The sequence below is a fragment of the Manacus vitellinus genome, unplaced genomic scaffold (genome assembly GCF_001715985.3).
Source record: "Manacus vitellinus isolate BGI_N305 unplaced genomic scaffold, ASM171598v3 scaffold_13_pilon, whole genome shotgun sequence".
Taxonomy (NCBI): Eukaryota; Metazoa; Chordata; class Aves; order Passeriformes; family Pipridae; genus Manacus; species Manacus vitellinus.
The window spans coordinates 8,880,167-8,994,992 of NW_021938999.1; the positions used below are offsets into that span (position 1 = coordinate 8,880,167).

Genomic DNA, 114,826 nt, shown 5'->3' on the forward strand with positions numbered 1-114,826 from the left:
TAATAAATGTGGATAGAGCCTTTCCCAAATCTTCGTTCGCAAGCCCAGCCATGATTATCCTATCTCTATAATAATTGCCTAGTAAGTCTGTTTTCTGGCTCCCTCATGATTCTTTCAGGCAACAGTTTTTGGCTTTCATTCATTTTGTAAGAATGTCTCTTGCCTTCTACTCAGAAGAGGTATCCATTTGTGTATCACCATATTCTCACTCCCAGAACATGGAAGAATTCTCCTGCTATTTAGAAGCCAACTCAAATGTAATGAATGGTTCTTATACCTCCATGCTAATATCTATCTGCTAGATCAGCTTATGATGTACCCACTGTAAAAAGTAAGCTGAATTCTCTGCCCTAGAATCCGACTGTCACTAATTGGTTTTGTATTTGTTTGCTATGATTACATTTTCCTCATTTCCAGTATCTGTTTTGAAACACAATATTAGTTCATTTATTTCCTGTGTCACAAACCAATCTCATGGTGAACATTGCTTTGCAAGTGTATTGACATAGTATTTCTCATGAGGGCTTTGTCCTGCTGTTATCTTTGTGCTATTTTTTTTAATGGTAGAAGCGTCACCCCTTTATAAAGTAAGTTGCTTTGATTGCAAATAGAAGAATTTGCCCCTTGTGCTGAATATATTTGCATTTTATTGTGATTGTTGTCCTCTTGTTTATGGCTTCTGGACCTAGCTGTGTGTTCACCCTGGGCTCTGTCTTTGTTTCTCCTTAGGTGCACATCTGCACTGCTGCTGTCTGATGTCTCGGGAATCACATCATAGCTTTCCTTCTGTAATGTTTCAAGTCAAGTCCCTTTCTGACAGTACCTTGCTGATTTGTAATGCCCAAAGTACTCTCAGTTCTAGTTAGTCCATGTGGTAACATAGCTCAAACTTTGTGTGTCCTTTACTATCAGGCTCAGCCACAGCCTTGCTTGCTTTGGCTCCCCAAGGGCTGTGTACTGGGGAAACTGTGGGAGTGCAGGGACTTAAATGGGATTTTTAAAAATTAATATGAGGAGCCTCACTGCCTCTTCCGATGCTTAAGTAACTTTTGAAATCTGTCCTCTGACATTAGTTCTTCTTATTTAAATGTTTTTGAGAATGTAGTTATTGCACACACAAGGATTTTAATCTGCGAAGTTTCTCTCCTGTGCCTCTCACAAGCTTTGAAAGCTCACAGTCATCTTCTCAGCGGCTCTACCACCTGCAGCTTTGCACTAAGCAGTTCAGAGCATCCTGTTGTTCCCTTTTTATCTGAAGGCTGACCTTATTCCGGAGTAGCAGAGAGAAGAAGTGACACACAACGAGATCGTTGGACACTTCCCTCAAGCACCATCCATCTTGCTCCGTTCAAGTTTTAACACTTGGTCTCAGGGAAATCTTATCCTTCAAGACTACAAGGGATCATCTTTATTATCTGTAATGCTCTTCACACACAGCCACGGGATTTCAATAAAGAGTTTTTGCACCTGCTCTGTGTCTTTCTTTGCAGTAGAAAATATCTAGACAGATACTCACTTTTGATTTAAAGCTTTCTGCTGAATGGGATGTTGCTGTGTTTCTAGGTATATGTTTCCAGTGGCTAATTATTTTCGCCTAAAGATTTACACATGGTGTCTTGCCTGAGGACACAGCAATGCTTCCAGAGGAAACTTCTGACGCAGAGGCCAAGAACAAGGCACAGGCAGAGGTGATGGATCTTTTTGCTCTAGGGATGACATTGGTCCTTGGCCCTTTCACTCTGATCATTGTTTTTGTTGAGCGGGGGAAAATTCTTCTAGTGTCCCAACACACTCCGTTTGAAGGTGTAATGGTTTAGTCTAGGCCTCTTCCCGGCAACCAGGTCAAAACTAAGGAAGTATCATATCCCAGTATTCCATTCTATTTCTTTATGTAAGCAGACATATAAGTAGGAGGGGAGAGAAGGTTGAGCTCTTCTCTTCAGGTGTACTTGGAGAAAGCAGCCCTTCCTGTGGCTCCTCCAGCTGTGGGGGTGTGGGCCTGTGGTTTGTCGAGAGGCTGCTGCCTTCTTTCCGAGTTCAAGAGGGAGATGCAGTGACTGAGAGGTTTCTGTTTTTCTCAAGGAAAGTACTGAGATTTTGTTTTGCTAGTTCTTTATTGTCTGTGTGGTTTTGGTTTTTTTTTCTTTTTCTTCTTTTTGTGGGTGTTTGGGGTTCTCTTTTTATGAGTATATAGTATTGTAACTGTACATAAATGTAATATATGTAAATATATATGTATATATATATTGCATTAGTTCTGTTATTTCGGTTCTCTTGGGGTTTTTTCCTTCCCCTTGGTTTGAGGGGGGGAAGTTTTTGCTATGATGTTGGGGACTTGGCAGGGAGTCAGCTCCAAACTGCCACAGAAGGTCTTCCCTGGAAGCAGGAATTCATGCCACCCCCTCAGAAGGTACCTTGATCCCTCCATGGATTTGACAAAAGCCAGTGTTCTCCCCCTCTGGAGATTTACAACCATGGGCAGAAGCTCCATGTCTTTCCTTTCATCACTTTCAGCAGCTGCTCCGATAGATTTTGCTCAAGGGGAATATAAAGCAACTGAGGAGAAAAAGTCTCCAAGTCCATGTAGACAAAGAGCATGTTCTTCCTTAACCTTACAACATACAATTTTTAAAACTGAACTTTTTTAAGCTCTTATCAATACACTTTTTAAAAAAATTTAGTTATTCTTGAAAACATTTCATGTAGCCTTTTGAAAGCACTGAACCCAAGATTCAGCCAAGCATAAATCGTGGTGATCTACCAAGTGAATTTGGGCTGTCAGAAGGTGTAAGGAGCTCTGTACAACTCTCCTGTGCTCATCAGACTTTCTCAGGAACACATCCAATGTTTTGGGCATATTTTTGCATTTCAAAGTTATTGATAAAGATATGGAATAGCACTAGCCTAGGCACTATTCATCTGGGAGGCCATGAACCGTGTGTACCTCAAGCTGCAGAGAGGAGATGGTGGCTTTTGAGGATCTGGATGGTCAGGATTATGTTTCAATTAACAAGTGAGACAGTGACAGAGCAGGCACTGCATCTACATGTGCACATCTCTTTCTATGCTGGGAAAGTTGCTGTGCCCATCTCAGAAGTGTGCTTCTGCCAGGGTGGAGAGCAGAAACTGTTGCAGGACTTGCACGCTCCAAAGTTGGAAAGTCCAAAAAAGAAAAATGGGCTGAATGTTGCCATTCTTCTTCAACTTGTAGAGCAAAATGTGCAGGTGACAGTGAAAGTGTTCCATAGCTGGGTAGTCCTTGCTGTAAAATTCAGTATGGGATTGTCCAGTCAGTCTCAGATGAGTGTCCAGTGAGACCCAGGATGGCTGCTGGCTCTGACACTGTCTGCAACTCTCTGCTTCTGCCTAGGGCTTTCTGATACCAGCACTCACCTGGCCTGTCCTTCTAGACCTCAGCAAGAAATGACAAAATCACCATATGACACATATTGTCAGGTGGGGATTTGGGATGGAGGTTGCTTCAGCACCACATGAATGAGTGAGCCTCCCATGTCAGAGCGTGTTTCTTAGTTTAGATGTAACAGGCTACAGTTGCTCCAGATGTTTATCCCTGAGCCTCTGTGCTCACTAGAAAGCCATTTGCTTTACTGCTGGTTCTTTGATGCCCTCCTGTGACTTTCTGCGGGTGACTGATGGCACCACAGGGGCACCAGTGGGTAAGGAGGAGTTGTGTCATGAAGGGAAACATTTACACAGCGTGAGCAGACAAGCAACATAAATTGCTTTAGAAACATCACTGCTGGTGCTAAGCTACAGAGCTTGGCCCACATGTCATGCTTGTATCACAGACGTATTGCCCAAATGATTTTGGAATCAAGGTCTTTGAATGTGTCTCACCTCAATCAATGCACCTTAGGGACTAAAAATTCACTCATGTTATTACTAAATTCTGTTAATTTTAGTAATGGGTCTTAGTACCGAGGTCCCACTTGCTAGCCACTGAAGCAAGAGGTGATGATTTTCTTTTCAAAGTGAAAGGATGTGGTAGGACTCCTAAATAAACCTCCTCAATCACTACTAGAAGTGGGACCATGACAGTGGTCAGATGTTCACCGTTACATTGGTTTATGATAACAACAGTCTCTGCCTGTTGTTATCTTGCTGCACTTTCAGACAGGTTAATAACAAACCTACAGAGCAAGCCTTGGAGAGAAAGAAATGACATTTTATTATTGTTATTAATTATTTTCATTATGATAGCTTCTAGCAGTGGAGGCACAGAATGGGTCCCTGCTGGGGAAAGCACTCTGCAGGCACAGTGGAAAGGCAATCCCTGCTCCAAGCAGAGTAAACATTAAGCAAAAAGATTATGGGAGCAGAGACTAGGTCTCAGTGTCATAAAGCTCTTATTTCTTTCTGCAAGAGTGAAAACATGAAAATCAAAGATTATTGCCTGACAGATGTTTCCATAAAGCAATAAAACAAGCAGGGAGAAAAGCAGTCTTGCATGAAGACAATAATTTCCCTTTGGATGCTCAACTGCTGCTTCACTGGGAAGTTTTCCATGTCCTGCTCCATCCCCCTGAATAGTACCATTCTTTGTGAGCAATTTCTTGAAGCCAATGAGGGAAAACCACGAGACAAGAAAACCTTTGGAGTGAGAAATCTCCACAACACAACTCTTCAACCCTGTGCATTCTCTGCAACCTCCTCTGCCTCTTGTGGGAAAACTGCTCACAAAGGACTGTTTCAATACTCAACAAAAATAACTTCTCCATGTTCTCTGCAAAGCCATGTGTCAAAACTACTCCAGGTATTTTACTAATGGCACAGTGCCCATGTGCAGTGTAATGTAGGGTCCAAAACAAGCTCTTAGCCTCTCCATACCAGCAACAACACCTATATAAGGGTGAGTAATGCCCTAAACAGCTAAAGCTCTCTGGTGCTATTTTCTACTCAATACCAGTACACGTGAGCTAGGGTCTGGTTTCGGAGTTGAAACTGCTTATTTCATCCCCCAGCATTTCTGTGGCCAGTAGGGAAAAGGCAGTAATGCAAATTTCTCTTTTGTGGTATAAACTGAGGAAAGCTTCATTTAGTAATGTCCATGTATTATTGAAACATTTATCACTTTGGTCTTTCTCAGAACTGGTTCTCATCAATTTATGATGTGCCTTACATTTTGCCACCTACATTTTCTTACTTTTGGTAAATCTTTTAAATGCAACCTGAAAAGTTAAAATACCAGTCGCAAGCTACTTTACATGTCCCTGGGTGTTCGAATGACTCTGTTGATCAGGATTGGGAAAATCATATCTGAAAACCCCAATCCCTCTCTTCTGATGGTGCTGATCCCAATTCCATCACCCTCCCTCTCCACCAGGACACCCAGCCACAGATCAGGCACTGAAATAAGACCTGAGGGATGTGGAAAGAAAACAGTTTGGGGTATCTCCCTCTGTCTCCTCTGACCACCTTGGCAACCAGGCAGTAGACAGCACTGTCTGGGGCACATGAGGTTTGGAGCCAGCCGGCATCTGACTGCACGGCTGTGGTGAACGACTGCAGCAGTGGGACCTCCTGCCTGGATAGGGGGTTGAGATGTGTGGCAAGTGCTGCGAGCTGCTCCTCTGGCTCTGATATCGGAGTCTGGATGGTCTGAAAAAGCCTGACTGGACCCTGGCCAGAAGAAGCTCCTCAGCCACCCTCCTTCACCCCCTGTGGTTAACCAGCTGCTTCCAGATACCATGAGGGCAGTCAACACCTAGAAAATCAGTGAGGAAGGATGGTGTTTCTCCCTGCCCCTCAATGAACACTGATATGGGGCAGTGGAGCCCTCTTCCAGTGCTGGCATGGGGACAGCTGGGGTGTGGCATGCTTCTCATGTCCATCACCCCAACAGGTCTCACTCTGCACCAAATTCCAGATTTGAAGATTTAAGAGCTGCTACCCCCCATCAGGAAGGAGTTGGTTCTTTACAATGTATGTTTTATTTATAGATTAACATTAGCATTTGCAAGAGGAATGACTTGGGTTCTGAGTTATCACTTCCTATTAACCTGAAATTATTGAGTGTCTGAAATTCATGAGGAAACTTAGTGAGTAAAAGGTATAAGAAAAATGTTCCTCTCCTTCCTTGAAACACGGAGAATAAACAACCTCCTCCCTTTGGAGAGCTGTGCACAGAAATGTCAAACAAAAATGTCGGCAACTGTCTTTTAAACAAGCATTATCCATTTTCCACCTCGTATATGTACAGCTCTTAATATATATTGCATAACATGTACATTATCAGATTCCTATTTGCCATTACTAAATTATTTATATTGCACAAAAGGGCAGATCCTGCAGTGCTCTGTTGTGCTTTACTGCCCTTTGTTCTATGAATGTGTTCCCTCCAGCAACAACACAGCAGCCTTGGGGTTTTGTTTGAACAGGCTTCGAGAGATCTGATCAAAAAAATAAGTACCCTTTCAGCTACACAGTGCTGGGCATGGGGATGAGAGAGGCTGAATGGCTCCTTTGCCCCACTGCTGTGGGGCCAGCCCCATTCCCATCCTCAACAGTGGAGTTCCGTAGTGGCTTGCAGGTTGCTTGGGCCATAGGGCAAGGCTCATCATGCCAAGTTTAGACACTTACAATTTAGACATCTTCTTAATCTGACTGCCAAGGTCCCTCCTTCATCCTGCCTGGGTGCCAGCTGCCCCACACAGAGATGGCTGAACAGTCAATAAACAGACGGGCTGAGCTGCTCTCCCATCTTTCTCAGTGATAACAGGGAGAGCTCCACTGACTAGCTCATGAGATAATGTTTAACTTCTTTTTAGGTGTATAATTGATCCAGCATGAAGCTTAGGTTGTGAGGAGGATGGCAGTCCTCATACCTCCAGGGTAGACCCTGCAACCTGTAATTTCACAGAAGGTCCCTTGCTGCCCTTGAGCCCAGATACTGGGGTAAGGCAAAGGAAAGAAGCTTACTCTCATCTTTTAAACGCTACATCTGAAACGCAATATTTTTAGTGCCTCATTTTCAAGCATTCTTCCTCTTCATTCAGCCAAATCAGGAATAATCACTTGCATTTATATAGCAACTTTTAGGCAGAAGTCTAAAGTGCTTTACAGATCCAAGATGGCTCTTTACATTGCTTTTTATTTAATCCTCCTTATGCTCTGGATAAGGACAAGCTGGTATCAATCAATTCTTTCTGCGATTATGAACTTTCATGATCTCTGACTGACAACTTTAATAATCATCTTTATGAAGCCTAGGCAGCATCCAGAACAGCACCTAAATGGACCCCAGGAGCTGTAATTAAAATTAAGCCGCCCATGGGTTGCTTTGATTACAACAGGGCAGGCCAGCTTAACCTTCAATTTATGCTGACTTGAAAGATGGCTCATACGGAGAACCTGTTTGCCAGACATAGATTTGAATTAATTATGCTGATTCTCTGGTTTTATTTTACTATTTGATTAGGCTTACAAATGAAATCACAGTCCCATCCTTCACAGGGGCTTTGGTGTGAATGCCAAGTCCCAGCAGCCCACTGTGGGGTACCTGTGGGCTTTCTGTCTGTTCTCCAGGACAAGGGATGTGTTTGGGCATCTGTGGGAGGTGGTGGCCAGTCACGCACCCACTGCTGAGCTATTGCTGGCAGCAAACACAAAGCTCCTAATTTGATCTCAGAACTGATGGACTGCAAATGTGTACTCAGCATGAACAACCCTGGCAAAGCCCAGCTCAGCCTGATCCACTCATTCCTCCTACTTCTTACAAACTGAGCAGGTTTTCAGACATTCCTTGTCTTTCAGCTGCATAGAATAGGCTGTTAATTAGCAGCAACAGTATCTGAAAAAATAATCAGAAAATATGATTTCTTAGGTAAGGTACTTCTGTGTACCACAATACAGCTTCACATAGGGCATTTTGCATAAGTTAAACCAGGTGTCTCACATGTTGTGTAGCTTGAAAAGCCAGACCTGAAACGTGGTGGATGCGTTTCAGCAAGGCTATAATTTTGTTATAGTCACTTTCCGAAAATGTCAAAACAGAGATATGAAACCTCCCCATCAACAAATTTACCAAACCCACAGGTATCAGTTGAGCAGCATGTAGCATTGCTTTTTATGAAACTTCTTGAGTTAACTTAATAATTGTATTTTTCTTTCATTTTCTGCGGAGGTCAATAACTACAACGATCCCAGTGGAGGCAGAAAACTGGAATGCTTTATTGGACTCACAAGTTCATATTTAAAGGGTTTAGGATCTACGTATTCAACACGGGGTTGTAACTATTACAATTAATTACAAACGGGGGGGAGGGGGTTTCAGGGAATGACATAAGGGAAAAACCCGGGTTAACAAACTTGGGGTTGTTTCATCAAAGGGGAAACCCTATTTTATCTTGGGGGAATTACAAGGGAAAAAAGGTATTCAGGTTTGCAGAATGCACAGGATCCAGGGAACACAAAGGGAGAGATAAAACACAAAAGGTTTTCTGCACAAGTTTGATGAGATCAGGGTATGGTCTCTCTGGCTTGGGCAGGGCATGTGATAACATCATGCAAGGAGTCTTTTCACATTCTGCTGGAGAAGGCAGGAAGAATCCACAGAGATGAGGTCAAAGAAAAAGGGATTTTCCCAGCTTCCGTAGCCCATGACTTTTTGCAAAGGCCACTCAAATATCTCTCTGCAGATACTGTATTTTGGAATCCAACAATTTTCTTTTCTAAAAGCCTATATCATCACCAACTGAACTACAGTCTCCCTTATACAGTATTGCTTTCCCACAGCTTGGAGTTAGGGGATTTCTTCAAATACCTGGTTGTCCTCTGTGCCATGGTTTAGCCCCAGCTGACAATTCAGTCCCATGCTGCTACTCACTCACTCCTCCACAGTGGCATGGAGGAGAGAATCAGAAGGGTAGAAGTGAGAAAACTTGTGGGTTGAGATAAAGACAGTTCAATGGATAAAGGAAAGCTGAACACACAAGCAAAGCAAAACAACGAATTAATTCACCACTTCCCATGGGCAGGAAGACATTCAGTCATTTCCAGGAAAGTGGGGCTCCATCATGCATAGCAGTGACCTGGAAAGACAAACACCATCATTCTGACTGCTCTCCTCCTCTTCCTTCTTTTTCCTCCAGCTTTATATGCCAAGCATGATACCATATGATCAGGAATATCCCCTGGGTCAGTTGGGGTCAGCTGTCCTGGCTGTGTCCCCTCCTTGTGCACCCCCAGCCTCCTCACTGGTGGGGTAAGGGGCAGAAAAGGCCTTGACTGTGTAAATTCAGCAGTGGCTAAAACATCCCTGAATTGTCAGCACTGTTTCCAGCACAACTGCACAGTATACCAGCTATTGTGAAAAAATTAGCTATACTTCAGCCAAAGCAACCACACTGACAAAATATTATCCTTTTACAGCAGCAAAGACATTCCATGTACTTTTTCTGCACCTGTGGTAGACCTAGACTGTGTTTTTCATAGGCATCTTTTAATGCAGTACAGATAAAATAAAGCTACTATGCTCTATATCGGTAAGCACGGCACAAAACAGGCTTGAAGTCTCTTGATGCTTCTCATTAGTTCATGAACAGATGTGTGGGTTGAGATCATAAAATACTAGACTGGAGTGACTGCCAGTGCCCAAGACCATGTGTATGTTGTTCCTATCACTGTTGATCCCTGGGATACTGCTGTCCCCAGCTGCCTAACTCTGGCTTGCCAGGGACTGGCTTGCCAGGGCAAAGCAGGTACTTTGCACCTCTTTGTGAGGCAGTATCCAGGTGTCCTGACTTGAGGAACCAGAGGAGAAATTCTTATCTCTCCTTGCATCTGCAAAGTGGCAGCTGTCAGAGATGGATCCCTCTTGAGGTTAAGGGCATCCTGTGAGCATCCCACAGCACCAGCCCAAGGTCTACAGTACTCTTGTAGAGGATAGGAAGTATTGGCCAGGTCCCAGCTTATTCTTTGCATGCAATTTTTAAAGTTTCCCCTTAAACTAAAGGCTTTTTAAAACAGTGCTCTTGCAAGTTGAGGTGGTCGATCTGATAATTCCTGCTGCTCTCCTGCTGAACTGAGGATGTCCTTATAGAAAATTACTTCCCATCTTTTGTAAGGTTTTTGGTCCAGCACCCAAGCATCTTCTTCAAACACAGCCTTAAACACAGCAGAGCGGTGAGTGTTTTGGTACAAAGGCTTTGGAGAGTTTAAACCCAAAATTCCTCTCTCCCGTCAACTTCAGGCACTCAACTCTTGCAGCAAGAGCCACAGGGCTGCAGTTGGAGTACATCTTACTCTGAAAAGAGAATCAGGACTTTGCCAGGTATTTGGATTATCCTGTACTGTGTTCCCAATATTTTAGGAAGGCTTTATATATGGGGCCTGAGCTTTATTTCTTCATTTCCACAGATTATTAAACTGTCAGTCTTCATATTGCTGGTGAAATCCTATTAAAAAGTTTCAAATTATCATTACAAATTGAATCTTCTCCCATGTGTCTCATGTACTGTGAATTAAAGCCAGAAGGATTGGTATAGTAATTAGTCCTTGAAATAATTTTATCTGCAGTGCTTTGATGCCTTTTAATATTTGGTGAGTTAATGACAGAGCTCTTCCTAGCAGCTTTTCTGTCTCTGCATTTTTGTGATGCCATTTGAAATGGGAATTGGTTTAACTGGGAAAGGCCTGGGTGCAATCATCTGCAGTAGGTGAGGAATGCCTTTGGATGATGACTATGAAGATAAGGAAAGGAGAAGGGCCAGGCTTTGCCTTGCTTTCAGAGACCCTTGCAACCTGCCAAGCCTGCCTTCCCTATGCCCTTCAACAGCAAGGGAGGAGCCCAGAGCTTGCCTTTGCCTTACATCTACATGACCTCCCAAAGATGTTTCTCAGTGACTGGGTACAATCCTGCATCTTCTGGGACCATGTTACCTGCATATGTCACCTTTCTGCTAAGTTCTGACCTATGTCAGCCTGGACCATGTCTCATTTCCAGGGCAGCTTCTCAAAAACATCCCCTTCAGAGCTGACTTGACCTGTAGAAATCTCAGCCACAAAATCAGGCCTAGTCAATGAACAACAAATTTCAAAGAAAGGCTTAAACAAGCAAGGCTGTGAAGGGAGGAGGAGAAGGAAGAACCACGGCTACACAAATTTTGGAAGCATGAATGTTCCCCAGTGACAAACCTATCATTAGTAGCTAGCTGCTAGTGTTTCTGGAGGTAGGCAGACTCTAACCCCTCTTGTGGGGGTTCTGCTTTAATCCCAGTCTTGTGATGGCTCAGGGAAGGTGGGAAACTGGTTTAGAAGCTTCACAGGTATGATGATTGGAAAGCCCTTCTGGAGGCGTCCAGGCCATCCTTGAGAACAAGTGGGACAAAGCACAGTCAGGCCCATCAATCTTCCATCTACCCGAATCTTGAAGATCTCCATAGATGGGGCTTCCACAGCCCCCATGGGCAGCCTCTCCATCACTGATCTGATGAAGAGTGCAGCCTTACCATGGGTGACATGCCAGGCAGCAAGGCTTGGTGTGTCCTCTCCCACCAGCACCACTTCTGCCACTGCCATGGGGGATTTTGCTCCTCTGCTTTGAATACAGAGAGTTGGATTTGACTGCTAAAGCTGTTCTGCACTGCTACTGGGAGGCAATGCTCTTGGAGGCTCAGCTCTTGGAGATGGTACAGGGATACTGCCTTTTTTCCCCATGGATGTCAGGAGAAGGTAAGGCTGCAGTTGTTACCATTAAGGATGTGAATATATCTTTGCACAGGTAGGTTAAGTTTTAGTTTACCTCCTGCTGTGTCAGTGAAATGTTAGGAAGATAAAGTGCATTATGAAGCACCACATAGAGCCCAGGTAGATGGGAGAGATCAGTTAATAGTTCAAGTCCATTTGAAATCTTTTAAGTTTCATTTTATAATTCAAATTAATATGGTCATTTTCATGGCTGCTTGTATTATGCTATTGCTTTCTTCCTAAAGTTCTTTCAGCATCATCAGTGTGCAGTTGATAGGCTGCTGTTAACTGCTAAGGGACAGATTATTATGTGTAATGGCCCTTAGACAAAGAAAGCGGGAGAACTGAACCAAACAGAATTAAGTCGATTGGCTTCAAGAAACAGATTTCGGTACCCAAAGAAAGATAATAAATAATAGTTCGTGAAAAAAACACTTCAAAACGCTAAATAGTTCAGGAGAATTGTCAGTTCCTTGTGCCAAATGATGTTATGATACAATTCTACCAGCATGTAGTCACACGGCAAATTGTAGCAGGAGACCGATGTGGATTATTTCAGCTCTTCAGTAAACTCATACAAAAAATAAGTACAGAGAAAATGGGCATGAGGTCAAGTGAGCAAGGACGAATATCAAAGGACAGCATGTGCAGGAAGGGAGAAAATCAAATTCAAGAGAAAAAGAAATAAAGAATAGCAAACCCCACAATCTGTGGAGTCATTACTGGAAAGAGAAATATCAGAGGACACATTGGTTCACTACTCACTGCAGAAGAAAAGCTAATGGCAAGCGGTACCGAGGAGACAGAATGCCTTTTTTGAGAGTTTTCACAAGAGGCTCCAGTAGTGATCAAACAGCTAATGTAACAAAGGGGAAATGATACAAATTCAGGCTAAAAGGAAAGAACAGGAAAGTGAAAGATGTTAGAAAGTACAGAAATACATAAAATATTTTCAAATTATTGAAGCCTGATGGAATTTGAAAGTTGGATACTCTCCAAGGATACTTCAAGAACTGCATATACAATTTCAGAGTAGAAGTGAGGAACCAAGAAACTCCATAAAAGAAAATTGTATCTCTCACTAAGAAAAGACAGAAGAAGGGTCTAGTAAAATGCACATAATTTGACTTATTTCTGAGTCCCAGAAGAAGCACTGAAACAAACAAACATCCTATTTTTAAATGCTTCAAATATATCAAATATACAAGTAATAGCCCCTGTAAATTTGTCATACACTAATTGTGTGTATTGATGTGTTTGATACCATCTTACATGGGGTTTTCAGTAGTGAGCTAGATGGATAACACCTAGAAAATGCTGAGAGTGAGCACAGTCCTTCTGGTCAAAGGAAAGGAATTTGAAAGGGCCAGTGGAACTTGACAAATCAACAAATGGTTACAGGACTGGTGCCACAGGCAGGGGTTTGGCTACTTAGACAGTGGTCCAACTTTGAGAAACTTGGACTACTGGGAGCTGATGGTGCCTGAAGGGCAGTACAAAGGAATTCCAGCCACTCCAGTCAGTGAGTTGCCTTAATTTGGGACCCAACTTAACTGCCTCTTTGCAAATCCACCCACCAAGGGGGATAAACAAGTAGAGTTAGAGGTGGATGCCTGCAGGGTTGTGATCTTATTGGCATCATCATGGAATCAGCATGTCATGGAATGGCTCCTGTGGTTGGAGTGTTGTAATGGAAGCATAGAGGCTCCTTAGGAAGAACAGGCAGGAGAGATGAGGGGAGGGTGTTACCCTCTATGTCAATGGCCATCTGTCTGGGCAGATAGGGATGTTCTCACACTCAAAAGTCCTGATCTTCATGGGGGACTTCAACCACCCTGATATCTGTAGGAAGGACAACACAGCAATGCATATCCAGAAGGTTCCTGGATCTCTTCTCCTTCTCCAAATTATAGAGTAGCCAACAAGGAGAGCTGCTATGCTGGACGTTGTTCTAGCAAACAGAGAGGCTGGTGGAGCATATGAAGCTCAAGGGCAGCCTGGGCTGTAGTGACCATGAAGTGGAAGAGTTTGAGATCCTTGGGACAGTGAAGAGGGTGCACAGCAAGCTCAATACCCTGGACTTCAGCAGAGTAGATTTGGCCTATTCAGGAATCTGGTAGAGTGTCAGGGGATAAAGCCCTAGAGGGAAGAGGGATACAGGAAAGATGGTTAATATTCAAGAATTTACTCCAGACACCTCTCCTGCCATGTGGAGTGGGTATTACCAAGATATCAGCAAGTGCTTGTGGCAGCTCTTTGATTTCTTCCACTGCTGATGTGGAAGCAACTTCAAAGGGTCCAGACCAGTTCCCTGTTTGTACTCCCTCAGCACCTGCATCCATGGGTACTCCAGGAGGGATCCCTCTGCCCTGATCTCAGCTGTGGCAGCTCTCCCACTCCCTACCCCAGCAGTACTTCTCCTCTTTGGTGTGGGGACCAGCATGATCATGGTTGTAGGCAACCTGACCAGTTTTGTTCCCGGAGACACTAAAGAAGTAGACAAACAAAATATAACCAGTCCAATGTGGATGTAGGTGAGACTGAGACAAAAGCTGTTGCAGGGCATATAGGAATTAATTCAGGTAATTGTCAAACACCGTCAATAAAATGATGGAGATAAAAATGGTTTACATGCATCCTGCATAACAGGTCTTAACAATCTGGCCTTTTCTTCCTGGTTCATTTTTAAGAGACATACAAGGAATTTTAATCCTAGCTAGAGTACTGAACAGTGTCCTTCAATTGATTTTAATTATCATAAACACTGTCAATGTTTTCCAAGTTTCAGTACTCAGATGCAGTGAGCAAAGCCTGCTCCAGAAAAAATCAGAAAATCAGACTGAACAATGTGAAAATTAATTCATGATTGCTGTCAAGGAACTTGGATATAATAAAGGAGGAAGAAAGTGTTTCTTGTAAACCTAATATTAAAACATTGTTCCTTTCTGTTCTTCTGCAAAGAACATTTTAATGGGACTCTGGAGGTGAAAAATGCATTAAAAACAATTATCTCTGTAATTGCTATCTTGCTTCTCTTGACCTCAGAACGCACAATCTTGCACTCACTGTTGGGGAATTATTCCTGCAGATGCCTAGGTAAATGAGGTCAAATATGTGAGACATTTAAGATTAGAGGATAATAGGAAAGTAGAGTGATCAGAGGCTACATGTACATTTTTACTTGTAGAGGAATTGTGCAGAGGTTGAACTCCCAGCATTTCTCACCCCATCACCCTGAGCACTCACACAATCACTGTGTCTCTGGCACTGAACAGCGATATTGAGGCTATCTGATTGCAGCTGTACTCTGAACTGCTTCCAAACACTGCATTATTTACGACTGCAATTGAGCACACACAAGCAACTGAGGCTGGTTCCCACCTACTGGTACCTGGCACTCAGCCCAAAAAAACCTGACAATGGCCTTTGTGTTAGATGATGAACCTTGCCACAGATTTGCTGTGCAAGCTGCCAATTTCCAATGGGAGATATATTAAAACAACAAAGACAAAAGCTTAATCCCACCCTTTTAAATATGACTAGATTAATATTTGTGGCAATTGAATTACTGAATTAGGATTCAGGATTCATTCTTCAAACTGTGCTGTTGGAGAAGGGCTCCCCAGTACTCTCATGGAAATCATCCAGTTGAGTTAAATGAAAGCTGGTAGCAGGACTTCTTGGAAACCTAACCCTTTTCTGCTTTTGCACTGAAAAGTAGGGAAGTATCATCGCATTTCTTTTATTTCAGTTCTTCTGGCAGGATGGCTCTCGATGCTCAGCCACCTCAGCACTGGTGGCTGCATCCCTGTTGCCTTGCCAGCTGCAGCAAGGTGAGGGAGAGCCAATGCTTGTGCAACTGCTCTGTGCACCCTGAACGTGTAAGGGCAGATATGGCTCTGGTTCTGCCCACTCAGCTGGAGCTGTCACAGCATCACTGACACACCTGACACAAGTGTCATGGGGCTGGAGGCAGCTGAGGGCAGTTCAGTACTACATGGCTGTTGGAAGGATGCAAATGCTCAGATGCTCTGACCTAGAAGTTGCCATGAGCTATCCCCATCACAGCTGCTATTTTTAATCATTTTAACCATTGCAAAGAATTCAGCAAGAGGGGCTAAGGTACTCATTAGCTGTCCCTGGCCCATGGTGCTCAGCTGGAGAATCTGATGATGAAAAGCCTTTTTTTTCCCATTATAAAAATGGGTGTCAGGCACCGAGCTGCCATAAGTGGCCCAGGGAATCTCTTCCCACACCTTTTGCGTAAGACAAATAGTATTTCTAGATCTTTTTGACTGCAAGGCAAGTATGGAGAGTACTCTGAAAAATATACCACTTGTGGCATATCCACCAGCCTGGGACAGTGTTTACCACATTTACCTGAATGGAACACTAAATGTCATGTCTGGCCACGTCACAAGGAGCTGACCTGAGAAGGCTGGAGAGGGTGTCCTGGTTCTTTCTTGGAGGTAAGAGTATTAAGCTATACCTAATGTGCTAGGACAGACAGGGCTGAATGCCCTGGAGAGAATTAAAGCCCATCACAAACAGGGAATCAGGGACCATACAGGGAAAGAGGGACTCTTGGACTCTACTTTTGACTTAAACTGAGAGGAGATGACTGAAAACAGCATGTGAGTCAGGGTTTATCTATAGGTATGACAGCTACCTGCAAATAGCTCTATACTAGTAAGTGTGTCAGCTTGACATGACGCAGTTACAGCAATCTCCTCTTCCATGTAGACAAGAGAAACTGCAAAGGAAATGATCTGCCTCTACAAGATAAACTTGTAAGAATCTCTTTACAGGAATTGAGTGTAGACTCTTTAGAGAAAAACTCCTGCTGACTCCTCCTCAGAAGGAGAAATGACCTGACCTCCCAGCAATACCTGTGCTGCCTTCAGCTGAATCTCTAGCTCCCAGGCAGAAGAGAATTAGATGGCCAAAGTTACAACTCGTAGGTCATGTTGGCAGTGAAGCTGCTCTTGGATGGTGTCAACTGAGTTTGCCAGAGATACGAAATGTGTATTTGAGATCAGTGGGTACTAGCAGGTTTATTGGGTTGGTCTCACTCCTGAGAGCTTTAAGGATATATTATTTTATTTCTGGTTGCACTTTCAATGCCTCTTGCTTCCAGAAATGGTTTTTCTTTCTCTCTGCCTTGCAGTGTATTAGTCAGAATCCTTTTCAGAGGCTCCTTTATACATTGAAATTGGTTTTAGAAGCAGGCACCTTGCCAGTTATTTTTCTCCCATTTTCTTGGGAAAGGATCAGACATTCATTGTCCTTGTATTTGTAACCATGGCAAAATATCTTACTTTATCTTTTCTGGTGCTTATGTGGTAACACTGCTGTTTTCTCCTGGAAGTATGTCAAGTTGCCTCCCCATGCTTTTAAGTCTATTAACATTTTCATAGGTACTTTTCCTACAGATATATATGAGTTGAACTACACAATCTTCTCAGCAGATTTTGGGCATTGTGTTTTGTAATGACATAAGTTCTGTGCTTACATGATCAAGGCTGGAGATCAGTGATTTTTCTTGGTGGATATAAAAGAGAAAGGAGAAATAATATTCTCCTGCCCAAGAAATGTGAATACCTCCAAGCAACGCTAAATCCCTGGGGCCTATCTGCTGCAGAGAAACACACTGTGTTTTCTCCAGAGATGTGCCAGTCAAAAAGGAGAACTTTTTGGTGCTGAAAAATAACAGCTAAGTATAGAAAAATAGGAAAGTATAGGTATGTGGAAATTATGTGAAAGAATAAAGTATTGTATGAGGAAAACAAAGACTGTAAGAAGAAGTGTAAATGTTCTTGATATATTACCAGGCAATGAGGACTAAAAGAAAATATATTGGAGGAGTATTGCAAACTACTGCCTCCTGTATTAAACAATTATCTTCTATTAAGATCTTCAACACAGCAAATTTTCTTGCTTAAGCCTGTGACCCCACTCAATTTCAATTGACTAAACACAACTAAATCAGTTTAGGACATCTTTAAAAATGACCTGAAAGGGAAAGAAGCCACACCAGTTCTGCTTCATTACCAAGTAAGCACCCTTTTCTTAACATCACACAGGAGGGTATAATACTTCCTGTTGGCTTTTTATTTTTTGATTTTTCTTTGTTCTTTGGGAATTTCTAATTGATTTTCACAGGGTATTTTTGTACTTTTAGGTGTGTATGTTTATAATCAGATCATACAAGTAATTTCTCTGCAAGACTGGAGAGCAAATGTGTTGGTAATACAAAGAAAGTGACATTTGAACAACTGAGAGAGGCAGAAGCTTTTAGTTAAACTATTTTAAAAGGTTTGACTTTGTTTTCAGGGTTTACTACCTCCAGCTTCCCACAGTGCTGTTTGTATCAGCAACAGTGTGGCCAGCAGGACAAGCACAGGGATCATTCACCTGTGCTGGGCACTGGTGAGGATGCACCTCGAATCCTGTGCTCTGTTTTGGGCCCCTCACTACAAGAAAGACATTGAGGTGCTGAAGCATGTCTGGAGAAGGGCAATGGAGCTGATGAAGGGACTGAAGCACAAGTCTGACTAGGAGCAGCTGAGGATTTAGCCTGGAGACAAGGGGGCTCAGGGGAGACCTTACCACTCTCTACAACTAGCCAGGCGGGTGTTGGTGTCTTCTCTCAAGTAACAAGTAATAGGACAAGAGGAAATGGTCCTAAGTTGTGCCACGGGAGTTTTAGATAGAACATTAGGAAAAATATCTTCACTGAAAGGATTATCAAGTGCTGGAACAGGCTGCCCAAGGAAGTGGTGGAGTCACCATACCTGGAGATATTTAAGAGAGATATCGATGTGGCCCTTAGGGACATGGTTTAGATATGGGCTTATCAGTTCTGGGTTAGTGGTTGAACTTGATCTTAAAGGTCTTTTCCAACTTAAACAATTCTGTGATTCTATTGTATCGCTGCCTGCAGGCAGAGGTAGAGCCCAGTGAGCTGGACTATGAAAAGATCCAGCATTGCAGGCAAGCACGGCATCTCACTTTGTCCTGGGCCCTTCACCCCACAACATAGCCCACATCCTCATGCACCTACAGGGAAGGTTCAAGCCTCTTACATTATTGGGATGGCTGGTTTAAGATTCACTATTTTTAACTAAAATTGAGGATGAAAGAGAATGACATGAGCTGTCTTGGTAGGGATGAAAGACCCAGAGCTGTCAGAGGGCAACCATAGTCTACATTGTAAATACTCACATCTGAACTGGTCTTCCTTTATAGTCACCAGAGAGAAACAGGCACAGCCTGTGTGAACACTCCATTCTAATGAAGCTGCCTGAAATAGTCCAGCTGAGTCACACCCTATAAGAGTCCATTTCTCACTCTTCACTAGAAAGGGAGCTCTGGGTGATGAACTCATCTATAGATATTTGCACCACAGACATCTAACATTAAGGCAGATGAATCCTTTGATTCCTCTGTAGTTGGCTTCAGTTCCAACACCTCCTGCCTCTATGTGTATTTTTTCCTGTCTTCAGAAGTATTGTATGACTTATAAGCTTCTTTGGGAAAGAACAAATAAAATTGATCAAAAATGAACCATGCCCTCTTGATACAGCAAATAGATTTGGATGAAATGAGATAAAAACCTGTCAGTATTTAAAGCCCTTGTAAATGGATAATTTTGGCACAGTTGTGCTAGTCTACAGCCTGTCTGCTGCTGTTGAGTTCAGAAGTGGCCTCTTTCTCCTTTTACTAGCAGACATTGATTTCTACCATGGTACAGACATGCAAATTTCTTTGCCAGAGAAATTGATCTTTGGAGGTGTGCAGGGTCCAGAAAACCTATTGACTGCCCTGAAAATTGAGGCCACTCAAGTTGTAGCCAAAACAGGCTCCCAGAAGTAGTGTTCAGAGCTCTCCCAGCAGTTTTCTTTTCCCTGGATGTTTGAGTCTAATGAACATTCAAGCTGGTGTTAATGATCTTCTAAAAGTGTTCATGCTCTGAATATCCCAGCCAACAACAACTCTTTAAAGAGGTAGGCAGTGACCCAATACAACAGAACATCCTATTCATACAAGCACTTTCTTATGTTTAATTTCCTTCCACAGTGAGTTGGCTTTCATGTTTGTCCAGAAGGACATTAGTTTTGGTGATTCTCCATCAGCTCTGAGCTCTTTTCTCCTTGGACGTTGGACTGTTGGTACGACCAGTTTGACATGATGGGACCAAAAGCTGAGAGAGAGAACAAAATACATGGTATGTGATCCAAGGTCTTCACAACTTCACAGTTATTTTACTAAGAAGTGGTCTGTGGTCCTTGGTCCATTACAATCAGAAGGAAATCTTGTAGGGCTTTGGGATCCCAGAGGAGAAATTAAAACAGATTCAATCAGTAAAGGACAGCTTAAGAGTTGAAGGAAAAGCCATGTTGTCCATGGCTTACCACAAGCATGAAAATTGTGTTCACAGTTGACTGGTGGCACAAAGGTAGGACAGGAATAGATCATTTAGCACAACTCGTGGAACCTGGCAAAATCCAGATTTAAGTAAAAAAAAAAAAAAGTCCAAGGTTAACAGAGTCTTTAAACTAAAAGATCCCCATCCTTGGTGCCAATGGCAGACAGTGGGACCCTGTTGTAACTGAGTGTTTTAGGTCACTCATAGAATTACCAGCAAGGGTATTGGCAAAACAGGTTTAATATAAAAGGGAAAGCGCAACAAAGTGTGTTGGCAAGGTTCACTTTACTACTTACTAGATGGCTAAAGCACACAGAGAAAAATCAGACTAAAATAAAAAAATCAATCAGTCTAAAACTAAAATCAATCTAAAATGATCTACATGGAGGTTGAGGATGGGGAAAGGGTAAGGAGGGGAAAGGGTAAGGATGAAAAGGAAGAAGGGAGAACCTCCTGCTGAGTCACAAAGTTCAGAGTGGACCTCCTTGCCAAACTTTGCTAGGGACTTGACCAGTGGTTTAGGTATAAAGGTTTTAACAACACTTAAACTTCATTACATTTTATTGATAGCCTAACTTAAACAATTTAACAAAAGATTCTATGGAATTTACTATAAGTACAACAGTTACTCACTTATAGGCCTAACTTATGAATCTAACATACTTAACAATCTAAGAGAGCAACATTCACAGTACATTTGCTACAGCGTATTCACACTTGCATGCACACAGACCTGAAGGAGTTTATTCAAGGTGAAAAATCCCCTGTGAAAAATCCCTCTTGCATTCAGTGAAATACACATGTTGGATGCCTTGCCTCTTCTCAATGGGCAACGGGTAGAGCCTCAAGGAGTGGGGGTTTCAGCCCCTGCTCAATAATCACTTTTCAACAACAGTCCTCCAAGTATGGCAAACTTGAGAATTCACTGGCTCTGAGAAGTGTCCCACTCAGGGGGACATTGCTGGTTACACACCACTGCAGTCCAGGAGAGCTCAAAGGGTCTCACTTAAGACCACTATTTATAGAGTTGCAAGAGAGCTGGCTTTAGTCACAGTAATTTTCCATCCTGGCTGCAATTTGGGTTGGTAACTCTCTTTGAAAGGTCAATAACAAAACTGTTGTTCCATTTGGGTTGTTATTCAGACTAGAAAAATTAGTTCCTAAGGCTGTTTGTGAAAACCAGGAGCCTGTTTGGCAGATCTAGTTTCTGGGAGAAGACAGTGCTTCTGACAAGCTCAAGACCAGCTTAGCCCAGGTGCCGAGGCCTAAGGAGCATTTCTGAGGTCGTAGTGTGGCTCGAGTGTGGGGGGTGGTTGTGCCACCACAGGCCAGAAGGACCATTTTCTTCTCCTGCATGAATGGCCATGTGCTTTGGTGAGTGGGCAAAGCAGGCATCACCCTGCTGGGGATAGTGGGGCTCACAGGCTGCAGGCAAAGTCTTGGTAGCACTTTGGGAGCAGTGAGCGGCAAAGATTTATTGCCTAGCCTATAAGGCCTATTTTCTGTTATCAGTTTTAATTTGGACAGGGCTTGCATTGTGCTCTTTCACTGTATCATCCTGTCCTTTGGGGAGAAGGCTCACAGAAGCACCTGATTTATCTTCCCTCTAGCACTTATTGCTTTGTGCTTACTGCTGCATCCCCTTCTGTGTCTTAACTAAAGCCTAATACATCCAACCTTCTTGGTCCCTTCACACAGCAGTCCCAAGATGCTGCTAATGAGAACAAATTATATTTTGGCATTAAACTTTTTGAGATCCAGGGGGACGCCTAAGGTACGAGAATCTAGAAGACATGTACCATCAATTTGTGCAATGACATTAAAATGGGACTCTAGTGACTGGAAGCTGATCCTGGATAAATTTAAGCTAGCAGGAAAACAAGGACTTTCAACATCATAATTCATCAGTTAATTGGCTGGGTTGGGATGATGAAATATACTGTGTATATTAAAGATCAGATGTCCCCTTTTGGAGGAGTGAAATGCTTGAATTTCTTTTCTGGTCTTTAAATCTATGTGGGAATTCTCTTTTACTGGCTTCTTTCCCCCCCGGGTTTGCATACTTTGGAAGTTATTTCTTCTAGTGGAAACACCAATTATCACATGGAAGTCCACAGGGAAGTACTATGGTATAGGCCATGCTAAGGGGAACACCAGACAGTTGGTATCTCTCTCACAGACTTGTAGGACAAGTTTTGAGTCTATGCTATTCTCTGTATCCTTCCTGCTGTTCTGTTTGCATTTTAACCTCTGAGTGTCCTGGGTAAGATTCCTACTTCATGGTCTGGGTAAGCTAGAGCTGATATGTTGCATTTCAGCAACAGCAAGGGCTCTAGGGAGTGTGTGATGTCTACAGACACATGGATCAGGTAGCTGCTTTTGAAGGTCCATCTTCATGTCCAGATGCTAAAACACATGTGACCCTGCTTGCCCTATGTGCTGGCAAACCTCAGTGCTGCTGATCCAGGAGTCACCCAGCACCTCGGGCATAGAGACAGATAGGATCCCTCGATTGCAGTGGGTTTGTGCCTCATCTACTCAGAGGATGTGTGTTTGTTGACATCCCTGGATATCAACATCTGGTATTTGATGTGCTCTTGTTGGAAAAGCAGGGAGGTGAAGCAGCGGGGTCTGGTACCACACTCTACCACATCCCCCACATATATCAGAGCAGCAGTATTGTCCTTTTCCAGACTAGGGAAAGTATCTGCTCCCAAATACTCTTCTGTGCTCTGTTTCTTGGCAGTGTCTCTGGTAGGGAAGATGGTTTGGAGAAGAAATCACATGAACCTGTAGCAGGTCCAGCTGATGGATATTTCTCATGTGCTCCACCAAAGGAATCCTCCTTATGACAAAGGATTTGCCCTCTGCAAGCCAGAAAGTGCCTGAACTCACTGTCAGAGTGAGCTCAACCAGCATTTGGAAAGCTCTGGCCCTGAGCTGAAACCAGTATTGAGTGTCAGGATTTCAGAAGGCCATGGCTGTACTTGAGAAGAGTGACGGAGCACCATTTCTTCATGTAAAGATTTTTAATCTGTCTTTTGAAAAATATAGCACACTTCAGCCTGCACCTGTTGAGGATGTCTTAGGTACCATTATAGGAATTTTCCTGACCTGGGTTACATACAGATCAGGAAGTCTCTTTACTATGACAATAATATCTCTTATAGCAACTCCTGGCAGACAATTCTATGGGTGGAAAGAAGACAAGAAAAGGCACCTTGCTTCATCTGGAGGTTTGGCAAAAATCCTCTGGTAGCTACTATTGGTACAGTCACCACTGCAGCCAGGAGCTGGGAAGGCTTCCCACTAATGCACAGACACCGCTCTCCAAGGCAGCCAAGCAGAGCAATGTGTCCTTTCAGTGTCTAATATCACTGGTGAATAAAAGATAACTCCTAAGTCCTTCCTAGTTGTTGGTGACATTAAACCTGGCCCAGCCCACAAGGCTCAGCAAATGAGCCAAGAACCAGCTGTCACCTGAAATATATGGTAATGGCCAAGGGTAGCAAACAAAGTACAGTGTCTCACCTGCCACCTTTGTGCTCCTGGATGACTCCTGATTCTCTAGACAGAGCTGTTGAGTCTTGCACCACCAGCAAGACATTGGAAATTCAACATGGTTTATTACCATCTGTCTGTTGTCTATTATGGCATTTATAACCAAGGGAAAGGCCAATTTTTCTGTGACAGTAAATCTACGCCATGGAACAGAAGAAAAAGCTCGTTTTGACTTGTAATCTGAGCAAACCTGACAAGATGGGAACAGAAAAGTGAAAGAACAAAAGACCATTTTTATAGTATTTTTTAAAAAAAATAAATAACAAAACTGAAGTAAGGCAGCCGAAATGTTCAAAGTGTTGCTGCTAGAGCACTTTCCTCTCAGTATTTTTCCAAAGTCACCTTCTAAATAACTAATGCAAGTATCACCTCTGTAATCATGTCAAAAACACTTGGCTGTTTGCTTTCAAGCACTCTGGATTTACAGAAAAAGACTAGTGTATATGAAATTCATTCTCAAAACAGTTAAAAATAATCTAGCTCAGTCTAGGGATTCAGGATTTCCAGTGAAACCCACTGAACAAGGCAGTAAGGTGCAACTAGCCCTGACATATCTGCTGCATCTCATATCCTTCACCTCAGTATACAAGTACTTCCACTTTTCAACATTTGTACACCCCAGACTGGCTATCTTGACATGCTTTTGATCCCAATTAAAACTCGAAAGTATACATGATAATATATGTGAATTTGCCATACCTGATGCAAAAGGTAATACTGAATTTCTACCTGAGGCATTCACTGCGTGAAATGCACAGTTTTAGTACAGTAGAGAAGATGCCCATGAGATTTGAACGTGGTCTTTGAAGCCAGCAAGCTGGTCCCACTTGAGTGCTTAAGTTACCCAGTCCTTAGTTAACAGCTTATGACAGGGACTGCAAGAACCTTGAGAGTCACCAGAGGTCCATGATCTCTAGCTGTGACACATCAAGATTGGTACACACTCGGCTTTCCCAGCTGCAGCCAAAGAGACATTCAACACTGAAGCTTGCTCCAGAAAGCTATAAAGTTATTATCTCAAAACCATCACCACCCCAGGCCTTGTGCATATCACGGTGGTGTCAGCGCCGCATTTGACAGGCTTGGCTACCCTGTGAAGAGTTGCCAGGGGAGGGAATTCTGATGAATGTATCCCATTAAGGTTTCTTATATCTGGCTGATATACATGGAGCAGTCTCCATGTATTGCCGTGTTCAGTGCTTCTCCTTGCTTTCTTAGTCACTGTCAAGCAGGTTTTCTCAAGAGCACAGAAAAGAGATCAGGAACAGATCCCTTCCCCAGACTGGAAATTGGGGTTGCTGCTGCTGTGGCACATGCAAGGTATGCAGTTGTGCTCTCCACCCTAAATCTTCCTCTTGTAGCGGGAGGGCAAGGCACTAGAAGTGCTGTGGCACAGATGGAACCTCAGTGGCACTGGCTGTCATGCAGTCTACACAGGTGAGAAACCTGTGTGAGCAGCCATGGTGAGATATCCATCTAAGCCCTGGTCTGCCTCGGCATCAGCCTGCTCCTAGTGGGGATTGCCCCTCTGCCCTTTTCTCCTGACAGTGAGGTAAGCAGAAGGCAGGCAGTGAGGTACAGTGCTCCCCTTGCTGCTCCCAGCTCCTATGAAGAAGAGTCTGTGTGGCACGTGGCCCTCACTGCTACCCAGCAGAGACAACTACAAGTCCAAGTTTAAGAGCAGAAGCTTTGCAGCCTCTATGGGTGAAAAATCAAACAGAGTAGACTAAATAGATTACGCTAATTAGGAGATACAATATCCAGAGAAGAACAAGACAGTACTTTTTTTGGGGACATTACTTGTTGCCCAGGTGAAAAATGAAATTTTCCCAATGGATCTGTCCTGGCTAATGTCCTTGCAGATATGCTTTGGAATAAATTATGCAAAGTCATTGGTTTGGGTATGTATCTGATCAGTTATCCCACATCCTCCAAGACATTTCCTATTTAATTTCATTCATTAAAAGAATGAACAAAAAATACACTTAGTAATTGAAAGGAAAACTAATGCTGTTTTCCCAGCACTTGGGAACATGGGATGCTGTCTTGCATCCAGCTAAGTGAGAGCTAAGTCTTCTCATGTAACCATAGTTGCAAGAGGTTTTGCTCTGCACTCCTCTGTCCAGGAGGCTGCAATGGTTACCTTCAAATTCATCACTGTCCAATGTGATTCATGGCATTACTGGTGCAGACCGGGATTCAGCCCCTCTCAGTGCTGCAATTGCTGAGAACTGTATCAAAATGGCAACTGCCGGTGCCAGTGACATCTGCCACCACTCGTGCTTAAAAATGGAACAGCAGGACCTGAGAGCAGGGCAGGCATGAGCACTGGAGTTTGGGAATGAAACAGCACTATCAGGAGTAGGGCAAAGAGCTTACTGGTGCATCCAAGCCTATTTAACACTTCTGGGTGAGTGGCAATGCAGTATATTGCAAGCAGATAAAAACTACTGAGATCTTTGGTTTGTAAGTTTTAGTGCTGGAAATCACATTGCACTTGCCACAAACAAATGCTACACTAAGGGACAAATTAGGCTGAAATCCAAATTACTTTTATGCTGCCTCCTGAACTTCTCGAAATATTAGAAAATCAGACTTGGCCCTGTCAAATCATCCCTGTGGAAGAAGAGTAGAAGGATGTTGCTGCTGGCAGTCCCACTGTCAGGCTGTGAAAATGCTAAGGTCTCCTCTCTTCTCTCCTGCTGCCCAAACTGCTGGGCTCCTGGCCTCCTGGAGCCCCCAGACCTCTGCCCACACCAGTTGCCCTGGGTGCCTGGGGGTGCCACGGCACTGGAGACCCATCCTCAGCCTGAGCCACCAGCCCCCAGCCACCTGGCCCTCGTGTAAATTGCTGTTCACAGAAATGATGTGCCTTCCCCTTTGGGCTTGGTTTTTCCTTGTGCAGAATCTTCCCAATTAGTGATGGCTTTTTGGCTGTTTAGTAGATCAGTCCCATGCTTATGTATGAAAATTTTCTTCAGCCTGTTTGTTCCGCATCCAAGTGTTTAATCAGCGATTATGCTTAAGGGTAGTCTGTGTTTTTATTATCTGCTTAATCAGATGAAAGAACGCTCTTTTATTTTTTTTTTTATTTATTCTTAATTAAGAAAATGCCAAGACATTGCATAAGAGAAGTGCAGCCTTGTACCTCCTAGGCAGGAGCAATGCTGTCAGGGGAAATATCTTGCACACAATCTTCCTTTCAAATCTGGTTATAAAAAGTAGTGGCACTGACTTTTATCAATTTGATAAAAACCAACTGCTGACTTACTGAACCCTTCACCAACCCTGGACAACTGAAAACACACTTACTAGAACAGTTTATCCCTGTTTATTTTTATAAATAAGTATATAAAGTATAATCAAATAAAGTAATATATGTATTTAATACACAAACACCTCTTTTCTTTGATTCCAGTGAAGCATGAATATGCTGAAAAAGAGAAAAAATAAAAAAAAAATAAAATATATGGTTAATTGAAATTTCAAATCCCCTTGAACAAGTCCCTGCTCTTCCCAAGACATCTGCTTCTCAGCCAGGGGTCTTCTGCTCTTGCAGGAGCAGCACATACCTGGCTGCAAACCAGGCTCCAGGAGAAGGACCCTGTGTTACAGCAGTTTCCCCACCACTGGTTTTAGGTCACTGACAACTCATCAGTTTTTTCCCTTTAATACATTTTTCACAGCTTTCCAGCTCCAGTTCAGCTGCTGCAGCACAAATTTCTTGCTCTCAGGAGGCGGAGACAGAGCTGCGGGGTCCAGGAGGTCAGAGACGCCTCTCAGGACAAGCTTTGAAACAAATTTCTGTGATGTCACTGTTTATGCCCCCTTATCTCCTGGGCTGTCTGTGCCCACTGCCAGAGCAAGACCTGCCCCATTCACCTGGCTAGTGGGGCTCTCCCAGCCACCCAGCCCACAGGTCTTGAGACATCAACTTTTCTGCTTCTGCCAGATGGATATTGGAGGAAACAAATGTGTTCCCAAAGATAGTGCCTCCCTGTGTGGCTCTGAACAGCCGTGTGTCACTCATGCTCCTGCTGAGTCTGGCTTTAGGTACAGCTGGCTGCTCTGGGTAAAGAGGGCTATTATTTCTTCCCAGAACAGACTGTCCATATGATAGACATACAAAATGATTCAAGCTCCAAAAAACCTCCAAAACCCAGGAGAAGAACCAACCCTTATGGCCAGGGCAGAGGCAGCACAAGGCTGTACTGGCCAAATGGGAATCCAGCAGGAGGTCACTGCCAGCCCTGCTCCCCTCATCCAGAGCCCACCACGCCCCACTGAGGCTTGCTCCCTTGGGCACCTGCATGTGGGGCTGAGGTGGATGACCATGATGCACCAGTGGGGTGGCTGTCACTGCAATGTTCCCACACCCCAGCCCCATGGGCAGGAGAAGGTTCTAGACAAGCCATGAGGTCAAGGGGTGAAAGCCATAGTAGGAGGAAAGAGAGCAGAGTAAGGTGCCCCTATTCTGAGTCTCTGCTGAAGCTCTCCTTTGAGGTTAAACACAGCACAGAAACTTAAAACAAGCAGGTGGGAGAATTTTCAAATCATGCAGAGACTTTGCCCTCTTCCTCAGCTCTTGTGAGATCTGCTGTGGGAGTGTGGGCACAGGCACGAGCCAGCAGGGAAGGCAAAACAGCACATGCCCAAACCCCTGCTCTTTGACTCCTAATGAAATTCATGCAAATTTTAGATTGAGATGTCTGGAGCTTCCTCCACCTGTCACTGGCTTATTTCTAACAGAAGCCACAATGAGGCACCTGGAGGACAGGATCATTTCGTTTTCTTTACAGTAATCGCAATTTAGATGCTCTGTAATGTAATAGGAGCGAGAAGGGAACAGAACTGGAAGAGCTTGCCGGTTTGTCAGGTCTGATGAGCTTCAGCACAGAGGGCAGGCAGGCCCTGTCCTGCCATGTTAGGAACACAGCTTTGCAGTCCTATCTTGCAATAAAACCTGCCTGCTGTTGTTCTTGGGGGTTGACCATGCTGGCCTGAGGCACAACCACCCAGCATCCGGGTGCCCTGACTGCCCCTCTGCACCTCTCAGAGCACGCAGCAGCTGAGCACACAGCAAAAGCCAGCACCTTCTGGAGACAAAAGCAGCTATTTCAGCTCCTACTAACTCATCTGGGCCTTTCCCACGGCCCTTGGTCTCCTGCATATGTGCCCAGTGTGGCCAGAACACCCTGCAGTGCTGAAGCCAGAGTACAGAGGCATGTTGGCCCTTGGGGAGCAGGCATGGAGAGCACTGCCTTCAGGCTGGGAAATCTTACCTAGAGACCGTCAACACAGAGTTTGGTGCACCTGCTTATATATTTTAAGCACAGACTTGCCTGCAGCTGCCTCTGCAAAGCAAAGCCCCTGGTGCCCTATGTTGGCCAGAGAGCATTCACTGGACTTCCTATGCATCTGAGCAGGGCTGGTGCTCCTCCGCTAGGCAGGAACTGCAGCAGCATGTGCCTAACATACAGCACAGAGCTCAGCCAAGCTGCACCCTCACCGACTCCTGCTCTGAAAACCAAAAAGTCCCTTTTACTGATTAAAAGACCAGAGAATAGGGCCTGGCCCTTCCTCCCCTGGAGCAGCTGTTAGTGCACCATGAATGCAGGACAACTCTGTTGCTTTACTCTTTTGTCATGGGTGGGTATTTTCCCCTTGCTTCTCGAAGCTTTCTTTGATTCACTGATACTCCTGCTGCTCCAGGATGGCCTTACAGGGAGTTTTCTGTGAGAAAACCCATGGAAACAAAGATTATAAATGGTTGACTTGTACCTTGTTTGCTGTGATGCACCTGTGAGAGTCCTCAGACCGGAGCACTGTCCTGCCCCTCCCAAAGCAAAGCTGGGGCTGTGTGTGCTGCCCAGGTCACCAGCTGCAGAGTCCTGCCAGCTCAGGATGCCCAGGATACGCATACTGGGAGAGAAATGCTGTTCTTAAGTTGCCACCCAGCTTCTGGGACATGACTTGGCAGATATGCTTGGATGCAGCGTTGTGCTGGCTGGGGTCCGAGCTCATTTAGCACCTCGTGATCTACCCCTGCCTGAGCAGCATCTGGCTCTGCAAATGCTTCCATCACTGTGGGGAAACCACGGGCAAGCAGGGAAGAGGGACTCCTGCCCCGTGCCCTGTGATGCAGCACTTCTGTGGCACCAAGAGCTCAGCATTCATTTCATGTGGTCCCTTTCCATCAGTCCCAGACAGCTGGTGGGAGGGGGTGCCTGTGGGGGTCTACCCACCTAGCATAGGGTAAGGGTAAATGCCCACATAGAGCTAATGGGAGGGAGCTCGCCTCTGCAGTACGGGCTTGGGGATGGAAGAGAAGATAGGAAAAGGAGGGAAAGGAGGGGAGTACCTGCCCACAAAGTACAGCAATACTTTAAATATGCACTTTTCCCTATTTCAGTCTAATGAGTTTTAAATAAAGCAACCATGGTTTTGCCATTGTGAAAAAGAGTTTTTGGAAGCCTGGTACTTCCTTACAATGACAGGTAAAAGACAGATCTATTGATAATGACACAGTGCATATACGAATGAGCATTTATAATCCTTCTGTACTGTGAAATACCTAACAGTGACAGAAAAACCCCCACGCTAACACCATGGGTGTGTGCTAAAACATGTATTTCTTTTCTTGCTAATTCTTCCAGGGCAGTGGGAAATGTTGCAGAGTAGCTGACAACATCTCTCCAGTAATGAAATGCTGCGATTCAATGGTTTTCCACACTCACAGTGGCATTGCCTGCCTCCTGTTTGTATTCCTCCAAGAGGCTTAGCAAGACGAGAAAAGCTACTTCAGAAGCAACTGCGATGTGTCTGCAATTGACCTGTGAGTTTGGGGCTTTATCTGCTCTAACACCTCTTCCCATGCTGGAGGGCATTTAGCAACAGGTAAATAGTTAATTTCATTAGCGGATCTGACTCCTTCACAGTGTGAGTTCGACTGATTGAGTCACACGAGTAAAATGCTAAAAAGGAGTTTTATTCTAAGCTTTTTGTCAGGCTAGCAAAGTGGTATTTGCTGAGATTTATATAGGTCCGAGTTATAGAAAGGTGACAAGTTTTGAGGAGGTCTAGATGGGAGAAAATGACATGACTCATGTTTAAAACCAGTGGAGTGTCTTTTATCAAATACTTATCAGGGTTGCAACAAAAGTGAGTGTCTGAAATTCCAACTGGAGGAGCAAACCATGAACTCAACATAAGGTCAGTGGGGAAGAGCATTATTAACTGACAGCTTACATTGTAAAGTAATGCCTCCACACCAAGGAGGCATTTATCTCTGAATTTTAACATGATGAACATGCAAAGCACAGATTTAAGGGCATCTGATAATGTTAATCCAATTATGGTTTTATTCCAGCATCCCTTAAATGCTTCTTCAATTCTTTTATCCAGAGACTTAATTGTCTATTATGAGTGAGTGAATCAGAGATACGAGGCAAATACCAGTTCTCGTTACTGAAGCTATGAATCCTGAGGACCCAATGGTATATTCTGTGGCCTTCCCTGTAAAAGGAATTGTAGGGAATATTTCTGGGTTCTATTGGGTTTTGGTTGGTAATGATAGCTGATGGAGTTCATCCAGCCAAGGTGTCATGACTATAGAATTGACTGTACTTAATTATTAGCGTGACAGTTTTACTGCTGCTCCAACACCTTGTTGTAGTTATGTTTAGAAACCTCAGGTGTGCAGACAGGGACTCCTATCTTGCTGTCCACTTATACCAACTCTCTTGGGATGTCTTGCTTTTCACCTGACTTTCACCATCCCGGTGTGACCACCATGAGACTTTTCCCTCCCCGTAGCCTTTGGTCACACACAGGGGTTGGTCATCTCATCTGCCCACTGAAGAGAAGTCTCCTAAGAGTCTCTCTCCTCACCAGCCTGTTGAGTCCATTGCTTTGGAAACGGGTGACTGGAAGCACACATGTATTTCAGACAAGATCTCACCAGGGCCCTCTTCAGCCCTCCTGATGCCTTCCTACCCACCCACCCACTCCAGTCCTCCTCTCCCAATGTATTATCCTTACCTCTATCTTAATTAGGTCACCTACATTTGCAGGACTCACAGACGGTGCTTCAGGAGGATATTTAACTATTCAACGTATTATTTCCCTGCTCAGAGGGAGGCCACACAATTAGGCCATCCTTAGCAGTTCTCCAGACTGCTAAGGAGAGAGAATTAGAGAGAATTGTTCAGAACAATTTCTAAGACAGAGATGATGTAATTTCCCTGAGATGCACTAGAAGTGGCCTCCAGTTAGTTCAGGAGGTTTGCCTATCCACCCGTATAAGCCATTCTTGCTGCCAAAGATGATAACATCATCCGTCATCTCCGACCTTTGAGAATACAGCACCCCTTGCACAGGCACAGAGTTTATTACATTCCTTCTGGTAATCTGAATATGAAACATACCCAAGTGCTTTAATTTTTTCCTCACAGGTTAAAAAACATCTTTTTTTTCTCTACCAGACTCTTTCAAAATTGTCAGTGCCCTAAAGTGTGGCCCTGTAGACCAGACACAGTGCCAAGCTCAGGCTTCAGAATGGCTTAACCTGGAGCAGTGATTACCTCCCTCCCCCTGTGAACACAACCGCTGTTAGCATCTTCCAGGCTGAACTTTGCTTTTTATGCAGCATTGTCACAATTTGATTCATATTCTGTTTGCAACCCAGTTGTAATCTGCAGATTATTAAGTCCCAAACTGTTGCTTATCCAGGTATTTTTCATTTTCATTTCATTTGTGCTTATTTATTTCCCTCCTGAATGCAGTATTTTCCACTTTTTTTTTTTCCACAGCAGCTTATCTTACTGTCTCCTGACCTCCCTTCCAATTAACCACTTTTTAACTTATTCAGGCCTCCCAGCCTGCAGTCCTGGTGAGCTGATACTTTTGTTCGCTTTCTAAATGTAGCCTCTACCCCTTTGTTAATTACATTAATGACAATATTTGCCTGAAACAGCCATGACAGGCTCTTGCTGGGCTCCCCTCCTTTCCTCCAGATTTGATTACCTACTGATATTTTCCATTCCCTCCTGCTCAGAAAAACCATCAACCAGGGTTGCGTGGTCGCTCCTGTTCTTTCAGGGGCTTTCTGCCAGTACCAGTGGAAGTATTTAATCTTCTCCACAGAGAAGTTCACCAGTCTGTAGTAGCCCTGTGCTCGTGGAAACTAGCCAATTCCCTTCTCTCTGAATTCTCTCTTGCTGATGATTGCATCCTGATGGCCCACTCAGTTGAAGACACAGCAGTTCAGCACTAATCACTTTGCACATTCAGTCAATTGCTTTGATTTCATGACCAGCCTGAAGCAAAGCAAATTACAGAGCTGCCTGTGGCAGGGGGACACACAGGCCACCCAGTTATTATGACAATCATGTTTCTCTCAAGGATGGGCAGAATTTTTGCTCCCTGGGGAACAGAGCAATGCAGAAGTGATGAAATTGCTCAGTGCACAGGCACAGTCTGCTGTGGCTTGGGAAGGCTGTCCCACCACCTGAGGCATATACTGCACCATGAACCACACTGCATGTTTGCAGGACAGGTGTCTCACAGCAGTTGTACACCTTCTGCAGGATGGGATATCTATAAGGATACTCAGTCACTTCAATGCCTTCAACAGTTCGCAAAATAAAATCATCAAATAAAAATTCCAATGATGAAATTAATTATTGTCAAATGTTTGGCTGTAGGTACATGCACCCAAATGTACTCTATAAATAGTACTCTATACCCTTTGGTTAGACGGCCAGCTTGAAAATACCAATCATCTACAGTCACTTGCACTCTCATGGTAATTCACAATACTAGCTGGAAATAAAACCTGAAATCATACCCTACCAACCCAGTGGCAAAGAAACAATAATACACTGTGCAGCACTGAAGAAAATGTGTACTAGTGCCATAAGCCAGTTTGAAAGAGAGAGTATATTTCACATAAAAAATGTGAGCAGTAGGAAACAGTAACTCAACTGTTTGGGAACAGACATGGTCTATTCTTCCTGAAAGTATTTCTGCTGCGATGGCATCAACCTGCTTCCCCACACAGTCATCCAGTAGGGCCTGTCCTGATGTCACACAGTGACCCTTGCTCTGGTAGTTCACTGTGGTCATCAAAGAGCTGGAGATGACCTCTGGCACAGAGACCAACCCCACAGAAACCTTCCCTGATCATCTGCCCAAATTGTTCCAGCAGTCCTCGGTGCCCCAAAAGTCCTCTGAGCTTTTCCAGTTGACCCATAGGATATTTAAAGTCTCAAAACTGGATGTGGAACACTAGCCAAAGTCTTAATATTTCAGGTGGCCTATGTTCAAAACTTCCACTTAGACACCTTCCCCTCAGTATCTATTTTGGGATCCCCTATAACCTCAGACACTGTTCTGCAGAGTTGCTGTAATTGTGTGGTAGGTTTTAGTTACTTTAGTACTTTTACCTATTTGCCCTGATTGAATTTGCTCCTCTTTCAAGTATTTTTTCTAATTCATAACTTTGAAGTTTGAGTCCCATCTGTGGAACTGATTAAACTATCTGCAGTTGATATAATCCATTAACTTAATAACCCTATTTTATAAATGGCTTCATCAATGGAAATGACTGAGTAATACCAAAAGCAATACAGGTCCCTAAGGAACATCAATTGTTCTATTTTCAAGTTTGATGATGAAACAATGATAGCATTTTTCTGAACAACTTTATAGTATTTCATAACATTTCAAATGAGGCTGTTATCTTCTGTTTTGCTTTTAAAATGTTGTGTTAGAGCAGTGCTTTCTCTGTTTTATCCTGAAGCTCATTTTATTGCTTTTCAATAAAATTGTTTTAAAACTGTACATTAGTAATAATTTTTTATTGATAGATGTAAACCCAAGCCTCATTTATTTTTAATTTACTATTTAATTCAAGGATTATCCCTCTTCCATGAAGCTTGAAGGAAAAAGACATTGAGTATTTCAGTTTTCCCTAATTTACTAAATGCACATCATTTTGTGTGTAATTGATTTAACTTCCCTTTCTAGTAGAGGTTTCACTAGGCTTTAGCAGTCAATTTTTTTTGTGGTTTTCTGTCCTTTTTCACACATGTCTGTGCTCTTACATTTATGCATAGATACATATTCTCCCTGTCTATTCTTGTTGATTTTTCTGTTTAAAGAATTTATGGTACAGTTATAATGCCCTCTTATTATAATCTCTGGTTTCCCATTGCATTGGCATAATTTGTCATTATGTGTCCTTTTATTAGTTCTCAGAGATGATAATAATTTATCATTCTGTCTGTTTCAGCCATTTTATAAAGTATTCTGGAGTGCATTTTATCTACTTAGGTAAGACATTCCAGCTTCTCAAACTTTTCAGAGAATACTGCTCTCCTGAAACCAGCTCCTCTCCTTCACACACCTACCTGGGGGGAACACAAAACAAACCTTTTTGTATAGAGAAGTGAACTGATTTGAAGTCCATGTAAATTCTATTGTATAGCTTTGCATCTTTGCCTAAAATTAAAAAATTGTATTTTGTAACCAGGATCAAACCCCTTTCTTCTTTCAGATTAGCAAAATTCTCCTCACTAGTCTGAATCAAACCTAAAGTAGTCACTCTTGCATTATATCCTCCATGAGTTGTTAAGTTAGTTTTGAGGCTAATCTTTAGATTAATAAAAGGTGCTGCCTAAATGAGAACTAATAAATTACTCTAAACTGAATGAAAGAAGTTTGTATTTTGGTCTTTGAGTCAAAAACTGTTAAATATGTGGGTCACTGGGAACCAATACAAGTATCAGCACAAGATTTGTCTAACCAAATGAAACAACAGAAACATAGCATTACTTCAGTTTTTTCTAAAGCGCCAACACTGTAAGTGCAGAAACTAATTCAGAAGATGGAAGGAGAACACCACCACCAATAAGTAGATTTAAACTTACTCTTTATGATGCACTTTCATCAAAATTTGTAGTTGCCAAGTATCAAATTTCATTCATGCAACATCAATCCACTAAGAAATACATATTCTGGTGAGAAAATTAAAGTCCATATTTATGTAAAAACTGTTTTGAAATAAAAATAAAACAAGATCTTTATTTTACAAAAAAAAAATTATTTTTTTTACTAACAGAATAATTATTTGGAAAATGTAATTTCCCACATGAAATAGTTAAAGGAAGTTAAATATATTTAAAAATGGAAGATTCTGCATTTACATAGTTATATGTCATTAATATTGAAGATATGCTTTCTGGCAAAAAACTTCTCATGCTTAAAAAATGCACCTTAGTTTTATACTGTACATTACAACATTCAGTAGTAAGAAACAGAAGTAGTAAACAGGTCATATGCAAAGAAAAAAAGTTACATATACAAGACAGTTACAACTGTGACACAAAAAAATTAAAATGTTCAGTTTTAACAGTATTTGAAGGCAATTCAAAATCATTTCAGGAATTCTGTGAAATTTAAGGCCATTAGTTCTAAATAAAACGTATCTGACACAAACTCACAAAACTGTGTATTTTGTACAAAATATACATGCAAAACCATTTTATAATTATATACGAACAGGCATATACTAAAATTTTTTGGGTAGTTCTGTACACAAAATTGTGCACAAAGCAACATAGTTGTGCAATTTTTAAACCAGTTAATTAACATTATCATTCATGCACCCTGAATGAAAATGTGATTAAATGACAATATTAAACCCAAGTATTAAGAGTCAGCATCCCTTTGAACGGGTAATCTAGACAAAAAAAGGTTATGATTTTAAATTTTTAAAGTTTAAAATGGTCCATTATAAAACATCTGCTGTAATCACTTCAAAAGACATTTCTGATGCAAAATTTCTAGTGCTTTAAGGGATGCATGATATGATTGAATGAGCTCGATGACTCAACTATAATACTCTGATAGTTCTGAATTGAGGTAATTTTCTTTAATTAATTAAAGCAAGTAACTATTCTAATTTGTTTCAGTAGCTAGTTTAAAAATCTGTAAACTTAGATAAACTTAGAAATTGGAGAATCTCTGAAAAAATACACACACCTCCCCCTCAGAGTTTGGAGTTAGTTACAAGTCATATGCAATTATATTATTCACATTTCAGGAGTTTATTCTGAAGCTGTGAGATGAATGGATTACTGAGCACTGACTGAAGCAATTCAGTTACTTGAAAACACATAGATATATTTGTCCTTTTCTTAGCTTTCATTTGTATTTGTCTGGACAAACATTCAAAGAGATATTGCTTCTCTTGTTATCTTGTGACAAACTATTGCAAGCTAGAAGACATGTGAATCAATATTCCAAACTTTTATTCTTAAGAATAGTTATAAAAGTACTGAAATTTAAAAATAGTAACATGTAAACATTGATACAGAGTAATAGCATTCCTATACATTTATATACACACAGTATTCAGAGAGGACACTATCTTCTGAGTTGAAAACCTGACTTGTGCTTTCCCCCTCCAATAAATACATCAAAAAAGTAGGATGCTTTGTAAAAAAAAAAAAAGAAAAAAGGACTCAGATCATCAACATTTTACTCTTTGCATTTAAAAGCTTTCCAGTTGCTATGCAACTATAGGAGAATTTTGGTATGTAAAGAGAATTTTTCTAGCTCCAAAAAATTATCAGAAGCTACTGCTGCATCCAGAGACTTGTGATAAATGCTTCAGAGCAGTCATATCTGAGTCTGCAACACGTGAATTGGAGGTGTATAGGGTGGTGGTGCAGGTAATGGCTTTATTCCTCTGACTCTCATGTAGGACAGAAACTGCTCCGGAATTTCAGCCAAAACATCTTTAGCAAGTCTTGCCATGCTTAACACGTGGTTACCACTTCTGTCAATGTAATCTCGGAATGGCACAAACTACAAAACAAAACAGATCATTAACAGATCATTCACTCAGATCATTATGCAAACACAGAATACATCTTACAACCTAAAAATAAAGTTTTATCGAGGGAACTGAGAGATAACCCAAATATATCAATGAAACCTGTCTTGGGCAATCTGAGTGAGCCATGGCTTATGTGAAGAGGTTCACCCACAGTGAAAGCATAACGCTGTTTCTACCACAAGACAGATTTTAAAAAATTGAAATACAATGAATATATATGTAAAATATATCATATAAACCACAACATATGTACATATAAAACAGGTAAGGTAGCATATTAATGTACTCTGTCTCTCAACCCTTTTCATACAAAAAGGTACTTTTGTATCAGAAAACTATCCTTAGCTTACATTCCCTGCTCCTGGGGCTCTCCTACCAGGCTACCTCCCCTCTGGCACTTTGTGAATAGATTTTTTGCCCTCTGAAGTGAACAAAACAGAAAGGATGGCTTTATATTTTTGACCATTTTGCATTACACCTGGTACAACTATGAACCACCCGAACACTTTTAATATTATACTAACAGATGCATAAAGAATCTAAGCAAAAAGGATTGGATTCAAACAGGAACTTTTTATGTGATACTCAGATCTGCAACACCTAAACCAGTTAGCTACCCAGCTCTGGCTGGGATTTCATAATACTTTATGAGATGCTTGTGCTACTGGCATAGAAAAAAGAAACAACCCAGGCTCCTAGATTTTTATTCATAACAGAGAGCACACAGCAAAGCAGTGGGTTAAGTTTGCTAATAGATTATGCCAAAGGAAAGCCTGATTTGAAATTCTGCTTCTTGATCAGATTCTGGAGGCTATCTCAGGGTAACAGCTGGATGACAAAATAATTGGGATTCAGTGTCCCAAACCAATTCTGGTGCTGATATGCCAGGCTATGCTATGGTGCCCTTCTGCTCTCTCATCCCTCAAAAAACCCAAAACAAACAAACCAACAAGTAAATTGTCCCTATTTGTTTGCTAGTTGTTGTACTCCAGGATAAAACTAGAACTGATTGTTAAGTCAGACCCACAGATATTTCATCACCTGTCTCAACTCTCAAATCTTTTGCCCATTATACCAACCACACAAATTATGCTTTCTTGGATGCACAGCAACCACAGCCACAGACTAAGTTCCATTTTTCTTAAAAGCATTGAAGTTTTCAAAATTTAGGGGTTACAGTGTTACAGTGAGTTACAGTAAAAGTTTAACCTACACTTAATTTCTGAGATCCTGAGAGTTTCCCAGAAAAGACAGAAATATAAGAAATCTAGTAAATATATTAAACAAAGAAAAAAACACCAACAACCTCTTAGAAAAAAAAAAAAAGGGTAAAAACATCCAAACTCAAAGTCAACATTTCAGGAATAATGAACTTAAATAACTTTTACAACAACTTTGGAAAGCACTTCTCACCCTTGACTTATGGAAGCCATCTAGGCATCAATCTCCTACTAAAAGATGTTTAGAATTCAAGCAAGAAACTATTCTCTGCATAACTTTCCTGAAAAGGATCTCAAGCTGCCAGAAAAAAAGGCTTCCAGACTTCGTATTTTAACTATGTTACATTAAACTGAAATAAAATTAAGTGTAACCAGCTACTGATTAGGGCATGCTCCCAGGAAGCAGTATATCTGCAGTTTCTCTGAAGATAATGACTCAGTTGCAAGATTGTTGAAGCTAGAAGTGCCCTCACAGAGGTCTTTTAGTCCAACCTTGCTGCTCAAGCAGAGCCAGCGAGCACAGGCTGCCGCAGCCAGCAAGACTAAAAGAGTAGTACTCCAGACAGAAGCATCCTTCATTTCTTCAGTGGGTTGTGTCCAAGAGCGTATCAGGCATAAGGGCAGAAGAACAGGCAAAAAGGAACCTAATTTTAGGGTATTAAGCCAGGAAGCAAGATATCTGCAGTCCCATAATTAGCTGTCTAAACCATTTCTGTGTTTACTCAGTAACTTCTCAAAATACAAGAGGACAAGCTTCAATACTGTGACATTTACTAGAACTGACTACTTCATTTCATAAAAAACCTCTATCGGTTTTCAAAAGCCAGCCCAGAACTGCCCTGTTTCAAGTGGTTGTTCCTTCTTAAACTCTTGTTAACTTTCCTGTAAGAATACACCTGACTGTCCCCAGAATCATGGAGTTTGAAGAATAACGAAACAAAACAAAACAAGCATCTCTGTAGCCTTCTGGTTTACACGTTCAGCCAGGATGGAATCAGCTTGGCGTTCATTTCCCCCTCATGTTATTCATTTTCTAATGCAATGTCTGTCTTATGTAAAAAGCACATGCAGTCTGAGTTAAAGAACAAAATGTGTCCCATCCCAAGAGCTCACCTTACCCATTAGTCTGCAGACATGAAATCTCACACCACTGTTCTGTAGCAAAGTGAGGCTATTTCAACAGTGTAATTGTTGACATGCAATTATACAATGTAGATGGCCTGATTTAGTTCTCCCTCCCCCCTCGGTAGATAGATGTTGGAGGAGCTGGAGAAACTATGGACAGATAATCAAACATAGAGATGCACAAGGACAGCAAACATGTAGAAGAAGTAGAGATGGCAAAGGAATAGAATGAAAGATCAAAGAGAAACCCAAGGGAAACTGAAGGAAGGTCAACTGCTTCTTCTATAGTTTAAGGGTTTAAATAAAAAGGTTAATATGCAAAATTTTCAAGACAAACAACAGGTACATTACTACAAGTATTCTCCTAAAATGTCTTAAACAGCAAAAGTATAACATAAAGGAGCAGAAACGAAATAAACTGAGGAAGAATTGGTATACATGAAGTAGAGTCCTTGGGGTATGTATATATACTAGTGAGGAAGGAATAGTGAAGGATGTGTCTTTAAATGAATTGCAGTCAGTAGTAAACATAAGAGATGTAGTGACTCGCTGTGAACAGGCAAATTTTTCCTTTACTAATTTAATCATAATATTTGACAATACTGTTAGAATTAATAGTTAATTTCGCTAGCTAATTTTAATTAACTTAATACACAAAAAAGATAACACTTTTTTATATTTGAGCTGTTAGTTTTATGAAGGCAAGTCAGTTTTATCCTGCTAGATATAAAATAAGGTCATACCAAACTTAAAGGGTTTTGCATTATCCCTTTTTATTTATTTAGCTAGCCTATGAAGTATTTGTTAGTATTTAGACAGAAAAAGAGCTCAAAATAATACTGCCTTCAGGTAATTCAGTATGGCTTGGGGCAACATTCTGATTTAAATATGTTAATACTAAATAAATGTTTTATTACATTTCTGACACGCAATGAATTCTAAAGAAATACCAAAGGGTATTCATTCTAATTTTTTTAATTTATTTTTCAGTGGAAATTAGTATATCTCTGATGCAAAGCCTTTTCACAAATCTTGCTTAAAACCCTTTAAGAATTCTATTAATTTATGCTCTTTGAATGTAAAACCTGAAGATTTTGGGGACACTGTTTCTTGGGAAAATTATGTTGCTTATATTTAAATGCATTTAAACATAAGTGCAATGCATTCCAGAGATACCTGAATTAGCTTCAAAAAAATCTGACAAGGCACAGGCTTTGCAGAAATACTAGTTCGGGGTCCATTCCACATATTGCTCTGTTGAAAGCAGTGACATATGCAGTATAACAGATTAGACAGCCCCTCTCCATCCCGATATGGACTACTAAGGAACACTACAAAGGCTTTGACAAAATGAGAAACATTCTTTCTTGTCTCCTGTTCAGCTGTCCTACATCATCCCTACTTTTATAATTACCTTTTTGACAACACTAATTAAAAAAGACAGCATGTTTTACTCTTCTAAGAGTTTTGTATGTCTTTTTCCCATCACTTGTTATCTCTGTATGTTGTAAAAATGAAAAAAGTCTCTTTTTCAACTATTAGAGTTCAGGAATCCATGACTTTCTTTAATGTATAAGAGTTTGAGGGTAATTTAACTGTTGTCATCTTATTCTCATTTCTGATCCCCATTTAGAAAAAACAAGAGGGGAAATTTTAATGTAGTGTTCATTGCTCTGAGAATCTTTAAGACTGGAGAAAAAATCTCATAATTTTAGTTTCCATATATTTATGTACATTTATTTCGTATTCTAATAGAAGCAAATTATAAAATCAGCAGTCATACATGTTTTGAACACCTCCTTGGATTGAAATATTGTATCCACTGTCAGTCATCAATCAATCCTTAAACATTCACATATCAGTATTTGTAACATTAAATATTTTGAAGTTTCAGTTCCTGCAGATATCAATGAAAACAAATATACATATTCCAAGGTTCATCAGCTGCAATCTGACCTTAATCATCATGCAATACAAGCTGTTCATGTAGCTCAGTTATTCTCTCTCTATGCATATGCTACTAAACAACAACATAAAAACCCAACCTGTCTTGAAGAGAAGTGAAAATAAATAAGAGGAAAAATAAGCGAACACTGTAAAGTTTGACAAACAGGAGAAATAAAGGGAGAAGAAGAAATGGCTGATTTATGGTGAGGTTTGAATCTAAGGATGCCTGTGACTGTTTATTAAGAGGCATTTGGATAATATCCTGTTTTAGTCAGTCCTGTAGTGGCCAGGTAGTTGCACTAGATGTCTGTTGTAGGTCCCTTCCAACTAAAATACTCTATTTTATAAATTTATTCAGACACTTTCAGGAAAATAAAATGCCTTCCATAAAAGATTTAGACAGATACCATTCTTTTTACAGATACCACGTTTCTCCAAATTTTCAGTACCTAACTCTTCTCCCACAGATGTATAACACTAAGACTTTATAACAGTGTCTTGCCAGTTAGGGGTCATTTCCTAATGAATGCAGATCCACTACTGTGTGTTACACAAAGGCTTAGAGGTATCGCAGAGAGGTTCTGAGTTTGTTATGAAAACTTCAAGATAAAGTATGTCTGTGCTAAGGTAAAATGAGAGGCAGGAATACAGTTAGAAACAAGAATTCAAACCAAACAGGAACAGTAAAATATATTAGTTCATATTTTCTCTCCCACCTGTACAATGTCTCTTTCTGCAAATTTTCCTCTTGAAGAAATTCTGACTACATCTCCATCCAGTTCTTCCATAGCTACAAAAAAAAAAATGAATCTATGAGTTCAGGTACACAACAAAAGAATCTTACGGAGAAAAAGTTCAGACAATGTACACTTTAGGGCACCAAAACCAACAACTGTTATTTAGGTAACTCTTTAAGGTCATTTGAACCATAAAATACCTCATGTTTTGTAGCTATTTTGCACTTTTCCATGGTGATAATACATACTTTTTGTCTTTATTGTCATCTTCAGAACAAAACAGATCATGCTTAAAGTCCCTATCCTTCCAGCTCTCAAACCAGCAAGTTTTTGTAAGGCTATATTTATACTTTCATAGGTGGAGAAGAATTCATCAGCAGCTATTGTTACAGAAGCTATGACAGGATGCAGCACAAAGAGGTAGTAAGTCACATTCATACTGAAAAGGCAGTATCTGCTAATGCATAGGAATGAGGAGCGCTTACAAAAATTTCTTAAATTTATCAGGTAATTTTTCTTGTATCTTCTGAGCAGGATCCAGGAAAACTCTCATATTTTCCAGATACCTGGAAGCTATTCTAGGTAGAAAGGCATAGCCACCCTCTGGTAAGTGTAGAGATGGATGGATTTGGGATCTCAGATTATTGCTCAGACATTGGATCTGCAATTCTACAGAGCTTCTTTCAGTGTATGCTACGAAAATCAAAGCCTTGCATCACTGAGCTTCTTGGGGGGTTACAAACTGGGCTGAATTCACCAAAACCAGCATTTCAAAACCTAGTTCTTCTGAAGCAAGAACTAGAAAGCAAAAATGACATTATCAGGACCCAAATTCAAAGTAAGTGATAGCATATTTGTTCAAAGAAAAAAACTATTAGGTCTGTAGAGCATGATGCCCAATGATGCTGTTGCAAAAACGTGTTCAAACTAGGAGATTGAACAAGTATATAAAGGAGATTCACTCAAAATTTCCAAAACAGATATAAAATACATGCTGTTCAGAAAATCAAACCTAAAAACAGTATTCAGAGAAGTATCCTATTTGCCTAGTCTGTTCTTAACGTTCTTTAGGAAGCTACCCATAGCCATGTTAGATACAGAACACTGGGCAAAACAGCCCCCTGAGGTGACCTATTACAATCATCCTCACATCCTTAAGTAAAGCTCTGCCAAATGTATGTGTCATCTACCTGAGCCCCTGTGGTAGCCCCCAGGGACTGAGAGATCTAAGGAACAGTGATATCATATCTGAAGAGGAGTAGCTTAGTCTCTCTACAGCAGAACTGAAGCTTCAGTGACACCTGAATTTTAAGACAGCCTGCCTGAACATAAACCCTCCTGCAGACACACTTCTTCAGCACCTACATCAGACATGGAGTCCATTGTTTTTTCCAGAAGGAATTTCTTGGGCATTGCAGGACTACGGACTTGGCATACACTTAATGGGTGAATCTCATTGAGGCAGCACACTCAAGGATTGTGGATCCAAACATGGAAACTGTATCCTGCAGTACAAATATAATTCCAGTTTCAGAAAAGCTGGAATGGGGATGACGCCCCAAGAACATGTCCTGACTGAGTTAAGGAGAGCCTGGGCAAACCCAAGGACTAGACAAACAGTAGAAAAGGGAAAAGGCAAAGGAGGGTGAGAGAAAAGTAAGTAACACAGGACTAAATTTGGGAATTCTCAGGAGTAAAAATTAAGTTTACCAATTTCTGTCATATGCATTTATGAATATAAACTATATTTTCTCACTGAGTGTGGCATACAATCATCTGAAGTGTAAGTGTCCACCTCAACAATTTCTTCAAGGAATAAGATATTTAAAACTATCACTAATATACCACTTGCCCCAAAAGCATTAAGAAAGTCAACTCCCAATAATTTTTTTTATTTTTTCCTCTTTTTTTCATACTTTTAGAATATTTGTAGGAGAATTAACATGTCAAGTCATTAGTCAACATTAAACATCTGTGGCAGTAGTACTAAGTATACTTAATGTACAACAGAAGGCATACTGTCTAACCAGAAGTACTAGAATTAAAAAGAAAGGATTTAGGACTTCGAGGAACAGACATACACAGAATGTCTACACTTCACAGTGCAGTGATATATATGATGGCACTTAATAAATTAGTACACATAATGGAAGCAGCTTAGTTATTGCAATAATGAATGGTATTCTGGAATATCATATGAAAGAATATGTAAATAACCTGGTAATTTCTCTCCTGCCTTAATATTCTTTCAATGCTGCTACACAGTAAGACTCAATCCTCTTACCAAATTAAACCCCAGATCACCTCAAATGTATCTATTTTTTTCTCAAAATTTTATTACTGCAGTAAGATCAGTATTTCCAGCCTTCACAAGGCATCCAAATATCCGTGTTGAAGAAATTCAACATTACTTGATTATACTTAATTACTGCATTGGGTTTTTTTCAGCTGATCTTCTGGAGTTCTGTAAATGCTGAGCCTCCATATGGTTATGTGACTTGAACAGAGAGCCTGAGGGGCTACACAGCTCCACATGGTAGCTTGTAATCACACTGAGTTATCAATCAATCCAGCTGGAAATGTCAACAGAGCATATTGCTTGTTTCATATTATGTTCGTCTAAAGAACAATATTTGAAAAGCTGCATATTACTAAAATGTAAGCAAATACAAGAAAAAAAAAATCTAGAAAGAACACTAGAACACTTACCATCAAACTCTGCTGGTCCTACCCCCACTATAATTATGGACATTGGAAGCTTTGAAGCCTTCAAAAGAAGAAGAAAAAAAGGTTTAATGCATTATATAACCTCTGCCAATAATATGAGAACAATCTGAATAAAAAACATGCATAAGTTATGTTTCAAAGAGCAATTTTTTTCTCTCCTAAAAGGTTCAGGGGTGTAAACTGTCTGCTTAAGTGATACAAAGCATCTTGGATAAAGATAGAAAGGCAGATGATTATTTTAATTTATCTTTTCATTACCAAATCTTTGAATCATGTAGGGTGCTAATTAAACACAACAAACTATGTTCTGGTTTAATACTAATATGACAACTAAGAGGACAAATTTATCTGGGAAACTTTTGTAAACTGATGATTGCAAATATGTACCTAGTGATAGTCTGACATTTATTTAAATGTACTTTGCTGTTTCTTGGTATTACACAGATGCTTGGTACTATGGGATACTATTTTTTACATTGACTTGATGCCAATTTTAAAAAGGAAATAACTAATCTATATGAGCAATATGCATCTCATATTTATATCATTAATGAAATTTTATTCAAGTTAGTCATCCATGTCACAAAGCAAATAAGATATCAAACTGGCTTATGGTAAGATTTTCAATTTTATTTAATTTTTTTCATTCAATGAAACAAGTCAAAGATGGTATCTGGCTTTCCCTGAATAAACTCTCTATAAAACCTTTAAAATTATGAAGACAGTGTCATAAATATTAGACTCTCCTGCCCTGACAGTAGCACCAGTTTACAGAAATAATCTGAAACTGCCTCTGATGAAGAGAGTAACAAATAAAAAAAAATCCACCAAATGTCAGGGTTGACAACTATTGCTTACTGAGTTATTCTGATGAACCATGAAATGTCTACAGTCATTTTAAACATTAAACAGGAGTACATACTGGCCAAAAAAATCAGAGACGTACACCTTCTGATCTCTTAGAACAGAACACCTCCTGTTTTTCAGGTGTTTTCTAGAATCTTATTTCTTGATTGTAAAGAAAACATCCTTTAAAGAGATTCCTACTCACACAGACACAGATTTATGATACATGAAACAGTAAGTGGCAAGGACAGCATTAAGACAAATAGTTAAACTCTTGCAAATAAACTTAAGTGTTGGCATTTCCTGAATGACAGCATAACCTTTAAACAGTTTGGTAATACAGAATGTGTCTGACATATATGCTGTAATGAGAAAGATGCCTAAAAGCACAATTAGTGTTAAAAATTGAAATATATTCTTTTTGAGTTTTATACACATCAAGTTGCATTGAACATGATTGCCCTTTTTAGTATTCTGGATATTATTAAGGCAGAAAAACTGCTATTGAATAGCATTTAATTAGTTCTGTCATGGTATACCGTGCTCACATTTCAGGAAGTATGCAGAAAAATGAAGGTATCTTCATAAAAAGTAAAGACAGCAAATATTCCCAAACTTCCAGTTATTTCAACCTACAACATACCTGCTGTATTTCCAGACAGTTGTAGACTAACAGCTATTATTCCTGGAAATGAACTATTACTGGAAACAAGGTTTTTCTGTACGTCTTAGCGGTAAATGAATTAATCTTACAAGATATCAGCCAACCACACTTGCTGCTCTCTTACGGACTTCAAATGGGGGGGTGAAGCAAGAGCTGTTCTTTTTTCTCCACTGAGCCTTTCTGTCACCTAAGAGCAGCTTATCTAAAAGAAACTACATTTCAAACTTGTAGGCTGGACTAGAGAACAAACATCCAAGCTAAAAGCTTGTTTATCCCCTCTAGAAGTGAGAGTCACTTTAATACTGGAAGGTGGAAGATAGAGAAAGTAAAGTGGTGCCTTTGAACACAGTTACAGCTTTGGGTGTAAAAACTCACCAGGTGGGCTGGTAAGTTTATTAGTAAGGTCAGGGTCCTTACTAATACACAGATTTTGCTCCCCAGTGAAAGACCAAACACTGTGGCAGTATTTTCACATGCACTCTACTAACTGGAATGGTATCGAATCTCAGCATGAGGTAGTAAAGGTGGGTCTTCAGAAATATGCCACCTAATTCTACACTGTTCACTCTGACATGATGCTTAATTACTGTAATGTAAGCTTTTCACTCACCACTTTGCTATTAACTACATCCACTGTGCTATGTTAAAATCTATTGGTGGAGATCTTTTCCAACCCTGTCTAAAAGTGTTTCTGTGTGTACTTGCACCTGAAATTTTCCAGGGGCAAAAGCAAAACGGAACCTGTTCATGATACAGAATATTACTTATATACATGGCAGTTTTGAAGAGAAAAATATTGAAAATAATGAAGAAATTGAGAAACAATTAAGAATTTTCTGAATTCTAAGGGGCTATTTAGAGGGAAATCAGATGACTGGTATGCTTGTCATTTGGGATCAGAAAGCTGGGGACAGTCTTCAAAAAGCGTGAGGATCAAAGCTGTCTGCAATTACAAGAATGATAAAGAACAGTTCACTGTGCAAAACCGCATGGCAGGATGTGCCTGAGAAAGCAAGAGGCAAGAAGTAGATGGGGAAAATCATACAAATATATAGTGCTAGACAGAAGAGCATAATTTCCCACAGAATACTATCTATTTAGGCTGAGGTTCAATTTTTGCTTTCTTTTTGTCTTTATGCATAACAAACTTTTGCTGTTTGGTAAAGATGGTTAATTACGGCGCAAATATAGTGCCTGACATATTAATAGATTTACTTTATTGCCTAAAATATGAATTCCTAGAAAAATAATTCTTTTAAATTTCAACATTTTGAGCAAAACTTACATTCACTATGGATTCTTTTGTCTGAGCCATATCAGAAATAACTCCATCTGTAATAATCAGAAGAACAAAATACTGGGAGCCATCTTTTACTGAAGCAGCATATCTAAGGGGAAAAAAAGCAACATTATAGTCATAAACAAAAGCCCTTAATAAAAGGAATTAATATAAGTTGTATTTTTAAAATTTGACTACTACATAATGCAGTGAATTTCAAAAGTAAAGACATTCATAACTATGGTTGATATTCTACTTTTAAATGAAAGCATTGAAAAAACACAGCTAATACGATATTGATATTGATAATCTGCATCTGTTGTGTCAGTGAAAAATGGGAATTGCTTCACTACCGAGAGGATCATGGGCAGAATGCCCTTTATAGAATCATGAGTTGTTAGAAAGTCTTAGTTATTTAACAGTTATTACCTCTGGGGAACATAGCTTGGTATGAAGGGCATACACTAATATTGAACGGTTGGATTTATAACATGAATAAAATTTATCAGGAATTAGCAGATTGTGGGGTTTTGTTGGTTTTTGGTTGGTTGGTTGGTTGGTTTGGTTTTTTTGTCTTAGAAAACCAGGTTACTTATTGTTGACCACACTTAGAGATTTACACATTTATGTGCACATTTGTACAATGGCTGAACATGAAAACCTGCAACCCTGGCTTAGATATTCATCTCTTTGCACCACCCACCTTTCAACACTCAAGCTTCTCCCTGTGCTGTACATGAATGAAAGATAAAATACATCAACTGCCATTCCCACCTCAGCTAAGGGACCCAAAAAGTCCCTGCTCTATGAAAATGAGCAGCTCTTGAATATTTGGAAAGTCTCAAAAGAGAGCCCATAGCAGCCACACTGAGCTCTGTGGCCTGCAGATCAAAAACTAATACCTCAGTTCATTTATCTTTCAAATCCCAAGGGTCAAAGTGTCCTGTATAATTAGAAGCTTTTTTTGTGTGAAGTTGGCTGCTCCACATGACAATGGTCACTATAGTTCCTACTTTTATAAAGGCTCTTGGTACTGTGAAGAAGTCAAATAGCAGAAGTTTGTCATAAAAAAAGCAATGAGTAGTGTGGAGAGCAGTAAAAGAAAAAAATCAATTGCCACTACTATTGAATACTATTGCATACATGGCCAAATATATAATATGACTCTCAAAGAACTAGTTTTTTTGGTCATTGAACATGAAAGGCGTGGGTCACTGAACAGGATATGATCTAATGATGGTCATGATGACTGCATATGCCCAGAAAATGCAGCAAGTAGTGCTGATAAATACGATGCTGTAACCACAACATTTATAGAGTTTGGAGGAAGTTACAACTCAGAGAAAGTCATCACCTTCCTCACTTGTCCTCCCCGAGATACAGATGGGTAGAGAAGCCATAGAGACAGTGAACCTGCTGAATATCATCTGTTTGCAGGTTGGCTGTAGGGACTGATAGTTAAATATCAAGATTAGAAAGACCTAGTGTGGAATACATTTTCACCACAATGCATAGCCTTCTTTATCTCATTTTTCCACAATGCTTATAATCTTTTCAATCATGATTGCAATGACAAGGGACGATGGGAGAGTAAAATAAAAATTTATTATCCTTTCTGAGCACTTAATACTGTCTACATACCTACACTGAATAAATGGAACAGAAATTTGGTTATTTTAAATTTTCCACAGACTAAAATGTTCAGAAGTCTTTTACAAGAAAGATCTTGTATGTGGAAGGGAGATGAGAGAAGAAACTAAGTTGCATCTAGTGTAGTTTAAATAATTCTGTAACTGGGGGAAGGATAATAAACTCATTATCTGTTTAATGAGCTTCTCATTAAACTCTCTGAAGAGTTCTGAGATCACAACAGGACAGTAATATCTGACATTGTTTCCAGAGATTTCCTCAGAGTCAGAGGCAGATTTTTAAGTGGGAGGGATGCACGAAGAAGAAATTTCTTTGAGACTGAAGGTAGGTTCAAAGAGTAACTGCAGGCCGGTACCACATCTATGGGAGTCAACAGAATTGAACCTTAAAGGAAAATGATGTTACTGCAAACTGGACTGATATATAGATTGTATTAAGGATGATCATGCAGTAGAAGTCCTTGTGGAGACACTTAGCTTTCCCACTATAGTGTAGTGTGATTTGCTACCAGGAGGAGTTCCCAAAGCTTGCAACAACTTGATATTTTAACAAAAGTTTAGTGGAAGGACTACAAATGCTGCTGGACAGGTTCCTGTTACTATGCAAAAGTTGACAAACATTCCTGAGAAACAACTGGGGAGAAAAGGAACTGCATTTATGCCAATGCTTTGGTAACACTAGATCAAAAATTTCAATTTTTGCAAGAAGCAGGAGGCTGGAGGTTAATTGCCAAGTTCTGAGCCAGACACCTCAGCTGATATGACCAGCTCTGAAGAAGAAGAAAAAGCCAGAAAAGTTGATGGGTTAGATTTTCAGATAACATGGCTAATGCAGATGCCAAATGCCACATATATGGAAAACTGCTACTGGAGAGATCATGTCAAAGGTGATTAAAGGTGATAGCTACTTGTGAATGACAAGCAATTTAATATGCATGTACATAATTTTAATGGGATGATCTGAAGATGAAATAACTAATCCTAATGAAAAACCACTGAAATCAGCTATCTAACCATCCACAGAAAATTCTTTGCACCACAGAATTTACAAATTATTTTTTTACTAGTCTGTAGAATTAACAACTGCAAAACCAGATAGTAAATAAATAGCTACAACAATTATCTGTGTTGCAAACTTATAAATAAAACATTAACAGTACAATTATTTACGCAGCCCTACTGCCTTATTTTGTAAACATTAGTTCTTTCTCTGTGTCTATAAATAAAATCAAATCTGTTCAGGTAGTTACTCGGCTAAATCATCTAAGCCACATCACTTTCCTATATAAATTCATGGAGGTATTATACTGTCGAGATCTTGATCTCAAGATTCTAAGCCAAGATCTTATCTGCCAACATAAGGCAACATTATCCTTCTTAAGAAACTTCTATAACACAAGAAGGGTTTTACTTTCAGAAGTTAGATGAGGTGTTGCATAATACAGCACCACTGCTCCCCAATGGTGACTGCTGTACTATTGCCTTAAAAGTACTGCTACCAGCTGGGAATTGTTGGCACAGAGACCTTGATTTTGTTGACAGTTTGGACACTTTGAGATTAGAGGAACTATGTATGCCTAAAAAAAACTTAGATTTTGTAACTTTTTTGGATAGATTCTTGCATTTTCTGTGAGGCAATAACTCTGTGCTGTAAAAGACAAAAAAGAAACATGACAGAATGATCTCAAAAATTTTCTTTCATTATGATTTCTGCTAAGATCAACTGGATCACTTCTATTTCTTTTTAAACAGCGATGGAATTCTGCATAGCATGTGGTCTTCAAACCTACTCAACAATACGAGTTAACCACGTTCAACTGAATAAACAACTGTAAATACCTTTTTTCAATGTTTTGCATCATGCAACTGTCAGGCTTTTATATGCTTTTATATGACAGTAAGAAGTTTCTGCAAATTACCTGTGGTGATGCTTACCTGGCTACATGATTAATTACAGGAGCAAAGTTTGTTGGTCCATAAAGCTGTACAGATTTTAGACTCCTGTAATATGCCTCCATTACACCATCAATTCCATGGCAGTATGGATTTTGAGGGTTTCCATTCTAATGAAAATAAGAGATTACTGAAAGTAATTATGAAGTAAAAATTATGTAGGCTAATGAATACTACCCAGTGTACATTCTTAAAAGGCAATGACCTAAGCATTCTAGGATCTATTCAGAGAGTTCACTACAAATGCCCAGTGTAAGTGCCACGCCTGCTTGTGAGTGCTAACTATCTAGGGAAGGTGGTTCTAGCAGCCTCATGTTACATGCAGTCTGAATCACTGGGACTGGTTCCTAGACATAAATGCCATCTTAAGTGTAATTAAACACTCTTGCATACACACAACATTAACAGGCATTTTCCTGTGCGGATTTAAGGTATGAATTACAGGTCAGATGTAAAACTAGAATCATGTTTAGGAGCACAGTTCAGGCTCAATGCTTTCTTATTTAAAAATGTGAATAAGCAGAAATGGTAGCCAGACCCTAATGTTCATACACTATGAGAATGTAAGGTAAACTATAAATTCCTCATTGTTTTGGTACAATATTTCTGCACTGGAAAAATTATTTTTGACCTAGTATAAGCAGAAGAAGACAGGAATTTTCTCATTAAGAGCCCACAAAATGGCTGTACTGTAAATTCTTAAGGTAGGCATTTTACTATCGATCTCCATAATGACTCTATAATGAGGATACCTATTTACAGGTGTCAATACAAACCTGTAAGCTACATTCCAGATTTATGACCCATGCCAGACTAGACAAATGATCTATGTAAGGCTTCAAAATCTTTCAAATCACCTTACTCTCCTTCAAGTGCCAACATCTCACTGGTTTAGTGTGCCACTATCTCAGTCTGAGGCAGAGTGTACCTGCCTCAGAATCTAGAAAACCAAAGTAGATTTTTCATGGAATTGGTCTAGAACATTAAAAGAGAGAGCTGAAAACACTGCTTAGCATTACATTGGTGATACCTATATATGTTTACATATGGAGGAAGGAAATATATATATATTATATATATATTGTGTATACATATATAATATGTATGTGGTGTTTTTTCCTCTGTAAAAGCACCACAACAGCACATAAATTGACTAAATCAATTTTAGAAACACCCTTAGAACTGAAATATGTATCAATATATTTGAACTTGCTACACAAAGTCCAAAAAAAGTCAGTGATTTAAATGAGTATCTGCAATTGCACCTGTTTTAAATTCCTATGTGGAAAACCTTTCCTTGAGGTAAGATATGGCATTGTTTTCTAGTACAGGCTGACAGAAGAAATATACACCTACAGTTACCAATCTTCTGCCATGTCTTTGCTGCTATCTTATGAAAACTCACCTGATACACCTACATTTGCTGTAATTCTGACAACTTTGTCCTACTCTGAGAAGAACAAAAACCTCCAAATAAGCAAGTAGATAAAATATCCACACTAATCACAAGTATCAGTTATACCAGATCAATCTTTCTGGCAAATCCTGGTAAGATTTTAGGTTTGCAATTTAACTGACACATGGATCAATCTCAGATTTGTTCTTGTCACCTCAGCTAACAGTCCACTTAGCTATCCCTATGTCTCTAAACTAGCAGCCTGTCAAAGATAAAGAGATGCCAGAAAACAAGGTAGAGCAATAACAACGATAATGAAATATTATCTTGGCTCATGATTTGTTCGCTTCTTAAGATAGATTAGCTTCAATCTGAAGTCTTTCGAGTGTCTGTTTCTCATGCTGCTACAGCTGAGGTTAAAGATAATTACTTTTCTTTATTACCATTTTTGGCCTACAGGGAGTTCTTGACTCTGGATTTCTCTCAGTAACTTCACTATGATGAAAAATTCTGAAACAACTGCTTAGAGTTAGCACAGAATAATTATCACAATCTCTGTTCTTTACTTGTCCAGTGACTGCTCAAGAGTACAGCCTTAACTCCCAAAAATTTGTTGTAGTAAAGAAATTCTAACAACATATAAATATTTATTTACTTACCAGTGCAAATTCATGTGATACCCTTCCATCAGGAGGCAGCCTAGCTCCAAAACCTAGAGCTGGGAACATTTTATCACTATCATAGTCCTGAATTATTTCACCAACAGCTTTCAGTGCCATGCCATAAGCATTCAGCTGATAGGGATTCATGTAGTGCAGTGAAGTCGGCTGTGAAGGGTTACCTGTTGAAGCAAGGATCAGATTTACTTTTAAATTGAATCACTTAAGAATTTTCTCTCTTAAAAAAGGTAAGTTGTATCAGGTAAAAATGCAGTTTTCTGAATACATTTTAATAGTAGTCGTTTTTCAGTAGTTCTGAATACATTTTAACAGTAGTAGCTGTGTTTCAGCATTGAAAGGGTAGCAAGAAACTTGTAGATTTGTGTCATTTATAACATGATATACACTTTTAAGATGAAATTTACTAAAGTATTATGACTTTCTGAAAGCAGCTTTGGAAGAGGATCACAATTTATCTCTGCTTCACCCCACTTCAGCCTCACTCCACCTGAAATTCTTTTCTTTTGTCCATCTCAATGGCATCCTATAAGTTTTCTCTCAGTAGTTATAAAGAAACAGAAAAATAATAATCAGAAAGTACACAAATACTTGCAAACAGCTCCTACTTATTCAATTTCATATGTAGCTTTTCCAACTTCTACATATTTTGTTTGCCCCGCTTTTCTAGATGGGAATTGGCCTCTAGTCTATTGCTCAGCAAAATGGAATCCTGAGTCCAGGTGGTGCCAGCTGAATACTGATACAGACACAAACACACACATAAGTACACTTAAAACTGATGACAGCACAAACATATACAAGACGTTTATTTTTATTCTTACCATTTGAGGCTGTGAAATCAATAGCGACTGTGAAATTGATTTGGGTTCTGTAGAAAAAGCAAACACAAGTCTTATTAACAGTTGTACTATTATGTAGGAAAATAAACAAGAGATGGGAACATCATTTGTGGACAAACTATAGGCCACTGACTTTCTAATACAGGAAATAAACACTGAAAATACTCTTATATAAGGTTCCAGCCAAGGGTTACCCAACACTATTTTATTAACACACTGAAAACAGTTACCTGACTCCATCCTTCCTTTTTTCATTTTTTATGAAAATTTCTAAATCACTAATAAGATAATTAACTTCCATATGATTTAACTCATGTGCATTCAGATTAAACATCAACAATCTGACACCTGTCCTTGCAGTAGTGGTTTTACTGTTCAAATAACTTGATGTGCCCAGAGAAAATACTATTTATTTCACTGAAAGCTGTGTATGAAAAAAGATTCACACAGAATCACCTTATCATACTGATCAAGGCTAACACAAATTAAGTTGCATTATGGGTGGACTCTGTCTCCAAAATTAAGCAAAAGCCTACCAGTGCCCACAGTATCAAGAAGAGTCCTCGGAACACTGGAATCCCGAAATATGTCTCAAAATGCTGTGACCTCAATACAGACTTCAACAACAACAAAAAATAAAGCCAGTGAAAACTGCTTCAGTCTCTGAAAAGTTCAGAGGCCTGAGCTTTATGAGAGAAGTTTTCTGCTAGTACTTCTGCATCCTACTTTATGCAGTTTCACAAAAAAAAAATTTTAATGGCATGACAAGTCAGATTTTGTTTTATATGTACTCACATGTCAGACCCCGTGGCTTCCTAATCACAATGTCCTTCTGCACTGTCAGTTAGACGTAAGGAGAAAGATTTAGGAAGCACATGTCAACTAGTTTTCTACCACAATCAATATACTGTGCAGAAAAGTTGTCTTCCTCAGGTAAGAAAAATTTAGGAAAAACAACAAAAAAGTCTAGTATAACATAATAATAACTATAATAATTAAGAGCTATAGTAATTAATACAACTATTATTATCATAACACTAATAAAAACTATGCCTAAATTTATGCTTAGAGTCATGATTGGCATTGCCAAGAAAAACTGCTTTTGGGCTATTATCTCCCTGTACTGAAATTTTAAGAGCTTCAGTGTGGTGCAGTGTTTGAAGAGTAAAACAAGACTACTCCAAGCACTACATGTCAGGTACATCAAGTACAGAAATCCTTCAGCATGCTGAAGAATGCGTCACTGTGAATTTAGTTGGTATAGAAAGACATGATCTACTTCATCAGTGGACAGGTCATTTTACCCTATATTCCACGAGAAATGAAGCAAGTATCTTAAAAGGAACAGTATTCCTTGCCTCACAACCACAGAACAACCATTTTGTTTGGTTTTTTTTGAGAGCAAAGTGAACCTATCTTCTTTCAATAGCAGCTCCATCAGCACTGATATGTATAAGGGAACAAATTAAGCTTGAATGTAGCTTTTGACCAGGCTTGATAGCATTTGTAATGATTACGGGTTTTTAAACAGTACATTGGAAAGAAACATGGATTTTCTCCCATGGCTTCAGAATGACAACCAGCTGGTCTGTAAGCAGGAGGGAGCAGCTGAAGGTCTGAGGATCACTTACTGTGCAGAACTCTGCAACAGGGCTAATGGAGTAACTCACACTACCAAGAGGCTCCATTCTCCCCATGGCATTTAAGTCCCTAGCAACAGTTACTTTACAATTTCCCCTTTGCAGATGCTTGTTTGGCCAAATGCCATATCAACATACAAAAGATTTTTAAGATAAAGTCTCCACAAGATCTTCCTCTTACATAGTCTTATTACTCCTTAATATTCTCCCAGAAATACATGGCAAAGTCTCCAAAATACAAAGCTATGGCAGCCCTTGCTGTGTGACCATTTCTCATGCCAGGTCTCTTCTGAACATCAAATATGCATCCCATTATGTTATATGGTGTACTCTCTGGATTAAACAGCTGTCATGAAAGGAGTTCTGAGTTTCCATCAATGATTCAAGACAGTTCAGGTAAAAATGCATGTCTAAAGCCTTTTGAATCCAAACAATGCATGGGTATTCATTTCCAAAAACCTGGATGAAGGTAAGGCTTTAAACATGATGGGAGGAAAATACTTTCTCTTATCTTCCACTATGCTGGGACAGAAGAAATGACAATATTTTTGAGCTGCAAAAAGATTCAGCTCCTGAATTTTATTGATTTACAAATGCCTAGCTCACTTCCTATTCTAGTAAGTCAAACAGGCCAGAAACTTCTGCACAGAAATATCTTTTCTGTCCACTAAATCTTGGAGCTTTGTGGCTCCTGGTGTCTCTTTCTCTTCCAGGCAAAAAAAAGAGCAGACTATAAATTAGGTTTGACAGTCATTCCTTAAATTCAATTGCATTTCTTTTCAAGGCTGTATCCCTTACATTCCTGAGCTTATTCATATATTTGGAGGTGTTTTGATAGGAATATGTTATTAACTGCTAAGTGGCAGGAGAAATATGATTTTGAAATATACATTATTTTTAGCACAATGTACCTATTTTAAATGTGGGAAGGTCACTGTAGCAAAATACGTGAGTAAGTATCAAAATGTAAGGAAAGCCTGCTATTAAGATGGCACCACTTGATGTAATATTCAGATGCAAAAGAGACATTCACCTCTTTCCCACCATACTGCTATAAAATCCAGTCTTACATAATAAAACAAAATAAGAATTTATGGACAAACTTCTATTTCATTCTCCAAAGTTCTTTAAGAAAACAACTGTCATATTGATGATACTGATAATGGAATACCCCAATTAAACAGATGCAGACTCGAAACATAAATGAAATCAATACTGTACTCCCAATTTGTTACAATTAAAGCTGTCAAGGTTTCCACTAAATCAGTATTAATTCTAGACACCTCAAATCAATTACAGTAAAAGTTCTGAACATGAAGTGTTTCATAAGCATCCACTTACGTAAGAGCAAATATTGTGTCTATTGCAGAATCAGCATTTTCTAACTAAATGGAAGAAAACCAGGGAACTAAAAAAACAATTTTGGAGGATATACTTGATGGGAAAACAGACTGAATAATGACAAAATCTTCTCTTCCCTCTTCCTTCAAAATCTGTCAACTGGACTGCAACTGATACACAGTAATATTAAATCAGACAAACAAAAGAAGGGAGAAGCCAAGAAAATAACTGACTCTGAGTCTCCTTGTCATGTTTACATAACTGCATATATTGCAGAAAGAAAGGTAAGATTTTATACAAGTATTTTTATAGTTTTCACTGAGATGTACATAGAAATAGTAGTATGAATCACCAAAGAAGATTCTGTATAAGATAAATAAATGATAAGTATTACTGCTCATACTTCTAAACACAGAGCATTCTACTGAATTATATTCATTTTTTGTAAAAAGAGTGGAAAAAAGCTTAAGTGGAATTTCTCTGGCCGATCAGTCTTTATCAATACCAATTCCAACATTTTAAGTGAGGTTCCATAAAGTCAGTAGCTATCTACAGGCTCTATGTAGGAAAGTACAGCCTCTAAAATGAGGAAACAATACTCCTTCCAGATACCACTTAGAGCGATCATATGTGAAGCACATAAAAAAATTATTAGTGAACTATAATGAGACTGTGAAAACAAGAAAGGTTTGATGCCAATCACGTACCCGCCTTTAATATAGTCAAGGAATGAAACTTCTGTTTCAATTAGGAAGGAAAGCAATGTCACCTGAAAGCAAATAAAAGAGAGTCAGACATGAATGATTGTGTGTTTCCCAGTTGAACAAGTAGAGACATAAGCACAATGTTTTCGGAGTTTTGTCCTTAAGATGTAATTTCCTACAGTGTTAGGGGAAAAAAGAAGATTAAAAAAGATATTAAATAATTTCAATAGGTAGTTCTTGAAAGGGAATTCTACTACAGTTGCCTTTTTGATTTTTTTAATAAGGAAAGGAAAGCAATGGAAGATTGTATTCCAGAGCAGGCTACCACATACATATTTTCTGATCACTGTGTACTACATCTACAAATGAATATTAGAGGCTAAATGAAAATGCACCTATTTTATGAGCACTTCAACACTGTTTAAAGAACTCAATTACAATCATTTATGTAATTACTCATCTTGCATTAAAAGTGGCATTGAGTATTGATGCAAGCCAAGGATGCAAAAATCTAGTAAATTACACGCATATATGAAACATATATAAAAATTTTAAGTTTATATATATATAAATACAAAGATAAGAAATTTCTTCAGTTACAGCGTTTATCACTCAGAAATTATATAGATTCAAAACACAGAGATCCATCTAAAGGTGTTGCTGGCATTTTCAGCAATTGAGTCACAGAAGTGTAATCTCTAGTGAAAAAGATCCATCATTTAAGATCTTCATATCCTGTGCAGTATTTATGAAACAAAAATTCAAATTATTTTAATTTTATTTACAGAGTGACACAAAACTCTCTCACAGTGTAAGTCCAGCAGTCAGGCAATGAAAACTGCTTAAGTAACTACTCAAAGGAAATCCACTGATAATGATACAAGGAATAGAAATGAGATGCAAGTTTGTCACCAAATTTGATTTACCTCCACATGCAGCAAAATATAAACATTTAAAATACTTCTATGTTGTAAACTTAGACTCAGAATGAGATTTTGTCTTCTATCCTACTTCCTTTGCCACAGGTCCTCTGATTTTTAGGGACTAGCAAAGTTTAAAATGATCTAGTTGAGAACAGAAGACCAGGACAAAGTTCGACCAGGCTATCAGTAACACAGACTTGCATATAAGACTGAAATTTCTATGCATTTTCCCACTGGGCACAGTAATATTAACAGTTCATCTGTTCTTATTAATTTAAGCAAATGTTTTCAGTGTATCTGATGTTAAAAGGTAAAAAATGGAAAGAAAACAACTCCCAAAGTGGCCAAAGGGTTTACTTCCAAATAGAAAATGACTACCAACGTGTCAAGTTTTATCCAGTGAATTTTTAAGTTTATTACTAGGCTTTACTTGAAACTAATCCTGCATTCTGAAACATTTCTCCTTAATATGCAATTTGTCTGTCTCAATTTAAAATGACCCCATAAATAATAACAAGTTGAGATGTGTACTGTATGTAAAGCAGCAGTAAGATAGCAGTCAGTGATCTATATCCACTTTAAGCTCTCCAGTAGTTCACTTCCTATTAGTGAGAATGATAGTCTTGGTGCCTGGCCTGAAAATTTAGAAATCTGTGGGGTGAATAACGAGGAGAAGAAAAACAAAACTGCAGGCAAACACGAAAGGAAGTGACCATTTGGAGAAGCATAAGGGAAGCCTGAAGGACTAGTAGAAGTAAGGGCAAATGAGGACAAAAATCACTTGATAAAGAAAAAGACCAACAGAAGAGAACACTGGTAGAGAAGGACAAAGGAAAGACAATTGCTAACAATTGTTTATTGGAAATTTTGATGTAATCAGAAGAAAAGAATAACAAAATTTTTTCTGTTCAAACATGGGTAAAATATGTTCTTTCAAACAGAGACAGATGCATGTGAAGATGTTAAAATATCTTAAATCAAAATTAACTGAAAAACTGAACATGAAATAGCGTTTTTTTGCTCTTTTGTACCCTAAACCAGATTTCATACCTACAATTTTGAGTACACTTTTAGCGTTGGTTGAAAATAATCACTGTACATAAGTTTTTAACTCACTAATTTAGCATAAAAGAACTTTATTTTAACATGATAGGTTTTAGTAAAAGGAATATGCTAAAAAAACGAATTAGATACTGCATGGTAAATTTTAATGGGCAAGCTGTTTCTGCCTATTTTTTACAATTTAAAGCAGAGATGGAAAATCAAGTATTTATTTTCCTACTGATGAACAGACCTACACAAGAACATGAGAATGTCAAAACATTCCTTCAAGGCTATGGTTCTGTGCAGAAGTAGCCCTACTGACTTCAGTGGAACTATTCATGTGGAAGAAACCCACATGCTGGATGTGTTTTCAAAAAACATATATCTGATTAGGTTTTTCAATATACAGATCTTCAATTTTTATCTTCTTTTCTTTTTTGTAAATTGTGTTCTGAATATCACGGATACCAGGAAGTGGAAGATGAGAAGGTGTTGAAGGGAAATATTTGCTTTGCTAGCAAATGGTTCATAAACATGAGAACAGAACATGCAACACAAACAAAAGGACAATAAACTCTCATCCCAAACAATACTAACAGATCTTTCAACATATATTTAAAAAAAAAACTGTTGCCATTAGCAACTTAAGAGCACACTTGGACACATTTTTTATCAGACTCTTCAAATTAAAAAAAAACCTGAAAATAAATGCTGTATACCACTAAATAGTTATTGTGGCATTCACAAAAGGTTCTATTCTAATCCTGTTGAATTACAAGTCAGCTACACTGTTTCAAGCAAAAAGAAAAGCATCCAGTAACATAAAATATATTTACTTACTGTTCCAGAATTAACGTACTTTTTCTTTTTTCCTTTTTTCTTTGGATTTATTACCTAGAAACACAGATACAAACATCAAAGCAGTGGGATCTAACATAAAGATAAGTGTTTACAATATTTTCAAAGCAGAACGTAGTCTATTTTCAGTGGATTCTCAGTGTATTTTTACATAAGATTGCATTACTTATGCATCTCGATGCTGGGATATATGGATGTTGAAAACCAGCAAATTTATTTTCACAGTACCTGTCAGGTAAGTCCGTGCTGGTGTTCACATTTGACAAATAAGGGACTGGGGCAACAGAGGTAAGAATGTTCATTATATCTGAGTGCTCAAACACTTTGAATTTTCACAAGATTCTGCATTTTTCTGCATTCTTCATTCCAGGGTTTCAGTGTCCTGTGTCACTACTTTGTCATTTCACAATGCACCTCTTCACAATCCAGTTAATCTATTTCCATCTTCTCATCAGTATTATCTGAGAAACATGTGAGCTGTTCTACTCCCAGTTTCTGTATCTGATGCAATGACAGATCTGCTGACAGGAAGAGCCATTGGGGGCACAGATCATACTGTGTCATAAGTCATTTCATGAAAATGGCAAAGACCACCACCTGACTGTGGAGTTGTGGGGGCTCAATGCACTCCCCATACACAAGAATCTTCATAGAACTGGACTACAAAGCATTAAACAGTTTTCTTGAATGTCTGGAACCTACACCCATAAAATTTCTCATTGTAGCCAACAATAAAAATTGTATTCCTTATGAGTACCTACCCATTCAAAGGCAAGTCTCAGACAATTTCATTACATATACATTAAAATGTACTCCTGCATTTTTCAGAAATGCACATGGAATTAGAAGTAAAACATTATTTTGGTAATTAGGTGGCTCAACTGTATAACTAGGAAACTTAAATCCTTGCGGCTTACTGCCAAGTTTTACTGTAAACTACTCGCAGATGTTCTGCAAATGATAAGGAATTAGAACATTCCCCATTGAAATGTTAGTCACTTATCTGCTGTAAAATACTTAAACTATTTTGCCTGAAAATGGAAAAAATAGAAATACATGTCTTCCAAAAATTCTCACCTCTTAACCAAAACGAAATTACATTTAAAGATCCTACTCCTTGCACAACACAGAAAAGCTGTGAAACGTAAGGCAGGAACAGATAACTATCATTTGAGGTCTTCCCAAACAGGCTAAACAAGTGACTCTTTCTTTCCCTCCAGTATGGCACACTGTTATACAGTAAGTATTCTTCAAAGTTTTTACTCCCTTACATGCATATAAGCCCTTTAACACTTAAAAAATCCCAAGTAACTCCTCCCCTCAATTTAACAGTGCTTTGACTGGCAAGCAATGGATTATATCTGTGTTATTAAACAATGCAGTAACTCTTGTTGAACCAAAACCTTAGCCAGAAAGCGAGTCCTGCTGACAATTGTCTGGAAGAGGGAAATGAAGGTAACAGACTGTCTGTCTGCCCTATGGCAGTTCATTCACTGCTCTCCAGAATTCAACGGTCAGGCCTGAATTAGCAGCATATTGCTTGCCAGCAGTCATTAAATGCCAAAAAGGAGATTCATCTGAACTTTCTGCTTCAGGTAACTTGACAACTGGCTTCTTAATAATTGCAAGGAACTACACTAGAGCTTTGAGTGAAATATCATGGGGAAAAAAGGCATCTACTTGGGAGCAAAGATGAATTAAACAACAGCTTGTTTCTCTCCTATAATTCTAGGTACTCTAATTGTTATAATATTGATGTGTTTTTTCAAATTTCAAATAACTTTATAAATTAAACAACACTTTTTAGCCTCTGAAAGTCTTACACCCCTGCAGGAACCTAGGAAGCTACATGAAATCTTACCTATTAAAAAAAAGTTCAACTAAAAAGAGCTTGCTCTAGCAGATTCTTTCTAATCTGAAAATATGGGACACTCAAACACAAACTTCTCTACCTGCCTTGGGTCAGTTTGTAAATGCAAAACATTTTAAAAAGAATTTGTTCAGTCTCTTTTATTCTGATCCTGTATGGACTAATCAAGTAGAAGCAGTACATGGAGGACTGCAATGTAGGGAGGCAAACATAAGATGCTCAGGAAATGTATGCTGATGCTGGGAGTATGATATTGATCCCATATTTAAGAAACTGAAAAATTACTTAAGATGTTATGACAGAATATTCATAGTAGGGTAGGAGTCACAACACAAGAGGACATTTCCACTGCATACAGTAATCTGCGTTGTGACACTATCCATAGGAAACTTCTGTAAATTACAGTAACTCTGGGGTTGATCTTGGATCTAAATAAGAAAAAAAACCCCATGTCTTTGTCCTGCTCTGCACAGCAGCACCTTTGCTCATCTTTAAAACAAAATTGCAGCACACAATTGGAGCACCCTCCTTCCCTTCCTTCCATTAGTGTTTAACTAAACCATTTGTCAACCATTATGAAAGTTGACAAAACAACTAGGTTTAATGACAGTAATCTGAGACCAATTAAAGGATAGCTTAAGGAATGACAAAGATCTGCACACTATACAGAAAAAAACATGCTACAGCCACATAGGCTTGTCTTCTCATTATTGGCAAGAATATCTTTCCATTGTTTTCAATGTTTTCCACTGTTGTTTTCTCATTCATTTCCTGAAAGAGAGCAAATACTCACAGTACTTACCTCATACACGTTGAACTGAGATTGCCCTCTGGACAGCTCTCTGTAACTTGTTGTGAATTCTCCAATGAAATCATGGCTGTATAAAAAAAAAAGGGTTTCAAATACATAGCATTTAGTAATTTAAACATGTATTTTAACTATTTATGAAAAAGAGAAGCACGGCCAATATGAACTGACATCCAAGAAAGGAGCAATGGCAACAGATATGATTTGCTTAAAAATCTCTATTTCTCCCTCTGTTGTGTGTTCATTCTATCAGTAATACAAATGTAGAGGTGGAAAGTATTAGATTAAATCTTCTTGACAGCTTTTGCTCATTGCTGCACAATGAGGACTATGTTGTATATCAGTGACTGACCCCAAAGTGAGCTTTCAGATTCTTACAGAATCTGAAAAAACAGAGTGGGCTGCCAAAGACTATCACCATTTCCTCACTGGACGACCACTGGCACTACAGACTCTGAACTATGTGTGAGACCACGTGAGAGAAGGGGATTCCAAAAAAAAGTAACTTAAACCAGAAAAGATCAGCCCTACCAATTTGTGTAACATGACATTTGAATGGTACCCAAATTTAAGGGAAAGACCCAAAACTTATTTCCCATCTGTGAGGAGAAAAGCAATCCACTGAGGTTACTCAGCTTATGGTATTAGACAACACTGGAAAGCAGATCTTAACCTAATAGTAAAGCAGTGGCTATCAAACTTCTTTCTAAATTCTACTCCTGCTCCAAGAATACATTTGGCACTCCTGTACTGTCATCCACATTTTGAAAACTGCTTTGTCAACTCTTAAACAGGGGCTGGCATGCTGCCAAGGACCCACTGTGAGCAGCGTGGCCAGAGGGAGTGTAGTGGATGAAGCATTGCTGAGAAAGGCCAGACTGGGGTCAGGGAACTGGGGCACAGAAATCACAAGGTTTGTGTGCCAGAAGTGACTGATCTTCGAGTTCATGTCTCAGGTACCTGGAGTGGAAGCAAATGCAGGGGTGAGTACCTAAAGTCAGCTACACACCTTCCAGCAGTCATAGAATCATACAATCAACTGGATTGGAAAAGACCTCTGAGACCATCAAGTCCAACCCTTGATCCAACACTGCTGTGGTTACTAGACCATGGCACTAAGTGCCTAATCCAGTCTCATCTTAAAAACCTCCAGGGATGGTTACTCCACCAACTCCCTGGGTAGCCCATTCCAATGTCTGATTACTCTCTCTGTAAAAAATTTCTTCCTAATATTCAACCTAAACCTCCTCTGGCACAGTTTAAGACCATGCCCTCTTGTCCTACTGCTGATTGCCTGGGAGAAGAGACCAACCCCCACCTGCCTACAACCTCCTTTCAGGGAGTTGTAGAGAGTGATGAGAAGCCAGGCTCCAGGCTAAACAGCCCAAGTTCCCTCAGACACTCCTGACAGGACTTGTGCTTGAGTCCCTTCACCAGCCTTGTTGTTCTTCTCTGGACCTGCTCCAGCACCTCAATATCCTTCCTGAACTGAGGGGCCCAAACCTGGACATAGTACTCGAGATGTGGCCTCACCAGTGCTGAGTACAGGGGAAGAGTCACTTCCCTGGTCCTGCTGGCCACGCTGTTTCTGATACAGGCCAGGATGCCATTGGCCTTCTTGGCCACCTGGGCACACTGCTGGGTCATGTTCAGCTTCCTCTCAAAGTCACCAGACCTTTTCCCATTCTCCACTCTGCCCAGCTGAACTTTGCTCACTGCTGCTCCAAATTTTCCCAGCTGTACCCTAGCAAGGCATTGTATTTCCTCTACATGCTGCCTTCACATCTGGAGAGATATGAAACTAACTTTTTTACTTTCCCTCCAATGGTAAACTACAATAGGAAGTCAAAGTTTTATGACTTTGTGACTTGTAAAACTTGTTTTTTTAAGAAATGCAGCGCACTTCTAATTAAGCTATAAATATTAACAGCAAATTTAAATAAATCTGAATGTTGCAAGAAGAGGAAAAATGGAAACAATCCACAACGTGAAATTTCTTTCACTTTGTTCATAAAGAAATGAAATTAAATGAACAAAATCACACCTCAAATATAAATCTCATTTTCTGAAATCAGCATGAATCACAAAATATGGAAATCAAACAACTGAAAGGTCCAGTCATCATGCTAATGCACACGAAATAAGCAAAGCATTCTGTAAGTAAGTTTGTGAAATACTGTATGGTGAAGATATTCCTGATCAGTCAGTTTCAGAATGGACCACCTGCCATGAAACACTCCCCTTTCGGTTTGGAGATAAGGAAATTGCTTCCAAGACAGACAAAGACTTTTCTTAAGAAACATATTTTGATGAAATGCTCTCCAGACTGCAATGCTATCTAACCAGGGAACAGAGGAAGCCATCCATACATGCTATGGTACTTGAGTTTTATGTGGCCTGGAGCACATAAGGTGTATTTAACCTCGGGTAGCCATGGTACTGGACAAAAATGCATGTTGGTTAAACCGGAACCTTTCCCTTTTGTAACAGTTCTAACCTTATATTTTCAAGAGAGCTTGTATATTTCGAAGGCAGAAGTTCAAACAATAGCTTAATGACTACCTACAAACATGCTGTAGCAAACAGGAAACATAAGCAATTCTAGACAGGACTGTCTCTGGGGAGCCAAAAAAATCAATACTGCTTAAAAGTCATTGCTTCTTTAATTCTAAGAGACACCGGAAAGTCTCCTTTCCTCGTGGCTATATGCAAACACTGACAAGACCTGGGCTAGAAAGACATAATTCCTCTGAAATAATCACATTAAAAAGGTATGAGCATATAAAAGCAGTATCAGAGTACTCTGCACTTAAAAGATCATCAACTTGGATCTTAACACTCGGTATTCAGATGGATGTGTGCCCCTTCCCTAGGCTGGCTCTGAAGGATGAGTGCCTGTTGGGCAAAATTTGCCTTTGCCAGATGTATAACTCAAAGAAAAACGAGGCACTGATGCCTCCCAATATCAATGATCACACTTCACCAAGTGGATCTCCTTATTAGTCTCTGGATTGAGAATCCAAAATAGTTATTCTCTTTGTCCTCCTAACACCAAATAATCCTAGATAGACAGACTTTTGTCCATGAATGGTATATCAGAACACTGAACCAAAGACTCTCAGAACACAAAAGTATTGCTTGTAGCCCATCTCCCTAAATCTTCCACTTTTAGCCCTATGTTTTGAAGTGCTGAAAATCACTTTCAAACTTGTATTAACTTTGAATTTTTTAATTATCTAAAGGGAAAAAAATAGAGGAAAGGACAATCATAATCAGAAATATGTCAATGAGTAAGGGAAAAATGCAATAATTTAAAAATCAACCATCTAGTTGGAGAAGGAGAATGAAAAGGGAGGACAAAAAATAAGGTGAAAGAGCCTAGAATCTGAGATTTAAAATCTCTCCTGCAGTGTTGAGATTCTCAGATGAATGGTTCAGTGGCCCCAGGTTAGCACAGCAATATTTACAGCTTTAAAACTCGAGAAAAACCACTTCTTGTACGTAACAACCATATCAAGACTATGAAATGGCTTTTGCACCATGTATGCTAAGGAATATTTTTTTCTGAAGTTAAGTGAAAAGGCCTTCAGAGAGAAATAAAAACATCAGAGTATAGATGATGTGAAGTTGCACGTTATCTTATTTTTTCCTTCTGTTATACCTGTCTGCAAGTACTTCACTGATAAGGACACTCAAAAAAACCCATGACTGTTTCACGCAAGTGGGTTTGTCCAAAGTAACAAAACTACCTTTTGTGACTTCTTACGGCATCAAATATTTTGGGTTTTGTCACAGCTCTTAGTGACAATAAAAGGTATCAATTAGAACAAGTGGTCCACATTTTGACAATTTTTGAGCAAAAATTGGTTTGAGACAAAAAAACTTTTAATATTTAATAGTGTTAATGTTACAAAGAGCCTGTATTACTTTCAGTCAAGAAATTCTAAGTGATGTTTGAAAATAAATGAGTTATTTGATAATGATATTACATGATGACAATTACTGTTAAGAATGTAATTTAGGAACATGACAGTAAGAAGCTCAACCCAAAGCAACGTGGTACCTCTTTTTTCAAAACACAGATAACACAGAACGGGGAAAAGGGAAAAAAACTCATTAGTCAAGACTCTGGAAGTCAGAATCAGGTCAAGACAAGATTCAGAAATCAAGTATATACACAGTAATGTTTCCTTCCTGATTGCAGAACAGCCTGCAAAATTCAGTATAATTTGCTTTGCTATCTAGAGAGCAGGCAATCTTTCAAAGGTTGTCCCTGCCCAGTCTGCACATTTTTGGGGCAAACAGATTCAGCATAGTGAGGTGATCAGTTAGTATAACAACTGTTTCTAGAAAGAGTCCATCAAAAATGGAAATTAATATAAACTGAGTAACAGCAGACTTGTACAAAAAATTGTTGGAGTAGTTCTTGAATGGGATTCATTTCAGATACACCTGGCAATGAAAAGTTAAATTAGGCCTTTAGGTTCTCACTATGATCACTAGTAAGTGATAAGCACCACCAGCTGCCAACTCATTCCAGGTAGGATGGATTCAATCAGACCATTTTCCCCTGTAAGCTACTGAAGTAGCTTAAATGATTAGTTCAATCTACTTGTCTGATTTTTACATTGTCTGAAGTTACATGAGATGAGTGCTGTCTCATCTTTCAGAGGAATTTAACATATAGGATGTCAGTGTTCTGCCTGCTTCTAAATTGAAAAAAGACAGAAAGCAAAAAGCCAAAAAAATTCATACAATTAGAATAAAAAGGAACACACGTAAATAGTATCCTTCACATTTTGTTTTTATAGATATTAATTTTATAGGTATTCAAATTGTGATATGAACAAAAGCAGATAATCTTTCGAACTGTTTGAGAGTGGAGAGGCTAATGATTGCCTAAAATCCACAGTATGTTGAAGATTTCACTCAGAATTGCAGTCACACTGTATTATTTGTCAGATTTCTTCCTTTTCTTCTTAACTTTACCGATTTTGGAAAAAATGGGACAGCATATGGGGCTTGATATCTTGAAAAAATATAATCCTTATTTTTAATTAACTTGGCAATATAATTAACTTTTCATTGTTAGCTTATTTTCAAAAAATATTGTAGCTTATACACAAAAGTACAAATATATCAAATTTTCAAGGATTTGGCAAATATCAGTGAGGAAAGGATGTTAATAGAAGTTCTAACAGGGATGCAGTGATTTTTTGTATATGCCTTTGTTAATTTAAATACACTTATTTTAATTGACAGAATATGTTATTTTTCCTCTCCAGGGAACATCTGATTAAGAAGGACGAATTTGCACTAGTAGGTATTTATAGAGGGCAAATATGTGATAAGAATGCTTATAAATCAACAGGCTTCATGACGGAAGAAAAAAGACAAAATCATAATTTGAGAAAGCTAAATATGCTTTTGGATCTTGTCAGCAAGGAAATGAAAGGTAGCACAGGATAAATTTGCCTGTTATGGTTAAAAGATCCATTGCCACAGAAGCACAATACCATTATCTATAATACTAGAAGCAAATTGCATTAGTAGTATTAAAGACATTACTGTAAAATAAATAATATTATAAATGAAAATGCACGTGCATATCCATATATTTTAAAATATAAATTAAGATTAATAGGAAATAATTAAGACAGACCAACTTAAAGGTAAATAGAAATCAACATATTATTATACTACTCTTAGTTCTAGCACCATGATTTAAGAGTTTCTAACCAAAGTATTAAGATACAAGCTCAGACATTTTTAAAAGAATAGGAGGTATCAATACAGTGTGTTAAAAAGTAATTCTACCTTGTTTATCAGAATAAAGGCAATTTGAAAGGCTAATTTCTTCAGAAAAATATGTACAGTCAGTACAGAATAATAGCAGATATCCCTCCAGAATTCAGTAACAGAAAATCCAGGGATATTCCACTGTCCTCTTTCCAGCAACTTAGTTATATAAAACCCAGGTCTTCCAACTCTAGAGTTTATAACAACATTTTGATAAAGATGGACATTGAAATGAACATTCAAACAGAATGTGAAATTAAGACAATTAATAGGTGGCTTCTACATTGCAATATCTAGGCAACCATGAAGTAGCAATTGCAGGCACATGCATTTCATCATACTTGAAAAGCAACAGTTTATAAAGCAGTGTTTTAAGTAAAAGAAAGTAGATTATAAAACAGATGATGCCTCTCTTCATACAGGTACATTAACTGGTAACATAATGAGAGTCACAAAACTGATTTTACAGATCCTAAAGCATTCCATCTTGCTTGTTCCATGGAAAAATATATACACACAGCATGTTTGAAATAGGCATCAGTATTTACCACAACTGGAAAATAAAAAATAACTGTATCACAGCAGAACTCTTTTCCTAACACCTGTACCCCTAAATATTGGTAAACAACATTCTCTAATCCTGTTCTGGACACTAAATATTTCCACTTTTTAAAATGTGTATAAGTATGCACAGATAACCCTAAAGTTTAACAACAGAACTAATGTCTTACCTTCCATCTCTATCCCAGTCATACACTTCTACTTTAATTGTCCTGAAAATAAAAAAATAAATCAACAACAGGACCTTATTAAAACATATGTTAAAATGTACCCGCATTGCCTTTAAGTTTAATAGCATATGGGTGCATCAGTTGTGCCAAATCCAGAAAGCAGAATTTTTCAGTCATTTCTCATAGGGCAGCAAATAGCCAATCACTCAGGTTATGCAACACATCTTCATAAATTACTAATAAAATACAGTCGAAACTAAGGAAACACATTGGAAGTTTAGTCAATATATTTTGCTTGCTGATGCTCTGAATTTTCTGTTTTTTTAATAAATGATTCTTTAAAACTTAAAGTATTATCACAGTTCTTAAAAACACATTTTGTCTGTTTCCTTATGAGTAATGTGAACCTCTGAGGACAGCTCTAACTATTCTTGCTTCAGGGTTGACTGGGAAACAGACAAAATGTAGAAAACAAAAATTTTCCATGTAAAGGTTCAATCTTACTTTACATAATTAGCTGAAGGTTTACTGTGATATATACTTATCTAAGGACATTACTCCCACCTTTTCAACACAGAAAGAATCGTGCCTTGCAGAATACACCATCTAAGGAGTCTTTCTGCTGTGCCTTTTGCAACCGGATATGTCTGTCTCGTACTGGCCTTTTTAGCCACCAACACACTTGCAACAAACATGGGTAGAGCCCTTCCCAAATCTTCGTTCACAAAGCCTAGCCATGACTCCCACTTTTTACATCTATCACAGCACCTGGAGCACCAAAATATGACCTATAGAACTATTATTATCTGAAAGAGACTTTTGAGGTTTGTGTTTTTATGTATTACCACGTTGATCATAGGAACATAATCTCTACCTTTAGAAAGAAAAGTTTTCAAATTAAAAAAACAAACTTTGGATGCTTTCTCTGGACTATCAGCAGATACTAATTTGAATTAATCTGACAGCTAATGAGTATTTCTTAATTTGAAACATGATTGTTGTAGGTGGGATTAGGAAGTTTCATGGAGCCTTTATTCACAAGAACATTATGTTCAAAGCATACAAAGCAGAATCAACATGGGACAATGTATCAACAGATACACAACAGTTTGAGGAGTGCTATTATGCTTTTTAATTCTCTTTTGGAATGCTGGAGTTATTCTAATATACCTCCGCCAAAATATCATTTTTAATTATTATGAAAACTGTTTTTCTTTAGTATGACAAATAGTGCAGTGTCCAGAGACTAGCTTCATGAGTACTATTTTGCCTATGCATTATGCACATAAACCTAACCTCAAGTTAAAAATTCTATCTGATTAGAATGTACTTATTATGAAATTGCTGCATTTTATTGAACCTAATTGAGAGAGTAACCAACAAGGCCATTCTTAAGAAGTCTAAAAATATCCATCGTTACTCAACTAATTTCCCTGTTACAACTGGTAAAATATTGATTAAAAACATGGTATTACCATTCAAAGATGGATCTTTTTGCATGGGATCACTGAAAACTTCAAATCTGGAGATGATTACCTTCTGTGTTTCCCATCTGCTCACCTACGTATTTTAAAGGCTTTCATTTATTAGCATTCTCTGACATTACAATGTCACTCAAGGAAGACAGACCATCATTCTTTCTCACTGAAATATTATTAAAAAATACTTGTGCACACTAGTCACAGTGGCCATTCTTTAAATTAGTCTTTTCTTTCTGTTTCTAAATCACACCATATGGAGCAAAGAATTTTTTCCAGAAATCACTGCTAGCATTTCCTACAGATTTAACATATTTGCTTTATTTGTCCTAATTCTTTAACATGACAAATGGTTTTGAACACCTATTATCCTTTCAAAATGTTGATTAAATAACACCAGGAACTGAAGTGTATAGAAAAGATCATATATAAAAGAATACATGAGTTAGGGGTGAAAAAAAGAAAGCTTAAGCTATAGCTTACCGGTCATAGTCTCCATTACACAATGCTCTGACAGATATCTTGAATGCCTGCCACACTGGATTTAATGTATTTTTTACAACTTCTGTTTTGTGGCAGATTGTAAAACTGTAAGTAAAAAAAGAATATATATTGCATTTATTTACTTCTTCTTTTGTGTCATCTAACATGGAATCAAAAGAGCCGTAATCTGTAATAATTCATACAATGTCCGTATAAAATTTAAGATAAGAAAAAAAGAAACACAGTGAAATCATGAAGGGCATACTGAAGAGGACAGACTCATTTGAGAGAGATTACAGAGTAGAGTGCTAAACAACTCTAAACCTAAAATGTTTTTACCCAAAACTTCAACAAGAATTAAAACCAGTCAGTGAGTTATTTCAGGCAAGAGCAGCCTCCATCCCACTTGCCTTAACAGACCTTGTACAGCCAGGAATCAGTCACAGACCCAGAAAGAAAGTGTCTTGTAAGGATCTGACTCTTGCTTAGCAGATTAAGAAACTGAGCCAAGGGAGTGATGGCTTTTGGATTCTTATTCCCTATTTTATGTCCAACATTTTTTTAACCAGGGCTGTCTCAGGTAAAACATATAAGCTTCTGTGAGATCCCATGATCACCTTCTCTCAGGTGAAATACAGTGAAGTGGTTTAATGCACTCTGCTTTCTCTAAATGACGCAAAATTGAAATTCATCTTTTAAACTCGCATCGTGGGGACTGAATTGTTCAAAACAAAACAGGAGGCAAGGTCACTGGTGAAATCACTACTGGTGAAATTCCTCATACAATTGCAACTAAAGTTGTCCTTTGGGGGAATATCCTCCTCACATTCCAAAGGCCCATGTTTTTATCCTGGCTATGATTCAGAAGACATGCCTGATGATAAGAAACAGAAAAGGAACCATTCCTCTGCCACAGGTGCAGAATTGCTGTCCCAACCTCCTGCTGTTTTCAGGAGACCAATGAAAAATCAGTGGCTCAACATTCACCTTTTGGAATGAAAGTGGAGAACCATGGCATGCAAGGCCAAGAGAAACTGCATATACCAGTACTCCCAGAAAAATTCCACCACTGACCTTAATACCACTCACAAAGGAGCCATAACTCCTCCAGGCTTGCAATTTAAGATATTCAGTATTTATTTATGAAACTGTTCCTAAAATCTACCTCCGAGAGGAAAAGTGCATACTCATATATAGGTTTATGTAAACAACATAAGCTTTTGGTTTGGGGTGAGGTGAGGACTTTCAGTTTCCAGGAAAACTTAACCTGCCAGTAGAGACCCACATAGGCACTGTGTTGACCAGTGCATGTCAAGTCTCAGCAGTAGAACAGAAGAGATTAGTCTACTTTAACAAATTAAACCATGAATGTAGCAAACAGTCATTTGTAAAAAATAAAAAAACCTTTTTTTAGGGTACTTTTGAATTCTATTTCTTAGAACACTGTTAAAAAGTTAAAAGACATTTCCAAATTTGCAGTATAAAATGTTTTTATCAAACACAATTTCTAAGCATTAATGTGTTTTGCATCTACAATTTTCTTGGAGAATTCTATTTAATTTAAAGGCATACTACATCTTAGGAAAAGTAACACTATTTAGCTATTTTATTACAATTAAATTGTTTAAAGTTTAGCAGCAAAATACTTAACAGGTACCTACCTGCCATCTTCATTGCTTCGAAGAAATACAAGGAAAGGATCAGATTTCCCGAAGAAGTCCTTCTTGTCTAGTTTGTTTGCACAAAATTGCATTAAAACTGAATCCTGAAATGGGTAATACAGAAAAATTACATACAGCATGCAGTTTACTATTCCAAAAAAACCCCCTAAAAATCATTGACCAAACTATGCAAATAGAAAACAAAATAAATGAGGGTATCTGTCTTCTAGATGATCTCTAAATATTTACATTCGTGCAATGTCCTCATAGTGCAGTTTGAATGTCTGGAATCAAGAATTCCTTTGTAGGGGGCTGCAGAGAAAGAGTAATTTTCTATGCTAAATGCTTCTGGATTTTTCCAGTATTTTCTAATATTCAATGTTGTGTTCTGAGGGAAGACACACAGGCAAGAAAAGCATATTAGAATTAATTTTAAAAACTCCAGGAGACACAACTCATTCCTTCAGTGGTTTAAACCTATTGTCTGCTCCTGCTGTATGTAAAGCAAATGGCTTAGCAGCTTGCTACTAAAGAGTCCAGAACCTTCAAGAAAATGAGCCTGGATGGAAGGTTACCAAATATGCCCATTCTGACAACAAATAAGGAGAAAAGTTTCTTTGCTGTGGTCAGGCAAACTGACAATCTCACATGGTCACCTCCTTGGGCAAAGTCAAGAATGCAAAAAGGATTATAAATGCCAAGATAAACCTGCAGACTCACCAGCTGGGCCTGCTGGAAGACTGTGTTCCATAAACAGGTCTGCAGGTGTAACATCAGCAAGAGGATGACTAGGGAAAATGTGGGCTCACCCCTGAGTGGGGCATGGGACCAGGTGACAAAGGACATTGCAAACTCCATGTTTCTCATAGCTTTCTGTGCCTTGGTCTTTACTGCTAAGATCTGCCTTCAAGAATCTTGGAAACCTGAGACCCAGACCTGAGAAAGTCTAGAACAAGGATAACTTGCCTTTGGTAGAGGAAGACCAGGCAAGAGAACATTTAAACAGACTAGACATACAGAAGACAGTGGGACTTGACAGGAAGCACCTGAGAGTGCTGGTGGAGCTGTTTAATGTCACTGTGGGGCCACCTTCAGTTATCTTTGTAAAGTAATGATTTTCAGGGGAAGTTCTCCTGTCTTTGAGAAAGGACAAGAGGATCCAGGTCAGTTTTAACTCAATCCCTGAGAAGACAATACAGCAAGTAATCCTGGAAAACATTTCCAAACACATGAAAGACGATAAGCTGGCTAAGAGACATCAGCATGGATTTACAAAGGGGAAAATTCATGCCTGATCAACTGGAAGCCTTCGTTCATGAAGTGAGGGGAAACTAGTGGATATTGTTTATTCATGACCTTAGCATGGCCTTAGACACTGTCTCCCACAAAATCCTTGTTCACAAACTAATGAATTACAGACTAGAAAACTGTCAGGAATGGGCCAAGAATGCTGAATATCTGCATCAATGACCTGGATTATGGGACATGCCAGATCCTCAGCAAGTTTGTAAACAACACAAAACTAGAAGCAGCAGTTTATACAACAGATGGTTGTGCTCCCATTCAGAAGCATCTGTACAAGCTGGAAAAACTAACCAACATGAACCTCATGGAGCTCAACAGAGGGAAGTGCCAAGTACTGCACTTGGAGGGGAATAACCCCGTACACCTGCACAGGCTGCAAGGCCAACCAGCTGGCAAGCAGCACTACAGAAGAGGACCAGGGGGTCTTGGTGAACATCAAGTTGACCAGTGTGCCCTTAGCAGCAAAGAAGGCCAACAGCTTCCTGGGCTACCTTAGGAAGAGTGCTGACAAAAAGTTGAAGGAAGTGACTCAACACAGGTGAGGCCACTCCTGGAGCACTGTTCTAGGCTCCTCAGTACAAGAAAGACATGAACATACTGAAGCAATTCCAGCAAATGGGTCACTAAAATGATTAAGGGATTGGACCATCTCTCATCTGAGGAGAGTTGGAATTATATAGCCTGGAAAAGAGAAGGCTCAGGGGGATCTTATGAATTTATATAAATACCTCATGGGAGAGAGTAAACAGACTCTGCCTAGTGGTATCCAGTGGAAGAACAAGTGGCAATAGGTACACAGTTGAAATGAAAGAAATGCCATTTAAATACAAAGAAAAGCCTTTCTACTGTGAGTATGGCAAAACACTGAAACAGAGAGATTGTAGAGCTGGCTTGGACTTAAAACCCAGCTGCACAGAGCCCTGAGTAACCTGCTCTAAGAAGAGCAGGAGGGTTGGGCTAGACAATCTCCCAAGGTCTTTTCCAACCTCAGCAATTCAGTGATTACAAAACTCTTTGCCATTCTGAACATGAGCTATAAAAGTTTGACTAAAGTATAAAAACCCAGAAGATCAGATAAGAATTAATCCAAATAATAAATAAACTTAGGTAGGAAAATATCACAGACAAAGTATGTGACACCTGGTGAGAGGCTGTGAGAGAGCGAGTACATGAAAGAGCATGACAGAGAATGCAAAAGAGAGCGAGAGACTGAATATCAACTTCTGCTTCTTTCTGCTTCTTCCACCTAAAATTAAGAGCAACTTCTACGAAAAAGGTATCCTAACTTCTACATAAATCACAGAATGCAAATTTATACATTACACCATTGACAATCCAGTGTAGCGTAAATCACAAAATAATTTCCATTTTGGTTTTGAAAAAGTGACGAACACACTTACTCGGCAACAGCCTAGTTCCTCTGCTGTTACTATGACTGTTCCACATTTCTTCCCAGGAATTCCCCTGCAAGAAAATACAACTACATCACCTCAGTTCCTTAATATCATGTATGAAAGTCACAACTGACACAGCACAAGGTAAGCTTTTAAGTCACAAAGCTGATGGCACAAAATAAAGTTTCCCTTTTCTGCCACTTGTGTCCCATTGATGTTTCATTTAGAGATGACTCTACAACTGATTTGTGAAAAGCATCCGTTTGCAAATTTTCATTAAACAAAATACCTAAAATATATTTAAAACTATACACGAGGCTTATTTTACAACATTTATTCTGAAATCTCTGGAAAGGGTTACACATCAGGGTTTTTGAGGTAATAATGAGGCAAATTTGTATTGTATAACCACTGTCAACTCCAACACTCAGTGCCAGTGACCTGACACTCAGATATAGAAAATGTGCCATTCTAAGTGTGACCGGGCTGGAAACTGAACAAATATATAAAACAAAAAGCAAAGAACATCTACATTTCAGTGGGTCCTACTGGTTTGAAAGTTCAGAACCTGTAGGTTCTCTACAGTGATCACCTCTTTTCAGAGACTGAGCAGGCAAATAATTTGACTGTTAGAGGAACAGAACAGACAATCACTATCAAATGAAAGGTTTTCAACAATACCTGCATGTCTCTAGAAAAGACACAGTCTTGAGGAGTAATTACTGTCTCCTTAGAACAAATGATTCCACAACTGAGACACCATATCTGCAGCACCTAGAGAAGTTTGAAAGGACACTCTGAAGGCTACTTGGGCTTTCACAAGGACTGAAAGGAGAACCTTTACAGAGTTGGTGAAAGACTCAGAGAAAGATGACAATTTATGTGGGAATTCAAACCTGAGAGGTTAAAAAGAGCCCTCAGTTTTGCAATGAGGCAGAGGATGGAACATGTTTCAGATCATTCAAAAATTTACAGCCTTACCCCTGAATTTACAGAGCCTAGCCCTCTGGCAGTCGCACACGCAGATAAAAGGATAGGAAGTCCCAGTTCCAGGATTCAGATGGTTTTTCTATCAATTATGTCCACAGCAAGATGACAGGAGAAAGAACTTCCCAAAATAGGCCAGTTGGCTCCAGTACAGACTCATTAGCATGCAGTGGCACTCAGACGTGAATAACTAGCATAGAATGCTCATTAAGCTTTGCAATGGCTCTGCCTCCTCATTAAAGGGAATCCCTACAGGAATGCACTTAGTAGATCCTGAAAAAGACATTGCTCAGAGTTATAAATGTGGCTAGCATCTTCTCTCTAGGAAGACAGAACATGAAAATATCTAATTCTGGATAACGTCTGAGCAGGGGACACTCTCTTGAGAGAAAAATGAAACATAATTTCTGGAAGTAGATGTATCTGCACATTATCCTTTCATGGTAATACAACTGCAGTATGCAAGGCCACTCAGAGTAAATCTTACATATGGAGTTTGTCTTGAGAAGGCATTTAATGAACCTAGTAACCCAACAGGTAAACAGAGCAAACATTCCTCTTAAAATATCAGATTCTCCATTTCACTTGCTTTGAATTTACTAGATTTATTTTCCAGGAGAAATTATGCAAAGCAAATGTTCACCTCTGCACCTGGCCAGTCTGTTAAAGTGCAACACTAAAGTACATCCTTGAACAAAAATACTCATAGTCACAGAGATAACAGGCTACCACACTACAATACTGGGAATAAGAGTCTTCTGTGACAGACTGTATTGAATTCAAAGTCCTTAATGGTGTCAGAAACAGAGAGAGAGGTTGAGGAGACATCCTCATACCTGCTAAGAACAAATACTGCCAGGTTCACACAAAGAGGCGTGATCCACCGGTGCTTGTAATACCAATGAAAGTGCAACTCTTGCACATCATGAAGGCAAAGAAGAAAAACATGCATTGTGTATCTTCACTTTGGTACTTGCCATGAAGACTAGTGCAAGGTATGTTGCAGCCTGCCTGACAGATCACTGCAATTGTGACCCTCTAGGCTTGAGATGTTTTACCTTAAATTTTATGAAGGACAGGACTATCCTTTCATGGTATACTACCTAAGGGAACTTTTCAATCTGACTTGGAATTGGACAGCTCACGGCAGCCATGGAATCCTGAATTGTATACGAGTTTTGTAACTGTCCAAAGTAGACAGATCTGAAGAATAAGCTTCAAGTCTTCCCAATTTTCATTTCGAAAGAATGTCAGAGTTTATTTGAATGCCAGTCAGAGAATGGAATCCAAGCTTCTCAAGCTGATTAATTAAAAAAGTGCCACTTCTGTAGGGTAGCTGACTGGGACTAAGACAGCACCAAGCACTCTATTCTGTGTACATCCATTGACAGAGAACAGAAAAGGCAAAATGTTAATGAACTTTAGAAACAGGGTGAAAAGAAAAGGTTTTCTTATTTCAACTCAAAGATCATAAAGAGCATTCATGTTATGTGAACACAGACTTGACTTTGTAGAGAGAACAGTAAATTCAAAGCAGTAAATATCCCTAAGGAGGGAAGACATGCACTATCATCAATTGAATTCTTGTTGTTTGAATATTAAGAGACATTAAACACACACCTATAAGCAAACAATCCTAAAATGCAATGCAATTGTTGAATGAATAAATTCAGACAGAAACGTCTCCTAGACCCCAACGTATTCAAGACCTCCGAGAGCCCAGAGTGAACAGTCAACCAGGCAGAGTTGTTTAGCCACTGCACTGCCAAAAGCAGCAATGTCAAAAAAGCACTATTGACAAAATAAAATCTGAATGCTGTGAAGAACTGATAACTAGTCATAAACAGTTGCTCATTAACTGCACCACATACAAAAAAAGGAAGCTATATTTCAAAATCTTTCAGGGCGACAACTGGTTTTGGTTCATTTAGTAACTGCCATATAACAGTATCAGAAGTCAGACCTGAACAATGCTTGTTTACCCAAGAGAAAATGTATTACACAGGCCAACACAACTGTGAAATAAGACCTTTTTTCCACAGAATTTTCACTGATATCTTTTCCATTCTCACAGCTAATTTCAAACTTTAAACTTCATCTGTTGCTCATTTCAGACTTCACTTAGCCTGTACCAAGCCATAATGAACTGCCAAATGGATGATTTTTAATCTACATGTTTCTGATAAAATTTCTGAAATTTATTTAAAAAAAATGTGTAGTGTGCCGAATAATTTAGAACTTTGAGGGCAGAGCTACAAAGACCTTCAAGAAGTCAGTAAGATTCATTTTAAACTTAGGATGGGTGCCTTCAAAGTCAGCAGCTTTGTCTAAACAAGTCACCACAAGCTTCCAGTAGAATCAACTGACAGCTAGTCAAACCAGTCCATGGGGTTGTGACAGTGCAGTTTGCTGTGGCACTTAGCACAAGTTAGGCCTAGACAGTGAAAAGTCAGTAAACTTTGTTTTAGTAGAAGTAAACAAAATAGTGCCAATCAACGAGATGCTGTTTCTGTGCTCCAGTAGAAGTCAAACTATGCAGCCAACCTGCTCTCCATCAAGAACTGAAAACACACCAGAACAAGTAGTGAGTGTGTGTTGCCACCCCATGGTGCTGAGGCTCTGTGTCTGCTGGGACAGCCCTGCAGCTGGGCAGGGGCTACTTCCCTAATTGTGTTACTGGAGTTCCCCTGCCTGCCTGTGATTCTTTGAGGGTGTGGAGGTGGGATTCAGTGAGCTGATGACTTTCCTGGGATGGGTCTGGAAGTACCCAGGGCAAGGTATTACTTGAGCTCCCCCACCTGCTATTGGGACAGTTTTCTCCCTTGTTTGCAGACAAGCTTTTTGATGACACAACCTAACACACCTTTTCTATTATATTACTGTACTGTACAGATTCTCAAGGCTATTTCCTGGACAGCTTTATCCAGAATGGGATTAAGAGGAAAATCATAAAATACTGTTGTATAATAACCACAATATTTGCTAAGTAAATAACTTTGTATGATTGTATTAGAAATCTGGTAATCTGATCAGCTAATTCTTCACTGTGTCTTTGTGCAAGTTTTTTTTGCAGGAACTACATTAAAATTACGAGTTTCCTACTGTTTTGCATAATCTACTAAACAGTAATTTAGCAATCATAATATTGATGCAGTAAATTTTAGAGTTTATTTGGGTTATTTTGGGGGGGTTGTTGGAGTTTTTTGTTGTTTTGTTTTAGTATTAAGTTTTCTACAATATTTATTTTATTGCAGACTTGTGATTAGTCACAGAAACTGAAGGACATCTTAAAAGTTAAAGTTCATCTGCAAACTGTATGACAACAGAAAGTAATGCGGTTTTAGGGTATCTTTCTCTAGGTAGTTTTTTAGGTTATTTAAGGAAGTGATACACTGAAGTAGTATTACTTCTGCCATATATTATGTGATTGTGTGAATAACTGTGTTTTTAAATCTAAATAGTGTTTTTAAGAGTTTTCTGAATTATACTGCAGATACTGAAACTTGCCTCATCTGTAGAATTGAAGAATTTATTTACCCTTAAAAGGAAGTCGTTCCCAGTGTCAATGAGCACAGAGAAGGGAAATAATAAGGAATATAGAGTGATATTAATAGAATTGTTTATGTATAGGACAATTAAGTTCTTGATATGAAAACAACTAATGTAAAAAGTTTTGGTGTAGTCCTTGGGGAGAGAGGGTGAGGAGGGCAAGAGAGGTTGCAGAGGGAGCAGGGACTAGAGACTTGGCATAAAGGCTGAGTCCATATATACAGTGATCAGGTGTCTGAATTATATTTGGAAGCTCTCAAAATTCAGAAAAAAATGCACTTATGTCCAACCTCAATTCTGAATATTAAAGAGAATATAAATTATATTGCTAAAAGAAGTTGCAGCAGTAATGATCACAGCACTAAACTGGGTTTGCAGGGCCAGGTTTTGGTACTGGATGGGCTGCAGAGGTGGCTTCTGTAAGAAGCTGCCAGAGGTTTCCTCCGTGTTCAGCAGAGCCAATGCCAGACGGCTCCAGGATGGACCTGCTGCGGCCAAGTCTGAGCCCATCAGCAATGGTAGTAGCTCCTCTGGCTTAACATATATAGGGAGCGGAGGACAAAAAGCCCTGTGCAACACCATCAGCACTCAGAACAGAGACATAAGAATATGTGACAGAAACAACCCTGCAGACAACAAGGAGGAAGAGGAGCTGTGCTCCAGGCACAACTCCCTCTGTTGTGGTGCAGATGATGATGAGACAGACTGGCACCCTGCAGCCCCAGGTACACTGTGGAGCAGAGATCCACCTGCAGTTCATGGAGGACTACATGCTGGAGCAGGTGGATGTCCAAAGGAGGCTGTAACTATTTATTCTCTCTTAAAAGTCATGTTTGTCAATTCTGTATCAAGATACCTCACAGCAAAAAAAAAAACCAAAACCCATCTCAACACTAACCCCAATTCTCACCTCAGGAAGCAATATGTATTCATCTAACATTCAAGAATGACATACTTACACAATTGATTTTTCCAGTCTGCTCCCCTGTGATCCAACTATTTCTCCCAGTGTACAAAACATTTGTCCCAAAAAATCCTGCAAAACAGTAACATAAAAACTCAAGATTTATATTTCACGCTGAAAGAAATTTGGTTTCCCATTTATCGAGGCTGTTCACTACTGAAGAGCACATTCAGCTGAACACCAGATCTTACTAATAATTATGCAATAATGAATTACAGACTCACTACTACATATTTGACATAACACTGGGTTACATTTACAGAAGTAATTCTAATGCACTACGTTTATTGTTTTTATATTGCCTTTTTCACCAACAAAAATAAAGCCGAAATGGAAACAAAATTAAAAAACATTTAAAAACATGATTATTTCTATTCCTCCTTTAACTGGAGCATTTTAATAAATTTCTCTTTTATGAAGAGATTCTACCCTGATTTTATGAATTATGTTGGCAGAAATTCAAACCTGTGCATCATTTGTACAAGCAACCTGGATTTACACTTTTACACATGCATTGGTTTAGTGACAGGCTTTATGTCCATGCTTTATAAGTTAACTATACCACTAAAAATCAGCTAATTTTCATATTGTATCTCCCTGTAATGTAAGTGATATAAAAATATGAACGGAATTTTCAAACTGCATGTATTGAAAAAAAATTTATTCTACAGTCCCAATCTTTATCTTGCAAGTAAAAAGAGCTTGCTTGCTTGCTCGCTCTGTTCTTCCCAGTGTCACTCCCAGTACTGGTAACAGTAGTTTGTGAGATTTGTTCCCAAACAGTAATGAGAATGGAGACACTCTAATTCCTATAAAGCAAACCATAAGTTTGTGATACTGTGTATAGTAGTAAATATCTGTACAAGCAATTTGGAATCTCCTTTCACTCCAGGCCTTTCATTCCCATCTCTCAACTGTGTCAGTTATGACTCCATATAGCAAATTGGATCTGGGAACTAATCCCACTGAAGAGGGAAACAACCCTGCAAAAAATAAATCTTTGAACTATGTCCTTTGACTGATCCGACACTGCAACACTCTTTCCATAAAGATTAAATAATTTAAAATGGCTAAAATTCATCTGAAAATACTCATCTCCTAGTTCATTCTTAAAATCATCAGGCCTTTATCTCAACTCATCTCAACCTTTCATTATATTTTCTCTCTCCTGCCCAGCAGAGGAGGAGAGCAATAAGGTGGCTTTGGTGGACACCTGGCATTCAAGCCAGACTCAAACCACCACAATACTCTAGCCTTCAATTCCTATTCCAGTAATCACACAACAAAATCTAGTGTATATATTTGAAGATATATTTTTTGCACTTTCATAATGACTAACTTATGTCTTATCTTTTTTCTTAAAATTTAAATATGAGGGGTTTATATGAAGAAGTATGTTTCAGGGTAAAAAAAGAAAATAATTCAGAAAAACTAGTTACTACAGAAATGTAAATAAACTTGGGCAGAAGCCCAGGATGAGACTTTATCCTGGCTGAAGACAGTTAGGGAAGACTTCTATTTTCTGCATCCTCCTAGCCAGCATCGCAGTTATTCAGATCACCTTTCCATGATGACAGAGACAGAAAACAGTTTTCCAGGGGCTTTAAATCTTTACAGGGAGGATCTACCTGAAGATCAGTGGTCTTATCTTTTCACTGTGAAGCACACACAGACAGCATTCCTTCCATTATTTTCTTTTCCTTTGCTCCAGATTCTCAAAGGTTCCCTTGCCAAAGCCTTCCTATATTTATTTAAAAAAATTCACTAATTCACTGAGAAGCCTCTGAATTCTACTCTTGCATCTCTAAATTTTGAAGCTACTATTTAATCACTACCCTTACCAATACCGAGGCACAGTCAAAACATGCTTCAATTTTTAGGACCCAAAGAAGTATCAACAAAATGTGTCATATCACATATCTGAAAAGGTATACATGTGTGCTTAAATATGCACTTTACCTGAGGAATATCCCTTTAAAATTATATTCTTGAGCCTTATCTGTGTTATTAGTCACAGCACAATCACTGCATTTGTCTCTATGCATCTGGTATTACATACAGGCAAAATAAAGTAAATGTATTTAGGAAATGTAAGCATTTCAGCACAAGGAAGAAGGAAGTATAATAGCAAGGAACAACTTACATGCTTTGACAGGTTAGGACTCTTCGAGTCAACATCATAGCTTAAAAAAAAAAAAGAAAATGTATATTAGAGTTGCCAGTTGAAAGATCTGAGAACAATTATGTAAAGAAACACATTTAGATGCATAGTGGCATTTATTTAAGAATTTTTTGTACAATATTTTATTTCTGGACAGTTTGTCCATATCTCTTTTGTTGGCAATGCTGCAAGAATATTTTAATATTTTGACATCCTTAGCTTTCTAACTATTTTCTAAAAGTAGTAATTATGAGTATAACTGTACTTTGACTAGTTAACACCTGCCAATTGGTGTGACCAATGACGAATAACGTAATAATGACCAATAATTTGTTATTGGTTATTATTACGTTACACATTTATTTCTGAGGAAGCAATGCTAAATCGATCAGGTTTATTAAGGTAATTTATTCCATGTCAATAGATACCATCTCTTTTCAAGTTAAGTTTATGCTGGACAAAACTTTATATGCTTACAGAGCCTGCATTAGAGTCAAAGATTGTTAACTTACAAATCAAATCGCAGATTCTCTCTTTCTTCAAAGAAGTAGTCCATTATAAATTTTCTTACAAAATCTGGATTTAAAGTATTATCAATTACCTCTGTTCTTCCAAACTGTAAAAGAAAAGTATAAGTTTAAGCCAAACACTATAATGAAGTATAATTAAGTAGACAGGCAATACCAGCAATATGTGAGATATGTGAGAGCCCAGAAAAAATTCTCTTAGATGCCATGGAAGAAAATGACATGAATAGATCAGTTATCTGTGGATGAAGATAGAGTGGCAGACCTCATATTTCAATACAGAGACTGGTACACACCCTGAATCGTACGACCTAAACTTTATATGTAAACATCAGTTCCCAAAGCCAATCAAAATCCACAAAAATTTGTCAAAGAAAGTCAGTAACATAAAAATCTACTCTTTCTGTAAAAAAATCCACCAAACCCACCAAAACCAACAGCAAGAAAAAGCTTGCATATGTTGCTTATTTCAGACAGCTTTAAATATTATGGAACATGGTCCTTCAATTAGAAGTGTATAATTTTTGCACTGTCCAGTTCCTATTTCACCTCAATTCAGCTCTCTCCATCTCTCCTCTGAGCTTTTGGCAAAATGCCTTTTCTTTCTTGGTGTTTATAGGAAGAATCTCAGCTCTCATCAAGCTGAAAATATTTTAATTTAAAAAACCCACCAATTTTGATTGACTTCAGCTTATATACATTACAGATATAAATGACTGATCATAAAATATCACTGTGATAATTCTGTTCTTGTTTTAGCTATTCTTTCAAGATACTCAGAAAACAAAACAAAAAAAGAAGAGTTATTATTGAAATGACCATTTTGTCCTACACATTGAACATATCAACAAACATTTGAATATAGCCTATGGAAAAGCTTTTTGACAGTCTGCTGAAAGATCATCATTAAGGAATCCTCAAAACTGCAATTTAAGACTAAAGACTTGTGAATGACTCAAAACTACCAACCTCTTCATCAAAAGGACTTGACTAAATCAATAAACACAGATAAAGAAAGAATAAACCTTATTGTAACTAAAGATTTTTGAGACATATTTCCCAAAAATATTTTCACATGACAGATGTGCATCTAACCACTATAACCTGCATAGAGCCTCACAGTCTCCAAAGGAGTCTCTCCATCCCAGTCATTACATAATTTATGTGGTATGAAAGGACAGAGCATACTCCACTTTTTCATCCTCTCAAAAGAAAGAAACTTCCTTTCGTTCCTTGATTCTTATTAAAATAAATGCTAAAGAACTCCAGCCATATTATTTGTGAGCTTTAAAGAAACTCCATTACTGTCAGCAACTCTTATCCTCCTTTGAATGACTGTGCATTCAAACTGCAGGTGATTGAATCCAAAAAAGCAGAACACCCACCCAAAGGTCTCACGTACAATAAAATGTTCCACAAAAGTTAACACATCTTCAAGACACAGCTCTATAAAGTCTCAGGGAAAGGAAAAATTCTTGCAAGTGACACACTAGTGATTTGCATCTTTGCAGAGTGTGCTTGAATGCTGTCAGGTACCTTCACTTTCACTACACGGTGAGATGCTCAGCTGGGACAGTGTCATTAAGAGATCTCCATATTCTAGCAGTTCCCATAAAAGACAGAAGCAAAACCATCTTTCCAATGAACGATTCCATCTCCGAGTAAAAAGGTAAATAATATTTAGCATATAGTGTCAATTAGCATACTCCTTTGCCAAGACTTTACATCTTTTCTTAAAACCTAGGTAGAATGATTCCCTGATCTCATTGGAACTTTGACACCCTCTGCAAGAAGGCTTATGACTATGTCCTAAGGCACAAATTGTTTAGAAAGCAAGTTTACTCATTAGCAATCGCTATTTCTTCATCTCTCCTAAGCCAAAGCAATAGCTGTGGAAGGGGGAACATTATATGGAAACAGGAAGGAGAAATCTCAAGAAGCTCTCCAGATTGATGAAGATACTGGATATTCAAAATAAAATCCCTGAGTCTCTTGAGAACTAGCACAGGATGAACACAATCCTGAAAACAGATCAGAACACGAACAAACAGTTTGATCCTTTGAATAGTTTATTTTGGATTAAAAAAAAGTCAGTCTCTTGAGAAATGGTTCTGGGTATTCCCCTAAATGTTGGGATAAAGTTGACAGTCAGAGTCTTGTAAAAACCATTCTCTTGAGCCAACACTGGCCACTGACTATTATGGCCAAGTAATAATCAATGACAAATGATAACAGGAGTATAAAGTTGGCATTTCTATGGGAATAAGTATGGCTGGAATAGTTGCCTGTACTAAAGGGCTTTTCTTTCCCCTCTGAATGGTAGTGTTCAAATTTTATGCACACTCAAATTTCCCAGGTCAAATAAATGTCAGTGTTTATAAAAATCTTCCCCTGTCAGCTGCATGTTTTATAACATTCAATAATACTAGAGCCAAGAAAAACTGAAAGCTGAATGGCTGATAAAATGAAATATATAGCAATACCTACGCATTTAGTACTGTTTGAAGGTATGCACTGAAAGTGAGAAGCCTCACTCTGACACAAACCAGTAAACAGCAGCTCATCAGACACAAGAAATAAAAACAGTGGGTCACGAGGACCATTCATTTGGCAGTTCTGAACTGGAATATATCCCACCTGTGTAATTTTCTCCCTCAAATGTCCTGTTTCTTCCATTTGCCCTCTTACAGCAAATGTCTAAATTCTCTCAAAGAGAATCAGCTGCATAAAGAGGAGATTTACTGCTGGTAATGAAATCTCACCTACACTCAGCTACTCTAGAAGCAAAAGACTCTGGGCCTTCAAAAGAGGACGACTGCATTCTAACTGGCAAAGCCATCATAGGCACAGCAAGTAGGCAAAGCACTTGCATTAAGTTGTGGTAGTCTCTCACACTAAGTCCAACAGAATAAGACACACATATGCAGAGATATCCATGAAAATATCTCCAAGCCTGTGCAGATTCAGCAAATTGGCCTCGGAAGCTCCTTAGTCACTAGGTAGGAAAAGTTACTGCGGTTCTGTGAATACTCAGATTAGGACAAGCTTGAAGGAGAGTAACAGGATCACATGGGACCTACACAAAGCAACAAAAAGCCCAGGTAGCTGCAGTTTAAGAAAGTTTTTCTTCTCCCAAAGTCATCATCTGAGGTGGAAACAGACACTCACCTCAAACAAAAAACGCCACCTTATTTCTACAGCCTTACAGAATCTCCCACAAAGATCAACAAAGATAAACCTGAAGGCCTGTAGTGCTACTGGGGACTGAGTGGTGGGGTATGAGCTGTGCAGAAAGGTGCTGCCATCAAAGTTTAACAACATATTGCATTGTATTAAGGTCAGCACAGCCTGCAGATGAAAGGCAACAATTATCTCCCTCTATTCAATGCATGTAGAGCCCTCACCAGAAAAATGGGTACGGTTTGGGGTTCTAACTACAACTGAATCAACAGACTGGAGGCAGTTCAATTAAATGGACCTTAAAAAAATAAAATAAAAATACACCCACAAACAATCAGCAGGCTGAAGCACATGACTTGAAAAGCCAATGGAGCTCAGTTAGTCCAGATTGGAGAAAAGGTTTAGATGAGATCTGTTTCCACTACCATCCTCTACTACTTAAATAGCATTTAGGTAGCATAAAAGAGCCAGGCAGTTCACAGAGAGCACAACAGAAGGACAAGTTGCAATAGTCAAAAGTTGCAACAAAGGAAATTATGAAGGGATACAGGGAAACACTCTTCCAGAATGAGTGATTAAGCACTGGAATGAGTTGTGCAGTCTCTGTCATTAAAGAATTTCAAACCTTAGCTGGGAAAGGCCCTGAGTAACCTGGCCTGACTTTGGAGACAGCTTTGCATGAATCAGGAGGACGAACCAGACACAGCAGATGAATAGGAGGCTGGATAACACAAAGGTCCCTTTCACCTAAATTATTCCATGATTATGTCATATTTCGTATATGGTGGGTTTAAGTTTTATAGATCCATTAGAAACAGAACTATGTATGAATTCATAGGAAAAGTTACTTCAAAAGAAAAAAATTATAAAATGGCATCAGTTGTTTTTTTTAAATAATATAACATCCTAAATATATAAGTACTTTTCCTCCCTTCAAATCTGTACTTTTTTCAATAAACAATATTTCACTTTACACTACAGCCATGTTACCCTTGGGAAATCTTTCAGACCTCATTTACAATTCATTACAGAAGTACAACAGTAACAGAAGATAAATATGCAATGTACTGATGATCATATTACACTGAGATGAGAAAAGGCCTAACTGAATACCCATTACACTGCCACCTTTATCTTTCATCAGTTACACTTAGATTGTTACAAAACTCAAGGGAGACTGAATTTAGTGGCACTAACTTTTATTTAAATTATTTTAAATTACTCTTTTGTTTTTTAATTGAGGTTTCAGGTTTTTTGTCTGTTTACTTTTTTCCAAGGGCTACAGAAATGATTCCTTCACATACGGTTGGACTCCACGATCTTAAAGGTCTTTTCCAACTTAAACTATGACTAAACCACTGTAACTAATTACTTAACTGACAAATTACTAAGAGAATTTACCTTGTTGATGACATCAAAATGCTGGTCTCTAAAAATCACCAGTCTACACTTTTCAGCTAAATTAAGCACTTTTTAAAATCTGTTTTCCCCATTAACTATAGTCTTTTTTAAGCAGAACAGGTTACTTCTATAATCCAGTCACTTATGACTAATAACATAGCTACTAATTAATTAGTTCTCCACATGGCCTAGTTTCCCCACTAGCAGTTGTGCCAAGCTAAAATCTTAATATGGCCAAGAAGCAAATACCTTCAGAAATTTCATTCAGGAGATAACAGAATTAATGTAACTATTTAAAGGAAAAAAAATGTTCAAATAAGAAAATCAAGAACAGAACTTTATTCTAGATTTCCTGAGATGAAGGGTCTTTGTCATCTCATATTTGCAAGCTCTCCTAGTAGACAGGGATTTTTAAAATTTATTTAGTCATTTTAATTTTAGAGCATCTCAATCTAGTGATCCAGCCTAAGAGGATGTGAAGTTAATGGAAAATCATAATCTTCATTTTAATATCTTTTGAACCTTTCTGTAACTTAGGTAGAAATGTTTTGCATTATGAAATTTATGTTCTTAGTACTGATAGTTATAGTTGATGACAATTATCCTTAGTTCAGTCTTTCATTAGGAAAATAATTTGAGCCTAAGTTTTTCAGTGTAGTATACATTATTTAATCTTTTAATAATTCATTGGTTTTATGTCTGGTCTTTTGTTTTTAAAACATCTTTTTTGAAAGGTGAAAAGTCAGAACCAAGTATTCTGTTACAATTCTAGGAAACTAAAGAACTGAAAAATGCTTTAAACGATCACTTGATTCTTTTTAAAATTCTTTAGGAAGCTCCAGGTAACACTTTCTATTGAAATCACTGAACAAAACAGATACAAATGCTCAACAACAGATAATCCTCAGAGTTTGTAATCTAGCTTTACTACATGTGAACAAAACAACTAAGAAACTTAAATAGTGGCAAAGGAAATGCAGTACCAATAAAATGAGCCTGTTAATACAGTGATTAATAGTCTCAAATAATCAGAATTACAGAGACTCCAAGGAGGCAAGGATTTCACAACTGCCAACCCCACACTAAAAAAAGCATAGTCATAACATGTTCTACAGTGGTTTTGTCCTAAAGAAAGAATAATGTTTTTAATACATAAAATCATACTAATTGCCAGAAAACCCATGACATTCCTCTAACATGCATGCAGGCACTCATATGAAATCTGTACACTGCATGAACATATGATGTAATGCTTTTTAAGTGATGGCCGTACAACCATAAGTATATAAAAACTAGAAAAGATAACTCTTTTTATTGTGCTTTGGCTTTTTTCCGCTGTTTTGTTTGAAAGAAAACAGGACTTCCTGTCTTAATTCCATCAGACAGCTGGTTCTTTCAAGAAATCTGCCAGAGAAAGCTTTCCAGTGAACTGAATATCATACAACAGCAAAATTTGTTTTCTTTTGAACTGGGACAGTATAGGCTTCTTCTGTTGCTTCCTTGTATTGAAAATTGTTCTACTAATCTGTTCAAACTACATTCCTATTTATGTTTGCCTATTCCTAGACATGTTTGTCTTCTAAAGAAGATACAAGCTGTTGTTCCAACAAAACTTCAACAGTACTCTAAACCCCCAAAAATCTAAATCCCAGTCCTTTGTTACTTTCATTAGATAGCCTTCAAAATCTACAAAGGAGATTCAAAAGCATGTTTTATTATGGTTCAAGTGGTAATCAAATTGCTGGATGCTGCAGTGAAATGTTCAACCACTACACACATGAGGAAGCATCTATTTTGAACAAAATGAGTCAGATTATCACAGAATTTAGGATATTAGGAAATTTTTTTTCCATTGAAAGGGTGGTCAGGCATCGGAACAGGTTGTTCAGAAAGGAATGGAAACACCTGAAAGTGTTCAAAATGTGGCACTTGGGGAAATAGATTAGTGGTGAACTTGGTAGTGCTTGGTTATAAATTAGACTCAACGATCTTGGAGGTGTTTTCCAACCCTAATAATCCTATGATTCTATGACAAGGACCAGTGAGAAAACAGATTTCCAACAGGTATAGAAATTTAATTTGCATCCAATGCACTCCTACAGTAGATGGACCAGAGGTTCAGAGCATCGCTCCATAGGCAATACATTAACACTTTCCATTGTTGGACACTGCCAGTAAAATGGCAGTTGATTATTTTACAGTGTCTATTATTTACTTAACATTCACCTTTTAAGTGCTCCCTCTTGTTTTCAGGACTAATGTGCTCTTCAAATTGAAGAACTTCAGATTCTTTCACTATATTATTTCACAAAAGCACAGAATATGGTGAGTTGGAAGGGACCCACAGAGATCATCGAGTCCAGCTCCTGGCCCTGCACAGAACCACCCTCAAGAGTCACATCATGTGCCTGAGAGTATCATCCAAACACTTCTTGAACTCTGTCAGGCTTGGTGCTGTGACCACTTCCTTGGAGAGCCTGTTCCAATGTCCAACCATCCTCTGGGTGAAGGACCTTTTTCTGATATCCAGCCTAAACCTCCCCTGACACAACTTCAGGCCGTTCCCTTGGGTCTTGTCACTGGTCACCACAGAGAAGAGATCAGTGCCTGCTCCTCCTCTTCCTCTCAATAAGGTTTCTGTAGGTAACAGTAACTTATACTTAGTCATATTTCAAATGTGTCCTCAAAAAGTAAGGGGAAATAAAATTTGAAAACCAAAGCTCAGATTCTGATGATGTGTTTGTTACATATTATACTAATTGAAATACCTAATGATTGCACTGTAAGTGAAAAGAGAATTTTTTTAAAAAAACAACACCCTACTACATTGAGAACAAAACACTTTAATTTTCTGCTGAGGCTTTTGGTGTGCAATAATAATACCAGGTTAAAACACTGGAATTTGTGCCACAGATAAACAGGAGTCAGCTCCCAGAAAACATCTACCCTTCATTAAATGAAGGGTTTGATTTAACTATTATATTGGATCCACCTGCATAGCTTAGCTGAAGGGAAAAAAAAGCACACTGCTAGAACAGAGTGTCAGGGAAATTATGACGATTATGAAATGATTTGTTGTATTCATGATCCCCAAGCATTTTCTACAGTGTTCAAAATAAAGTAATTAGGCAAAAGAAGGAAGAAAACTATGCATAAAAAGACATAGAACTGAAACAACATAAAGTATGTTGCCATGACTTAACATCATTCTTTAATGTCTATACATATCATCAGGAGCTTATTATTTGTCTCAGTTTTGTATTCTCCAAACAGTTCCAGGTGAATTCCCCCTCTACAAGCTAGCAAAGTATTAAACGAGTTTTCAAATGCAACAAAATGAACTCATAGCCAGAATTAGAGCATTCATCATTGCAGGCAGAAAAAGCACAAAAATAAAGATACAGGATTACCCATCTAATACATGTATCAACTGATCTTCTACCTACCACCTTATTTATTTTTTACCACTGGTATAAATACAATACACCACAACACATAAAATGCAACCTTGACTCAGCCCCTCTATAATGCCAACCTTTCAATTTTGACTGTCATAACCTCTACTAAGAATGGATTCTACTAACTGAACTTTACATGTGATATAGTCAAAAGGGTAGGCTTTTGATCATCACTTGGAGGCATTTCTAAAGAATGATTCATCTGATCTAATGAAGACATCTAAATTAGGTCTGATGAACTGACCTCAGGATGTTATCTGTTTCCACTAACTATAAAAAGTCAACTGAATTGTAAATACTTATACCCGGACCTTCCTGATAGACTAGACAGAGATAATTATGGTTTAAAAGAAAAAAAAAAAAAGTAAGATTTTCTAGCAACTGCAATGTTAAAAGTCTGTTTCAATGCCTGTAGTTCCTAAACTGGCATATAATATACCATAACCACATACCAAAATGCATCCCGCAGCCAAGATACTATCTAAAAGTTCAAAGATGCAATACAACAAATAGCACTGAATGCTGCTCTGTTCAGGTGGGTTTGCATTGGTCAAGGAGATAAAACTGCAGCAGACAACAGAAAGCTGTAAGGTGGTGACACACATTACAAACTTGCATCTGTTAAAATCAAAAGCAGACAGAATCTTTTCAATCACCTCAAAACAAGCACATGAAACATTTTCTAGGTAAGGTGACAATATTATAATTTTACCATCAAGACAATTATAATATTAGAAATGGTAAGTACTTATTTTAACAGTTACACAAGACAAGTAAGAAAATTCCTCAGAGTAACAGATGCACCTTAGGCAATAATAAAAGCCAAAATTCTGACAAAATCCTCTTAGCCCTGGACCAGAAGAAGACCTGAGTGCTTTAGTGATCTAGGCTTGACTACCAAACTCACCAAGCCACCCAGACATCTGAATGTCTGAAGACTCCTCTGTTTTCAGAGTTTGCTGTCCAAACATTTAGAACTCTGTGTATGTCCACTACATTTGCCAATTTAATTAAGATCAGTGAAATCCCATGTAGAATCCCTGAACTGACATTTCTTCACACAAATCATCAGAGGAGTGCAATCCAATACATATACTGAGAGGATGCCAAGTCCCAAGTTAAGAACAACAGAGAGCAGCAATTTAACTTAAAACTACAAGTAAAATAGGTAGAATGTTTCACGTATTAAACAGTTAAATGAGCTCTTCCCCCAAGCACAAGACAATTTCAATTCCCTCTTCTTGACAAAACATCCACCATGTTTCAGCAAAGCAGAAAATATACTTCTCTGGTCAACTGGCAAGGACACCAAATATAAAAGAAGAGGTCTGTTTTCTGTGTCCCTGGCCACCTCTCACTGGAATTTTTACAATATAATCACATAAAATATCAGTTCTGAAAACAACAATATCAGACCTACCCTCTTTTACAGGAAAAAACAGTAAGATAGTATATTTCACTCTTGGCTCTAAAAACACAGAGCCACACAGCAATCCACCTGTAATGAAGAACAGTTCCAGCAATCCTCTCTGTAAAGCAGGTAAATAGTGCATTTTATCAGTAGAAAGATGACTACCCTTCCCCCAATGCTGTCAACTCTTTCAAAGAATAACATTAAAGGAGAAAAATTAGATGACTAAGTACCGGGAGAGAGTTCCAGGCTATGCATGTTGATCTGCTGCAGATATCCAATTCAGAGGTACTTGATTTAGTATCTTAAGACCTGTCTCTCCAATGTTTACACTGATAGGTTAAGGAGACATAGTCCAAGCAATGCATAACATTCTCTCTTCTTTGTTGCCTGACGTTTACTCTATTCAGCAGCATGTAACTTCTCTGAAACACTACACAGAAAAAGCAGATCTTTACCACAACTACAGGTTAGTTTTTCTGGCACTGACCACCACCACAATTGAGTCCTTCCATAGATTTTGTACTGTTTGAGTGTCTTCCTCTTTTCATATCCACAAACCTTATCCAGATTGATAGCTAAGTCTGACTTAATTTATCTCAAGGAGACTGTGAAATGGGAAACTCATGTATTTTCTCTAATTTTGTTTTCCCTTTTGATGGAAATATGTGACACAGATATGGAAATTGAGATTAACAGGACTATATTTTAAGTGTTTGCTGGTACACAGGACTCCCATAGGACTCACATTGCTTAGCATGGAATTCAAGAGGCTATGACATGCCCTCCTCTGCTAGGACAAAACAACAGCCTTAAGTATACTCAAAAAGTTTATAGATCTATGGATACGTATCTTACCTCTCGCCATTCTTTGTTTCCAATTGCTTGTGTGTACAAAACACAGACTGTGAAAAGAAAAAAAGAAGTTTGGTCATTTTCAGATTTTAACATATCCTTAAATTAAGTGAACTAATTCTGTAGTCTCTTGTGCTGTTGAAAATAGTAACTAGGACAATCAAATGTTTTCCCTCAGTGTTAAGTATGTCTAACCAGATTGGAGACAATATGGTCTAGCTGTCGAAGAAACGAGCAAATAAATGGCAGTGGTTCTAAAATGGGAGGCAGCACTTATGGTTGACCCCCAGCAAAGCACTTGACAATCTTCAGCAGTAAAACTGGATAAAAGCAGGTCTTCTATAAGTGTGGATGGTCAGGCAATTCTAGATAATCTAATGCATAATTACCCTAAAATATGCTTCCTTCAAGAGAGAAGAGCATTAAATTAAAAACAAATGAGGACTCAATCGAAAAAAGACAAGGGAAATAAAAGTTGGAAAAGGAAAATAAATTACTTCTCAGGTTTTCTTCCTTAGTTCTGCTTCAAATTATTTATATAAAAGTATCTTGCATATACATACTTTATTTTTTTAAACTAAAACCTAATAAAAAATTGAATCAATTGAGCTTTTGACCTAAGCTGTTTTTGAAAGACCAAGTAGAACAATCCCACAGGTGTCACTCATCTGTATTTCTAGTACAGCATCCACTACAAATTTATTTGCAGTTTTCATCACAGGGGACTGGTGACAGGTACAGGTCTTTTAAACACTATTATAAGTACAGATCATTTGCACTAAAGGAGCACTAGAAACTTTAATTTCTACAGTCTTGATCTAGTTGCAACTACCATAACCAAATTTTTACCTGAAACTCTTCTACAACCTCTTTCTAAACAATGGAAATACAGATATTTGAACGCTTTTTTTCCTTGACAAATTATTTTCCTGTGCCAATCATTATTTTTTTAAAAGAAAGTTAAAAATAATACTGGTTTAGGTTGTAGCCTTGAACAACAAAGGTAGAGGTCTGGTTTTGTTTGCAATGAAGTGAGAATCATCAACAGACCAAGGTAGAAATGAAGTCAAGCTTCAAACTACATTTTCTTCTTACTTGAAAAGTATTTGGTCTGCACTAAAAAAAAAATCCCCTTAGGCAGTAGCAAATAAGAGGAGGAACAGAAAAATGCAATTTCAATATTTTAGCTCACATAGAAGTTAAAAGTTAACACTTTTTTTTTTTTAAAATGTCTAGTAGATGAAAAAAGCTTTTACATAAAAAAAAAATATTCTCTGGAGATGTCTGTCTTTCTCCATTTACTCTAAATAAACCCTTGGCAATCATGTGCTCAGCTTTGGTTACTGCTTATGGTAGACTGAACCCAAACCAAAAAGACTATTTTTACAGCACACTGTGGAGTAGACTGCTGAAATACATTACATGATGAATGAAGTGAAATGGGAAAATGTGAGAAAACAATGAAATGGAAGCTGTGAAATCAGCTACAGGAAGTTCTGAAGGTTACTGAAGTTCTGACTAACCTTTACATCTAGAATTGTAGAATCATAGAATATCCTGATCTGGAAGGGACCCACAGAGATCAAAGTTCAACTCCTGGCCCTACACAGGACAGTCCCAAGAGTCACACCATGTGCCTGAGAGTGTTGTTCAAATGCTTTTTGAACTCTGTCAGGCTTGGTGCTGTGACCACTTCCCTGGGGAGCCTGTTCCAGTGCCCACTCTCTGGGTGAAGAACCTTTTCCTAATATTCAACCTAAACCTCCCCTAACAAAACCTCAGGCTGTTCCCTTTGGTCCTGTCACTGGTCATCACAGAGAAGAGATCGGTGTCTGCACCTCATCTTCCCCTCCTGAGGGTGTTGCAGAATGCAGTGAGGTCTCCCCTCAGCCTCCTTCAGACTGAACAGACCAAGTCACCTCAGTAACTCCTCATATGGCTTCTCCTCTAGACCCTTCACCATCTTCACAGCCCAATCTAGTAAGACCTGTGTCAAGGCAACACTGGGAGAAGAAGAAAATAAAAAAGAAAAAATATTCTCTGGACACACCCCTACTGCTAACATGTAGGTTCTCACAAACATTCCTTTCACTTTCCCCAGTGGAAACATTTTTTTAAACTAATGTTACCAGTTCTGCAATAATGAATATTTTCCAATTTTCAGCAGTGGTTTCCAAGAATGCAAAAGTCTTACCAACTGCAAAAGCAGAGAGAATTGTGAGTTTTATCCATTTTGCCAAGGGCTTACATCTAAATTTTCAGTTAGAAATTTCTCATACCTATAATCCCAGTTGAGAATAAAACAGAAGAGGAAAGGTCACTATTTACAGATAATATGCACTTTCATTATTCAGATACTTGTACGATTCAGATCTTTCTTAAACATAAGTATTTTTCACTACTGATTAGCTGCTTTATTTTTTGTACTGCATCCTGCCCTGTGTATCAGTGTTAATACAGTAAACTAAGTAAAACCTGTGCGTTGCAGCAAGAACAAAAATATTAAAAAATTAGAGATTTAATACTGAGGAGAAGAAAGAAACAACACAACTGTAAAATATCCACTACCATGAAATAAAAAAAAAAAAAAAAGAAATATTCTGGCACTACTTTATCTCCCTAGTTTGTGAAGCCAAATAAAAGAACAGCTGTGAGCAACAACTGTTACATCCACACCGCCCATCTCAGTTTTCGCAAACGTAACAAAACATCTATCCCATTTCAAGGAAGACTTATCTACAATAAAGTTGACCTTTTTCCCATGCTGCCACAATCTTTTTATGGTACTAGTTTTAGCAGGGCTCACCATTACTCTTCACTGACCAGTTTCTACACCTTCTAGGCAGAGCTTCCCTAAGGTGTTTTTGTCCCAGTTGCCACAAGATTCTTCTCATTGCCAGTGTCTTCCATGGGGAGGTCCCCTGGAGGAAGAGTTTTTATGTCTTCAGTCTTTCATATCAGATCCTTCTTATGCCTAGACTCAGGCATCACAGGGTTCCCAAAGAGGACATTCCATCCTGACTACAGCGCTGCCACCACAGCTACACAGGGGCTCAGCTTGGCTAACCAGAGCATAGGAAGAAAACAATTCTGCCTAACTGTCATTAGACAGAAGAAATATGCCAAAATCATTAATCTGTATCTCCTTTGCAGGTCTTATCCCTGCCTCATCAGGGAAGCACTACTGTACCTCAATTCTCTACAAGAAAGTAACAAAAAAACCTACCCCCATAGGTTTTTTTCAAAAATATTCCTAGAAAAAACACTCTCCAAACTGGAAGAGCCGAATGGTCCAAATGCTACAATAAATCAGTATATATGACTTGTTTTGACTTCACTGAGCAGAAAGAATTGTCAGTAAGAAGCTTCAGTATTGTTTAAAATACTTCCTGGACAAGGGCTATCCAAGTCTGTCCCATCTGTATCTAACATCTCTACTCTACAGTTATTTCTGTAACTTGCCTCTAGGGAAGCAAAGTGACAGATTCCTCTTGGCATGAATATTCTAGATTGCAGGGAAGTGGTCAGAACTGGAATAAATACTGAGCAGCAATCACAGTATCAAAAAAAGGCCAAGTAAAAGCTCCGAAGAAAACCACAGAAATCAGACTTCCCTTTCTAATTTCAGGAGAAGGCTGTTTATGTTGATATGGAAGTCAGCTATATTCATGTGTGTCCCACTGAGAAAAAGACCAAGAAAATAAAATGGGATTTTCACTATCAGTATGATCCTTAGATAACTGCGTGAGAGTATGAAAGGCATACTAGAATTGGCCTAAGCAAATCCAATGAGACCTCAACATGCAGAGTGACTCTACATGGTTCTATCTCATATGAGATCTAACAGTTGCACACTCAGTGGCTCTAAAAGTGGATCTTGTGAAAGTGGCCAGATGCTGGGTTTGACACCTTTTTAGCTACAGGATGAAGTTACTGTATATACAGAGCAGCCTAAGAACGGCCTTTGTTCGAGCAAAGAGACGTCGAGGAAAGTTATCCTGCCTTACTTCCAACTCTACACAAGAACAGCATGGATAAGCAATGTTATGATACTTTAAAAATATTTCCATATACTCTGAATCCATTAAAAAAAATATCACTAGTTTACTTCTCAGAAATATTTTAAAGATAGATATTAAGATTTCTCTAGGTTTTCCTGCCACTTTGTTTCCTTGTGTCCCTTCCCCAGCATGGGTCACCCACTAGCCACAATCATCTGGGTTTGCTCACCTGCTGTGGTTTGGGCTCTGTACAGGCTACAGAGATGTACTGCCTTTTGCATGGAGCATCTCTTTCCAAGAATGCATCTCCAGCAGTGCATCTTTGGAAGTGCAGCTCTGGCAATATCTTCAACAGCTGTGTCTCTAACTGCTGACCCTTTTTTACTAAAATATGTTTGAGCAGGGGGCACTGTGTGCTCCCCTGGCTGGTAGAAGTTCTGGCAGGCAACCACTACTCACATGGTTTTCAGAGCTGACTGAAGCCAGCTGTGACAGTCACAGGGTGGCTCATGGCCTTCTCAACACAGGTCACATTGCAGTCCCCTGCTACTCAAACCCCGCAGTTTATGACTAATACAGTTCCTGTCTGATAAGAACTTGAAGCACTTGCCCTTAATAATATTTGAGCTTAAAAACTAGACACCTTCTGTTCAAAGGTATCTTGATTCAACGTAAGAGACCTCCGAAATCAGTCAGGGCAATAGGTCACTGAGCACTCTTCAAAACAACTTAACCTACACAACAGGGTCTTTTTTAGCCAATTAAAAATTTTTAGTAATACGCAAAACACTCAATTCTGCTTCTGCATGATCTCCCTACACCAGAGGCATGGTAGTGCCTATGCCTCCTCTTAAAAAAAGAAAGTTTTATAGATTAGAAATGTCAAAGGTAGTCCTAACTTCCTGAAGCTTTTCCCATCAAAAGGGTATTGTGGAGTATCTCTCAATAAATTTTTGTTAAAGAATGTAAACACATACTCTCACAGAAGTACTCAAATGGAGTCACACTGTCACATGACTCAATATTCAAGTATATCCCATCAGGACATGGTTGCATGTCCAGACACTTGATAGAAGTATATGTGTCCTGGGTTATTTCCAATGCCAGTAAGCACAATACATGGTAAACTAAGGAAGAAAAGCTCAGGTTTAAAAAAAGAAAATTAACTTACAGATAATAGCAAATGGAGAGTCGTAGGGGAGACAACATGACACAAGACACCATAATCTAAGGACCAGCCTATTAACACTACAGAAGTACTTTGATTAAACACTATCAGGAAAAAAAAGGAATTTTTTTGTGGTCTCATGTCCTTGATAGAAGTTTTAGAAAGTGTCCAGTACAGGAAGACAGTCACAGATTTTTTCATAGGCAGGAAACCTTTCGGTCACATTTCAACACAACTTATGGGGAAAGCATGTGTCACTATCTTAAAAATCTGAAAACATTAATTCATAAATCATCATACCACTCTTGATCAGGAAAGGTTGTGTTTCCTACAGATGAATTAACTTAATTTCACTTTTCAGCATCTGATTCTAAGGTCAGTGGACACCATGTGTCAGAGACTGAAATGGTTCATGATTTATGCATCCCAGGAGTTTGCAGTCTTTGACTTTTGCCCTAAAAAGGCAAGGAGATACCTCAGATGGGTAGTTGGGCCCATCCCTCCAGTGCTAAGCCCTAAAAAGGCAAGAAGATACCTCAGATGGGCTAAACCCTAAAAAGGCAAGAATATACCTCAGATGGGCTAAGCCCTAAAAAGGCAAGAAGACACCTCAGGTGGGCAATTGGGCCCATCCCTCCCTCCAGTGCTAAGCCCTAAAAAGGCAAACAACTCCTCATCCCAGGGAGGTGCAAAAGCATGCTGAGGGTATATAAACTGACTGGTGACTTTGGGGGTTCTCCTTCTCCCCCACTGCCTGCGAATCAAGACCGTCACTCTCAAGCATCGCTGGATCCAGTGGGCGGTGACTTTTTTCTTTTGCACTCTCAGTTTCTCTTTTCCCTTACTCTCATCCTGTTTTTCCTCTCCCCTAAACAGTTTATCCCCCCCAAAAAGTTATCTCTATGTTGCATTGTTTTATGACAACACTCAAAACACTAGCATACTTGTTGATACAAAATTGTTAAAATAAACTTTGTTTTCAGACAATGATTATTTAGTGTCATTTCACTTCAATCCACCCCAAGGGAATTATTGATAAAAACCTGAGTTAGCCCCCGCCCTTTTCCTGGGGCGGGTCGTAACACTATGTACTAGCAGCAACAAGCACTTCTTGTTTATTTAGAATTTTGCTTAATAGCTTTGAAAAAGATCTGGAACAACAGATACTAAAAAAAGAAAGAACGACTCAACTTTCCTGCATTTATTAATTTTATGAAACTTTAGGTTGACTGCTAAATAAGGGACTATTTAGCTCAGGAAAGCAATATTAAATGCAATCTTTAAAATTGCAGTTCACATAAATGATGTGTAACTTATTTAAGTGTAACTTAATTACTCTACGTAATTGTCACAAAGACAATGTGCACCTAACTGATGCTGAAGAAAATCACCCATCTAATTTTTAATCCATTTTTTTGCACATTTGCAACACATAATGAGAAGAAATGATAAAATGCTATATACTTACTTGGATCAGATTTAGAAAACGTATCTCTGTCCAAAAGATTTCTACAAAAAAAAAAAAAGACAAAAATAATCTTATGAATTAAAAATTCTGAAATATGTAAATCAGATACCAGTGTATATATATTTTTAACAGTTTTAATCAAGAGTCAGCTTAGTTTTCTGCTCTCCTAATATGCAAGACTTACTCAAAGTCAGTCAGCACTAACACTTGAATCTTCTTACATTTCATTTTATTATGCATTTTGGACTTGAGTAAAATGTGGCTCATTTACTCCAATACCATGTACTCCAATACCATGAAGTGAAAAGCAGCCACAAGCACAATTATATATAAGATGAACATCAAGAACAAAAATACCTTTAAATCACAAATATGTATCAGAGATTAACTTGCTAGTTGAACCCAAAAACTTTAGACTATACTTAAAATAATGTCTATGAGATTTCAGAGCCATCAGGAAATATCTGTAAGAATCTGTCATGGATGAGAACTAAAGCAGACATGGGACACAACAAAACTAGGAATTTTCTAATTACCTACAGAATACCTAGGAATAAGTAGTAAGAATTAATTTCTTTGTTATGCAGTGCAGTCCCAATATTGTAGCCACACTTCAGCCAACTGAGAATCATACACAGATAAGCAGACTCAAATTAACAGTAAGTCTAAAGAATCAGGACTGAACAGAAAACCAGTCTTAAAACAGTTACCAACATTTCATCATTCAAAAAATAAAAATTTAGAATAATTAAACTTAAAAAAATATCTTGACAGACTAGAAAAATGTTCTGAAACCAGGATGCTATTGAATAGGGATAAGAAAGAGCTATTAAACTTAGCAAGGTAGTTAGGTATTAAACTTAACAGTAAAGTGCAGCATAGCTACATGTAGTAGATATATAGCAGTTCTGTCAAAAATGGTTCTAGACATCACAGTTGACCACAAACTGAACGCAAGTAAGGGGTTTTTTACCTTTGGGGAAAAGGTAAACTGGAATATACGAACAAAAATGCCACTTTAGACTAATTGTCTGGTTTTCGTAATATTGGTAAACACTCAAGTCAAGCAATAGTATTTTGGACACTCCAGTTTCTTGCAATCTAAGACAGACATGGAGGCTCTGGAGCTCAGCAAAAGCAGAAATAATCAGAAGTATTTAGACTACATCTATGAGAAAAACACTGTTGCAAATTGAAACTGACCTTGATGTAGACAGAGCACAAAGGAACACCTTTAATCCTAAATTGAATCTTCTGTACCGCAGGCACAGAAGTTGAATTTTATTCCGTTGTTTTACCGCCTTTCATTGTTAAAGGTGGTCAGATATGATGGGAAATCTCCACTGTCTTCAAGAACATGTAAGGTAGTTACAATTTCTACTAAGTCCTTTGCTTGTACCCCAGAGCAAGAGGAAGGATTAAATAACCAGTTTACTTCGCTTACAACTTATTATCTTTAATAATTAGTAGAGCCTCTTCAAAGGTCACCATTTATTACTCTCATTCAGATCTAAATCACATTATTTTTTGTGCTACTGAACAGTGTTGAAAAGTGTATTAATATTTTGTTCAATATAGGTGTTCTAAGTGGTCCACTCAGACTTCAACAAGGAAAAGATACTGTATTACAAAGTTAGGTATTGGCAAGTTCACATTTCAGAACAAGCAGTATGAACAAAAGATAGCTTTAAATGAATATTGGATGGATCTGTTTTATTTAATTTAGCCAAAGTAGCACTAGCATTAAAATTATTACTTGTGAATGAACCTGAATTCTGCATGCACTCATTCTTCAGAACTTCTGTGATCTATTTAGAAGTGTGATTTTCATATATGCAAACAATTATACTAAGAGAAACTGTATTCTACCTTAACAAATATTAACAAACCCAGGAAAATCAGCAAATTCAAATCAGTATTTGACAAAAATCACTACAAACTGCTTTAAAGGACAGTACAGGAAGTTCTGTAATATCAGAATTACCAATCCAAAATGAAAATTGCCTCCTATGCCTCTATGTATCTACCTAGATACACCATTAATAAATGGTACATAGAATTGGATTATCTGAAAATGAATTGCTATAAAACATCAAAATTAGAGTTATATGAAAGAAATAGTACATTAAGGTTTGGGATAGGCCTCTCATATTCACCACTGGAATTCCAAACAATTTTAATTCCTCTGCATAATGACTATGCAGTGACTTAATAATTGGTATGTTAAGTGTTTGCCACCGCAAATTAAAATTAAGTCATCTTAATCATTCTTATAAGAAGATAAGGCGCTTTGAGTTCTTTAGATATTTCCTACTCTTATTGTGTTCCTTTTTAAGTTTTTTCCCTGTTTTCCAATGCACATACTAACATAAAGACTGGCCTGGTACTGTAAAGCTCAGTCTATCCTGATACTTTTATTCCAGCAGTTGCAAAAAGCAGCCACCATGGGAACAGCAGAAAAACAAGGTAAGAATCTGTAATACTTCTGAGAATGTTCCTGGTCTTCAACCATTAGCTGCTATTAAGTACTTCTTGAATTAAGAACATTTCTACATAAACAGTATCCTTGAAAGGATTGCAAGGGTAGAGATACCAAAGTTTAATGCTGTAATTCAGGTCAGTGTCATCAGTTCACAGGTTTGAACTAATACAGCTTGCAATATCCTCAATTCAACCCTTCACACATTTTCCCATAAATAAACAATGTCTTCAGCAAAGTTTGCAGACATGCCTGATCATCCAAAACATTAGTAGCCAACCAAAATAGTAACATAAGAACTTAGCAAGCTGTTGAAGCAGGGCAGCCAATTTCAAAAGGAACTTAAAAGATCAGTGCCAATGGGAAAAAAACTCTAACCAATCAACCAAAAAAAAACCAAAAAAAAAAACAAGAAAAAGTGTGATTTGTCCACTAAATCACCTAACAACTCAAGAGGCTGCTCAATTTCATTTGTGCATTTTCATTTTAAGGGGATAACAGTCAAAGTGCTCCTTTAAATATGCAAAAACTGCATGGTACATAAGCACAGGACAATCTAAACTCACAAGAAATGGTAACAGCAAAATAAGAAAGAAGATCAGATATACTTCTAGAGCTGTAGTAGTCTTCATACTCTTAATTTTCAATGGCACTTTCTGTATAGGCTGAGCGATAGAGTGTAGTTTTTCCATTTTCCCTGAGAAAAGCATTCTCTTTAGAAGTACACTGGTTTGTTTCAGGAAAGCTCATACACTCAGAAACCAGAAATATCTGAAACAACTTCTTCTTTTTCCTAATCAAAGTATCAAGAGAAACAGACCTGCATTTTGACTGAACATGGTGAGTACTTTTTTTTCCTACATCCATTAAACCTTTAAGATAAAGAATGCAAAAAGAAAAGGAATTGCTATCAATTATGGGGGGGGGGAAAGACACATGTTTTTATCTGGAGAAACATGCACATCAAACACCCACAGCAAAGAAATGTATCGGAATATCTGTGCAGAAAGCATTATTCTATCAACACAGATCCTGAAGGAATTCATTCTGCACCTGCCCATTCTGGAGTGCAACCAAAATAGTTGCAACAGCATAGATGACTAAGGGGAAAAAATTAATAGGAGCCATGGCAATAACACCTACTTGGTCTAAAGTGGAAAGCACAAGACAGATTAGAAATGCTGCAATAATTTTTTTTCTGTATAATGAGAGCAATATCCCCAGAGGGGGGAAAGAAAAAAGGTAATCAGTAAATAAGATAAGTTAAAACATATTTAGCTATGCTTCACAGAGTCACACTGTTCACACAGTTTCATGAATGTAATAAAAATCTATCAAAATAACAGTTTCTGTCCAGTGCTTCAGAAAGTTTTTTAGAACAGAGTGTTTCACTTGGAAGGAAACTATAACAATCATCCAGTCCAACTGCCTGACCAACTCAGGGCTGACCAAAAGCTGAAATGTGTTGTTAATGGCCCTGTCCAAATGCCTCTTCAACACAGACATCGATCACATCTCTAGGAAGTCTGTTCCAGTGTTCGACCACCCTCCCAGTAAACAAATGTTTCCAAATGCCAAGTGTCCTGTACTATGTTAATCTAAACAACTACACATATAAATCATGTACTTCAAGATTCGCTGATCCAGTTAGCAGTGGCAGCTAACCAGACATCATCACAGTCTATGTTGCTTCACATCATCTCATGTACTCTATGTGTTATACGTATGTTGTTAGACATACACTAGAAAGTAGCATTTACTCATCTTGTTCACATACACTTTACTTCAAATTTTACTTCATTTTAATGATCAATATCTGAACTGCCCTCTCTGTAAGTTTTTTGTTTTAATTTAACCCAACTGCTAAGCAAAAGTAAATCCAATTCCCCCTTCAGAAATGACAGAAATCTTGCACAGTAATACAGAACTAAGTAGCTTAAAATCTGCTTCTCTACTTTAAGAACAAAAAATCTGTGTTGACTGGAAAAATACTTATTTGTACATTGCTTTCAACAACTCTGAAATCCTTAATGATAAATACGTAGTTTACTTCAAATTAATTTGTCAGAATCTCTCTGCGCGTTACACTTTTATGTTTCTCTTCATCTCTAGATTACATCTAAGTGCATGCAAAGATTCTTAGGCTGGGAAATAAAGCACTCAGCAGTCTGCAAACACAGAAGTTAGTTACCTGTGCAAAGTTATTTTTAATTTTTAGAAAATACACATTTTCAATGTGTTTTATTCTCATATGAGTATATAGTACTTCTCTCATACTTGTATCAGTCCATGGGAAAAGAAATAGTGCTTAGTTCATTAAATAAATGCATTTCTGTTTCCCTTATTCAATAAAGGGCCCATGCCCCTTTTTCAAGGAAGATCCTGAAAAAAAAAGAAGCGTCTCCTCACTTTTTACTGTGCAGAATAGTAGCCATTGTACTACTAATTGTAACATTAACCTAGTAGTCACTGCCCCTTAGTTCTAAGTGATATTATTGAACTTGCCAGGGTCAAGGTAAGATGACACATGATCCAAAGAGACCTTCACTTGAGTGAAGAGCCCACTTGACTTCCTGCAGAGTAATTTCACAAGCAACTTTCAGCTGTAGTGCCAGTTTAAGTAGTCACCCTTCCCCAGCTATTTATTCTCTGCTTTTGTATTCTGTCAGAGTATAAAGCAAGCTATTAGCCTTCAGATCTCTAGATTCAAAACACCCTGGACTTAAAAATAGATCAGACAACTTCTCGGAATTTTACCTTCTTGTCAAAATAACCAGTTCTCTTAGAATAGGCTCACAGGTGAGAAAACAGTGGCCCTACTTAATAAGAGGCAATTAGGATGACCTCTGTCTTTCTGTTCAGATTGTCTTCATTCTTTGGGGCACTAGAAGTACCAGAAAGAAAACAAACATCTCTGATATACAACCTTAAGAAAACATCCATAATACCTCTTCATAACCCTTGGAGAAGTAATTCACTCTTCTTGTTCAAAGAAGACAAAGAAATGATTTTCAGCCTCCCACTAACTTTCATTGTCAAGTTAAACATATATTGATTCAGAAGCCGTAAGGGAAAAAAAGAGGGAGACGCAATAAGAAGGATTAGACTAGCAGTTCCTCCATGAGTTTTATGACAACCCACAGAAAGCTTTCTCTGCCTAGACGTATGCAAACAATTTTAGGATGAAACCTCAACTGATGACTACTCCTGGTGTTAAAAACAAACAAACAAACAAAACAAAAACAAAAGAATTGCCAAGTTTATTCACCTTAACATAGCAACGGTTTTGCAGGAATTCTGTTGAAACAGACAGGAAGTAGTGGATTATGAAAATACACTTTTGCAGATGAAGCAGACCTGAACACAATCGTGAACTATTCCTGTTTAAATAATAAAAGTCCATTTAGGAATATCACAAACTGGTGGAACTCTGCTTCAGTACCAACCAAATTATTATTTGAGACCAACAGAATGAACCATCCATATTTATGTTGCTAAGTCTTGGCAGGTAAACAGCCTCTGGCTCTGAGCTACTGGTGATGTATCCTGGGGGATAGCCCTAAGGACTGCCAGTGTCAAAACAGCTATTCAATCTAGTGTCAACTCACCAGCCCTTTCCAGTTACTTTCATCCAGACCATCCAAATCCATAGATATGCTGCTTCATTTGAGTTCAGATTTTTTTTAGGACTGTATTGTTGCATTAATGATTTATATGTTTTTATACATACAGATTGGTTTTGCACAGTTTTTCTGAAACAATTCTTTAAAAGGTATACATCAAAGAAATAACTTACAAAGCAAATGAAATAGAAAATGAAATAAAATTTAGCTATGTTAATTTAGCTATGTAAGTGTGACTTTGCAAAATGTAAAACTGCTTAAAAGTTTCTGCCCAAACTGTGGGCAATTAAGATAAAATAGCTTAGAGAATAGGGAAGGCTTTTTAGCACATAGAGAGGGGTGGGGAACCTGAAACTGTTTGAAATGCTAAAACTTTATGTAACTACTCTATAATAGTAAGAATAGGAGGTAAAACTAAGTGTCTATTTAGATAAGACAGACTGCAAAAAGAGTGTGTATATAGATAATTTTAAACTTGCTACTTTCAAACTGTATAAAAAGCTATGGTATTTCTTTGCTCAGTGGAGTGCACTGGGGAAAACATCTGCCCCTTTGCATTCCCCGGCCATAATAAAAGTGCTTTTCAGATTATTCAAAGGTTTCTTTGAATCAAAATATATACCATCAATGTAATATTCATCCTTTCTCTGTTATTGCAGGACTGTTAGTGGTGAGCCACTGCTCAGATGGACAGAGAAGGAAGGAAAATGATGAAAATAATGCTACCACGGAAAATCTTCATAAAAATACACTTAAAGTCACTGCACACTTGCTTGTATCTGGTCCATTTCCTGCTGTCAGGCTTCCCTTTATCCCTTCTGAAGCCTAAGACTGTTGGCTTCAGCTGTGGGAGGGTGTTACAGTAAGCCACCCATCAGTGTCCCACATCCTGTCCAGGGAGAAGCATGAAGTTTACAGTGGTGGCAGGGGCAGAGCAGATGGTCTCAGAAGGAGAATGATGTTCATGGCTTCTTCCTCCCTGCTCTGAGGACTCCCACATGAGCTAACATGTTCTTACTTCATCCACCTGCAACTCCATTTCACATTCACATTTACTGTACACTCTATGCAGTGTGAATAACATCTGCTTGAGACTTGCTCTTTCAGCTCTTTTGGATTTGTCTAGTTCCCAGTCTTCACCTCCTTAATAACCACTGGTAACCTCTTTACCGCACTAGTGGTCCCCAGTAGGGGGGGCATTCCAACCCCCCTCTTTTCACCCTCTGTTCCCACACCCAGCATAATGTGTCCCCACTTGCAAGGCCTCTGCTATCACACCATGACAACAGTCCTCTGTATTATACCATTCTGTGAGAGTCACAAATACACCATTACACACAGAACAATTACTTGCTACTACTATCTGTATAAAGAAACATGGTTATACCACACAATTACACAAGGACAAGCCAAGTGAAACTAAGGAGTAGCCACCCAGTTGCTAGAAAAAATCCACTGGGTTTGGGTTTGCAGCTAAGCAAAACCAAACAAAGCTCCTTGTCGACAAAGACAAGTTTAGACAAAACCTGACAAGTCCTGAGACTTGCACAGTTACTGTGAAACCTGGGGCCTGTGTGAAAGATTGGAATGTTAAAGGTTAATGACTCTAACAATTAGATTTGCAAAAGTAGTAGGGTGCTTTGCTGAGGCCAGGTTTGCACCCCCTGTCAAAGGGGAGAAGGAGAGCTTTTGTGTGTGTGGTGGTGCAACCTCTGGTCTGCATAACAGCGGAGGTGCAGAGGGGGTGTATTCCCACCACCAGAGGACAACCACACAAACACACCTTTGTTTAGTGACAAGATGGTTTTTGAGCCAGATAAGGGAAAAGACCAAAGGGCCCGTAAGTGGCAGATCCTGCAGGTGGGATAATGCTTTTAGTCAAGCCAATGTCCTCACTCCTGATAAGGCTCAGCTGTAAAATTCCCACCGGGGGGAGGTATTGGGACATTCACATATAAGTCTGAAGGTATTCATCCCTTCTGATAAAGCACAACTGGCTCAACTATGTAGGCATGAAAAACAGTGGTCATGTCTGAGATGGTGTCACAAACCATCGAAGACCCCGAATCACCCCCAGACTCATTTCTGGGGCCTTCCACCAGAGGACTGTGCATGATTCACAGCCTTGCGTTAGACTTTGTAAAACTCTCTCCCCAGGAGAGGTACCTGGACTTTCCCACCCGAACCTGAACATATATTACCCCATTGAACTTTTGGTTTCAAGGGCTTCTCCACCCCCAACAGATCAAGACTGCGCCCATCACCTCAACTGAGGGACATCAAAATTGCGATCATCAGGTATCATTGCTGGATCCACAGGTGGTGATACCTTTCTTCTCCACTATCTATTCTTTTTTCTTTTCCTTATATATTTTCTTAAGCGATATTTTTATACTTTTATACTGTTATATTTCTCTAGATAATAACCAAAATGACTACATACCTCCTTTCCATTGCAACCAGTTTGTTCTAAAATAAACCTGCCATATATGAATTACCTGCCACTGGTCATTCAGTGTCTTTTCACTCTAATCTGCCCCAAGGGATCTACTAACAAGAACCTCAGTTACCCCATCTCAGGGTCAGGTCATAACAGCCTGCCCCAACAATCCCAAGACTGAATTTACAGGGCAAAAGATCTGCCTTAAACTCTAGAAGTCACATGGCTTCATGCTTAAATTTCAAACAATATAGACACATAGGTGAAAACCAAACCATGGAGTCTATCAGAAGTGTATCTCCATGACTATTTTGAAGGACAATGTCACCCATTTATATTTTTTCTCACGATACAGTAATTTTTCTCAGCTGAAGCAAGCTGGTTGTCTAGGCAGTTTCATTTCAAAGAAAAAACATGGAAGATCAACCTTCTGTTGCCAGTCACATAACCACTCCATGGACTTTTAATCCAATCTGGAAGCACATACACAAAGAAAGCAGGAAAATAAAAAACAGGTTTATAATCAGGATTAATTTTATATTCTGTATTTTCTACCATACAGAGTTACAAGCTCAATAATTTGTTATGATTGTTATGATTTTATCTTTTTTTTAATCATTGTGTCTTTCTGTGACAGGGACTTTCAATGAACTATTAATATTTCAGGAAAAAAAAGCAGAAGGTAAGTATGCTGGCTGGAGAGATATGATCTTGCCAGAAATCAATGCCCAGGACAAACAAAGATATAATTAAACATACTTTTAGGTACTGCAACCACTAGGAAGTGGCTGGTTAAAACTTTCAGACTGCCAAAGAAAAGGGAAAGCAAAAATTCTGAAGTAGTATGCTTTATTCCTCTGTGCAAGAAACTTGAAATTAAATTATCTTAATTACTGAGAATAAGGGTTGCTTAATTCCATTCAGCTCATTCATTCATGTTAGATTTCCGTACAAATTGTGAAGCGGCATAGAATTGATCCAAAACAGGCATGGACAATCAATTGTATTTCTGATGAATTAACCATGATAAGAAGTTTATGGTGCCTTTATGCACATTATGTCTAGTGTGGGAATACAGTGTAGACCCTATCCAGTATAAACCAGAACAATACGGACACATAAAGCCTTTCAGAGTGGTAGCAAACTTCTGAATTAGCAAAGTGACCCTGTACTGTGTCAATATTTTATGACACTGTTACCATCTTTCAGATAACCATGTCATCTCTGATGCACTACTGGAAGTCATAATATTATAAAACTCAGCTTCACTTTCCTATAGATATTAAAAAAATTGCTCTCAAGAAAATAATTCTGATTCATAACTTCTCATTCAGTAAGTAAATAAACATTAATATGTAAATTAAAACTCTTCGCCTTTTTTCAAACATAAGGTTTCAGAATGGCTGTGGCTTAATCAGGTACTACAAGAAAAAAACTATGTTGGTCCACACAGTAACCATGATGAGAAGAAATCATCATTATATAAATCATAACAAAAAATTAAAAAACTTGAGCCCACTGAACTTCACTGAACTTTAAGTTCACACACAGCACAAACATCACAATACACGATATCCACCATCTACTTGTGTTCTCAGCACTAAATGCACTAGTTCAGTCAACACATAGTAACTGCACTCATACTAGGGAAGATAGGAATGGAATATGAAGTTTTTCCAAGATTTAACTAGATTGGAATCGGTGAAGAACATCACCAGAGGGAAAACAGGATGACAGGTACACGGCCTGAAGCTTACCTGAAACTCACATAGGAGCACAAACTTACACACACAGCCGGTAAGAGAAGATTCAAGTCTAGGCACAGGCCCAAAATCAGTATCCAGTGCAAACACCCCTCTAGAGGAAGAGGAATCTTTGGGCTGGAATACAATAATGAAGAAAAAGAGCCTATATCCTCTCTTCCATACTGACTGGAGGGAAAAGGTCTTGGTCCTTCACCACATGATAACTGTGCAAAATTATGCCAGGTTGAAACTAATAAAGATCACATGGCAGGTGACAGTAAGATTTTCATCAAACCACGGATGTCCTTCAGGGCATACAACAAAGGGAGCAACAGGGCACAGAAGGAGATGGCTACTAGAACAATTGATCCAGACAATAGTGGACTACTTCCAACACCAGATGATCCTCTGGGATGATACATGGAAGTTTTTCTGCCATATTAGATCTGGCTCTTGAGCCAAAGACTACAAATTCCTGATAAACTACATCTTACAGAGTCAGAAAAGAATTGTGAACTTTTTATTTGGTAGGCACTGAGTAGTAATAGCTAGAATTAAATTAATTTCTTGCTTTTTCTAGCATTTGTAAAATTACAGCCAATGCTGGTGTTCAATAAGCTATGGGAATGATATCAAAAGCTTTTAGTCATAACAAAATCGCAGAAAGAATATCACCTGATATTAAAAAATTTCCTGGATTTTACAATTTTGATAGACAATTTTGCATCCCATAAGATGCACATTTCCTAAAGGCTACCTGATGTTCCCCTGAAGCTAAACCAGGCTGGCTTGCAGAATAAGAAGTAGTGCAATTCCATCTGCATAATTCTGAACCTGGCTACTTTGATAACATTGGCAGCATGAGCATGCAGGGCAGATTAACTCGGGAAGCGCTGACAGACTACACAGAATTAAAAGCTAAGTGAATAGAAGCTCTATCCTTATGAATAAGACATACAGAAAGAAGAAGACATGAAAGAACATTGCCCAGAGTCCCAAGTTTATTTTGTGGCACAAACAGCCTGCAGTGCTTCATCGACCACCATACACCACCTATACAAACTAGAAGAACTTCCCTCATCTCCTATAATGAAAACAAGAAAAAAAAAAGAAGAAGAAAAAGCTAAGAAGAAGTAATAGTTATCAGCTAATAATTATTGATGTTAATTTGTGACCAAATTGGTTCTACAGTTCTTTGGTTATCAAGGAAAAGAAATGTCATGACCCAAACTGTTATAAAAACACTTCTCTCCAGGTATTTGGGAATACACAACTGCTAATTATTAAAGAATTTTCAGCATTCTCTGAACTTTGCAGTTTGCTCTTGCAGTCTTTCACAATTTAATTTAACACTACATTTCACAAGCTTTAGCCAGTGAATGTCTTTACAGATGAATCACAAACATGTGCTAATCAGTAATCTCTGCCCCAATGTCATTCTTTTTACACTCCGTTTTGAAGCACAATTTTGTAATCAAAAGCTGTCATCCAGCACACAGAGAAGGAAGGAATCACCATGGAAATTCCCATCCTCCTACCCTTGACATCAAGACATATCAGGGAGACTCTATTTCTTAAACAAGAAAAAAAAAGGCAGTTTTAACAAAACAGACATGTATTTTGATGATATCTACAGAGAAATTAACAGTGTAAACTATACACTGAAATTAGTTACAAGTGAAGTCAGAATTGATTGACTATGTCCTATAACTACATTTCTTTGTAACTACCTGATGGATTCTCAAATCACTGTAAAACACTGCAGGTATATAAAAAGAATACCTGGAACGAAAGGTACACCCAGAATAAGGGAACTAGATCACAGCCAGCATAAGAGTTCTGACATCTGTAAGTGTGACAGGTTATTTGAAGAAGCTAAAAGTAACACTAAAGGTCCTGGATTGCTTTTACACATAGCGGCACACCTTTCACTGGACCAGGGTTGGCGCCCGTGAACTTTGCAGAGACAAGCAGTAAGTACATCAGGCTATTCATATGACAGCCTAGTGACTGTTTCAGTATTAGAAATTCAATCTTACTCTATTTCTCATTGCTTCAGCCTTCTTTTGAAACGCACCCTTGATTAAACACCAAATCATACTTTATTTACTAAGGAAAGAGAGGGAGTGGTCTGACAATTCAAGTTTAGAGCGCTGCTGTTCTGTCCTAGTAGAAGTACTGCTAACAGCAGCAACTCTCGGACAGCTACATTAGGAAATGATGCAACGGACTGTAGCGGAAACTTTGTCTCATTTCCCAGCAGCAAACAACACTAACAGTTCAAATTTTCCGCTAGAAGCTGCCAATTCTGCTGGTGAAAGGAACCGCCGCCCTGCAATTACTAGGGAATACTTGAGAAGTTGCGAATGTGAACGAAGATAAAAGCCCACAGATAAAATTATTTTTAGACCTCTAATAGGAAATTCTTTGCGTTATGTGGGAGAAACCACGATTTCTGAAATACCAATAAACAAATGTCGAGGAACAAACCCGCGTATACTAGATTTGGCGTTACGGGGTGGCATTTTCGTAATTTCTCGGCACCAGCGTTACGATAAAATGTGACGAAGCAACAGAACACGCCCGCTTCCGTAACAGTTTTGCAAGAGCGCCTCGAAGAACTTACGACAGGATTTCTCCAGACGGGAGTTCTCCGTCCCCACCGCGGCACTTGGGACAGCTCCAGAAGTTAAAATACCTGCCGGAGAAC

General features: G+C 38.6%; 1 protein-coding gene across 1 annotated transcript; it reads right to left on the bottom strand.

Annotated features, from left to right (window-relative positions):
- Positions 1–35,610: 35,610 nt before the first annotated feature.
- On the bottom strand, positions 35,611–101,869 carry CPNE8 (copine 8). The gene is made up of 19 exons (XM_018068024.2): positions 101,830–101,869; positions 95,196–95,242; positions 84,873–84,976; positions 84,343–84,382; positions 82,195–82,271; positions 76,706–76,769; positions 74,001–74,104; positions 72,340–72,444; positions 70,379–70,420; positions 63,843–63,918; positions 61,153–61,206; positions 58,349–58,410; positions 54,643–54,689; positions 53,801–53,982; positions 51,728–51,855; positions 48,150–48,252; positions 45,337–45,394; positions 42,607–42,680; positions 35,611–37,567 (listed from the first exon to the last, which is right to left on the bottom strand). The coding sequence occupies exons 3-19, from the start codon at positions 84,914–84,916 to the stop codon at positions 37,379–37,381; spliced, it is 1,449 nt and encodes a 482-aa protein (XP_017923513.1). The 5' UTR covers positions 84,917–84,976; positions 95,196–95,242; positions 101,830–101,869; the 3' UTR covers positions 35,611–37,378.
- Between the last annotated feature and the right edge of the window lie 12,957 nt (positions 101,870–114,826).

What these genes read in the sequence shown, in the direction of transcription:
- CPNE8 (XM_018068024.2), bottom strand. Translation starts at nt 84,916, where the DNA reads ATGGACTACTTCTTTGAAGAAAGAGAGAATCTGCGATTTGATTT. An exon ending in GACTGGGATAGAGATGGAAG is followed by an intron (nt 63,919 to 70,378) that starts GTAAGACATTAG and finishes TTTTTTATACAG; the next exon opens with CCATGATTTCATTGGAGAAT. An exon ending in GTAATTAATCATGTAGCCAG is followed by an intron (nt 48,253 to 51,727) that starts GTAAGCATCACC and finishes TTTTCCCCTTAG; the next exon opens with ATATGCTGCTTCAGTAAAAG.